The sequence below is a fragment of the Chaetodon auriga genome, chromosome 5 (assembly GCF_051107435.1).
Source record: "Chaetodon auriga isolate fChaAug3 chromosome 5, fChaAug3.hap1, whole genome shotgun sequence".
In the NCBI taxonomy this organism is placed as follows: domain Eukaryota; kingdom Metazoa; phylum Chordata; class Actinopteri; order Chaetodontiformes; family Chaetodontidae; genus Chaetodon; species Chaetodon auriga.
In genome coordinates, this window is record NC_135078.1 from 27,647,116 (window position 1) to 27,791,294 (window position 144,179).

General features: G+C 44.9%; 3 protein-coding genes across 4 annotated transcripts in view; all 3 read right to left on the reverse strand.

The window, feature by feature from the left end:
- zbtb34 (zinc finger and BTB domain containing 34) overlaps nt 1-10,923 on the reverse strand; it is a 12,473-nt gene extending 1,550 nt beyond the window's left edge. Inside the window, exons 1-2 of the mRNA XM_076731239.1 lie at nt 10,769-10,923; nt 1-5,069 (exon numbers count right to left, since the gene is read on the reverse strand). The exon at nt 1-5,069 is cut by the window's left edge and continues 1,550 nt beyond it. Coding sequence (XP_076587354.1) covers nt 3,510-5,069; nt 10,769-10,786 — 1,578 coding nt within the window. The 5' untranslated portion in view covers nt 10,787-10,923 and the 3' untranslated portion in view covers nt 1-3,509. The remainder of the gene's footprint in view (nt 5,070-10,768) is intronic.
- A 27,401-nt stretch (nt 10,924-38,324) lies between these two features.
- On the reverse strand, nt 38,325-82,493 carry lmx1bb (LIM homeobox transcription factor 1, beta b). 2 transcript variants are annotated; one of them, XM_076729772.1, is made up of 10 exons: nt 82,323-82,493; nt 81,674-82,102; nt 81,233-81,355; nt 80,568-80,754; nt 44,741-44,973; nt 42,682-42,857; nt 42,126-42,203; nt 41,693-41,759; nt 40,617-40,778; nt 38,325-39,490 (listed from the first exon to the last, which is right to left on the reverse strand). In XM_076729772.1, the coding sequence occupies exons 3-10, from the start codon at nt 81,300-81,302 to the stop codon at nt 39,333-39,335; spliced, it is 1,131 nt and encodes a 376-aa protein (XP_076585887.1). In that variant the 5' UTR covers nt 81,303-81,355; nt 81,674-82,102; nt 82,323-82,493; the 3' UTR covers nt 38,325-39,332. The 2 variants fall into 2 exon arrangements, with proteins under 2 accessions (XP_076585887.1, XP_076585886.1); XM_076729771.1 differs by having other exon boundaries at nt 81,233-81,484.
- Nucleotides 82,494-94,605: 12,112 nt separating this feature from the next.
- mvb12bb (multivesicular body subunit 12Bb) lies at nt 94,606-124,369 on the reverse strand. Its single transcript, XM_076731864.1, has 9 exons — nt 124,277-124,369; nt 118,991-119,086; nt 117,106-117,196; nt 115,969-116,098; nt 115,723-115,833; nt 109,821-109,882; nt 99,054-99,109; nt 98,340-98,399; nt 94,606-94,647 (listed from the first exon to the last, which is right to left on the reverse strand). Exons 1-9 carry the CDS (start codon nt 124,367-124,369, stop codon nt 94,606-94,608), a joined length of 741 nt encoding a protein of 246 aa, XP_076587979.1.
- Between the last annotated feature and the right edge of the window lie 19,810 nt (nt 124,370-144,179).

Below are 144,179 nucleotides of genomic sequence, written 5' to 3' on the forward strand. Positions count from 1 at the left end.
GACTCTGAGACAAACTGGACTCCCCGGATGGAATTGGTATTTACTATCAATCAGGAACTGTAAGTGCACAATCGATGACACAAATACGAGAAAACTCAAGCTAAAAAATTATCCATTGGCAATTTTATACAATTTCGTGGTTTGAGCGACGTGCAATTAAGCTACAGTATATGAGGGTAAGCTTGTTTTCCTCCACAAATACTCCGTTTATTGTCTGCTAAATACCCGAGCAGCTGTTGCCCTGCCAGATGCTCCGAGAGAGCGGAGAGGAAGTAGATTTGTGTTTCTCATGCATCTCCTTCCGTCGTTAAAACGCCTAAAAACTACGGTGCGCTGCCAAGATTGTCCTCAGTGGTGAGAGAGGAGGGACACAGTATGGCCTCTGGACGAGGGGCAGCGGTCTGCCTCATCTGATTGTAATCAACTGCTACAAAATCAGTTCAATCTTAAAGTCAGTTTTCCGTCGCGTGACGAAAGTGAATCAAATGGTAAAAAGCAAAAACAAGGGCTGGGGGGGGGGCAACAACATGGACAGGAATGACAGGAATTCAGTTCTACTCATTCTTGGCACCACTTGACAATAAATGACGTGGCCATATTGTCTCCTAATCTCTCTGTTCAATCCTTAAAAAACGAAAGAGGCACAGGAATCCAAGTGCCTGCATCTAAAATGTAAAGCTTGTGGCAAGGCACTAAGTTTAAGATGCCACTTTTAGTGAAGAGTTCTCTTTTTGTTTACATTGGCTTTGAACAATTACAATACCTATTGCACAACTTTTATATTGTCAGCTTCTGTATGGCTTAATATATGATGTCATCTATGACGTCACGGCTGAACGTCGTCTTAGCAAATTGTTCAAATTATACACAAGTGATTGTTATAAACAGGGAAACGTACATTCCTTTTCAAATAGCAATGAACTAGTCCTACGTTAAACTAAGAGCCTTTTCTTCTTAATGAGCATTCAATTAACGCAACACAGTCAAAGCTGACTGTTAAAAATCACCTATTAGTCTTTGGTGTGAACTCTTGGCACAAAATCGTTCTAGCAGTTTGTACCCATTACTCACAAAACATGACCGACAGTAATGCAGCAGGGTGTGCGCTTCCTCCGTTTCTCTGGGTGAAGGGCGAGAATCATCGTAGGCAGACTCAAATTAGCTCGCAACCGATTTCGTCGAGGTCGGACGAGCTGTCAAACCTCACGTCACGTCCGCGGCTGACAGAAATAACCTTGAACGGGTAAACATTCATCTAAAAGGTTTCGTACGGGCTGACCGGCTGTGGGTGATGATGAAGTGTTTGTGATGAACCCTTAGACGCAAAGCTAGCTATACCGATTTTTGCAAAATTCCCTAAAGTTTGGTTTGCTATCTTGACCGTCAATGAGTGAAGACGAAGACAGCACATTCAGTGGAATAAAAAGAGCGCGCTCTTGACGTAACATTAGACATAAGCAATAAAACACAATATTCTCGCACCAAATTCACACAAAGTAGAAAATTATATGAAAAGTGTGAAATAATCTAACTCAACTCATCGACACAGATTCAGCTGGACCAGATGGGACGAAAACAAGCGTATAGCAGGTGCTCCTCTACAAAGGCATTAAACAGCTGGATGGCAAATAAGAAAGCAGGATAGCACAAAAAGGGACCACCCAGCTGAGCTTTAAATGAGCTAAATATGATAACCAATCAGGCCTTCTAAGTGCCTTATATGCATTTACTGTGAATGCAGATTATTTTAAGTCACAATGGAAATTAAACCAAGTCTCTATATACTAACACCACCCCCATCCCTGATCCCCATGGTTCAAACAGTATAGATAAAATACAACACTGCCATATGCACGGCTTGGAGCCAATAGTATTCATGTGATTGCAGAGTCTCATCAAAATTCACCAAAAAAAAAAAAAAATCACCGCTGTGATGAAGCAAGTCCTTCTCTGCCGCTGCTGCACCAGAATTAAGACAGAAACCAGCACATTTTATCAATCGGACAGCCCCCGTCCCACCCACTAACTCTGCAAAGTGCATCAATACTTTGGATCGCCGCTTGGCTCGAACAACCTTAACCTCTTAGCCTTAATCTAGCATGTGTCGACACCACACAGTCGCACTGACAAATGAGCGACACATGCTCCAAGCCTGCACTTGACCCCCGACCGATGCAGAGAACAGAGGTCGCAGAGCGGCCGTCCCATCGTGACGGGAAGGACAGAGTGAAAGAAAAGGAAACAAACCAAGAGCTCTTTCAGATAATGGAAGAAAAACCACGTCAGAATGGCTGAGATTCCTTTGTTCTTTCTGTTTGCATATTATTCAGACTAGCATACTACGTGGATGTACGTGAACAGATCAGGGCTGTTCCTGCTGTGCTGAGTTGACGACCAGTACTCCCGCCGCTGTTAGACACCGAGCGCTAACCTAGAAGCCTACGTCAGGACGAAACGATTTACACGTATGATAATTCAGTATAAGTCTGCAGTCAGAGTATAGAGGAATACAAATGACTTCACCGCATGGACGTAATTCACCCATTACATGGATGACGGCGTCTAAAAGCACGCCATTGGCCAACAGAGCGAGATCTCCAGTAGTGATGAGAAGATTCAAAAGTGTTTTGTGGAACAAACATCGTAAGACAGCAAAATCATATCTTGAAAGTACACAGGGCCATTTTCTTACTCTATTCTGTCCCTCGCCGAAAACAAACAGAAGAAAGCTAGCAAATGTAATGCACTCCTAACATAGCACCTTCTTAATCATCAATTTAACCTGGCTGACCATGAAACATTTGATAAGGACTTTGTCCCTAATCCATACAATCAGCAAGGAATATTTCCCCTAAGTATCAAGGCTTTGTGTTGAGGATATTCTTTACAGGGTTTGGCAATAAGATACTGTACATAAAACCTAAAACGGATTTCAAAACGGTGACCACGTGTGTGTGCCTGGTAGGTTCTTGGCTATGAGGTAGAACCTGGTGAGTTTCATTGAAGTTAAAATACTGTCTGTTATGAGTATGTAGTTGCATCATGAGGTATTGAACGGATATGTCACACGAAGCTTTGCACTGGCAGAAAAATCATTCCTTGTGAGTAAGTGACCTCCTGTGGCCACATGTGCAAAAACAGGTCAGGTAAAAAGGTGATATGACTAGCATCTTACCAGAGCTTTCACATTATCAATTATTGCAACATGCCTATATAACTCTGTAAATATGTTTTAAAAAACATGGAAAGATAAAAAGAGAAATCAATCAGGGGGTCTTGATTATTGTGACCGCCTCAAAAATAGTAAGTTGTTACTCCCTTTGCTTGAAAGAATCAAATTTCTATAAAGCACCCATTTGCTCTCTGCATTCAACATCTAGCTTTCACAAAAATGACAGAAACCCTTGATGCAAGAAATGTCCATAGTGGAGGGAGCTGATTCAAAGAGAAAAAAAGTCCTTTAAGTTGAGTTAAACATTTCTTAAAGCTTCCTTAACCTGAAGCAGGACCTAAAAATCACATCTTGATGCTTGAGCCTCCTCTGGACTGCACTTTGAACTCTCCTCCATTTCGTTGGCTGGTGCCTCTTCTGCATATTGCGCCTCGAAGGCCATCCCCTCAGACGTCTCCTCTTGGTCCTTCTGACCTGAGCTTCCCTCCGTCCTCTCTGGAGAGTCCACGTGATTGCTGCCCTCTGATGCTCCCATGTGCTTCTTCCTCAGGTGCTGGTTAAGGGTGCCCTGAAAGGGGAAGCATTTGCCACAGATCTGACAGTGGAAGGGCTTGTTGTCCGTGTGGCCGCGGATGTGGTACTCCAGCTGGTCTTTCCTCGTGTACTTCTTGCCACAGAACTTACAAACGAACGGGGTGATTCCCATGTGCAGGCGCATGTGGCGATCCAGGCTCCCTTTCTGATTGAAGGTCTTTCCGCAGTAGATGCAAATGAGTCTCTCGCTGTAGGGGTACCACTGGCTCCGCAGGCTGCGCTCTCGCACGTCGTTCTCCAGCCCCGTGGGTCCCACAGCCGCTTCGCCGTCGTCTGAGCCCGGTTTGATGTGACTCAGCACCCCCGCTGGGATGGCCAAGGGGCGCTTGGCCCTGGCTCGCCCACCCCTGAAGCCACTGAGTATGGAGCGGGAAGGACTGGAGCTGCTCAGGTTGACGAAGCACGGGGAGGACAGCCCTGAGTAAGAATAGGTAGCAGACTGGATGACAGGACCGTAAGAACCCACGCTGACAGCCAACACCTGCTCTCCATCTACCAACTCCGTGTGGTAGCCATCATCGCCGGCTGAGGAACTATCTGAGTAAGTGGGCCTGTCGGTCTTCTCTATCTTCACATGCACGTCTGTTACTTGCCCATCTTTGCCAATCAGTTCCACCTGCTCCGTTTCTCCCTCCATGGGAGCGTCATGCTCTGACACGCTGTCGCTGCTGCCTCGGTCCGACTGGCCCTCCTCTGGCTGCCGCACCCGGCCCAGGCCTTTTCCCACCAGCTCAAAGCGCGCTTCGTGTCCTGCCTGACTCTGCCGGGAGTAGTAAGGGGGGGAGATCTGGGTGGGGTTTACAAAGAGGTTGCTGTCATTGACCCCATTGTGGCTGGTCTGCGAGTCGTCCTTCTCTGGGCTGCAGACGCTCACTGGGATGCTGATCTTGGAGTGGATGCTCTCCAGGATTTGGGTACACTTGTCGATGATGGCCTGCATCTGCAGAAAGCTGGCAGCGGTGAGGAAACTGATAATATCCTTGAGCTGCAGGGACATGTGACCCGTGTAGCAGAACGCGAGAAGCTGCTCAAACACCTCAGGGCTTTTGATGACCGAGATGGAAAGGCCACTCATGGTGCTCAGAGCCGAGTGGTCACGAAAGTAGGGTGAACTAGCTGCCAGCACGGCCTTGTGGGCTCGAAACGGCTGGCCCTGAATGTGAACAATGATGTCACACAACTTCCCTTGCAGCCGCAGCTCGTTGAGCTGGGTCAGAACAGTGTTGCTGAACTCCGGCACATCAAACTCGATGTAGCTGCCGTCGTCCATTTCTTGGATATGTTTCTCCAGTTTGCCGACAGCCTGACGGGAAAAGGGAGAAAGCGAGAAGGAAACATTAGATTTGAAAACATGACATTTGCAATGCGTTGCAACAAAAAGCTGTTGTGCTGTAAAGTATATGCACGACAGAGGAGACAGGAGGCTGTTCGAGATAAGTCACTGTGTACAGAACTGTGCTAAAAGAAACAACACTGACTGCACTGCAGCAGACGCAGCACTTTACAGGCTACGTCTAAGGAAGCTGAATTTATTTTGTTGTTTTTATCTTCAGATACAGGGCTAAGTAATATGATGATGTAGGCAATATAAATAATCCCTTCTATACTGCTGGCTGCATGAATCCATCGACAGCTCTTATCCACGTCGCCTGCTCCTGTTGTGACATTCATGCTAATGAACTTTCCACCGAAACGTACAATCCAATATGGAACACGTTATATAATATTTTACATTTACTCTTCCTGTCACCTTTGTCCTTCATAATAAAGTCTATTGTTCCGCAGTAAAAAATCTCTAATGACCAAATTTACTGGATCCTGTAATGTTCGTTCATGCATGTGTGTAAAATATGAATATTGACTGCTGTGTCAGATTTTCCCATATGTTGATACTGGCCTCAGCCTCAATAATGGTCAGGCTCTATTGTTCAGGAGGGCGTTTCTGCTATCCGGTAATTACTGTTTTTCTTTTTTTTTTTATTACCGGGAAAAATCTGTTCACGTCCAACATATTTAAATCTCACAGATCATAACGGCCAGTGAAAATGACTGCAGAGTTAAATGAAAATATTCTGGCTCTACACGCCGGTTTCCCCGCTGCGTCTGTGATGTCCGCCCTCCCCCTCGCTCCTCTCCCGATATCTGCACATCTAACTCAGAGAATCGAGTTTGTTTCAGCCAGAGCTGGTGGAGACTGGTGCAGCAGTGGCAAGATGAGCCAAGAAGGTTTTGTTGAGTTTTCTTTTGCTTCTTCGGAGTTTGAGTGAAGTGTGGTAAAATAACTGATTCTGTGAATGGAGTCTGGTGGCTATGGCGAGAGCGATAAAGCGGCGCTTCCTGGTTAAACAAAGACAGACGGCACAACTGGAAACCCAAAACTAATTTTGTTGTGAATTTATAATCAGAAAATGGCCAACATGATTTGCATATAACATGCACTTATTTCATAAATAGCTCTAGTTTTCATAATGGGTCCAAAGCACCACAAAGAGAGTGCTGAAAACATTGCTGGGATGGCACCACTTTAACAGAATAAAGTGCAAGTATTAGAGGAAGTGCAAGAACAAAGAAGACAACGCGATCAAAAGAAAAAATTCACAATTTGAAAATTCACTTCCACATCCTTCATTTGTCGTTCATTAACTTAGTTTTCTCTTGATTAGTCATCACAGCTGTCAGAGGAAAGTCGATGAAACGATTGCGACTGATTGAAGGCACCAGTGTCCCACATGCACTGATCTTGGTGAAGCGTAACAGGCATACAGGTGGGAAGCCATAGAAGTGTATATATCCTGCATTTGGCAGCGAAAGCAGACGATCTGGTTCAGCCTGGAAGGTGAGCATGCACTAAGCTTTCCTGAAAGGTCTCTTACAAAGTCTTTCTTCAAGCCTTCTGTGATATAGCTGCACAAATGAGCGGCAGTAATGACACCGACACACGCTGTTGGAGCTGCCTAATTGTGGGCGTCGCCGGCTGATCTGCTCATTCTCACCTATGCCTTTCTCTGCATTAAGGTGTTTCCCAGCATACAAACATGCAGCTTTCCTGAAACACCTTTCCCTACATGAAAGGAGCTGCCGCATCAGAAGTGGTATGGTAGCCTTACACAACAATATACGGACTTAGCCGGGTTGATAAAATATTAACAGACGCAGCCCTGCCCTCCCAGCAGAACTAGTCAAACCACACTGTGGAAAGCTGCGACTGTAACATGAAATTATATTGCCCCGACTGTGTAAGTGGCATTTAGAAAAGCAAACACTTCCGTATTGCAAAACCTGAGCATATATCAGTTCTCCAGCTTAACCCTCCTCTCCCCCGACTCCATCTGCCCTTCTCCCCTCTCTCCCGCCGCACCTCCTCCTCTCCCTCCCTACCTCTCGCTAGCAATTCAGCATGATCTGCGCATCGAGTCTCTGTCAGCACTTTCGGAACATAAACACTTTCCCCCGTTGCCAAAGCTCGCCAAGACACCTGTCCAACAAACCATATGCCGTCGTCCCGGCACAGAGGAGGGAAAGATGGAGCAAAACACAACCCTAAGAAGGTGTACATTATTCTCAGTTGCCCATAACACAACATGTTCATACAGTAAAACGTATCAGTGACGACTGCCAGCAGCATGCATGCTGAATGGAGCCAAGTTGAAGGGAAGCCAAAGAATGCATGCTCAGTAGTTGAGATCCACATGCTGGGTGAGGATCACATGCTCGACTCACGTGGGAAAAAAAGGAAAATGTTTAAACTCAGCTCAAAAATTCCATCTGCAGCTCTAGTTCCCCGCCTGTTAATAAACCTTTTAGACACAGCTGCTTCGTGTAGGAGGGTTTAAAGGATGCTAAGCACATTGTGACCATCAGGTCAGCATAGCTGTGGTGGTACGATATCACCTAAAGTCTCTAAACGTTAGCATGTCGCTCACAAAAAGGAGAGAAAGGGAAAAAAAAACATTTGAAGAAAAATCAAAGTCAGCACGCCGGCATTGTATGCTTTCTTCAACATCAGCAGCATTTCACCTACTTTGAAAAACAGCTTGTGGGGCAAACCAGACCCGGCTCAGAAGTGCTTCACAAGCAAAGGTTGGGAGAGCAATTTAAAAGAGATAATGAAAAACAAGATAAAAATAGAGTAGATAGTGAGCGAAGTGAAGGTATGATGTGAGGAACTTAGCCGGTGTGAGAGTAACATGCTCTGTGGAGACGGCTGAGGCTCAGTGGAAGCTCGGTATGCAGGGTTAAATATTGTATGCATAGCCTTTGGGTGTGTTCTCTGAGTAAATGAGTGGAAAACAAGAAAATGCTCATCTTTCATTTCTGCCTGCTCACGCGCTGATCAGATGAAGACACAAAAGATCTTTTCCAACCACATATTCATTCAATGGAGTAAGTCTGCGATGATCTTAGGGCTGCGCTTTAAGACCAGAATCCCACACATGTCAGATCACACAGTTTATAGAAAATGGAAAGGCCTATTTCTTATTACATTTCACTACTTTCTCCTTTTTGGAAATACTCTTTCGTTCTGTGTCACGTTCACTTGCTTCCGTATTTGTTCGTGTTGCCTTCACACAACTTTCCTGCCTCCATCCATGACGTGTGGAAGAACACAAAGTGCCGTTCAAATACCAAAAAGTACTGCCACGAACAGCATGCTCTGCAACACAATGGAACCCTTTTTAGCGTTGCCTGATATATATATCTTGTCATAGCCCCTATTTGATCACATAATCAAGTCCTCCTTGGTGACGTAAAGAAAAAAACAAGATAACAAAAAGGCATCCACAAGGACAGCCTTTCCCATTTCCAACATCTGCATTACTGCAAGCAACTGATGCATTCAGATGAGAGTAACTAGTTGAAAGGGAGCCTAGTTCATCCACAACAGTGCTCTCTGTCCTTCCCTCCTGCAGCAGGTCTCATGCATTTTGTCGGCGTCAGCCTTGACAAATTTACCACATCTAGTTGCGGCATGAACGGTGCTTTTAATGACCAGCTCTAATGAGCTAGGATATCATCCTGGTACATTGTCTTTTCACCTAGAGCTACCCCGCAGCGATTCCACTGGTGCAATTACAGTTGGCAGTGATACATTTGACGCAATGCCCTTAAAACAGGTTTTATTGCCGCCAAATGATCAGGTTTTGCTTAAGGTAGAAATGAGCTCAACTAACGCAGCCACTGTTTGCTGCTGACATGCAGGAAAAGGCCTGCAAATGTCGACGTGTAGTGTCTGTTTTACTGTCTTCTTCCCAAAATGATCACACAAGTAAGCAAGTAAATAAAACACCATTTAACTTTTCACCTTGTGATTCAGAAAACAGCAAGTACAACTACATCTGTATCAATAATCATGAGCACACGACAAAATTTTAGAAAAGTTTGCCAACAATATCGGGGGAAATCATGCGCTTTGCTAATTTACTGGTAACTGCACTGAAAAAAGGGTAAAATCGATAACCTCTGACACTGCCTCAGCTATTTCTGAATTTCCAGATTACCAGGATAAGCCCTCCCAGTCCTGTTTCACCAGACATGACTTTCTGCATCCAGCCTCTATATGCCTTGCACAATCACTCATTTCTGCAGGCGGTTCAAACCACTTCAGTTTTACTGCTTATCCCAAACAGAAGCGGGATAATAAGAGATAGAGTTGAATGGGTGCAAAGCCATAATGCCTGCTCATGCAAAATTCCTAATTGGTTTGGCTGCTATCTGTTCTGACATGCCCTGTAGTTATAGTATTAAGACTGGTTTCACACGCAGTTGTCCAGGAATAACATGCTGTTGGTTTCAAATGGGGGCTTTTAACGCAGAAGAACATTTCAGGGACATTTCAGAGTAAATGTGAGTCAGTGGAGTACACCGTCCCGGGTGGCCTGGTTGAACCCAGGTATAACTGAAAGAGTAACTTGCCATGTCACTGCACTTTGTCCTTTACTGTAATCACGTACAATTACTTTACAGCTACACCGATTGTTACCAATGAACACTGTTAGTACTGGAGCCTTTAACTAAACAGGATGTCCCACAAAAACCACCGAAGGCAACAGTCCTGGTTCGGTTCTGACACCATGAATGCACTCGGGCCTCATGCCAGTGGTATGAAATTAAGACAAGTCTGGTGAATTATTCCAAGTCTTCGCTACACATTTAAAGCGTTAACTTGTTCACCAGCAGTCACGGTTACCCGTGTTAGCTTCATAGTCAATGAACACCGGGGTAACGTTACATTAGCATGTAACCTACTGTTGATCCCATCGTTCATACGTAGACTGTCGAAACATCGGGGAGCAAATGTGCGGGGTCTCAAACTTTACTGCTAACCGTTCACTTAGTAGTTAGTTAGCAATTGATGGGGCGGTCTACCTTACGGTGCAGCTAACGTTAGCGTTAGCTTGACCGTCATAGCCACCTGCTTTTTTAAATGTCTCCAGCATTTCTCATTTCAACGGTTACTTGTAGCTAGGTTAACGTTAGTTAAAAAAAAATGCATCGGCTCCCAGGGCCTAACCACCCAACTATCAGGCAGCACACAAGCGACGGCTAACTAACGTTAGCTACATGGCTAGCCTACAATCGAGCGATCATTTCAAAAAAATGCGTAACTTTCACACAGACTTCACTCTGTCTTGGATGGTGGATTGTTTTGCGGGTTGGTCACGCTTTTCCTGGCTGTACAAAAGCATGACAGCATTATATGGTTTAGTAGCTAGCGTTAAATTGCAACGTCGAATGCGGGTACAAACTATGTCGGCTGTCATATGAAATAGCTATTATGCTAGCTAGCTCATGCTAACAGCTAGCGCTAGCTTGCTAGCAGCCATTCCGTGTAGTAGCGACCAGTGCTAAGTAGCGGCTAACGCTAGCTAGCATTTGGTTGCTAACGCACGGTGACGGGCAATTATTTCCCCATTACTTTCACCGTAAGAGCAAAGACGCGCCGACATTACAAACGCATTACGGTCACCGCTCCAAGCCAAAGTGGAAGTCCACGAAACTCACCGTCTTCCAGATTAGCATTGAACGTTGTCCATTCCCCTCAGTAGCTCGCTAACACTACAGCCAGGCCTCCCCCCCTCTCCAGTCCAGATGTGTCAGACAGTTGCTGCTGCAATTTTTGCATCAACAGGAAGTGTTCTTTTGGCTCTTTGCATTCATTCTATCGGTGTGTTTTGCAGCAGCCCCTCCCTTGCTCATGTCAGTATTGTGTACTGACACATCATGTTCTTCATATAAGACGCGATGCTGGAGTATCCCACAGTCCGTCTCCAAATTGTTTTCAACAGATAACGTGGCTGTACTCTTATCTACTGACTACACCCAAGCCATAGAAGTATTCATAGGTCAGTTTCATCTGCTTTCACTTCGCAGCACTGACAGTGGGAGGGAACACTAAATCTAAGTGCATTTAATGCACTCGGTCTGTTCTGTTAATGCTGTACTTAGTGTAACACTATAGTTTCTTCATTTAAATCGGAAATGACATTGCTCCGTATCTTTCCAGCTGTGCATGGGTGCAGCCAACCCAACGCCCACCCCCACTGGAAACGTCTCCGTGGTTTTAATGGTGAAACCTGATTTTATTTCTTTTCCTCTGGGCCATTTAACCCACTAACCAATGATGCATTGGACTGTCAGAACCAGAACTGTGGTATTGCAGTACTTGAAGAACACATTTGAGTTGTGTACTGTCACAGCTTCAGAGGCGTTGCTCAACTATAAACTCATTGGAAAGTTTCACAACCACATGTTAATTAAATATTTTAACCCCTTTGCTTTGTTCAGTAAAAGTTTTTTTTTAGATTGAGTTGCATAATCTGTCTTTACGAACTCTGAATGATTTCCTTCAGTTCTGCAGAGACACCACGAGGGGGCGCCAGAGACTAAACTGATGACGAAGCATCAGATCTGCGTCCCCTTCCTCATTTTCAGCCCACATCTCTGCAAAAGTTCAGGTGGATCAGCCTTCCAAAGGAAATGTGCTCTTCGCCAATCAGATGACATTATGCAATAAATTATATGAACGATTATACAACTGAGCTGAAACGGTGAATAAAAATATTAACTTCATTCTTATTTGAAATCCTTTTCTTAATGCCTGTTTATGGGGTTTTCTCTTGTCTCAATTATGTTCATTAATTCCGCATTAACTTTGTGCATCATGACTGATTGGACTTTGTCAAATGAGGGAAACTTTGGAACATTTATTGATGAACTTCGTGAGAAAGATTTCCTCGAGACAGTGCAAAAATACTTGTGATCATCAGCAAAGTTTTCCTGTTAATCCAAAACAAACAAATAAAAGAATAACAGAATGGAAAATATTGTAAGTGCAGCCTTCACGCAGCATCCTAAAACAACAGAACTTGAATTTATCTTTCTAAAGTTTGGCCGTCGCCCAATATAGACAAGACGTTTGTTTATTGTAGTAATCTCTCTTAAGTATAGAGCTTTGAATATGATAACGGAGCACTGTGAGTATTATTATTCATAAGGACTTTGCACTTACACAAAAAGTGTACTTGCAATATTTTATATATCTTAATCTTTAATCTTTTGTTTACCAATTTCTATGTCTGTAAATGGCAGGTTGTGTTGAAGTGTGTACATTGTGACCCCAGCCGGAGGTGAAAGTTCGCAGCCGTTTTTCACAGAATTTTATTTTTGCTCTGGATCATGATAGTTTTTTGTAAACTCTGTGTATGCTGTGCTTTGTTTGCCTGATAATTCAGGGCACATGTTCCTCTGTTGGTAACGGGACAGGTAAACTCTTGTCCTCGTCCACTCTCTCCATGAAATGAATGTGAGCTGTGTGTGTTTCTTTCTTTCTTTTTTTTTTTTTTTTTTACTGAGCGTGAGTGACAGGTTGGCAGCTCAGGTGAATATCTGACCTAATCTGTGTGCAGGTGGGTGATCATCGCAGAGAAAGGAATCGCTTTGTCATTGCACGTGCTTCTTGTTAAACAAATCACTCCTCTATTCTCCACCGTGATTTTTTTTTTTTCTGGAGATTGATGCACAACTGGAGGTGCAGCCAAGGTACGGTGATTAGAGATGGTTTTGTTGATCCGCAGTAATGATCATGGTATTGATAACATTTCAAACAAACTCATAATCAAAGGGTTTCCTGTTGAAGTTGTAATCTTTTCTGAAACGAGGCTTTGTTAGCTCAGTGTCATTTGGTTGACCAGGAATTTATTTGGCGGTAAGCTAATGGGGCTGCTTCTGAGTGGTGCAGCGCCAGGGATCGTATAGGGGCTCCAGGTGGTGTGGCCCGGGGCTCTGATGTGCTGCTCCTTTTTAATCCCAGATGACATTGCAAAATCCCCAAACCCTCTGCCCCTGTATGAGACTGTATAGGAGCAGAGACCAGATGATTTGCTTAAAGAGCACATATCATGTATCAAACTGAGGGAATAAGGAGTTCCACTGTTTTATGCTAAGCCTCAGACCATAGGTTATGCTTAATATGAAAGATAGCTATTTATTCTTTGTCTGAAAAGGACATTTGTGTGATTCCGTTTTTATTCCGATCCATCAGTTTCTCTGATTTTGATCCATCACTCGCAGTTATTCAAACAAATCCCACCACATTTGAACCTCTTCTGTGGAATATATAAAGTTTGCAGCTTTATAGCAACATTAAAAGCCGTCGAACTATCCGGCTGCAGTCAACGTATACCACACTAAGCGCAGTGTGTTTGGTAATGTTGAATAAGTAGCCCAATTTTTAAGCTTAACATGAATAACACATTGTTTTCTATGTGTGCCAAGAGCCCCAGAATACCTTGGCTGTCAGTGCTGGGGAGAACAATGGTCTCCCAGTGCTCCTGTCCAGAAATAGTCTATAGCTCACTGATGGAGAACATATTTCCCAATAGCAGGTGTCTGAGTCAGTCAGAGCCTGATCCTCACCATGACTGTAAATGAAAGGGCCAGCTCGTCCAGGTGCGGGAGCACCTCTCCGGTCCTCTCAGGTTTCTCCTCCATGGAGGAGCCTTTTGTGGAAGAATGAGCAAGAGAAATATTGGCATTAAACTATGTATATGACCATTAAAAAACACATACATCAGCCTCTTTAAGCGACTGTAATATTCGACATATATGAAATTTACTCTCTGAGGCTAATGGCAGAAACAGTCATCTAACCTGGATCGACTGACAGCCTTTCATAAATATTTGTGTTGTTTTCGTTTAGCCACACATTAAGTGTACGTCTTACTCCTCAGTCCATCCTTTGTCTGAGAAATCGCAGAAACAACATGCCTCAAAATCCCTTTGTGTTTTCGGAAGTGCGCTGCTGAAGCAAACACAGCACAAGCTTCTGAAATATTAATGCACCGGAGTGATCGTCAGTTTGACACGTCTCCATTTCATTTTAAAAATCAGCTGGACTCCAACCAAAGCCGTTCAAGACAAAACCTCGAAAGCTCAGAGAGTTTTAGCAGTAACTACAATAATCACTTGCATTGCAAGGATAATGAGCTCTCAGATGTGTCATATATTTGCCTGAGAAATTAAGCCAATTTGTGGAAATGGTGGCCTGGGGTTGAGGGAATACAGAGTGGCTTGTAAAGATGAGTGATATCTGGCACAGCATGAAGAGAATGAGAGGTGTGCTGCCTGGTGCTTAGCTCAAATGAAAGCTCTGATTAGTGGAGCAAAGATCAAAATGACAGAGCGGCGGAGGCTTCAGCTGGGCCTTTGTTATTGATAAGTCTGTCATCTCTGCTGATATTGGAGCAGTAATGGCAGCTGATGATTAGGCCACTCCTGAGCTATTAACTACATTTCTTATCCTTTTACTGGGGCCCAAGAGAGGCTGTTTGAGAGACAAAGGAGTCCTTTATGAGGCTGGCTTCTTAAACGGCATCCACCTGACCTAAAAGGCACAACTGTTACTGTCTTTCTGCCAGGCCAAAGAAGTCAGGGACGAGATACATGTCAGAGGTCGCAGTGTGCTGCTGTTTGAAATGAAGGGGTTCTGAGTGAGTAAGCTGCTGAAAGACGGCTGCAGGAAAATTACAGAAAATTGGCTGTTTTGTCAACATTTCATCAGAAGATTTACAGAAAGCTGACCCTGACCCTTTCTCTCCCCCTCTTTCACAAGGCTAAGGAGATTGAGTGGGTCGGAATTGACTGACAAACAAATCTCTTCTTTATTTCTTTCTCGCTTTCTCTTTCCCTCTCTAGAAGTGATATTCAATATGATCTCTTTTTAATGATCCTAAGTGGCTGAAATTACATATCCTCAACACATATTGTTCAGGTTGTTGTAGTCTGGTTCCAGGGCACGCTAAGGGCATAAAAGGTAATTATCAAAATGTCTCAATTCTCCAGTGAAAAGAATAATAAGGCAATCATTATGTGTTATTATACCGCAGCGTACATAGATCCAGTAATTTCAATATTTAGCTGTTTATCTAAGTGTACAGTATGACAGCGTCAGACGATTATCATGTGTGACCCGGGAAAGATAAGAAGGGAATATAAAGTGGGCTTACTAGTGTGCACTAAATCAGTGATTCCCAAACTGGGGTACTTGTACCCCGGGGGGCACTTCTACAGACGCAAGGGAGTGCAGGGGAAGATTGTGGAGAAGCCCAACTAATTTGAGAAAAAACAAAATTGCTTGATTTGATTGAAAAAGACATCCGTAATTGGCTCTAACACCTGATGACCGAATGTTACGATTTAGATTGCATGAAAACTGGTGAGCAGCAGAGAGGCCTGAACAGTTTTCTAAAAGTGTTTGATAAAAGGTTGAAATAGGAAGCTAGAAGTAGAAGCCAAAAATAAGGAATAAACAAAGGATAAATGTTGAAATGGTAGGTTAAATGGAGATAAACAGTTAACTAAAAGTAATTAACAAAAGCTCTGAATGGATAATGTATTGTTAAAATAGACTGCTAATGCTAATGCTAATGGGGAAATGGCTAAAAGTATTTGTTAAACAGTGGAAGCAGCTAAAGGTACAGATGAATGCTCGATATTGGTCGCTAAAAATAATGGGTAGAGAGCTTAATTAACTAAACATCCTGGATGAATGTTTGCATTTGTTAGCTAAAATTAATGATGTTAATAAACGGCTGAGACATCCAGCTTCTGCATGTCCGAGCGGGACAAATGCAGCTCAATTGTATGATAACGTTCCTGTAACAATATCCACCTTTACATGATTAACGGGACTTAAGCCGCGCACGTTTGGAGCATGACAGGTGGTGTCGCTGACGGGGCATTGAGCACATGTGACCGGGCTGTGGGAAGCACGTCGGACAGAAAGAGGTCGGGAAGCGCTGCGCTTGTTTGGGTGCAGCATTTCCATCTTCAGCCCCGTGCTTTGTCTCTGACCTCAGCTCAGTGCGCGCTCTGCCTTTGGTATTCCCCCACAAAGGCCAACAGGAATCCTAGGCTTGTTGATTTAGCCCCCAGTGGCCGGAGGCAAAGCATCTTTCATTAACGTCTAAAACCTCAGGAATGAGATACTGGCCTCACGATAAGATCTGGTAATGCAGTAACATGGAATTATGGAAGAAGAAAATTGCCATTTTGTATATAAGCACCTGTGATCTCCCATGAAAGCCCCCTGTTCCCCGGGTTGGGTCAGTCCCAGGAGAGTAGAGGGTCCTGGAACCCAATCCATCCTGCAGAGGAGAGATTTTCAGACTGAAGGCCTGGAGCAATGGAAGGTGCTGCTATCTGTGGAAGGTCAGCTCAGAGTACCGAGACAGTGATCCTGTGTGCCTGCCGGAGAAAATCATCTCCTCCCCACGGGAGAGACGCCCCCCCGGCCGTAGTTTTGTTTGTGGTCAGCAAATGCTTTAAGGTCAATACAAAGCATTTATGAGACACTCCAGAGGTACTGTCACAGTACTTTATCAGTTTACCAGCGAGTGTGGACAAATCAGAGCGCTGCTCTGAGAATATGGGAGTTCTCGTTTCCTCCATTGCTCTTTGAAAAGTATGTCAGCCTCACCACTTTCCAAAAGGTGTTTCTTTATCTGAGCCTCTGCGGAGAGAACGTGTCACGAACAATAGATTTATGTGGCATTCTGACATTTTGAAGAAGTTGAATACCCTTTTACTCGTACGCAGAGGTCAAATTCAGAGTCCTCCAGAGCCTGGAAAAATGCAGGTGTTCTGCTTGCAGCAAACAGCCTGAAGAAAAAAAACCCCTCCACCATCTCTGAGCCTCCTTCATCCTGCAGTCTGTGAAAAGCTCACTGGCACTTGAAATGATGAACTTTCCAATATTTGCAATCCTGGCATGTATCGGTCATTTACACGTCACCGTATCAAAGAGCCATCTCCTGGAAGCGAAGCCAAGGGTTTCTTCATTTCATCCAAAACGGAGGTCCCGTTGGGATTTAACAGAGAGAAGGTTTATCTGATTTTCCCAGGCTTTCCATATACGTAACAACAACCATACGTCTGAACGGCCAGTTGTCAACTCGCTGCCATCGCTGAGTGTTCAGGGTAAAACAGATCAAGTGGAAAGAAGAGGCTGGAGAGAAGGAAGAGAAAAGTCTTATTGTGGCAGAACTGATGTGTTTTTGTCTCCTCTGGATAGTTTCTTCATCACCTCTTTAAATTTTAAAGCATTTGGCACGCAGCCTGTGGCAGGTTCTCTTGAGGAAGCAGCAAAGCAATGAGGGTCAATGGTGCCATAAATCTCAAACTGTCCACTTTGGAATCAGACATGGACACTTGAGATATACATATTTAATAGAATGTTCATGTCGGTGTGACTTGAATGTCCAAGTCAAATGCATTTTATATAAGGGAACTGTTGCTAGATGCTAACAAGTGAGAACAAAGCTGTTTATCCGCTGGGGGCCTGTACTGCAGAGGGGCCTTTATTGTGTTTTCCTATGATGCAAAGTGGATAACATGCATGAAACAGCACATAAGTCCTGCCTTTGGGCTTTGAAGGGCCTGAGGGGGAAGAGAGCTGGCAGCCATGTTTTTGCACCTCATTCCAGAGCAATGCAATAAGTGACATGACTTTGGCCTCAGCGTCAGAAGGAGGCTCACACTCAGAGACGAGCTTTCCTTTAACGTCCGTCCTCCCCGAGCTAGATCACAGCTCTGGATTTAGGTTCCGTCTGCCCTCATGAGTTAAGATGTGTTGAAAATGTGTAAAAGTCTTTTTAAGTGGAATAATTTGGGGCCAAAAATGAAGCTATATCAAATAATCATTTATAGTTCAGACGTCTGGTGCGAGAGCAGACGTGTAAAACACCACTTTCTGCACCAGAGCCCAAAATTAAATTGCAGTTCAGTCGAAAGGAAAAAAACAAAGTCCCCAACATATATAATACAAATAGTTTCTGGCTACAGAGAGGGGTATAAGTTCAAGACAATATTTGGAGGCTCGGAGACTGACAGTAATTCAATTAGACAGGAATCCTCACCCGTTCTGTGGGTCAGAGTTATCCATGTTAATCAGTGGAGACCGGAGACATATAAGCTGCTGGTTTCCTGCTGGGGCTGCTCTGTCTGACTGCGCACCGCGTGTCCGCACAAACCCTCCATTAAGAAGTCATTCCCATCAAGACATTTTTAGTTAAACCAGTAACATATCGATAAGAGCAAAAAATTGGCTCTGATGTTGCTGTAATTAGTGACTGAATTAAACATTTCGACCCGTCTTAGCAGGACAGACGCGGCTGGTGGAAATGATGACGGTAATGAAGGTGCACGCTGGTTCACTGTCGACCTGAACGCAGCCGTTAATGCCATTAGTGACACCTGTGCTTTTCTTGCAATCATTGGTTGAAATCTCTGCTCTGAAAAAGGCCTTTTTGTGCTAAAAGCAGATTTAACAGTGACATTTTCCTCAAATTTACTTCATTATTGTCTTCTTAAAATATAAAAAAATATAGATTACATGGAAGATAAAACACTGAATATACAGAACAGAGTTTCATTTATAAAGAAGTCTCTTGTTCTTGAGTTAACTTTGAATTATGTATTTGTGGACGGTCCATAAAAAACCTGAAGTGCAAATTACAAAACAAAGCTTAGTAATTAAAGGATAAGTTCACATTTCTTCAAGTCTGTCTTAAATCAATACCCCCATGCTCCTGTGCACTGACACGTCCCTCCTGTCTGCACTGGCCATGAAAAGATCTCTTCCTAAAGCGAGTCCAGTGGAAATGATGAGGTCCTTTTCTTACACACAGACTGAGGACAGTGGATTTTGTCCCCATCACTTCCACTGGAGTCCCTTCAGGAAGACGTCTTTTCAGTGGAAAGCAGGAACAATTACAGCAACCGAAAATGTTTCAAATTTCCATCTGAGTGCGTGAATATTGCTTTAAGACTTGTGTGAACTTACCCTTTAAACATATTGTATATAACTTTTCTGCATTAAAATGTCCAAACATGACCGACATGATACAGTTTGTTGAGTTGTGTGCTTCCTTTGTCCCAGATGTTTCCAACAAACACAGAGAAATCTGTGTTATTCAGGCTAAAGGTGCGTTTCATTTGGCCGCCTGGCGCTGGCGAAACAGGAAACGCCAGCTGATGATGTCAGAGTGAGGAAGCAACGTCAGATAGATTTTAGTTGCAATAGGGGTTATTAATAAAGACAACAACTCCCATGATCCTACGCTGCTTCATGATGTCACCCTTTGCTTTCATTGTGTTGACTGAGACCCCTCCCAGCAGAAAGACTGTGCATCTAAGTTAACTTTACTGCTTTTATATAATAGACGTAATATTCACGTAGAGCTACATTAGTCATGAATGAACTGACAGATTCATCCATCATTCACCTTCAGATTTCACCATTTTCAACAGTTATGACAATCTCAGCTTTTCATTTCTCTGATAAAAGCGTTCTGACATCTTGTGTTTGTTAATCTCTTACGCGACACTTCCTCAGGCCTCATTTACACCTAAAATTGTTGTTTGTTACATCCAGTTCAGTCCCACACGGGGAGGCTCCTCTAGTTTCCACTGGCTTGGTGGCACATTTCCTCTAATTACCCGTCTAGATTGTGGCAAGTTGTGTCACAGTCTTGTTATTTTCACAATGTGAGAGCAAACTTTCCTACCAAGCCCTGAGCAGTTAGCTCGATAGCCGCTCCTCCTCTGCCTCCCCTCCCAAAGCGTTTTCTCAACTGAAGCCATGGTTTTCTGAACAGTCCGGTTTGGTGACCCTCAGAGCGCCAGTGTGAGAACGTGGCTGTTGTGTGGACACTTTGCACCCTGGGAGATGTCTGCAGAAAGTAATTACTTCAACCAGGACGCTGTCAGCTCGGCTAGAAGCAAATGATCTATAGTCTGACAGAAAAATCAGCTGCTATATCAATTATTAAGACATCTCAGCTTGGAACCAGGGAGAATATTGATGGCTTGATGTGCGTATTCGCAATATAATTGATTTAACTAACTGAGCATGAAGATCCCAGTTACTCCAGCAATTAGTTTTAGCCGCCTACCTGCAGCCCTCCCCCCCCCCCCCCCCCCACTCCAAGAACAGGTGGATGCTGTTGAAAATAAAAGAGCGAACACAAACACGGCGGAGAGAGAGCACAAGAGCCCGAGCTGTCATCCTGACTTTCAGATGAAGTGGGGGATTAGGACGGAGGTGAAAGCATGCTGAGGACCATGGTGACAGCAGATGAAGGGAGATAGCGCAAACTCTTGTGGAATTCACAAGCATTCATAGGCAGAGCTGGGGGGGGGCGAGGGTTGCTACGAGAGAGCCGGAGCGCTCTCAGAAGTATTTTTGCTAATGTAAATTTCATCACAAAGTGTCAATAGTAATGATTGAGTAAGTTTGGCTGCAGGGAAAATTACATTTCTGAGAAGATTTGAAAGGTTAAATATGCTTTTCAGATGACAAAGTCCTCCGGGGAGCGAAACAGAGCGCCGACAATCTCCCTCTGTTTTGAACTGTTATGAAATGATGTGCTGTGTGTGAGTGTTTGTGTGTGCGTGACCACAAACCCCGTCACACCACTGACAACGCTGATATTAATACCAAAAATGATGTCTTACAAATTACGGCGTGTGCGCAGGATATTCTGGTGTGCATGCGTGTGTGTGTGTGTGTGTGTGTGTGTGTGTGTGTGTGTGTGTGTGTGTCTTTTCTGGTGTTATGGGCTGTGCAGGAATGTGCTTTCAGTGTGTTTCTTCTCCTGCCGCGTCGAGCCGTGGTGGTCCCGCGGCACCAGCCATTCGTCCTTCCGCAGACACGCTGACTAGGCCGGCCTGGGCTCAGGTATCTCCACTAACCTCCCCTTTGTCCTGCTTCAAAATAGACTCTTTTGTCTGCTGTTTTCTGCAGGTCATTGTGAGGAGCGCTTCTTAGTGTCAGCTTTAATTCACACTGTAACCCAAGCCGTGATGCCTCCCAACTATCCACACTGCCTGCCTGGCATTCAGCTGCTCCTCGGAGAGCTGAGGCTGCATTACCCCCCTCCGATAACTGCACCCAAGGGACGACTTGCAAACTTTGTTGCTTAAATATTTAAATAGCCCTTTAATTGACATCCGTCAGACCTCACCCAGAGCACAACCCCAGTGCCGCTCTGTGAGCATAAAAGAAAATGCTGGTGCTCTTTTTCACCCATTGAAGAGCGCGTTAGAGATTCTGTGTGTCCCAAGATCATAGATCGAATATCCGAAGCCACAGTTTTTAAATGGTAGCAGAAGAAAATTAAAGTTTGCATGTTTGCACGCCTGTTATTTTACCTTTAAATGACGCGAAGCGGGCGCAGCTCAGCAGCTCGCATTGACAGTGTTTCCATAACCTCTGACCTCAGAATGAACTGGCGTCGAATCCAGTTGCCTAAATTAAAGGAAACCTCAGCCCAAATTACAACAACAAAACCATGTGAGGGGAATTGTGCAGCGGATAACGTAAAATGGAGTTGCACTGAAGGAAATGCACCAAAAAAAGTCAACAGCGGTGGTATTTTTCTCTCTGGAGCTTAACCTAAGATCCCAGCTGGGGAGATACAGCCCCGGGCCTCTGTCTGCCTGTCTACCCTTGAAGAGGAGAAACAACAGGAGAAAGGAGAAAAGAGGCTCATGTTAAAACAGCAAACATCATAACCTGATATCGACACTCAGCTGGGGTTCGCTTTACTTCTGCAGCGTCTGTTTTTCTCTCCTGGGAGGGTGCAATCTATATGGGCTTCCTCAAACCGTCTCCGCGGCTAAAAATAAATCCTGCATACAGGACAGCCGGTGTCAAAAGTTTAAAAAGTAATCTGGTGGAAATGCAGACGTTATTATGATATCAGTAAGACGGACGATTAGCCGGGCGCTCTGTCCCAGGCTTTCCCTCGCAGCGTGAAAATGGATGCTGAGCAGTGATGTGGACGACGAAGAGGAAGATTTTACATCCAAAAACATTATTTTAAAAACTGTGATCGAAGACGTGTTGGATAAACGCAGATGTGGGCGATCAGCTTTTATTTAGTCAGAACTGTTTTTTAAAAATGTTGCCTGTTAAATAAATGTCGCATCACGTTGAACCCGTGTGACCTGTAATTAGATGGAACAATGATCAAACACGGGTGATACCAAACCAGCTTGTATAACCGGAATTAATTTCAACTACAATTTCTGTTTGTTTGCCTCTAATTTCAGAGGCTTCAGCAGCCTTAAAGGAGAAGTCTGGTGATTCTGTATTTGTGTTATTATCAACAAATCCCATTAAAAGACCAAAACCAAATCTATTTTCAGCTGCACATTAATACACATTTATTGTGTGGCAGCAGGGTGACATACATGGAACTGACTGAAAGCTACAGCAGCCATGTTTGAATGGAAGTCTATGGCCATTTCATGAAACTTCTTCATAGTAAGAAAACTGGAATATCACCACAGCCATGATTCAAATATCAAACAACAAGCCTGGCCTTCAGACAGTCACTGAACCGGCCGACTGTGAATCTCACAGAAATTTGAAGATAATTTTTTTGGACTTAAAGCTACAAATTAGATGTACAGCAGCTGCTGAGTCGTGACAGATTCTAGATGTGCACCTACAACGTGAGGAAACCAGCTTAAAAACACTGCACTTGTGACAAAGACGGCAGATTTAGATGTAAATCAGATCCCGACGAGTAACCACAGAAAGGTAGAGTTTCCGCCTGACAAGCGGGAGCCGAGGCTCTCAGATGGGATTGCTGTCTTGAGGGACGGAGTGGAGGTTTGTGGGAGCCCGTCTCGGCCCAGTTCCCCCGCTCGGCTCACATTCTCCGGGTGAACCCGTGTCCTGGGGCCAGTTGGGCGGCACAGTCTCATGTCTCAAGTCCTCACAGTTCACTGGGCCCTTTAAAGTGAGCACACCCACCGGGGGCCCTCAGGACTACAAAAACTACAAACACTGGGCTCCTATCTGAGTCACACAGATGCACACTTGCACGCACACATGCACACACACACACCAACTGTTAACAGCCCATTTATCTTAGATACAAAGGAGAGACAATAGCAAAGACAAAGATATTATGTGCATGTGTTGTTGGTTGCACGGGTTTGTGAGTTTGCCCCCGAAAGTCACAGTCAATCCTCTGCGACATTCATCTCTTTTTCTCGTGATCTTTCTTCTTCACAGAGGAGATGCAGATCCTGAGATGGTTATGGGAGGGAAATGTCAGAGAGCGGATCAGTTTTCAGACACGGCACACTCCGGTGAACATACGCACCGAGATCAAAGCGAGCCCTTTGCCTACCGCAGTGCATCCCCAACAGATCTGACAAAGTGCCCCCATTGTGTGACCCTGACCCATTACTGATAATGGATCGCCTCCAGAACCGCCCCCTCAGAGGCCGAACTGGTCCTGTGCACGGAGCTGCGGTCTGCGCTGCGAGGAGAGCTGCGGCATGTTGATGAACACACACGATATGACATGTCAGCCTTCATGCAGTGTGACAGCCTCAAACAGATCGGAGCAACGTGAAGTTTTTCTTTCTCTTCACTGTCTCCCTCCAAGAATGTGACTGTTAGCTCGCCACGTGTGCCTTTGATTCTTACCACGCATCATACCTTCACCATTTATTCTAATCACTCTCTCGCTGCAACTATGTATTTATTCTAATACAGGAGTATGCAGAACTTCAAAGGCGAGGAACAATTGCCAAGTTTTGGCGAGTTCTTTCCAGTTGTTTGATTTTTCTGCTGAAGCAGCAATGCACAGGATTTGGTTTCCATCTGAGCTTTTTCTTTCGCTTGCAAGAAGAACTCCACACATCTGTGACCGCTCTGGGCTTTAAATTCTGCTTTATTTCATTTAGTACTCAGCAGAGCCACCGATTATTCCAGAGCCAGATGTGGTGTCACCGTGCGTCGCTGTGTTCTTTTCTAACTGGTCCGAGCTGAGAGAACGCTGCACCTGGATGACATAACATAACCTTACCTTACATCGCCGCCAGTGTGACCTGGTTTAATGTATGAAAAGCTGAAGCGGTACGTCTGGGTGTTGCTTTTGTACTTATGGCAAATATGTGCACACGCCCATGACTTCTGCACACAAACACATTGTGCTGTGCCACATCTATAGCCTCAGGGATGTTCTCGGTCCCTCCCTCTCATAATTACTGTGGTGATCAAGGTTAGAGCGGTAGCAAAGCACACTAACCCTTTAACCTTTGGTGAAGTCTCCCATTAGTCCGCCTTGGAAGCTGATGTCAAACGCCGTCGCCCACGACAAGCCTGTGAATTAGTCTTGGCATGAATCTGAGAGACGGGTCTAAAGGGCCGCCGATGCCTCGGCGTGAATCAGACGCTGCGGCAGAGACAGCGGGAGCATGAGGGGGTCAAAAATGCAGCGTTATCAAACAGCCTCCCCCGCCCCACCTCTGACCCCCTGCCTGGGCTTACAGAAACAGGACAGACTCCCACAACGCACCCTGCCATTCTGCCAGCCCCGAGGGCTCCTCCAGACAGCTCAGGAATTCGGGATAGGGATCCGACAAGGTCTACAGCTGGGAGGAGAATTTCTACCATCCTCCGTTTGGCCCCCTTATTGTCTGGCACTGGCATCCCAGTGTTCCCCGTCTGGCTCCGCTGTCCTCCCAGCACCGTGTTTTGATATTGTTTTTGCTCAAGGGCAAGGGTCATGTGGGTTGTGACACGGGAGTTTGACGGGAAATGAATTGCAAACAGTGATCATAATAAAGGTGAAAATTTAAACTGCAGCGGACGCCGACAGAAAAACAGAGCGGATGAACGGAGCCTTTGTTATTAGCAAGTATGCTAATCATGATGACATCATGCTCCCCGTTATGAAAAATAATCCTGAGAACGAACACTCGGTCAGTTTCTCTGTGTGTGCCGTCTAACAAAAGTCCTGACATCACTGTCAAAAAGTCCAGGATGAAAGCGCCAACGCTGCCTGTCCAGAACTTCGCTGGAGGCAGATGGGAGGACTAAATGATCATTCCAGGGGGCTGCCATCTTTTTCCACCCTGATCCAGCTCTGCCGGCCGCAGTACACAAACTCTTTACCAGGGGGCAGTATTGAGCTAAGAGAGAAACACACTTGTGACTGTTGAGCCAGAGAGAAAGACTTCAGCTGTGTGGCGGCTGAACACATGGAAGGTAAAAGGCAAATCACCAAACCTTTATTGATAACTCACATCCTCACACTGGATGCTTTTTGAATATTTCTCCTGATTCAGCTGAAATAAGTGTCAGCGTTCACTTTGTCACCTGAGAGCTGAAACAAGCTTCTGTTCGTAAACTAAAATGCTGCTGGGGCGTAACTGTTTCCTTATGAAGGCTGGCTTGAAAAAAACACATTGATTACACAATCAGATGATGTCAAAATGATGATTGTTATTGTGACAAAATGTCAAAATCTCTAAGAGGACTTTGACATTTCTACCCGATCAGGTTCATCAGGTTAAAAGAAAAAGGCTTTGAACAGAAGTGAAGCAAAATAAATCCAATACCAAATCCTAATTTCTACCTCGAGTGCATCAAGAATTGACATGTGTAAATAAACCCCTCAAATGTTTAAATCCCAGTCTGCGGGGAGATAAAGGATCACAACAATCATCGTCACCGCAGATCTGAAAATCAGCTCTGCAGCAGCTCGGTGACAGAATGAAAGGAGTGTTCGCAGCTGAGGCCACAGCGCTGCCGTCACATGAAATTTAGGCTGCGTGATGGACAGATCAGATGGACTGGGCAGATATTAGGAGTGGGAGTAGGATATGACTGGGATGCAGATGAGGCTTGTCGGGGGGGGGGGGGGGTGAAGTTGAGGGAGGGGGGGCGGGTCGTTCATATCCAGGGAGACTGGGCGAGCAGCAGTATGCAGGTGGTGGCTGGCTGGTGCTCCTCAGCTGGGCTCGCCGCCAGCTTGGCCCCCGGGTGCCCCGCTTTGAATTCAGCCCTTTGTGCTGCCCCGGGGAGGTCAGACAAATTCACGTCTCATCATACACTGAGATAGCAAAGATACAGGGTAATGACTCAGCTGCAATTTCAGCCCCGTCGCCTCGGCTGTAAAAAATGTTCATCAACAGCTTATCTCCGTCAGCTCATCCAGATTCTTTGAGTCGGTGAAAAACATTTCGGATTAACTTATTGGCACGTTTTCATGTATGTGAAAACATGCATTTTTTTTCAAGCTCTTTTATTATGAGCAGCATTTACAAGTAACAACGTGTGTTTATGTGTGTGATCTTTAATTTAATCTCAGAAGTTTGAGCCTCTTGAATCAATTCACGGCTGTTCAAGGTAAACTCTTTATATACACACATGCACGTTAATCTGACAGTAAATTGAGATTTTTTTCCTTTTCTGAATTAAACCCTCGTGTCCTCATCATGGATAAACTCACCCTGTCATGCAATGAGTCTGCACACACACAGTATTTCATGTTTTTTGGAGGGGCCGGTGTCAGTGGCCTGGGTGGTGGCCTACTTAGACCCAGTCAGACTAGTGGACAGGCTCTAATGAGAAGCAGGAGCAGCGAGGTGGGAGTGGGACTGGCTCTAGGGAAGGGTCACATGGGGTTAACTATCAAAGATGAGTGCAAACCTATCCCTGTGGAAAAGACTCTGAAGAAAACATCACCCTGCACATGCTAAGCTCCCCAAACTGGGAGTTCCTCCTCTTAATGAATCCAAGACACAGCCCCCCCCCCCCCCCCCCCGAGTGAAACTCTCTGCCTCACTTCACCGCGGTGTGAACGCTAACACACTTTAACGTCACGGCCATTTAGCTCGTAGGCGATGCTTTATCGAGTCTGACCGTGCAGACTGGAAACGTGTTTAAAGCTTTAGCATAACTCCATTATTAGCTGATCATAAGCTCATCACTGGAGTCCTGTCAGAGTCATTTATGGTTTCCAGCCCGTAAGAAAGAAAACAAACAAAAAGAACAGACGCATATTTGTGTATTCAGATATTTACTGAAAGAATATCTTGAAGAAAGGCTTAAGTATATATGGTTAACCACAGGAAAAATATGAAAGTGAATTTATTATTGGGAGTTGGAAAGATTTGTGTGGGTACATTGAGAAACACCCAGCAAATTTTGGAAACCGCATTGTGATAGACAGTTAAAACCCAAAGGAAAACAAAGACAGATGTGGAAGTGCAGAATTAAGCTTGTCAGAAACAGCGGCAGCAATGAAGTTGTCTAGACGGCTAATTTTTACAACCAAAAACTGTCCACTGTACGTTAACGCGGCACAGAGATTAAAACCAAGTTTACCCCAATTTGTCAGATCTGTACAGTCAGAATGACACTGGAACTTTCACAGGATTTGTTGTCATTTTCTGTTTTTCAAATCAGTTGTAATAATTGAAATCATAATTCTGCTGTTGGCTCCAGCTTTCAGCAGCTGTCAACATACACTGAATGTTTCTTCGCCGAGCCTAAATGTGCACGAGCTACTGTGTCACCCTCTGTTCTCAAACACATCCATCACAGACACTAAAATCTGAAGCGTGTCAAACAAATCCACCAATCACGAGACGTTCATTAGCGGCGTAAATGTTTTCGCAGATTCACGTTTTTGAAACAAATGTGAACAAAGACAGCTGTCAACGCAATCTGGGGAAACTCCTGCAGCATTTCGGAGGAAAAAACAGCTTTCTATTCTCTTAACAAAGGGAAATGTATGCTGCAGCAACACAGCACAACACTCACAGCTACCAGCTTAATTTGCAATTGATCCTATCTCCCCTGTTCAGCTCTTGCTGCAACCCTCCCAATGAGAGCCTTTCGTCACAGTAACACATTAGTTTCCCTCCACTTGTCCAGACAAGGATTTCACTAGTAATGGCCCTGTAATGGCCTGCAGGTCCTTGGGCAGAGGCTCTAAAGGCTGTATTATTGAACAGTCACTTCTTGACTGACAATTTGTGTACATCTGTAGAAATTGCCAGGTGGCAACTGCTCCCTCAATCAGTCAAATCGAACACAGCACCGCCAAGACTGAAACTGTCGAAAGAGAAAGCGAACGCCTCGTGAGAGGACGGGACATGTCAGAGGGCCAGAATCAGCTCAGCAGACAGGACCCTGTCAGCTTTCACTATCTGAACACGCCGGCTTTCAGCTGCAGTCGCCTCGGAGCAAACAAAGCTTTCTGTTCAGACACGCAGGATGTTTTTCACACCTCGTCTCTGATCACAGGAGTATAGGAGGAGGACAGACGGTCATCATTAATTCATTTGATTTCTAAGAGGCCGTCCACTCTCCCCACACACTGATCTGCATCCGTAAGTTCTTCTGCATGTCAGATTTCTTTGTTTTTCAGACCACGGCTCCTCCTGCTGAGATCAGTTGCAGTTTTCGGCCAAAGTCACACTAAAATTCCCAGACGTCACATCGTAATCCAGTCTGATCACCGTGATGCCATTTGCTGGAGGATCTTTGCTGTAAACACTAAAGATGGCTGGCACCTGTCTCTGCAGATACAGCACAGCGGCGGCACCCCTGTGTACTTTGCATATTTATGTTTTAATTGTATTACAACCCGCATGGTCTATTAATGTTGCTCTGCTCCAATTGCTGGAGTGACACAAATACGCCATGTTCCCCGTCAGCTCCGGTGTGGATCTGTCTGTGCGGGGATGCAGGACCATGTCGAAGGACGGCGCACAATTCTGCAAAAACCAAAGGAATCAGTAAAAATCACTGAATCATCTGTATTTCCAGAAATGACTGTAAAGAGTGCATCACAGCACTTTGAACCTCACCTCAGGACGCCAGACCTGAATGTGGGGGAGCCTGGCTCATACATTTTGTTTTGGAACGGTTAACTTTGAGGATTAATGACTGTGTAACTTCTTTGAAAGACATTGAAGTGGTTTATATCTCCTGCATCATCGCAGACAGTTTGAACACAAACTGTGGACCAGCTGAGGATGGAATCCAATGTTCCCAAGGCAAGTTGACAAGAAATGTCAAGAAGAGACATGCACCTTCAAAGGGCAAGCCACAGGCAAGGGTTTGTGGGTAGGTTTCTGCTCTGTGCAATGGCAGCTCTCTGTCAGGGCTTGCTGCCTCCTCCCGAGCCTCCACTTCCAAAACACCCGAAGAAGAAAATCATGCCACTCTGTCAATCTGAAGGTTGACACGGCTGCTGTGTGGCTCTGTGTTAGGATTCATATATATAATGAAAGCATTTTATCATCACGTATGCTAGGACACTCGGATCAACAACTTAGAGCAACAGTTTGACATTTTGGGGAACGTTAACGTTTATTTCCTTTCTTACCGACGGTTAGATGACAAGATTGATTCCACTGTCATATCTGTCCATTAAATATAATGGTACTACCAGCAGCTAGTGGCCTTAGCTTAGCATAAAGACTGGAGAATATGGGAAACAGCTAGCTGAGTTATTTCCAAAGGGAGCAAAATCTGCATAGCAACGCATGAAGTCTCTGCTAATTGTCTGCTGATTATTCCTTTAAAGGTCCCATATTAACGGCATTTTCAGGTTCATATTTTCACTGTGGGTGTCTACTAGAAAATCTTTTCATACTTTAATGTCAAAAAACACATTATTTTCCTCATACGGTCTAACGCTGCAGCACCTCTATTCACCCTCAGTCTGAAACACTCAGTTTCAGTGCCTGTCTCTTTAAGGACCCCCTTAAGAAAAGCACAGTATTCACATATTTCATCCCAGACTACATCCACACCTGCTTTTTAAACAAAGAAGACATGGAAACCTCACTTTCTACACTATGTGACCTTTAAGGCCCTTTCACAGCCGCCTCGTTTGGTCCGGACTTTTGGACCACGGTTCAGATTGAACAATCAAACCTTGGTTGGACGAAAAAAAGTCAACCTGAACCATGCTTTGGTTTGTTTTGAGAGTGAAAACATTTTTTGGACACTTACAGAAAGTCCTGGCAGGCTCAGAAAACGGAAAAACAAAACAAATAAATATTAGATATTTGTAATTTGGTTGCTTCTTTACTGCGCTTGCGTGATTGAAATGAGGAAGAAAAACGTGACCCTGGGTTCAGACCTGGGTTCAGACCTGGGTTCAGACCTGGGTTCAGTCCTGGGTTCAGACCTGGGTTCAGTCCTGGGTTCAGACCTGGGTTCAGACCTGGGTTCAGACCTGGGTTCAGATTTTCAGGTGTGAAAAGGCCCTAAAACACTTTAATTAAATCACGCAGGGATCTCTGCGACATATGAATCAAACATCACTGCCTGCTCTGAAAAAGAGCCTGTTTAATACAGAAAGCCACAGTAGGCAACATCGTGAGTTTGGCAACGTGAAGTATTTCATAACAGAGTTTTACTTATTCTGTTTCAAGGCCCTGCTTAGCGGTTAGCGCTCAACGCACAGAGCCGGTCACGTCTTGCTTGTCAGCAGAGGAAGTCAACAGAGAGCTTTCATTGAGGCGGGCGCAGCGAGTCTGATGACATGTATGAAGGCGGGGGCGAGGAACATGTGAACTCAGATACTGCCGTACCTTCTTGGGACTCAGCCAGCCGGTGCCCCGAGGAAGCCCGAGCACGAGGACTTAAAGTTTCAGGAACCTATTCAGACGTGCCGCCGTGGCGGCGGTGAAGGTCTGCCCGCACCATCAGGAGCTCTGAGAAACCTGAACCCGGCGCAGAGCCACACATGCTGATATGCACAGCGGAGAGAAGTGCACCGGCTGGGGCGAGGGCAGGGCTGAGGCTGGGATTAGGCCAGATATTACTCCTTTCAAAAAGCACCACAGTACACGGCTGTGTTCTGCTCTGGTGGCTCCACTTAGCTGACTGACTGTAGTGTAATCAATATTTACTCATAACGGCCACGCTGGGAGGTCGCGACCTTTGGTGTTCGTGACTGGTTATAATCTTGAGTTAGAGCTCATAATCTTGATCTATTGAAGAGGGAAAAAAATTGCTCTTGCAGAGCAATTACAGCGTTCAGTGATGATGCCGGGACAGCAGATACATAACAAATATCTACAGCTGCTGGTAAAATAAGTTGTCTTTTAAATTCACAATCAGTGAAAACGCGTTTCATTTGTGGTAAAAATCTTAAAGTGTATTTGTCTGTTCAAACCATCAGCATGTTTTTCCACTTGTGACGAGGCCTTAAAGGTCACGCTGTCGTTATTACGCCCAACATTTCATCTCTAAATCCATCTTCATTAAACACGGACGAAGGACAATGGCCTTCCTTGCACTTTCAATGCTTAACCTCACCAGGCACAACAATATTGTAAAAGTGCAAATCTCTTTCCAAAATGGCCCCACAGTTAATAATTAAGCCATGACATTTGGGAGAGACACCAAAAAAATCCATATGGTGAAATTTACTAACCTTTTGAGAGGCTGGCGAGGAAAGGCTGTTCGTCTGTGGTTTATTTGGGCCGTTTCAGTCCTCATAATAAAACTGTCAAACGCACAGCGAAGAGGCCGGGCGGCGAACAAAGGATGACTGTGTGCTGTTAACCGGAGGAGAGCACGAGGCTAATCAATGCGCTCCAAATCAAAGCTCTATTAGCTCCGTCTCTGGGGGGGATCGGACAGAAAGACACGACTGACGAATGATATTCATATGTAGCATTATGGATTATAATCGTCATGATGAACTGATAATCACGTTGGTTCTCGCTGTAATGAAAAAGGTCACATGGGTTCAGATCAGCAGCGACCTCTGTCTTCTGAAAATACTGATTATCAGGTTAGAGGGGGTCACGCAGGAGGTCAAATGTGGCCCAGTGGTCGTTAGATGAGCTCTGTGCAATAGCCGGCGTGGATACTGATTTACAGCTTTATAAAGATCTTTGGGAATCACTTAATTGGATCTAATTTATATAAACAAACAAAAGGTATATAACAAACTTCTTTTATAACTTCCTACCTGAAGGACAGAGGTCAAGCTTTATTTTCAGAGCTAACGCATGTCTCATAAGTCGCTGCTGGCCCCCAGAGAGCCTCTCATTGGAGTCTTTAAGGTATATAATAAATAGGGCATACATGACAGGAAATGTGCCAAATACAGAATTGCTAACAGTTTGGCTAAGCCCTCGCCGGCTGTTGACTTTCAGATTTACTGTCCACGCTCGGCTCCCGGCGTACACTGCCCGTGATTTATCGGCCTCACAGGTGAGTTCTGTCGAAACGTCCAGGCCTTAAATCTGCGGCTCAGGGCTCACCTTGTCCTGCGCCGTATCCCACATCCAGAGGCAATGTTTGCTGTGAGCGGCAGCTCTGCCCGGAGTCACGAGCGAGCCAGAGGAGGCTGCCTCGCCTCCTCTTCAAGTCCATCCACGCAGAAAAAAACTGCTATCAAATCAGACTTTTACAAGCTTTCAGATTACACTGATACCATTTCTCTTTTATACGCAGGCATGTTTCGGGAAGAGGAGTAACACACGTACCTTCACTGACACGATTAAACTGCTAAGTAACCTGAACTGCATCGCACACTCTCCTCCAGCTCTTGTGGTTAATATGATTGCTGCCTTTTTCTGCCTTGGTGACAGATTTAATTCTCTGCTCTGCTTTGACAAATGCACATCCAATGCACAGATGAATAGAAGTTTGCTTACTCAATGCCGGTGCTGTCTGTTTGCCAGAAGGTAACTTAAGTCAGGGAATAATCACAAACAGGCAGGTATCCGTTAGCTGAGCCTGCTGTGAAGTGGAAAACGGACTAATTACCAATCACTCTTCATGTGAGTAAACTTTAATTGATCTCTGGCAGAGTCGCATGGGTACGGGAGTGTAAACTACCCTCAGCTAGAGCCAAAGTTAAAACACAGAAAGATGATTTTAATCTGCAGTATTACACAACTGCACGGCCTCCAGCTGATACACAGATTATACAAGCAGAATTCACTTTGTGGACGATTACGTTTGCCTGAACTTTCATGTCTTTGAGGCCTTATAGTCGACTACCTCATAGTACTTTCCATTAAAAGTTCTGAACCGTGGACTGATCGTCGTGTCTGTAGTCTGACCTGCATGACTCCAGGGATGACATTTGTCTGCTGGTGCACCAGACTGAAATATCTGGAGAACTATGGGATGGATTTCCATGAAATTTTGCACAGACATTCGTGGTCTCTGGAGGATGAATCCTAATGACTTTTCCATGTTTTTACTCATGTAGTGAAATATCTCAACATCTACTTGAAGGATTGGGACAAAGTTTTGGACAGACGTTCATGGTTCCCGGAGGATGTGTTCTAATAAGCGCCACTATGAGGTTTACATTTGTGGCTTGGAATGAAAAGTCTAGACAATCATGTGGTGGATTGTTGGATTTTAAAAAGGCCAGCGCCATCATCAGGTCAAAACTCCTGGTCAAACTTTTCCAACACTTTGATTTATGACCAAATATCTGCAAAATACTAACACTCCCAACCGCCTCAGCTGGCCTTTCTGCTTAATGCTAACTAGTAAAGTTTAGCGTGCTAACACACTTAATGAGGACAGTGAACATGAAATATTCTACCCGTTAAACCTCAGCATGTTAACATTGTCATTGTACGCATGTTAGCATGCTAACATTAGCATTTAGCTCACAGCATCGTCGTGCCTGATTGCACTCTCACAGAGCCGCTAGCATGACTGTTTATTTTACAGTCGTGTGTTACGATGTGGCCAGGCAGAAAAACAAGGCAGTGAACCCACTGATGCAGACTTAAAGAGTGGAAGCAGTTCAGAAGATTAATTCAACAAAATACACAGTGCAAAAATCCCAAAAAACAAGAAAGCAGCTTCTGGGAAACACAACTCTCTAAGAAACCAGGAAACCAGGAATCTGAGGCAACAAGAAAAGCCACTTTTTGGAAACACGCTCACTTAAATAGACAGAGGAGGAGAACTAATTACACACAGGTGGACACCATCAAACAATCACAAGGACGGTAAAACAGGGGAAGTAAAGTTAGCTTTGACACACGAGGGATGGCGACAAAATAAAACAGGAAATAACAAAACTAAAAAGTCCAGATGCTAAAATTGTGCAATGACTCAGTGGCAATAAAACATTTCAAACTGACCGTATCAAATTAAAACGTAGCTGTGCTAGTTTAAAGCAGCTGCTCCTGGAAAACACAAAGAACAAAAATGACGTGCAATATTTTTATTTAGATTTGATTGATTGATTCTCAGCCAGAAATGTTGAGAGAGTTTTTTTTTTAGAACTTCCTCCCACCAGAAAATCTCCATGAATTTACTGAATTACCAGATAAAATGGCAAATTGGAGCGTCCAGGCTGTCCGAGGCAGGAGAGAGTGCAGGACTTGGATTCCAACATCAAGGGAGAGGCTGCTGGAGGTTAGGAGTGCTGGCTTGTGTTAGACCTTAAGGTCATCATTCCTTCAGCTAATGCCCCTGGCATCACCTTCCTCCTTGACTTCAAACACCCTGGCTACATTCCTAGACCATGTACCAATAAGCACCAATAATGCAGAAAAATGAAAACCAAAACAGATGGGCTCCAATAGTGGTGGGATTACTGGGCCCTATCCAGGGCTCTATCTGCACCCCTGGGCGCTGAGAGTGAATCCTACACCATCTTTTTCTCAGCGCAGGAACAGCGGCAGGAGGTCAAAAAACAGTTGCGGCAATATGTTTACATGTCCCAGAAATGTCTACGGAGAGGTTCAATCGGACATTTCTTTCTGAGGCACGAGGAATGAATGTAATGGATTGCACCTGAACCTTCCTTTGAATTGTGGCTTTCTTGTATTTTTATTCATTACAAGATTTTGAGTATTACCAACGTGGACTCCTCTGTGAGTACTGTCCAAATGTCTGTATTGCATCACTTGTGGTATTTCAGCAAAATAGTTTCCTACTGTTGGATCAAGTAAGAGTAAACCACTGTTACTGCATGTGTGTTGGACACGTAGCATGCAAACAATGCCTCATACCGTGGTGGCGGTGTTTTGTGCTGCTGACTGACACAATAAAGCAACGCACTGCTGCGAGGACATGCTTGGATGTTTGGCTGTGACCCCTCTCCTTGGTCAAAACCACAGCATAGTCTGTCATTTGATTATGCTCAAGCCCTCAAGGCTCAAAGAATATGTGTCAGACGCTGGTTAAAAGTCTCCCTTAACAATTAACCACACGCCATGGAAAATGCCCAACGAAAACACCCAAAAGCTCCCCCCGGCTCCCTCTGGGGACTCGCTGTGAACTCCTGTGAACTCTGTGAAATCATGAGAAGAAATCTAGACTGTACCGAGCCCACAAACGTCTGAGTGTCTTTGGCCCCGCAAAGCAACAATTAATTGGGCTTGGTTTGTTAAAAAAATGTAATATGGGTCTGTTGTAAATGCAATGTTGAGAAATGACAATTAGGAATGCCAATTACAAGTACAGTAAATTCAAAATTTCAAAATAAAAGCGCTGCATGGTTTGAATGAGTCACTCCCTGGCTGATTTAGTGTGATGAAGTGATGGTGGGACACGCCGCCTTGTTGCCTGCTCCTCAGCTACTGTCTCAGGTCACGCTGTGCTTTTATGGGGCAGCTGGTGAGAATCTTGCTTTAAATTACCCCGAATAACAAATCAAGCTCCATATGTTTTCCATGAGCTGGGCAGGAGACGCCAACAGTTAGGAGAGAAAATGAATCACAAACCTTCAATTGTGTCTCAGGTGGAAAATTTCAGGATTTTGGTTATCTAATGAAAATATTGTCACTAGGCTCATTTCCTATGTGGTGCCAGAACGGCAGAGGAGTAAATGTGTGAACAGTTTACTGAAGGCCGACTCTTAACTCTCCGTGAGTTTGTGTGTCTTCAGCTCAGGTTTCAGCGCGACTGTTTTCCTATCGAGGCCACACTTACCTCAACCTCTAAGTGTCTTCTTTGGCCGATTCAGGTCCAAGTGCCAGAGAACAAGCACTGACACAGGTTACATTCACTCACTGCCTGTTACTGCTGGGCACATCGGAGGCTTGAACTGAAGAGGGTGAAGGCACGAGGAAGTAAAGTGTGGAGGTGTGAATGGTCAATAAAACGCATCCTGGGGAAGTTTTTGTTTCTAGTTTGTCTGCTCCCACTAACGCTGTGCACTGAGAGTCTGGGTGGAGACGAGTAAAAGCCTGGATAGTTTGGAAAAATGGAGACAAATGGAGGCGTAGCACGAAATTCTGGACCCCGTCATGTCTGCATGGGCCCCTCCCTGCAGCCACAGCCGCTCATTCAAGTGAAATTATTAAAAATAAAAGGACAAGTTTTGGTAATTTGATTTCTTGCCAAGAGTTAGACAAGAAGGTCAACACCAGTCTCACACTGGTGCAATAAAATATGAAACTACAGCCAGCAGCCGGTTAGCTTAGCATAAAGACTGGAAACAAGAGGAAACAGTTAGCCAGATGCTGGTTGTAGCAGCTTGTTAGCTTAACATAAAGACTGGAAAGAGCTAACCTGACACATTTTACTTGTGCAGTAAAATATGAAGCTACAGCCAGCAGCTGGTTAGCTGAGCTTGAAGACTGGAAATAGGGGGAAACTGTTAGCTTAGCATGAAGACTGGAAACAATGGGAGTTAGTCAGATGCTGGTTGTACTGGCTGATTAGCTTAACATAAAGACTGGAAAGAGCTAGCCTCACATATTTTACTTGTACAGTAAAACTATGAGGCTACAGCCAGCAGCTGGTTAGCTTAGCTTAAACACTGGAAACATGGGAAAACAGGTAGCTGGCTGTAGCAGCTGGTTAGCTTAGCATAAAGACTGGAAACAGGGGGAAACTGTTAGCCTGCTGCTGGTTGTAGCAGCTGGTTAGCTTAGCTTTCGGAAGCGTTAAGCTCTGTTGTGTTTTTTTCCTCATCAGTTTCATTATATGCTGCATCGCCTCAGTCGTATATCTATTTGTATATTATTTCTATAATTCTAATATTTACAAGGGAAATTAGTACAAATATACATGTTTTTCAGACGTATCATGTAGGAGAATGTCTGGTTTTTGAGGGTTTCCTCTCACAGTTCCAGCTGCAGGGCCTTCTGTCCTCCACACACCTCTCTGTCAGCTCACCTGCCTGCCTTGAAAAGGGAGAGGTTCAGCCTAATTGTGTTGTCTGTCCCGTGCAAACACGCTGTGTGCGTAGCAGCCCCCTCCATGTTTACGGTAACTGGGAGCCTTTGTCACGTCTGTTTACTCAGCCTTTCACACTTTAATCCACACATATACTACAAACCTACAGACGAGAGCACGGACAGACACACGGACTGACGGTTTCCTGCTCAGCTCGACACACTTTTCCTGCATCTTGCACAAACCAAAAGGTTACGATCCATTTTTCTGTCATTTGTCAAACAAATCTCATCCAATCAGGTTCCAGACTCAGATGATGTCACTGCGTGATGCTTCTGGGGACGCTCACCTACTGGTGTGACAAGTGATGATAAATGGCGCTGTAACCTTGCCAACAAGTCCAACACCTGGCTGTCAGATTGAAGACTTGATAGTACACACACACACACACATACACACACACACACACACACACACACACACACACCGCAGCGCGCTCATGCTCTAAATCCTCACACATTTGACAATTTCATGTGCTCCTTCTGCTCATGAACAGCAGCCGAGATTATTAAACCCTGTCGTGAGTATCAGTCGGAATATATTGAGTCATAGTAGTGCGGAACGTCATAAAGGCACTGTTTACCTGCGTGGTCACATGACCGCACAGACAGTGGGTGGAAGCTTGCCTGGCCACATTGAGGAGCTGTCAGAGAGATGAAGGAGCACCCAGATGGTACTTCCAAGCAGCCGCCCCGACAAGCCCTGAGGTTATAGGTGGGGTTCGCTCTCTAGTCGTGCAGCTGTATTGGTATGTCACCTGAACTCTTCTCTGACCTACCTTCACTACACGCACATGCTTCTACCTCAGCGTCCTCGTGAACAAAATGAGCTCGCAGCAAGGTTGCAAATAAGACAACAAGTCTACATCCGCGCACGAGGCTGCGGCCTACATGCTAAAAACAGCATGCTAATGTGGAGGAAAATGCTAACACAGCATGTTTAGTAGCTGTGTTTACCATGTGTGCCATAGTAGCTTAGTGTGTTAGCATGTGCTAATTACTGTAGCACTGAATGCTGAGATTACTTAATCAGGCTGATGTTACCAAATGATCACTGAATGGCATTTATTTAATGTTATCAGGAGAAAGACATTGTTTATTCATCAAACCAGTCAACTTTGGTCAATTAGCAACTTTAACATTTTGAGAATGCACATATGACAATGACAACAAAAGGTTTATGGTCTGTACGAAATAAATAGCAACATTGCTCATTTACAGCTTGGCTGAAGAAAAAACGAAACAAAAGGGTTAATCTTCATATTAAAAGGCATACAGATGAGCTGTGACACTCAGGAACTCACTAATTGCTCAACAAAAAAATGCTCTCCTTTTTAAATAAAGCTTTTCAGTTTTAATATGCACCTTCAAGAGCCTGTTATAGTTAAATAAATAGAATGCTTTCCATTTTTAACATGCACATCCAATTTGCCTGGGGAGAGTATTTACACTTCACTGATCCTGCTTGTCCACTGAATTCTCCTCTTTTCTCCTCTAAACAACTCTTTCTCACCACAAACTCTCATACATACACAAATGTACAGTCACTCTTGCAGACATGCTGCACCTATTTACTATTAACACAATATCTAAACCTATTGAAAGTGATCAAAATGCTAACGGTGAACATGGAAATCCATGTAGTGTAAAGAAGAAACAGTCCAAACACCACATCTTAACCAGGGGGGGCTTACAAAAAGTTTTAGTTTACATTTGATCATGCACTGTATAAATTCACTGTGTTATTTGGTTTGAGAGTGTGTAATAAGTGGCTTCAATATCTACTTGTTTTCTTTAAGTGAACAAAGAAAAGAGTAATATCTCCTGTGACAGATAAGCAATCCTACCGAATAATCTCTAACAATATTTAAGTCTTTTTCCCCAGGAATCTTCACTGTCCTACAACAAGTGGTTTTACTATCTTTGAGTAAGCTTCAGCACATAACCAGGAGGCGTTTCCTCCGCCGGGTCCGTGTTAGCGTAGAAACTCCTGGCCATCGCGCTTCAGGTTGAGATGGGCAGTTTATTCTGTGCTGACGTCGGCCGCTCTTCTCTTTCATGACGCAAAGTAAGAGTTCTGCATGGAGTAGAGGCGGTCGATGGGGTTCCCCACGCGGGCCTGCATGGAGTTGACTTCCGACGATGCCATGAAGCAGTCACTGAGGCTGGTTAAAGACGTGTCACTGTCTATGTCATGGAATGCAGAATCATTACCTGCGGAGAGGCGATACGCAGATAGGCGTCAGGATTCGGTGGCAGAGGCGTCATTCAAAAACAAACCCCCATCTGAAATCAACGCACGCTTACATGTGAGATTTACAGCGGCGTTGGGAAATCATAATTACTAATAGTCGCTTTGAGAAATTGCTGTTGTGTGTCATCACAGTTGGGAGAACTGTTTTGTTGGTTATCATCAAAGCTCACTTTTTGCTGCCCTCGCTGGGACAATTGCGGTCTACGAGGGCGCATGTAAACAAGGGGCATCCTCCTAAAAGATCTGGTTAATAGCAACTGTTTCCGCCTTTCATAAAACCTCAACATGTTATTTCTCTGGAGGGAATAGTTAACTTTATTACACTCTGGATCTTAATGATAGTGTTGCACAAAATGGGGACAGTGATTTGAGACACATCTTTTAATGCCTTGCCAATATTGTTCTTTTCCCCAAACCAAAGGAGAGTGATGAGACGGGGGATTTGGGTTCTTACTACCGAGAAGAACTAAATGGAGGCAAATTATAAGGAAGTTATGAACTTCAGGAAATGGTCCCTCTGGGGCTTGTTGAGGACATCACTTAGAAATGTGTTATTCCAGTTACATCCTGTGGACTAATACTTGATTGACTGATTTTTTTCTCCCCTCCATCCTTGTTTGCATTTTAATTCTTCCCTCTATCACCCAGAAATCAGAGACTTGTTGTTTTCTCATTCTGATTCATTAGCTCCCGCAGCCCTCAATCACCGCTCGGACGGCACTTTATCTCCGGCCGTCCACGCTGACCACATGTTTTTAACCGCCGGTGGAAAACATCATCAGTAACAGGACATGTCTCGGAGCTGGAGGCGGGGAGTTAAAACCATATTAAACAGATCTGGAAATGAACTTCAGAACACAATGGCGTTATGGGTGTGCTTGTGTTGTCTCATGTGGGAGGAGAAGCTGCTCGTGTGTGTGTGTGTGTGTGTGTGTGTGTGTGTGTGTGTGTGTGTGTGTGTGTGTGTGTGTGTGTGTGTGAGCGGCTTAAATCAGGGCCCGAACACACCGGGGAGCTGTGGGGTTGATCGAGGGGCAGGCGTGTGTGTGTGTTCAGGGCAGGAGTGGGCGGCTGGCGAATGCTCACCATATGGGTTCATGTGGTCCCCGGGCATCTGTGGGGGGGTGAGCCCCTGCTGGAACGGGTCTGTGCTGTAACCGTTCTGATCCATGGCGACCAGCTGCTGCTGCGGCGGAGCCAGCGGTGTGAAGGAGTTCATCATCCCCTCCATCCGATTGGACATCACCTCTGCGGGGTGGAAACGGGGGAGAGCCGTCAGAGAATGAGCGCGCAGGGCGTGGACGCAGACAGGTGGGGCCGAGCGTCTGGTAGTTTTAGACCTTCGCAAGCTCATCTGAGGCTTTTCTTCCACTGCCAGAGCGAAGAGACTAACGCTGACTGAAATAAAGGGAGTCTGCTTCTGGTGAGACGGCGAGAATCACCTCCACATGCCTGGACCGCTCGCCTGCGTCTCTGCCATGGAAACCTACAGCAGTCCTTCCTGCCTCTTCTCCCACAATCCCCTTCACAGACGCTCTCTTGGGGACTCTTGCGGCCTCGTCGCTGCCCCCCCCCCCCCCCCCCAACTTTGTTCATTTGGCTTCCACACAGAATGTCTGTCTTGCTTCCGATGTGAAGCGTTCTTGTTTACCCACTGATGTATTTGCTATCTGCCACTCAGTGTAATTATTGAATTTATGAGGCCTTTTCTCACAACACATTTCAATATCGTGCAACGTAGCGTCGACAAGAGAAGAAGCTCTGATGATATTACTGATTAGCATCGTCATGCACGGCTTCTAGCTTGATGTCAACATTTAAAACTATCCAATGCAATGACTTTAAAGACCCCTCCACACATGTTTAATGACAATTCTCTGCTTTAACTAGTTCGCTAAAAAATCCTCCACACTCTATGCATACTGCATGTTTCCACATAATGTGTGTATGTTTCATACTGGGCTGATTGGCTTCTGGTTGTTATGTCGGAAAAATGCTCTTACATACAAGTTTTAGGTCAGATTTAATGTGGAAACCTTCATCACAGTGAACCAGCCTTTTTCAGGGAAAGGGGGCTTTAAATGTGAGTAAAAAGCTTCCCAGAGAACGCGCTCTGAGGCGGCGGGCCTCCGTCGTGCTGCAGGCTCTGTGCGGTATCGTACCTTGGCCGAGTCTCTGAGAATTCTGTTGTTCTTGTTGTTGCTGCTGTCTTCTTGCCAACTTCTTCATCTGAAAGGAAGGAGTCAAAGTTGTGAGGAGCCACCAAAACTAACATGCACTCTTTAATTTAAAAAGGATGCTCCTCGCTGTTCACCCTCGAATGAACTGCACAAAATCTGTATCTGAGAGCACTTCATTGTCAAGTATCAAAGCTCTTCACCAGATAACAATCAGAGAAGAGGAGGGCGTAGACATTTAATGCAAGAGCGAGCTAGATTTGCAACTCCTCAGGCTTTTTTTTTTTAAACATTTGCGAAAGGAATGCAGTGATAAGTTTAACACACATAGTTGTGGTGATTTATTAGCTGGACTCTAAGATGGAACAAGGCTGTTGAATGCAGACACAACAGCTAATTCACTGTTAGCTGCTCTCACCTTAGCTCTCTGGTTCTGGAACCACACCTGCACCACCCGAACGCTGAGCCCCGTCTCCGCAGCCAGCGTCTCCCTCACCTGAAACCACCGGGACAGAAGATTTGCAGCATCCCAGCAGAAAACAAAGCACTTCACAGCAGACTGAAAAGCTCGGCCTCCTCCACATATCCAGCAGGCACAGAGCCTCTTTGACTCCAGCTGAACGCTGAGTGAATGCAGTGGTCTTTTTGGACCTCTTGGTTATTGCCTCTTCAAAGCCTTGGCCCGGGCGCAGCGCCTGTTTGAGGGCCGGGGCCGCGGAGGCCCTTCTGCTATCTCAGTATGACATTTGGTGCAGGCGGGCTGCGTTACACCAGCCCGCCGCGGCTAACGCAGAACAGAAAGCTGCTCGCCACTTCAAAGCTCAGCTGTGAGGTGGGGGAGATTTTTTTAATTTGAGAATTTTATTTGTGAAACTACTGTAGGGCTCGCGGTCGGCATCTAAAAATCCCTCACTCCAAATGCAGAGCAGGGAACATAAAAAAAAGGTTTGCTCACTTTATTTGGGCTGTCTTACCTTCCTGCAGGGTTTTGAGGACACCTCAAAGGAAGCCTTGAAGGCCCGTCTCTGCTGAGTGGTCAGGATGGTTCGTGGTCTTTTGGGCCTCCTGGGATCCTTCCCATCATCCCCCTTCCCCTGGCCTCCTATGCCTTTCTCCGGCTTGATGTCCAACTCCTCATCGTCACTTTTCTCTGCAGAGGGAGTCATTTTTCTGTATCGTCAGCACAAGCTTGAACCGACTACGCCCTTTTAGTCAGTGACAGTCTGCTGATAAATATATTTCTGTTCTTCCATTTTCTGGGAGATTCACACACCACAAGTACATAATCAAAGGAGACACATGTGTTTCTGATACTTTGTTATCAATTTATTACAAAAGGAAAAGGCCACATGTACGATCAGACGCACAGAAGTCTACGTCTCTCGCCGGTGGAGAGCACAGTGAAATATGCACATTTGTCACTGAACTGGACGCCGCGTCACTGGTTATTTATTGCTCTCAGCTTTGTCTGATTTACACTAAATCAATCTCTGATAAGAACACTACATCAAGTGCAACATGAAACAGGAAACACGAGTACGTATGGGAAATGCATCTCCCATGACACAGCAAGTCCAGTTTTCAGCTCCATTTCAGAGCGGACTGCACATTTTTACCATCAGCTGCAGGATATTACAGTTTTGGGTAGTAAAATCGTGTAATTTTTATGCTTCTATCCTACGATGTGCCATTAAAACAAAATAATATCTTGGTTTTATTAGAGTTCCAGTTTTAAGGAAATGCCTGTTTGCTGTTTGCAGCAGTAACACACAATAACTACATGCTCAATACTCTCCCACAACGAGTCAGTAATTCTGAAATGAAACGCAAGGATCTTTAATTTCTTTGAACTGAAAAGAGCATGAAAACAATGTGAAACCTGACTCTGTATCTTCAAAGTTTATCCTCTATTATGTGTAAATTAATGGATTCATAACTGCATTTCCTTCTAATTTTAATGTAGTTTAAACCGCTGTTTGCTGAATAATTGTGCCATGAAAGATGTTAGTTAATGCAGTGAAATCCTGCAGTGACTCACGCATTTCAGCCTGACTTGCCACAAAGGCCACAAAGCTATGTAAACATAGCATGAAAAATAAATGAACGAATTATAAAAACATCGTTTATCCTTCTACGTGGCTGAAAACACGCCTTTCCAAATGGAAAGCAGCGGCGCTGTTAATGAATCCTGGCGATTTCGGGGCTGTGAGGATGGCTCAGCGTCTCCTGCTATCTGATAAGTATCTCCACTGCAAACCTGCACTTCATCTGCCACATGCTGAGGTTAACCTCTGCTCATGTCTTCTCCATCTTGAAACTCGGAGACGTGCACAAAGACATGCCTGCGCGATACGCCGGGACACAACCGACGGAGGAAGACGCCGAGCAAATATTCCCACAAGTTGACAAAAGTTGACACAGGCACAGATGTATTTGACAAATTCCCCGCTTTTGTGCATGTCTAAATGTGAGCCAGATGGTAGTGAACAGTGAGGCTTGGCGAGATGCCTCATTGTGTGTGGAGGCTATAGGCGAGGAACACTAGAGCTGATAAGAGCGGAGGAGCAGGCTTTCTGCAGAAAGGCCCCAAATCCCTCTGTCACTCACCATGATACAGTGATTTAATTCTTTCCAGCACCAGACCCTGCCCACGCATGGAGAGCCATTAATACAGGGTGGCTTGGCTTCGTCCTGTTTCCACTTCCTACTGTATCATAAACCTACGCCCCCTGCTTGAATTAGAACGCTATCAGCCATTGAAGAGCTGCAGATGGAGCATTGTTGGAAGTTTTTACTGCCTGGGCCGCATGCGGGATCTGAAAAATCTCCCAGGAAACGATCTGGAAACCAGTTTAGGGGCAAATTCACATTTTAATATAAGACTAAAAGCAGTTCAGATCCATTACAGTGGACGTCTGCGTTGGCTACAGCTGTGATGGGGCGGAGCACACAGAATACAACACCCCGGTGCCATGTGACGGTCGCACCACGGTGCCGTTCTCACCCTTGTGTGCGAGGGTGCAGAGGGCTCACCTGAGTCTGAGTCATCGGGGCTGACCGAGCTGAGTAAGTCCTTCTCCCTCTCGTAGTCGATCTTGCAGAGCAGCTGGCCCTCCTTCAGGACAAACTCGTCGCCCTTCCTCAGCTGCCGGTCGCACACGCAGCAGCAGAAGCAGTTCAGGTGGTAGACGCACTCCAGAGCGCGCATCACGAACTCCGTGGGGGCGATTTTCTCCATGCAGCCGCTGCATTTGGTGGCAAACAGCCTGCAGAGGAAGAGAAAAAGATGAAGCTGGTGATTCAGCTGTTCAGGAAACACTGTGTAACTTCTACAGTACATTCAGAGGTTTTTGCTGCTACAGCCTTCAGTGGTATGACCAGCTAATGGCGGCTAATGTTAGCATACTTCAGATAGGTTGTGCAGGTCTTATAAAATTATAGTGATGGCTCATTGACTTTTAGCATTTTTTTAATCACCCTACAGAGGTTACTTGTAGCTACGGTGGCTGCTGTTGACCAAAAATTAAAGGGTTGCTTTAATACACTTATTTTTGCAGACATAACCTTTTTTGGTCTGGTATGACCAGTATCTCATGGTGGCTAATGTTAGCAAACTTTATATTTAGATTAGATCTTAAACTTCTTCTGTGTTTCTGCTATAATTACACTCAGTTTCAACATTTTTCATCATCCTAAAACTCCCACTTGTAGCCACGTTGGCTGCTGTTCAGAGGGTCGCTTCAAAGGGAAATGACTTTAAATTAACACACAATTTCTCTTAAAGCGAATCCACTTATTTTACAGATATAACCTTGTGTGTTACACTGTGTGTCACCATTTACCGCCACCTTGTAATTGTCACAGCGGCTGGCGTAGCAGCAGTTACACAGACCCGCTTTAGGCGCTTTCATTGGCCAGTTGTGTGGCTTCATTTCGCCCCATCAAGGGTCTTTGATTAAGAGTCCAGTTGGCTTGCTGGTCCTGTGGGCAGCCAAGGAGGTGGCTCCTTTGGCAGCAGCTCATCTGTTAAAATTTCGAGGGTGGGTCCAGCCCCGCGTCATTCCAAGCAGGCTCAGTCATGGGCACCCAGACCCCCTCACCAATCTACAAAAGAGGCTGGATGGCGTTCTAGTGCAGTGATCACCAAACCCTGATGACCCCAATCAAGTCTTTGCCGACATTTTACACATTTCTCTCATAGCCAGGACGCCCCGCGTGCATCAGATCCCATATCAGAGAGCGTGATTCATGGCAGACTACTGGGCCGCCCTCCACTCTGTTCATATTTCATCTTACTGTCTAATATCATGCCTCTATGGTGCAACACTGCCTCTATCACCATTTCCTAGACAACGCCTCCATCTTCTTTTATATCCTTTCAGGAAGATGTTTGCATTGTTTTATTGGTGACTGAGAGGCATTTAATTTGTTCTCTGTTGTTCAGAAGAAGCCACATTAAATGGAGCAAGAAGGCAGGGAGTGTGGTTGATCTTGTCCAGCCGTAAAGCTGGATTTATTAGTGGCCTCTTTGTTTGCCCTGGTCTGGAAGACAGCTGGCAGCCGCCTATCTATTTGTGGTGAACATCTATTTCATTGTGCAAGGCAGGGAGGCAGCAAGAGGAGCAATTGACATCATCTGCTGGTTCGGGACAGGGATGAGCGATAGTGATGAATATAATGTGTAAATATGAGTGGAGGGAAACCAAAGGATGGTTTTGTTATGGTAATGCTGTTATAGGTGCTGATTGAGTGCAGATATGGCGTGTGTGTGTGTGTGTGCGTGTGTGTGTGTGTGTGTTCACACGTGGAAACGCATGCGTGTGAGCAGCTGTATGCACGCTCTGCTGTTGTAAATGCAGCTTTGTAAAATAATCACCTCTGCTCATCAGATCATCTTAATGACATCACATCAGTGGATTATTGGTTATTGTGCAGGTTTCATCCACTCTGATCCAAATCGCCACCTGCATCCGGCGCAGAAAGCGCCACTTAGAGCATCTCATTTTCTTTTTAACCATCCTGCAGCAGCAAAACAACAGAGATATCAGGAACTGGCGCTCACAGGGTTCATAAAATCCTTTAATCTTTCATTTATTACAATAAGTTAAGAAGATTATTATTCAACTATGGAAAAAGCTCCAGGATAATCCCCTGAAAAAGAAAATTTGGCATGTTTCTCAAACAAGCGGGGTTCTCGTGGAAGTGACAACCTGGATCTGTCTCCTAAACAAAGTTTGGACGCTGAAACCGAAACGCTGCTGACGAGTTAGAAGCGCTCCTCGACACAGTCCTGCAAAGATAAACTGAATATTCAGGCACTTGTTTCGAGTTTTTAGAGGGATTAGCGCGTTACATGCTGGGATCAGGGAAAAGAGGTGATGAATCTGTCAAGACGAGTTCCCAGCTCCGGCTCTCATGTTTAGCTAATGATTGCCGGCTTAGGCGAAGAAAGAGAGCAAAAGTTGAGGAAATGACTTGTTAGCGCGGTTTTGATACGTCCAGGAGTCCGCATTCACCTACGACCGCTCTCTCAAATCTTCTCATCTAGATGAAAACATTCTCATTCAACCCTCTTTCCTTTCTTCTTTCTCCTCGCCGGGTCTAATCTTGTAAGCCATTATTTTTCTATTTCCCCTCTCTGTCACTTTGCATTATTTTTGCTGCTGTAATTCCTATTCGTCCCTTCTGGAATCTTCCTGTCCTGCTTTGTCCCCGGGTCTAATCCGGACTTTCTGCCTGTTTTCAGTCCCCGGTCCCCATTCTCAGCGGGGTTCAGATGGAATAGCCATGCATGACGCCCCTTCTATGGCAACCACACCTCCACAGGAAGGCAACGGCGACTTTTCGGATGGGCAGAGAAGGCCTTTGAGAAGCTGGCAGCAGAAGTAAATCCTTCTCTAAGGAACAAGGAGAATTAGCAGGGAGCAGTGGACTAGGGATTTAACCCTACCCCTCTCCTTTGAAAGGCACAGTCAGTCCCACTCCTGCGGCTAGCCACAATCAAACAGAGGAGGAGTGGGGAGGTGGCAGTGGGGAGAGGAGAACACAAACTCCCTGAATGACACAAGCAGTGGATTGTGGAGGAGCCTAATCCCACTTTAATACCTTTCCAAGTTCAGCTGCTAAAGAATGCTCTTTAAAACAACACCACTGTGTGAGCAGTGAAGGCTGACCAGGGGGAGGCACGCCATTCAGCCTCCCCGACATTACCTGATTAGTGGTTTGAGGAGCAGGCCAGTGGGCCGGCATGCCAACAGGAGACGGAGGAGCAGATGGAAATGATGGTTTTATATATAGAAAAACACCTCAACAGCGGCTGATGACGTTAGCGTCTCTGTAAAGGTATCAGAGCGCTGTAGGTGTGACTGGAATCAGACTTGAAGTGATTTGTCCATCGTTTCCCTCGTTCTGCCTCTACTTGATCCCGCTGACCCGTCACATTCGGCTGTTTGGGTAACATGACTCCCGGTGTTGCACGGGCAGCCCGATCAGCACCTTTAAGCCAGTCTGTGTTTAAAAGAGACCACAAAGAAGACCACCAGCACGACAACCCGACTTTCCCTCCTCCCACACCTGAGCGCACGGATCAAGCGACGAGACCCTCCCGTGTGGATCAATGGCCGCATCTCAAGCAGAGAGAGCTGTCAATATTTACCCAGGCCTCCCCAGGACTGGACTCATAAATGAAAAAAGAGCCCGTCTCAGCACATAGCCTCGTCCCGGAGGAATCATTACGTCCCTCTTTTTAATCCTGAGTCCACGCACCTGTAATCCCTCGTCTGCTCTTTCCTACCTGATCTACGGTTTTCTCCTCGCCGTGACAGATTATCACACTGCTGAGGCCTGTAACGCTACGAGCTGTGTCTTCAGCAAACGCAGAAAAAACACAGACGAGAACAAAAAAAAAAAGAGCATTATGAAGAAGACAAAAGCCAACAGGGAGCGACAGTTATTTTGTCTGATGAACACTTCAGCCGAGCCAAGTGCAGCTGAGAGGCTTCGGCCTCTCTGCTGCTCCTCTTCTTCTTCTTCTTCTTCCCCCCTTTTCCAGGCACTTTGGAGAACTATGCAGCCTCCCTTTGAACAGATTATAGGCAACTTAAAGTGTGACAACATCTTAAGCTCTCACCACATGTTGCCAATGATTTCCCTTCTACAGACATTACGTTTAATGCTTCTGCCGCAGTGATAAGCATCAGGAGGACTGGGCGGGATAAAAGAAACCCAGAAGAATAAGAGCGAGGGGGGGAGGGGGAGAGCGTGGAGCTGCTTATGGCGCTTGATAATCATGCTAGATTTAGCAACATGTGCAACAGTCTCACCTACTCCCCTTCTGCTATTGAACAACACTCGCAGAAACACCATAACAATTTAGGGAAGAATAGCGGGGGCTATTATGTCACCGCATCCCTTCAAAGACAGAGGGGATGAGGATTATCCAGGCAGCAGCTGTAAGCTATTACTTTGAAGATGGGCTCTCGTGTTTGAGCAGGAAACCTGTGGCCGTGCCAATCACGGGCGAGGTGAGAGATGAGGCCCGGGAGGAAGGTCAGGCGAGGGCCGCCGGGCAGGGCCGAGGGCGTGTGGAGCGACCGGCCGTAATATTTCCACCTTTAGCTGCTTCGCCTTGAATCAGCTTTTCTCTGAGCAGAGCTGAGCAGGATATCTTCCTTTGGGGGAAACACGCTCATTCATTCACTGGCACTGCTGGCTAAATGCATGGCTACAGCTAGCAACCATTAGCTTTAGCATTTAGAATGAAAACAGGAAGAAACTGATTGTGGAAACAATAGTTCATCATTTTGTGACTTATGCTCATTTGCTTTCTTGTCTCATATCTTTCCAGTAAATTTAAGGGTAGTTGGTTAGCTTAGCTTAGCATTAAGCCTGGATAGCTAGCTGCTAGCCTGGCTTTGTTTGAAGCTAACAAAATCTGCCTGCCATCACCTCTAAAGCTAGCTAAAACAACTTGTTCAACGGCAACTCGTCGTTTTTACACTTTGTTTTTTGTAAGAATTAAATAAATAAAACGTCTTACTGAGTGAGCGTTGGAGGTGCTAATAGGTGGATTTTGTGATCTTTGTACTGAGCCAGGCCAGCTGTTTTTTCTTAATGCTAATCAAGCTAACAGGCAGCTGATAAATATAAGAGTGCCTCTGATTTAAAAGAAAGAGTATTTTTTAAAGAGTCAATCTGTTGCTTCAAAGTTTTCACATGCCTTGGAGAAAATTTCAGCAAATTCTAATGAATGAAAGGCTCGTTCCTCATCCAAATTTTTCTGTTTGCTGTCTGGAAAGACAACAAACATATCTGTCTCGCAGAGGCAGCGGAGGTCTCTGAAGTGCTCCTCAGGAGACACGTCTTAGTATGTGAAAATTAGCTCTTAGGAACAGTATGAAGAGCTTCAGCTCAAGAGGAAAACATTTGATGCCCAGATGTTGAAGGCAAACCTTTTCAACTTTGTCTCAACATCATGAAAATTACTTTGTTATGTACGGTCCTGTTGTCCTCGACAAGCAGCAGACAGTAGATGTTGACCACACTGGTTTAAAAATAGCAACCTGAAGTTAGCTAATACAAGTGTTTGATTGCTTGCAGAAGGACAGATGATTTTCAGCAGAAAAGAAAGTGACGTGCGTGCGTAAATTAGAGCACGGCCTGATCCGTTCTTCGTCCACGAGGAGGATTTTCAAACAAACTTCCAGTCTGCACGAGCAGCACAGCACAGAAAGAGTGGGGCCGATAATGCTGCCTCCATAAATGATCTCAGTAGCTGACCTTGTTTCATAGTATCAGCATTTCTCTTTGGAGCAGAGATTCATGGAGAGTAATGAAGCCAAATAAAAAGTGCCATCCTTCTGCTCCCAGGGGCCAGCTCCAGTCAGCTCTAAAAGCTGCTTAATCACCATCCCGTGCTTACTACATTAGCATAATAATGGCCTTTAAATTGAGGCTCTTTGTTTTTTAATTAAACTCCCAGCAGGTAAAAGTAAAACACATTAACGGGAGATGTGTACACCACTAATGGCCCAAAGGTGCCTTCTTCATCACACAGCTCTGGCCACAGGGTTTGCTTGTTCCCTGCACCGAAGTGCCGCACCGGCTGCCTGCGAGCTCACAGGGGACGAATGAGACGAGCTGATTGCACTTGGCATAGCGAAGATAATAGCGGAGACGTGTTCGATGTGTTAGCGTATGCATATGCACCTGCCCTGCATCTCAGAGGGAGCGCACTTAGTAAGAGCCGCTGAGCAGATCTATGGCGGATCTGTAAAAAGACACTGGTTACTGTTAGTCTGCAGCGAGGCGCTTCCAGGATCGTCTATCCCACACGTCCGCTGTTGTGAAAATAAATATGGCCACTTTATTTCTATGGCAGCATGAGCTCCTATGTGCTGGAATGTGCGGCTCCTCAGACGAGTCCCCGGCCAGACGTCCCAGGCATATCTGCACATAACGCTGCACTGCACAGCTGCACAAAGAAATCCTAACCCTCGAGTCGTTATTCAAATGATCTCACTGCAGCGGCAGTGAGCTTCACAGATTACTCAACACTTGAGATACAGTTTGGAGAGGACGAGGCGTTCGTGTGCACATATCCTTCATGATTTTTGACCAGTCTACCATGTTGGTGTCAGACTAAACGAGACAAGAGAAATAGATAAGATAAGGCTGCGTGTTCATGCGAAGCTCCAACAGCAACAGCGGCATGCCGAGAATTGTCCTTCAGCAGCGAGCGACTCGACGCTTCCCCTCCACATGTGCCTGCTAATGAGTCACTGGGAAAACAGCGTGGAAATAATCCTCCCCAGCCACACAGGTAGAACAAAGCTCATGGAGTGAAAAGGACAGTGTATTGGGCAGCAGAGGAGGCTAAGTACACATCTAAATACAAGAGTAAGCAGGCAGGCACACATGATGCTGTTTGGACAGCTGGTGTTCCTGAGTATGTAAAATGAGTGCAACATTGCATTTAGGCTCAGTTTTTAGAGCTCAGAGCAAACAATACTCTGAGCAACAGCACCAGCGAGGAAATGACGCCTGTAGAGATGCATGTTTTTTTGTATTTTGGCTTTTTCTCCTGCTTATTTTTTACCTGTTCTCAAAGTGGAGTTGATCCTTAACCAAATAAATGAGAAGACGGTGAATTACAGGGCTGCTCTGAAGCGCTGCGCTCTGCCTTTTGTCACTCCGGTAAGTGAAGCCGTTTGTAAAGGCCATCACTGCTGGAGACGTGACACGTTTACAACGCGGTGCCCCGAGAGCCGAGCACAAGTCCCCGGACGGCTCCATTAAAAGCACCTGTAAAATCATCTGCACCCATTTTATATATTTTTTATAATTCCATCGCCGGGGCTCTGTTTGTCCGCCCCTTCCCAGCTAATCTGCGTGAGGTGGAGCAGAGCCCGCCATTAAGGGCCCGGCCGGCTCGAAGCGCCACCGTGAGTGATCGCCGCTTCTGAAAGAGCTGGGGGAGCGCGGAGAGTGATGGCTACAATAAGTGTAATGGCTATCACATGGTATGGAGCTATGGCTGCTGTAACTGCCCACAGATACACAAGCTTTCTTTTTTATTTGTGTCTAATGAGAGGTGGACTCAGGAGTGAGGCTGCAGCTAACCATTCATCTGCACATTGATTTGACGACTAGAAAATGTCCACAAAAAAAAAAAAAAACGCTCATTTGAATTTGCCAGAGCACAAAGTGACGCCGTCAAATTGCGTCTTCATCTGCTATTATGAATGAGAAAGAAAAGCAGCAAATATTTGACATTTTAGCTCGAAAAATGACTGAAACGATCAACCGAATATCGAAACAGCTTTCAGCTAATCGACGAATCGCTGCTCAGGAGCTAACGTCCACTCACGATGCTTATAAGGAGAAATCCAAACAATCACGATCTCACGTCGAAATGAGAAAAACCTCTCAAAGAGCAGATCGCACCGTGGAGCAGGAGACGCTCGGACCGAAGCTCAGATACTTTTCTTTATTGTAAGAAAATAAATGGACTCATCTTACAGATTCAGCGCTGGAATGGTTAAAAAACAACATTTGGATTGGAGGGCTTTATAATTACTATTGACCCAGAGGTTCTGGGTCTAAGAAATAAAACAAACAGTAATATGAGGTGTTCTAAAGCACAAGTCTGCAAATATGCAAAGACAGGGTCTGGAGGAGAGCATCACGCTCTGGCTTCTTTTCTGCGCTCCTAATCTGTGGGCCTACACAATATTAAGACGGCTTTGGAGCCACTTGTGACCCAGCTGTGCACTAATGAAAAATTCCACAGCTCTGTGCAGAGGCCAGCGGAGCTTGACCCCTTTCCACCCTCAACCAAGCAATGTCCATCTTGAGGAGTTTACCAGGCCTGAAAGATAGTGGATTAATAGGTAGCGAAGGAGAAAGAGAGACAATCTGGGAAGGAGTGAAAAAAGCCCTTGTGTGTTTCCCCTTCTTCTCTTCCTCCAGTCTTCAGTGTGTTGGTGTGAAGTAAAGTGTTTGCCCAGGTTTTAATGGGCAGAGATGATCTGGAGATCATTGTGATGGAGGCTGCTTGTATGAGGGGGCTCTGTTTACTTAACAGAGATTCAGTCTAAGCCCGAAATTAGTTTGGAGGGAGAGAATGTGAGGCGACCAGGAATTAGACGTTGTTCACAAGATCCGGATTCGTGTGTTTGTGATCCCACTGCCCTTGATTCTCTGTCTCTGCGTCTTAACTGAGACAAAAGTCAGCGCTATAGAAGCAGACATGCAAAGGACGAACGCGGCCGAGCCTGCTGGCCGGCTGAGGACGACCAGTCGGCCATTACAGCTAAAGCACGCCATGTTAACCACTCACATGAGTCAATAAGCAGTGGCGGTTTTTATAAGGATGTATATGTTTTGGTCTGGTCCGGCTTTCATTATCTTCTCCTTTTCTGTCTCGGCATTTATTTATCCGAATTAAAACATAATTTAAAGAAGACCCAGATCAGCCTGGAGCTCGTCTCCTCTCGCTGCTAACATTCAGCCTCGCGCACATTGCAGTGCAGATAACATCTAGGAAAGTAAGAAGGAAACCGAGAGGAAAACAAACAGGAACTGTAATGAAAATGCTGCAAAAATAGAATAAAGGTGCATGGAAATGGATTCTTCTGAGACTGGGAGAGCAAAAGTTTTAAAACGAGGAGGTGACGTCTGGCAGATCGAGGCAGGACGCATCAATTAAGCCGTCGATTCAGAGCGTTTCACCTTAAAGTCTCATCAAAGCGAACAATAACAATCGACAGGAGCATCCAAATCATGGACACACGCTCTGAAAGATGAGTCCACCTTCAGTATCCACGAGGGAACAGACTGCAGAGCTAAATAAAGGGTAGGGGGACGGGGGGTGAGGGAAAATGAAAAAGGCAAAGCAAATGAAAAATAAACATTGTTATTGAAAGACAGGATGCTTTAAGACCCGGGGGCCAGGGATTAACATTCAGATTAGCATTCAAATAATATATTTGAATTTCTGATCAGCAATCCTCTTCAAAGGGCTAAATCCCAAGATTAGCAGGTGTTATGCTAAAAAGCTGTGTTTTTTTGTCAGGAACGAAGCTACACTAGCCAAACAAATATGTCTTTGAGTGCGGAGGGCTGGCATGGATGTATGGCTGTAACCATGGCCACGGCCTGGTAGTCAGGAGCCGTGGAGAGGGGTGCGGTGTTGGAATGTGTCAAACAGACAGAGGGGCGCACACACACCGCGGAGCACACCGAAAACCTGCTGCTTCACTAAAGACCGTCAGCTCCATGAGCGAGACCACCTACGAATCCCAGCCATCTTTGGGCGGAGCGAGAGGAAAAGGTCACTGTGCGTCACCGCCGTTATTTTTTTATGCATTCTTCCCCTTTTTGGCTTGATTTAAGAGCGCCCGGCTGAGCGGGTCACACATAAACGTGATGAATTTATATTAGAAGAATAAAAGAAATGATGGAGAGATCCACTGAAGAGCCGCGTTGTGTTTAACACAGACGGGTCGCTCGGCTTCTCCTCAGCCAATGAAAGCACGGACCTGCACACGGCTGACGCTCTGCCACAAGTAATCCAATTACATTCACTGACCTGATGTGTTTTCAGGATGAAAGCACAAGCACTGATTCTTATTTCTGATTTAAATTAGACGCTGATTTCTGCTGATGTCGTTCACAAACATGGACCAAGAATCTGAAATATGTTTTTAAAACTGGGCTGTTCTACTGTCAGTGACCACTGGTGGATCCTAACTAGTACTGAAGCGCTGTACTTGAGGTATTTGTACTAGATTATTTCCATTTAATGCCACGTTATTGTGCTTTTTATTCCGCTTCAGCTGCAGTTTTCAGCCTTAAGATGAAAAACACGATGATCTCATAAAGTACTACACGTTACCTCCATCAAGTACAATAAAACACTGTTTAATGCAACGCTATAATATAAACATGAGCCATATATTTCTTTAAATACATTTACTCAAGTAGCATTTTCAAAGCTGATCTTTTACTTGTAATGGAGTATTTTTACATTGCAGTACTGCTACTTTCACTAAGGAATCTGAATACTTGGATGTGAAAAGGTAGATGTGCATGTACACTTAAAAAAATACTGCAAAATTTACTGCTTTCATCAATATTTCTGATGCTGCTTGTTATCAATTTCTTGCAAAAATGTGTTTTTTATGTGTACGGAGCAGCGCGAGCTCACAGTCACAGAAACCTTCCATTGTTTTACTCTTAGCGTTAGCTTTTAGAAAACACCTGCAGCACATGACACTCCATCATTGTTATCTATGATATACATTCCACACAAGGTACAAATAAGCCTAAAAGAACAATAAATGAATTGTGTGGACGTGCTGCAGCCTGCATTGTGCATGTGTGTGTTTGTGTGTTTAATCTTGAAAGGGAAATTTTCTCTCCATCGTAGCAGCTAATGTTACTGTGAAACTATTTAGCTCATGTCTTAAAGCATGCTTTTTGCCCCAGGTGGTCTGGCAGAGGACTCGTTCGATGCCCTTTCTCTGCTTTCCCCTGCCTTTCCCACACACCCACACATACGCACAGCGAGCATTTCTCTGTCATGTGTTTGGCGGAGTGTAAAATCTCATCTCTCCAGTTGGAAGGGAACAGGTTCGACAGAATTCCCTTTCCTGCACGTGGAGCCTTTAAGGCACAGAATGGAATGGAGAAGCATGGCACGGCACGTCTCTCCCCGCGAACCCAACTGTATCTGCACGGCCCTGCGGCGCTTGCAACTAGGCGGCCTTACCGCAGCCCTCCACTTACCGCGTTATGACCCCTGACAGAGAACTGACGCGTCTGTTTTACCTCTGCTTTGCTTCATAAACGGACACTGTGTTGTAATGAAGCTCACAGAGTTACAGGTGCCTCACATGAGTCATGCGTGTAAGGCCTGCTTAAACCGCCTCATGAATTCTCAAGAGAGCGTGATGCAGCAGCAGCTGTGGTTATGCATATCGGTGCCCCTGCCACTCATTGTACACACGACTGGGCCGACATGGAGGCGTATTTGTCTTCAGATGCGATGACAATGTCTCCCGCCGCAGTGACACCCGTGGTCAGCCCTCTCAGCCGGGAAAAAGGTTTGCATTCACCCTCCAATTTTACACTCTCTTTAGGTCCAGGAGTGTCTTTGTGTGCGGGGGAGCAGCCCATTCTCTGCAGCCGTCTGAAAAAAGCAGCTGTTTCTATAACGCTGTGGCAGCACTTTACGTTGCAGAGTGATAAATGAAGGGGAAGAGGCAGAGCTGAGCTGCAGCTGAAGCACACGCATACGCAGACAATGGCATAGGAGGGTCTGCATGGATATGCTCCCTGCGCCTCCTTCTTTCAGCTCGCACACGCTCCCTCTGCAGGTCCGACTCCTGGAGCTCACCCATAGCCAGAGGTTATAAGAGCGTGTTGAAGCGGGGGGGGGGGGCTAACAGAGCGACACGTCCCACCAGTCCCCACGCAGACCCAGGGGACTGAGAGGTTGCGCTCGCTGTCCCGCCGGGACCTGTCGCTCCTCTGTCCCCGGGGCACTCATCTTCCTTTCCACCAGCGACCTAATGACAGAGCCCCGAGGCCTCACCGCCCCCCTCCTCCCCCCAGCTCCACGCTCCTCTCTCCCCCCGTTGTCCTACCCAGGTGCCTGTCAGAGGGGTGTCTGCTCCGCGACTGGTGTAGCCGTCCACATAAAGGCCCCCCGCTCCCGCCGTGCCTCCTCCTCATGGCCCCGGGCTCAGCCTTTCATTTTGAAGTGGCGCAGGCCAGCTCTGCACCAGCCCGGGCCCTCGGCCTGCAGCCTGCTCCATTGTTTGGCCTCGGAGAAAGACTATTATTTCAACTCAATTTACTGTGAGTAAACACTGAGTGATAAGGCCCCCTGTCCTATCCCTCACACACACACACACACACACACTCTGTGGCCCCCCCTCCCTGACCGTGGGCTGTAATATACACTGCCAACAAATCACTGCTCTCGGCCCATTGCTATCACTGGCTTTAGACTGGAGCTTACTAATTCACTTTCCAACACAGATCAGAGGACAGGCCTCATGTGTTTCAGAATATGGCTCCACCGCCGCGCCGCATTTAAAGGGCTTGTGGCCCGATGGTGGACGGGTATAAATTTTAAGCAACAGCATTCTCACATCTTCAGCAGACTATTCACATGCTAAACCTGCACTAATCAGATATAAATATGCAGAGATATAAACTGTGAAGCGCTGCTGCGACAGTTTATTAAAATACAGCATTTTAATCATTTTTGGCATCAGTAATATCAAAGAGGAGCCGTATGATGAATGGCTCATCTGCTCAGATAGATCAGTCGAGCTCAGAATGATCATGACGGTGGCTTTTTGTGTTTTCAAGACAATGGACGCAGAGTGACTCGTGACTCACAGCTGCAGGAATGAGGCTCTGTGGCCAAGTGTACAGTTAACGGCGCGAAGGCTTAACACGCAGCCGAGGCAGAGAGCGAAAGCCTTCACTGAGAAATGGGATTTTTCAGTTTCTAGCATCTCTTTTGCTTTAAAAAAAACGCCTGAATGCAGAGCTGTTTGTTGTGTTTTTCATTGTTTCGCCACAGAAAAGCCCTCGATCCCTCTTCTGCGTGAGGAACTGTACTATGTCTTAATTATACAGAATTATCAGCCAGCTTTAAATAGCAGTCGTTTGCACTGTCTCTGCCTTATGTGGCTAATATAATTATTGGGAGCCTACTTTATCTTAGGCAGAAAGAGGCTGACACAGTAGCACAAACTAATGTGATAAAAGCTTAGCATATCACGGCTTGATTCGAGGATTTTAAAGGTAAGTGTTTATGACAAGGTAATAATGCCTCATGCAAAAGGCTGGCCTGTAAATTGGTTAGTTAGGGCATGATGGATGAGGGGGAGCCTAACCTTATTTCCAATAGAGCCTCTTGATTTCTAGAGCTGAGGATAATGAATTTGATTTAATTAGACCATCCCTCATCTAATTAAGAGAGGGAGAAATCTGACCCTGTGTGTAGTCTTAAAACAGGCGCCGCTTTGAACCGTATGGACACGTGTGAAGAAGAAGAAGAGTGCAAATTAAGCATTCTGAGCGAAGGCAGCGCTTTGTTAAAGAGTCGTCACATTAGTCACAATTCCTATTCATCCCGGCCATCCTTCATGAAATAGGCAATAAAAACTTAATCAATTAAAAAAAATATTATTGTGTGAAATAAAAACAAACTACCAGCCCATTAAGAATGGAGGTGAGAAGATGGGATTTGGGATTAGGCAACAGCTATAAAGGTCCAATTAAAGTGATTCATCATCAGATTATTAATGAAGCTTGTGAGGGTCCTCTGCAGTATTGGTAATGGGCTACTTGGCCTATCTCCCCCTAAACCCCGTGGGCAGACCTGCTCCTTACACTGCCAAGGTAATCTCTTTAAAGGCCGAGGAGATCCGGCCCACCAGGCCCCCAAAGGCCCCCTCGCGCTGCTCCCGCCGCCCGCTGCACTCTGCGCTTCACCTCACAGGCTTGACAACTCTCATTATGGCTCCAACTTTTCCAGGCTTCACCTTGGAGAAAAAAACTCTCTCAACTTGATCATTCTGACAGCCCCGGGTGTTGTATTTGTCATCCTCCGACTAACTGGACGTGCTCGCGAGAGCCGGGGATCTGAGGAGAAATGATGTAAAGTCTGCCGCGTCCGGGGCCAGATATCCGAAGCCACTTCTGATTTGCTTCGGGCTCTGATGATGTCTGAGGGCGTGGGCGGAAAAAACAGCTCAAATCAGCCGTTATTACTCCACGTGCTACAAAGCCTCACAATCCTTATCATTGACAGCTCGTCCTCGTGCCCCCTGTAAGCTGAAGAAGCAGCTCACAATACACAACCCCATATATGCTTAGGTAGCCAACACACTGCAGATCCAATTACCTGTAATACACACTTCAGTTTATCTCACTCCCAGTCATTATCTAAATTGCAGACATATTATTAGGCTACCTGCTTGAGAAGTGTGTGTGTTTCTCTTTGTCTCCTAATAGGGCCCAAAGGGAGTGTTGTTTTGTTCGAACCCTCTGTAGGCCGTAAAGGAACGGGCTTTATGACCGTTTTCCAAAACAGAGGCGAGCGGGCAGCACACAGCGCTTCACCATTATGCACCAAACACAAACGTATCTGTCATGACACGGTGAGTGGTAGAATCAGGAGATTAATTATGTGATTGTGGAGAAAGGAGCCGGCCCTCAGTCAGAGCGGTCCCTCATTACATTACCTGGGCCTCCAGAGGAACCCAATTGACTTCAGAGGCTCCACAGAACTCCTGCACTGATTGAGAAGCGCGACAGCTATTAATGGTTGATCTTGCAGAGCCTGAGCAGCAGGTAAAAATCAAAGCACCGAGGGGAAAAGCATCTTTTGGTGGCGACTCAGGAGTCAGATTATAATCCTGCATCCCTGCAAAGAACCCACTCACAGGGCTGATCAATCTCTCGGGTGGATTTTGGATTTAATCAGCGTTTGAGGTTCTGTTTCTCTGCTCAGGTTCTGTTTTCCAGTGAGTCTAAGTGAGCTCAGAAAAAAAAAAAGTGGATAATCCTGCTGCGTTTTATTTCAAATGAAACTGCTGGAGGAACACAGGAGAGTGCGTTCCTCTTTAAGATCACAGATATTAAGAAAAAATAATACTGTGAGAGCAGAAGCTCAAACTGAAATCACGTGAGCGCATTAGAGCGTTGGCCCCTGTGGAAAGACTCTCCCTCTGTCTTCCCCAACAGTCACTGTGTTTTGTTTGATGCTGGCACTTATTTAATGAGCAGACCAGCACTGAGACTGCCACAAGGCCACAAAGGGAGAACTGAAGGCCAATCGCACCTCCCATCATTCAAATCATGTCCATGCAAGTGAGATGTACTCTTGACACTGGCCGCTCCTCGGAGAGCTATATATGCAATTGCAGAATAGCTGCGGCTGAAAATGTCTCATCCATAGGGACGCTCACAAGCAATAACACACCGTATGAGAGACAGACAGCTAGATTGAATAGAGAGACAGCTAGACAGGCAGAGATCAAGTCCAATCCTGCTCCCGTCATCTGGCTGTACGCTCACAGGTCAGGCTTAGCTAATCTAATTCCTGGGCTTTCCCACAAAAAGCCAAGTGCCACTCAGGAGAAGTGGCAGGGAGAGAGGGAGAGGGGCTGGGAAGTGGATGTGGAGAGGGCCGGTGGTGGTGGTGGGCTTGAATAATTATGAATCAGGGAGCTTAACCTTCTGGGGAGTTAATTTGAAGAGCACTGGGGATAGGGGAGTGGGACTCTTTATTTCCCTGGGGTGCCCCTAATGCCATTGTGAGGGAATGGAGAGATCAGGACACGCAGCAATATCGTGTCTGTTAGCCACCATATGACGAGCTGACCCCAGAGCTGCGCTCACAATCACACCTGCCGTCATCAGGCCTAATTTGTTAAACATATCAATAGCGCTCTGCTGGCCTTTTCTCTGCCACACCGGACCATTGATTCAGCCGCCGTGCTGACTGACAACAGCCGACCCCCCTCACCGGCTCCGCCAGCAGACACATCAGATCAGCAGCGATCTGCACCAGAAAGACGGCTGGACGATAACTAACGCACAAAGAAACCGCTTTCATATCTGTCGATGTACATTTTCACAGCAACCTGCAGAAATATCAAACCTGCTTTTTAACATGTGCCTCCGCCAGCAAGCCCACGTGCACGTGAGCAGAGAGAGACAAATGAAAGGACGGGGGAAGACAAAGAGAGGACAGAGACACAAAGCCAGGGTTTGATAAATCACAGCATGCAGAGAAATGATCCTGTGCAGCTCTTGGCTCTGTGAGGGCTGCGAGCTGGAGCTCTTTTATCTGCAGCGGGGCCTCTGTGGAGAGTCTCCTGTCGTGTTTGCGAGCACAGAGGCAGAGAGGCCGGCCGGCTTGCCGGCTGGCTGAGCGGCCGGCCGCCGGCTGGCAGAAAGAGCCCGTTGTGTGGCTGCGGCGGCAGCAGCCTCTGTGGCAGCACGGAGCCCGACATCTGGATCCAGTTTGCTGGAGCGCACTCAGACAGGCCTGACTCTGCCAAGGGGAATCTCAGCCTTTGATTCCCACTCCCATGGCCCGCTCTAATTGTCATCCCTCATTATTTAGTCAAAGGTGGAGGATGAATCATAAACTATTACAGAGAAATGACATTTCCTGCTCCGAGAGAAATCCTCCTCGGCCTGGCTCCCCCTCTCATCTCAGCTGATAAGGACGATGAATTTCATCCACGGCCGGAGTGCAAACATCTCTCGGCTCGGCTTGTATCGTTTGGATTTGGCCGAGAGGGTCCGTGCTCTTCTCAAACCGCACGAGATGCAAGAGGGGAAGGGCGAGAGCTGCAGCTGATCTGATGACAGTCCGCAATTAGAGAGGGGATCTTTGCTGTCGGGAAAATCTGTGCAAAATAAAAGTTTGTGCTCAAAGCAGGACGTCACAGTAGCAATTGCAGGGATTACTGCAAATAAAAGCAGCATGTTTTCTGGTGTAAAGCACATCTTTCCTGAGTGAGTCATCAGAAACGCTAATAGTCCCAATCAAGATTCTCATGATTTATAGCTCGTAGAGCAGAGTTCAGCGCTCGGAGGGATTTTACTCTTCTGGAGGTGATCTGAACCTCGAACTTACAGATACCTGACTTATTTTATTCCAACAATCGACGAGACTTCTTCAGATTCACGGCTCGATCGAGGCAGAATGAACGTGGTAACACACAATAATGTGATTAGCAGTTGGCTCTGATGGCAGCAGCACCTGAGTCTGGGCCCAGCTGCTAACCTGGCCTGGTGGCTGTGTGCAGAGCGGCGGATGAGAACAGGTTCCGCTGCGGATCACAGAGGCAGAGCTGCAGGACTTTGATACTTCCTGCTTGTTTTGGAAGCTCAGTGATTCGTGAATAGGTGGAATGTGTGTTGTGCTTTCTATGACACATGCGTCATCTGTCACTCACTCAGCGGCGATGAGCAGGAGTGATGACAACAATCAGTCTGTACAAAGGTAATTTAATTTCAGCCCGAAACGGAGAGGAAGCGGCGTTGTGGGATGAAGCTCTGCTCTATCAATGCTTCCTCAACCAAGACCAAGTCTCAGCATCATGTACGACTTACTGTACATTTGCTGGAACACTGAATGAGAGAGATGCGTATCAGCCCGTCTCTCCTTCGCTGCTTTGACTCGTCTTTTCGCAGCCGCCATCATTCACTCACCACCAGCTAGATGAGCCATTTTTCCGACTGAACGTTAAGCCTGCCATCAGATTAAGCAGTCTCTGATTTCGGCACTAATTGTGCACGTCCACTTAAGCAGCTGACAGCTTGGCGAATGAGGAGGCTTGCAGGCCTCTGCGGCACGACACTCATCCATCACAGCCTAACCGATTGCATCCCTCTGAAGGCTCAACACGCTAACACCATTAGCTCTACTGCTGGGCATCTAACTAGCACATCACTCACACGGCTACATGCTAACAGCATTACAGCTAATGCTGCCCCTCTAACTAACACATCCGTCATAGGGCTGGAAATCCTACGGCTCTACAGAAACACACGTGGAGCCACACTGTCTCTCTCGGAGACAATCACCGGCATTATTTCGCCTCCGTTACTTTTGTTGCTCTGCTGCTAATATCCTCGTTTGTCTCCGAAGCTGCTGAATGCCACTGAAAGAAAGTTGTTTTGATTCTGTTTCGCGGTGCCCACAACAGATCTGGGCGTGCGGTTGAATACGCATGCCTCTGTGAAGGGAGCCATTCAAATCCGATTATGATTTCATATTTCACAAAGACAGTACACCGCTAGGATGATTTTTAATTAGAACCAGAATCAGTAAAAAGAATGGGGCATGGAGACAATAAAATGAGGAATGCATTCATCCATGCAATGATTCTCTAGCTTTATTTAAGATCTGTGCCAATGTGCTAACAGCATTAATGAAGTTATAAAGAATTATGAGGGGAAATCAAATTTGCCTCGCCACTTGAGCGCCACTAAAATGCCAAACAATAAACTACCAGATTGCAAATTAGATCAGTAAAAATATCAAACACATTGCGGTGCAGGAAAATCCATAATTGCATTTAGTGCCTGGCCTCTCCTGGGGGAAGAGACACTAAAGATCATCAGCAGGCTACACGGGAGCCGCTATTGACAGAGCGGTAAAAATCGACAGGCTAACTAAATAAACACTCCAGGCTCCATTAAATATTCAACGGCTGAGATTTGACAGTCTAGCGTGCCTGCCTCTCCCCATCGCCTCCATTGGCTTCTCTCTGCAGCACATCTTCTCCCTGTCTCCCCTCCTCCTGCACTCCCCCCCTCCTCTCCTCCCCCTCCTCTCCCCTGTGACTCCTGACAGCAATAAATGATGCGGTGCCTGAGGGCGCTGCTCCAGTGGGAGACCTGGAAGGATAGAGCAGGAGAGCAAAAGAAATAAAGGGGAGACAGCCTATGACCAATGGCCATTAACCAAGGACTGAGACAGGGCCCTATGACATCCGCTGACACCCCCCCCTCGCCCCCCACACACACACTCATTCTCTCAGGCAGTCTCACACACATGCACACACACACACACTGTTACAAACCTGCTCCACAGCAGCCTCCTCTCTCCATTTTGTTGTTTATGTTCTAATACCACAAAGACAGCTGAGCCGGAGAGCTCTGTATATACAGAACAGTTGAAAGGTGGTTTCCTCTTTCATTCTGCAAACTTAATCATAATCAAACAGATTATCCGGGCTGTTTGAAACAAACCTGGCACCGAGGAGGAGGTGAAAAACCCCTCCGCTCACACGCCTTCGAAACTCCTGCAGCCTCTTGACAAGATCATATGCATTCATCTGCCGTGGCGAGCCGAGCGAGGTTATGCAAATGAGAGATGACAGTGTTATTGTGTGAGGAATATCAATGGAGTAATTACTGTTCCATGTCGGGCTATTGGCCCTCCGCTGCCGCGCCCAGCCAGCGCGCTTCATTTCTCAGCCGCCCTCTCAGGGGAGAGATGAGCGGCGTGCTCTGGAGAGCAGAGCTAATAATGGCAGCACGGATACAGGCAGGGCTTAGACGAGCCCCGGGGTCCTGAGCCGCAGACTGCTAAACGTTGCGGGGGTCTCGGGAGAGCCCCCCAGCAAAGATGAAATGATTAAAAAACCACCCAACCTGACTGACAAGCTGACCGGCCACCTATAACTCTTTTTGTGCGGCGGGTCAAACCACCAGTGCTCGCTTCAATCATAACAGCGGGTGACCTTTTTGGACATTAGCTGGCTGCCTGACAATGACTCTTAGTGCAGAGCTTTAGAAGAAGAAGAAGAAGAAGAAGGAGGAGAAGAAGAAGAAAAAAAGCGATACTGGCAGGCGAGAGGAAATGTTCCAGGTAGCTAACCAGCAGAAATGTGCCGCACACACCAAAACACAGCGAGCTGTAGACATGAATCAGACGGACTGAAGGGGCTTGTGAATCAAAAAGTGATCGAGGTGAGTGAAAATGAAGCGATGGTGTGTGTGCGTGTGTGTGTGCGTGGCCTCACTCACACCGCAGGATCACACTGATCTGGTCTGGCTTCTTTTTAGCGCCTTGGCAGCCGTCCAATGAGCAAACTCTTTTGGCATGTGAGTGTCATCAAACTCAAAGCTCAAATTTGTTGGGGTCTTTAACAAAGCGCTGCCCTCAACGGGCGAAAGCATCGACTGCCTGTAACATGTCAACTTTATCATCTTTTACACGCGAGGGATTGTCAAATAAATAAAAATGCAAAGAGGCCACAAGTTCAGCTGATGGGAGAAGGCAACGCGAGGGGAAACTTCAAAGAGCGACGGCTGGTACAGGCCCCGGAGCTGTGAATTAACATACCAGGCAGGAGGAATGCTTCTCCCACACACCTTAGACAAGAGGCAATTATCAATTTTCTGTGCTGGAGAAAAAAAAAAAAAAAAAAAACTACCTACAATTCCTTGATTGTGTTTTTGTTCATAATTCACTTGAAGACAATAAAGCTTTTGGACGCGATGGTTGGATTCCACTCGCATTCAGTGCAGCTGAAGATCCTAAATGTTCAGATTTCACATTTCATAAGCTAACACAGCACTTAGGGACCGTCCAGAAATGATTAGGCATGGGTGGGGGGATGGGGGGGGGTCGGGGGGGTTTATTTGTACATATTATTTTTTCTGAAGGGACTTTTTTGGGAGAGGATCATTTAATTTTTTCTCACCTGAGATCAATATTTCATTAGATATTTTATGTTGAGCTGCAGATTAATTATAAAAAGATTAATCAGGGTTAAATATTGAGGTTTTGGTGCAGAATCTTAAAGTCTTTATGCTTTGCTTCTTTTAGTTTTTAACGGTGAATCAAGCTTTACTAACATGGTTAGAATATTTTGAGATATCACAGCGAGCGCTGAAGCCTTTCTAAGGTTCAACCCTCCTTTGCACACAATCATTTTTACACGCTCCCTTAAAGCTTCAGCGCTACAATGCAGAGTGATGATGTTTTAAGCTAAACCAGCAGATAAAATCAAATAATGCTCAAAAAATTACAACTGTCTGCACTTCATAACGTCTGTGCGATGATCTGGGCTGATGAACTTAGAAGTCGGGGGCTGGATGAAAAAGGAGGTTCATGTGCTGCACTTGTACCTTCACACCATTCATTTCCAGGTCAGGTGCACCTCTCCCAGTGTCCAGACACCTCATACATCTTGCAGGCAAGGACCGGCTTATCTCCATACTTATCTCCAAAGTAATAATTCCCACTTAAAGCTGCAGCCTCAAGCAAATGACTGGACTGGATGGGAATGGAGTCCCTCTCCTGCAGGAAAAAGCGTGCAGGAAGTGCTCACAGAGTGGCATAAAACCAGATTTGAAGCAAAGGAAAACAAAAACAAATATATGATTCAGCCCCTCTAAGGTCTAAAAGTGAACTGTATTTATTAAAGTGGCCTCGGTGCGATCTGGTGCTGAGGTGTGGGGCTTCAGGGGGCATTTGTGAACACACCCGGCTGAAACAGTCAACTCAATCAGCCGAGAGAAGCCAAGCTGAGCCGTACACAAGGCTCCTGTCTGAGACAGACAGGGCGGCTGAGCTTCCCCCTACAAACCCAGAAACTCACCGAGAAAGAAAAAGGCTTTCATCCAATCAGCGTCTTGTTTCAATCCTCTACAAGAAACGGAAAATAACACGAGAGCAATATAAAGCGCCAAAAGCGGCCCGGCTGTATGTTTGCGGTGTGAAATCTCCAGCGCTTCCCTCGCTGCTATTGTTCTTTTGACTTAACTGGCCTGTTTTTTGGTTTTTTTACAGCAGTAAAGAGCAGAGATCTGCCTCTCCCTGACATGGTTTCTACATGTCATAAATCTGACGGTATGACTAACGGCCGGTTTTGTTTATTATTCCTGTTTCTTTGCTTAATGTCCTTTCAACAGAGCTTTGATCCCGCTAACCTTACGGATCCTCACCGTAAACACTTACCTTCAGAGGACGTTTTTATCGCCTTGAGGCTCGATGCCAGGCATCTGCGCGGAAGTGCAGCAGCAGATAAACTTGCCAGTTACCAGCAAGGGCAAAGAGGACACCAGACTGCCTGAGCGAGCCGGTCCACAGCTCGCCCTCTGGTTACAGGCCTTCGCCGCTGTGGGCCGCAGGTCTGGCATGAAGAGATATCATGCATGTCTTTTTTAAAAAATCTGCGACTATCTGACTAAGTAGGTTAATAAAATCACCACAAACCCTCATGTTTTTGGACACCAAGTTCAACTCTGATGTCATTCTCGACCATAAGAACATCACATTAATGCATTTCAGGCCTGTGCAAGTACAGCCGAGGTCCACCGAGCCGAGTCATGCTATTCTTCTGTTGTAAGCTACTTATCATTTAGATCATATTTTTGGAAATACTATTAAACGCACACGAAAGCAGACGCTCAGACGGTGCATGTCTGAGCATACATACAAACACACAAACCACCCGCGAACACTCAGGCGCTGCCAGTGATGTTTCTGCGAGCAGCAGACCACAGGAATTGTTTATCACTGCGGATCACAGTGACTAATCAGAAGCAGGCTCTTGAACCTGTGCGAGGTCGAGATGTTTCCTCATTGCACACTGAGACACGTACGTGCCACAGCATGACCCCTCTCCTCCTCTCCTCCTCTCCTCCTCCTCCTCCTCCTCCTCCTCCCCCCCCCCCCCCCCCCCTCGCCAACCCGGGTCCCAGCCCGGGACACTGTGAAGGGACACTGTGTGATGTTCTGCTGTCCCAGAGAGACAAACATCCATGCTGTGGGGTAGCAGAGCACTGGGAACCGTGCCTGACTCAAGACAAATGTTCCCTTTCGTTCTGGTTTATTTATCCCACCCTTAATCTTAATAATTAGCAGATAATGCATATTCTTTCCACTGCTCTGTCTCAGCCATGGGTTCATACTTAAATATATCAAAGAGGCAAATGAATAATTATGGTAAATAAAAAAAAAAAGAGTAACCATACAGAAGGGAATGAAATGTGATTGCTAGGCAAAGTAAGAGTTTCCATTAGCATTTGCCAAAGTACCATTAAATGTTATAGGCACATCAAGGCCCACAGAGCATGTTGGTCAGCACAGTGGGAGTATGACATCTTACACTGTGCAGGGCCTCATTCTGGACCATGCAGACAGCTTCAAAAGAACTTAACCGTCAGGAAAAACAGTCTGTAGGCCCAAACCACACGGCAAAGGCACCACTCACAACGAGATAAATGTTGAACTGACTCACCCTCGGGGAGAGCGTGGCGCTTGATGCATTGTAGTTAGTTACGCAACATTTCTTTGATACAAACAACAACAAGCTGATCATAATATCCAGAAGAGGCCAAATGCTGTTAACAGAGAGAAACAGGCCGACTTGTACAGAAATAATGATCCAGAGCCGCAGCACTGTGATAGAAGTGATGGAGCTCTGTTGCCCATGAGGGATGTTTCAAAGCCACTCGAACGCTTGTCAGTGCAGTTTATTACTTCCTTGAAATATCTGTAAAAGAGGAACCATTGAGCAAAAGAAAACTGTTTAAGAGCTGCGGGTGTAAATCTCTTTTAATGCTGCTGATCCCTGCGTTAGTGCCGCTTCCACAAACCGCTCGCTGTTTCTCCTTCCCTACGGTTCCCTCATTACGCATCGTCTAGGAGAAATGGCTACCTTTTCACTTCGCCTTCTCAAATATTGCAAACTATAAGCGGTTTTCTAAGTTATAATGTAACTGCAGGGGCTGTGTCTGCCAAGAGTCTGTCGCTTACGCTTAGCCGCCCCCCTCCTTTATTTCTGTGGCTGTTGGTTAGGAGAAGCCATGCCATAAAGCCAAAGTTGTGACATACGGAGGCGTGCTGTTGTAGAATAAACTTGATATGGATATTTGTGATGCCGCAAGAGCATCTTCCAGTGGATTCTGGAGGCTACTGGATGACTAACGCTCCCAGAAACTGTTTTTTTCTCTGTATTTTCTTGCAGTGAGGATAGATTTTGACAAGAGTCCTGAAGGCCTGCACCTCCACCCCAGGTTAGCTTAGTTCCTGGTGGGATGTTTTTGTGCAGGGAGGCCACCTCTCTTTCTTATCTTCCTGTCATCTCTGTGGGACGGCAGGGCACGACTCCGTCTCTGGCTCCAGAACCACAGGCTTCCCCTGGACACCAAACCGCCGCTCCACACTGGATGTACTCTTTGAGGGGGTGGTTGTTTTGGGTGTGTCAGGGCTTATTAGCACCAGAATATTTGAAAAAGTCAGAGCTGGGAGAAACACTATTTGCCAAATGCATTTTTATGGATTGTTTGTGTGAAGTGCCAGCAGCGCCGGGTTTGCCACATGAGGCAGAGCAGGCGGACATATTTTCGTGTATGTGAAGGTTAATCTGCTCTTTTTGTGATCGTCAGCTGACCGAACACGCTCTGAATTATTCTGATTTGGTCGACCACGTCTCGCTGCCATTTCCAGATAAAATAAACAACACTAAACAAAATTCATACAACCGTCCTCCGGCCGTTATTTTTGGGAGGAAGTTTGCTTGTGTGCATAAATATCACATTTCTACCCCCTAAACCGGCGGTTTACAACCTTTTCTGTCAGAGGCACTCACAGATGAACTCGAGTAGCCTCTCACTGACTTCATGCTCCAAATGTGCTTTGAATCCATTTTGAACTGGATTTCATTCGACGACTGATGATGAGTGGGTAACAGTGGATAGAATAGTTTGGATATTTGTTCAAAAGAAGGGAGCTGTCAGTTTTAGGCTGGTTTGATTAAGTGTGTGCAACCACTTTGAAGCTGGACGTTTCAGCCTTTTTTTTTTAGCTCCTCCATTGCTTTTAGCTAACTGTTTCAGCCATCTATCATTAGCAGGTTCGATCATCTGTCCATTAATTTTAGCTGTTTCATCTCCTCCTCTATTAGTTGTCATGTGCTCTCAGTTAAAGCCTGAATCGATATGTGGTTATATATATTTTAACCAACAGTAATTTCTATTCTATCAGTTCCCCACTGATGCAGCAGGTTTACAGCCAGTAACGAGCCCTCTTAGTCGTCCTCATTACATAATAATTACTAAAGCACATGCAAACAGAAGCATGTGCAGTGAACAGGAGATGAAACAATCTGAGAGGAGAAAGAAAGACGGCCAGCATTACTCATTCCTCTGCAGAAGTTGTGGTGAGGTTAAACCTACTGCATAATAAAATCATGAATGGCAGCATGTGTAGATAGTCCCTCACATAGACATACTTGTGGCCAATAAGAAAAACATACGCTGCGCACTGAGGCACTGGACCTGCATGCAGCCTGGAGAATATTAGTCAGGATTATGGTTAATGTACTTATAATATTCATCGCAAAGGCCAAGCGTGTTTTGCCACTTTCTTTGAAGAGGCCGAGGCTTCTGCCAAGCAACACCAACTTGTATGTTTATGTTGCGTTAAAAAAAAAGTGTCTCTGTGTCAAATTAAAGTAGAGGAAAGAGCAGCTTAAATAAGCCGGGACTCTCAGGAGGAGCAGATAGAAATTCCTCCTCTGTCAGACAGAACAAGGCCGTAATAATTTTTCGAGCATGTAAGCCATAAAGAGATGCTGATGCCAGAGAGCATGCTGTGACCCCGCTGACCTTGCGCCTGCTGCCTGGCCTCTGGTTAGTGTAAGCAGCATCCAGCTGAAAGCTACCAGAGGCCTTCATGTGTATATGTGATGTTTCCAAGGAGAGATGGACCAATTAATCTGATTATAGTCGCAAATCCTCCAACATGTGTAGGCCTGTCTGCAAGCATGTGCAGTACAGATGTGTGTCCATGTGTGCATGAGCATGTATGTACCTGTGAGTGTGTGTGTGTGTGTGTGTGTGTGTGTGTGTGTGTGTCAGATAATGTGATCCACACACAGTCTGGAGGTATATGCACAAAATCAGAATCTTGGCAGAAAATGTACGACCTGCAAGAAAATAAAATATCTCGAGTGACATTTTGCAAACATTTAGCAATCTAATAAATGGGAATGGGTCTTTTAAAAAAGACGGGCTGCAAGGGAGCTGTAACTGTATGCAAATACACACCGTGGGTGAGTGGTTGTTCCTCAGAAGTCAGGAAGTGACAGTTAAAAGTACCTGAAATGAAATACTGGCTGAAATAGAAAACCGTCTGTCAAAGCTTTCGCGGTCTGTTTAAAAACACAACACTGAGCACTTAAGGGTTTTAAACAGCCCCTTTTCATTGGCATGGCTATGAATATGCCTATTTTGAGGGCGATCCTTTCATTTTCAAGTCAGAGATGTGAGTCAGTCACAGCTCGCCGTATGTTAGTGCCACTGACGGCAGCCTGCGCCGAGGGGCGGGAGGAAGTGGAACGAGGAGCTGACAGACAGGGCCTGATACTGCACTTCCACCACAGGCCAATCCCCAGCTAACCCCTGTGCTGACAGCCAGGATGTAGCACTCATCCACAGGCCACAGCCCAAGCTCTGGGGCCCAGGAAAAGGAGAGCAAGGAGAGCAGGGAGAGGGCCGGCCTGCCGACGATGGAGGGGGGGTGGCTGGTGGTTTGGGTGGCACGCACCGCTTTCTGCCTCCAGAGCAGCATGACCAAGAGGAGAATCCACAGACTGTGTCGCCTGCCAACAGCATGTCCAACGCCTGGCCGGGTGACAGACCCGCTACACACACGCAAGCGGGCCCGCTGCACACACACACGGCTGCGCAAATGTAAGCACATTCACACAGGAATGCAAAAAACACGCGAGATGACCGCCGTGAGATAAACATGCTGTATTAAGAAACTGCAAAAACACAGACATGAAGACACGCTCGCACCACAAACACTCAAAAGTGGCATTTTTCCTCAAACCAGATTTTATGGTTACTTTACAGATTAAAGTGTAAAAGAGAGACTGTCCAACACAGACATAACAGATGACGGTCTCGTTGTGTTTGCACTGACAGAGCGCTATTACTGACAGCACGAGTCATGTGAAGCATTCATCTTGAAAATTGCTTAGGCAGAACCAGCATTTCGTGTAGTTTAACCTCCAAAGCCAGATGTAATTGATAACATGACCTCATCAAAACTTCAGTTCTCCGATATTTGCTGCGAGTCTTAGAAGAAGCGAAGACTGCGGGTTAATAAATAACGCAGGCCTGGTCGGTGCTGCGCAGAAGCACGGCGGAGCGATGAGGGCTGAGAGGCCACCGGTGACCCCGGCTGCACGCTGCGAGAGGGCTCCGCTCAGAGCCAGAGCTGTCTCTCCAGCTGGGATCACAACACAACTTTGGAGCTCTGGTTTCAGAGCACAGCTCCGGCCTGGGGCTGGCGCTCCCCTGTGAGGCCGGGCCTGCAGGGCCAGCGTTAAGGCAGACAGACATCCTGGGGGTCGGTCAACCCACCCACTCTCAGGAGGAGGCAGCGACAAGCATTGAGGCCAAAGAATGATTGGGGTAGCCTCAGACCACAGCTTTGCTTTTCTAAATGCTGAGTTTGGGTTTGCAGCAAGCCTCAGCCTACTACAGCTATTTCTGTTCAGCGGGGTTTCCATTGAGCTGGTCCCAGAGGCAGATTCTGTGCATAAATAATGTGCTACGAGGCCACGAGGTTGAATCAAACAATGCTATCAGCCAGAGGAGGAAATTTAGATGAATAGAGCAAACAACTCTTCTGCCTTCACCTGCAGCAACACATTTTTCTTATCAAGGCAAGCGAATAGAAATCTCCATCCAGAGAGCGCTACCAAATCACATATGCACAAAAAACACGGTGAAAAATCTTTATGTTTCATCCCCTTATCCATCCCTTTCATAGACACCAGATCATTTTGCAGCGTTCAGGAGTCGTGGAATTTCCCGAGAAGACGTATTGTGGCAGCTTTCTGGGAAATATTAATATCCAGCCAGCAGAGGAAAGGTAAAGAGAGAGGAGAAGGGATCGGGGGTGTGCAGCAGGGGGGTGAGGTACAGACGATCAGTATCATGGCATGGTACCTGATGATAAAATACCTCGTCTATTGCACCTCTTTCCACCCCCCCGTGCACGGCTCCTTCTGCTGTTCGCCACCTTTTTTGTGCAGAACGTGACGTCTGTGCTGCAGCCGCCCTCGTGGACACTGGCGGCGGCGGCGGCAGCGGCGGGTGTCTGGGTCAGAGCCCGAGATGGGCAGTCACCTCCTCGACACACTCCCCCCTGTCATCATGGCTGCACTGCAGAGTCTCCACATCTGCATTGCCTTACACCGCTTAGCCCCGCTCCTACCAAGCCCCCATCATCTCCGCCTCCCTCCCACGTCTCCACTCCCCCATCAGGATCATCCAAATATTTCCCCTCGCTGCTTTTTGAAGCTTCCATGGGTCACGGGACCTCATGCACAAATCATGCTGGTTTGCCGTGGGGGGGCCGGTCAGAGAGGACGGGAGTGAGTCAGACGCGCAGAAACCCAATCTGCACTGTTTTCTTAGGGGGTTATTTTTCTTGCCAAGACAGCCATCACCAATCAGGGGCTGGTTCTAAACAGCGAGTGTCGGGAGCTCTCGCTGTGGATGCCGGTCCTGGCAGCTGATTTCAACCATATTCCCCAGCCACACCAGGGGGAAGAGACGGAGAGTAAATTCAGAGAGCCTGACAGCCTGCAACGGTTTAACACGGGGGTTAGCCCCAAATACATAGCTCTGGGTTTATGTTGATGGATGGATAACCAAATCCTTCTCATTGTTTGCAATAAAACATAGATGTTAGTTTTTACACTGTGACACCACACTTGCCATGGTGCTGAATTATGATCTGCTGAGAAGGAGACCTGACAAATGCCAGCCACCGGTTTTGGAACTTGTATTTTTGAGATGCAAGAGAGAAAATAACAAACTCAAATACACAAGGATAATAAAAGAATCAAGTCAGCTCTGCAGTGTGTGGGCACAGGAGGTTCAATACCTAAAGCAGAATTTTCATAACAGAGAATATTGGACGGGCCCAGAGCGGAGGCTGGTGAGCAGGACAGACAGTGAGGGATGAGTCAGTGTGGACCGTCCCTCCCACCTGCAGAGCACACCAGCTCACGGTGAGAAGAGATGCTGGGCAGGAATCTGGAAGTGCTGGTTAAAGTAATCACATTGGTTTCACTGCATCTGATCTGCAGTCTAACAGACTTCCAAACAGTTGAATGAGTAAATAAAGTGCCCCAGGGGACTCCCGCTGGAGATGGATTACCACGAGGGTGCACACACAAAAGGAGCTGAAGCCCCACAACCCGATGTGAGCCGCAGACAAAAGCCTAGCGCTGGACCTCGACCAGGGAACCGGCAAACTTTATTAATCTCATCCTAGACTGAGCCTCCCGCCACCGCCGTCCGTGCACTCAGGTACACGCTCACGTCCGCGTGCACGTGACTGGGCGCAGAATCAGGTGAGCACATGCATGTGTACGTGAGGCGGTGGATCCAGGATCGTGTGCATGTGCCTCAGCAAACATTTTAACATACTGTAGATGCATCAATGTGCGCCTGTGTGCGCATGAGTGTGTACGCGTCCGCTCGAGTGCATAGACCACATAAGATGAGTCTCATGCTCACTTGGCTGTGGAGGCCGGGTCTGGAGGGGACTAAGGGCCGTGGCATTCTGCAGCCCCATCCCACCACGGCCCCATTCTTCCCCCTTTCTGGGCCTGACACAAATAAAAGGATTAGGAGCCCCCGTTTCCGTCAGACCCTCCATTCAAGACAAAGCTCCGACCAGCTTAGTGTCACACTTAATGATAAAAGTGCAAATCTCTGTCAGTCACTTTGGGCAGGAATACCGGTATTTGGGGGGCTAATCTCATTTGATGAAGATTAAAAGGGGTAAAAAAAAAAAAAAAGGAAAAAAAAAAGACAAAGAATGTGTTTTGTCGTATCAGTGCAAAAAACCTCTGCTGCTGAAATTCAGACATGCAGCAACTGAGATGAAACTTTAAAACACAGCAGAGTGAAAGTGAGGCGGTGGAAGGAGTTTAGAGGAGAGACAAAGAAAGAAAGGAGCAGAGAGAGGAAGCAACACACACACACACACACACACACACACACACACACACACAGGCACACATGCGCCCACACCCTCTCAAAAACCTGGGGTGTATGTAGACAAACACACTGCTCTGCCCATTCCCATGTAGAGCTAGAATGTGTGACGTGAGTGTGAGAGTAAGCCTTGGGCACACAACAGTCTGAATGCAGCACTTGCCACTATGATGCCAGTCCTCTCTAGTGTATCTGTGAAAAGCCTACGTGTTGGAAAAACATTCCAGAGTGGGATCACATATACACAGTTGGGGCCAGCAGCGATACTGCGAGCCAGCAGCAGAGGCCATGTCTCAATTTCTCATGCACGTTCGACCAGGCTGCCTGGAGAAACAAGTGTGGGCTATTTCCAATCTATAGGAGCGAAATGAGGCCGACGGGCCCGAAGCGTGATTAAAAATACCGGGAAAGGCTACGATTTCACCAGCACGCCGTAAAGTGTGTTGTAAATGAATGATTTTGGCGCAGCGAAAAATCCAAATGTTTCATTTTTCTGATTTAAAGTTGCGATCTGGCAAATTGAAACAGAAAACATTTGCTGAGTGTGTGTATTTCTCGGCCGGCCGCTTTAAGAAGCCTATTATAGTATTTCGCAGATTTAGCCAAAATCTAATTTGTAAATTGCGTTTAATGGTTTGTGGTAGCTTTCCTTTCTGTTATGAAGAGTTGTCATGCTGTGAAAATAAACCTGAAGGCCCGAGGACTCGGAGCCAGTAATGAAAATCAGTACGTTGCCGAGCCGAGGGCTTTCTCTCCACCGTCACTGATTAGCATTCCCGATTGACTGACATGTCCCACTGGCTGCCTAACAGCCGGCTTTAGGAGATGAGGTTAAATTGTGGCTACCAACAAATTGCATGCTTGAGTTCCTCTGCACCCCTCTGCTATCATCCAGTGTAATGTGAGCACACCAGGCAGATCCCTCTGCAGATCCTTCTCCTCCCCTGCACTACAGCTCCCCCACACAAAGCCACAGAGACCTCTTTCCACATCCCTCGCCACCAGTCTGGCCTCTAAAGTGGTGATGGGCATTACCGTGGCTGAGCCTCTGTGGCTTCCCGTAGCGTCCTGCAAAGTGCTTTGTGTTCCAACCGCTGCTACACACACACACACACACACACACACACACACACACACACACACACACACACACACACACACACACACACACTGCGCACCCACTCATTTATACCAAAACGCGAGGCGGAAATGCCTTCATGACACGAGCCCTCGTGAAATCACCTGATTTCATAGAACGATGCTTGTACTGAAGATTTACTGAGCGCATCACAAAACAACACGTTCGGCGGATATAAACAGCAGACTGGTGAGGATTTTATGGATGTAGCTGGTGTAAAATTTACAACAGCACTATTCATACAAGAGTTCATGTAAAACGATATGTTTAAATCAAATATTCATCGCTCAAAGAGCTATTTGTGGGAACCGGAAAGAGCAGAAAACAGAATCCAAGATGGAGTTAATGATGCAAATAAATATCGCTCCAACAGGTCCTTTAATGGTTCTAAATATGTTGGGGTGGGGGTGTTAGCAAACCATGAGATGACAGATGATGCATCCGAGTGTGCTGCAGGGACAGGCCGAGCCATGTTGACATAAAACCCAATACTTCCTTACAGAGGAACGGGGCCAGCTTCAGCTAGCTCCTCGCCGAGCACTAAAAATCCCAGCAAGCTGAAGCAATATTATCTGACTTAGTGTTTCTAACATTAGATTTGTCTCTCTGCAGAGGTCCTCTTTTATTTACCCAAGAGCAGTGGCTAAAGACACATTTTTATCCTTTTTAGGGAGAATAAAAAAAAAAAAAAAAGAAAGTATAGCTGAAAGTTAGAAAGTCTTGCACAAAGGAGGGCAGAGCCACAGATCCGAGCTGCGTCTGAAACACTTAAGCAGGACTGAGGACGCTCTTTAATTAACTGCAAAACTACCCAGCTGGGTTGACAACACAAAGTACATCCCAGTTTTTTTTTCATTCTTTTCCTTGTGTGTGTGTGTGTGTGTGTGTGAGTGTGTGAGTGTGTGTGTGTGCATATGAGTGTTCACAAAGTGCCAGGCCACGCGGGAGTGTCCTAGAGTGAGTAAAACACACACTCGGTGAGCTAACACAGAAACCCAGCCGTCAGCATCTATCCGGCACACACTGCTGCAGCGTCCCAAGCACAGCTAATTAAAAAACAACAATTTCACAGGAGGGCACTCCAAACAGTCCGAAAAAGCACTTCTCAGCACACCGGGGGATCGTCCAGCATGCATGGGAGGTGAGACGGGTTCTGGGAGCTCTGTTTTTATGGCTTCATCACCGCTCTGTTTTTCTACTACTCATACCACCGTGACCTAAATTTCATTTTGCTTACAGCACGTGAATTAGAAAAAAATTGGAGAAATGTGCACGCCGACTTATTTGGACGAGTTACAAATGAAACAGTCTAAAATAACATTTTGCTAGACAGTAAAACTTTATAGAGCGTGGAAAAAAAATCCACTCAGGAATGGTATGTCTTTATGCATCAGCAGGATCCAAAAGCAGGCAGCATGGTGTATAATATAGTTAGTTAATGTTATGTTTTGTGGATGGAGCCCATGGCAGTTTCTAACAAGGCAGTCCATTACAGGGGTGTTGTCCAACACTCGGGTCAGTGATAGGCCTTATTACATGGCTCCCTTCAAAGCATCTGCTCGGTTAGAGGAAAGGTCTCCCCGGGGAAAAGATCTCCCTCTTTCTAATGATGTATAATTGACCTCCAAACACCAGGGCACCACACACTCTCCCGGGGTGGTGTAATTCCACTCTACCTTTTCCACACCGCCCGTCTCGTTCCAGCTTGTTCCTCCTCTACGGCTGTGGCTGCCGTCCAGCTGACAGCTCTGTCGATTCGCGTTCAATTTGATCAAACTCGCTCTGAAATATTCCTGCAGAAGGCAGCGCTTTAATGCCACAATTCTCCTCTTCCATAGCAGATTTAATTCTATTTTCCCCTGAGGAAAATATGCCTGACATATATACATTTGATTTTTTTTTTTTTTTTACCCTAAAACCTCAAGCCGTCAAAAATATTCCTCACTGACAAAAACAGCGATTTCATATCAGACGAGGACGATCAGCACAGGTCGGCCGCACGGCAGAAAGAGAGGCCAACGTATGGAAGAAAGGCTGATAAAATCCAACCTTGTTACTATATAATTGCACTGTATGGAGCAAGATGTGTTGAACAGTGTTGGTGGGAGTTTTAATAATACAGTACACAATTGTTTTCCCTCGTCTGCACTTAAACCTGTTCCAAAGGTGCCAAAAAAGACTGCTTGCCAATTCCTTGATTTATTATAGCGAGTGAGAGCTGATTACGGGGCATGAATCAGTTGCTGTAGGAATGTAATTAGGCACAAAGACCTCTGTAAGGCTAGGAGCTCTCCTCACAGCCCAGAGCAGTTTGTGGGCTGACAAATGCATCTTAAATGGGTGTCATAAAAGTCAAAAAGGTGCCAATTACATCTTTAAGTATCCCATCAATGCAAATGGAATAAACAAGAAAAAAAAGGAGATACTCGTGTCTGTGTGATGGAAGGACCCTCCAGCTAGTTTTTAACCTGGGAGGGGTAAAAAAAAAAAAAAAAAAAAAAAAAAAAAAGAGGTAGGAGAGGGAGGGTGAAGAATTAAAAGATGTGATGAATAACAGTGTGAGAGCAGGACGTCGCCCAGCAGGTTGTTGTGTTTGGCTGAGACGATCGGACCTGCCACACAAGCTCAAGGCAGCAGAGAGAAGAGGGGAGATGGGCAGCTCCACGCCGAGCGAGGCTCCTCAAAGCACAAACAAAAGGCCAGGACCAGCGTGTTTTTGACGCTAAACAGATCCTATCTGCATCCCCGTCTTCCTCTCTTCACACACACCAAACAAATAAAAAAAGTGCACGAGGAGGCAGGAGAGAGAGATCCCTCCGCCTCAGCCTCCAGCCACCTCTGAGCCGTGACGCCGCGGCTCTGGTATCCCACAGTTACTGCTATGAATTTTCCATTGTTATCAGCCGACTACACTGCTGTCACAAAGCTGGATGAATGGCACGCACGGCAATAGATGTAACTCTTTGTTGCTTGCGAGGCATCTAGCAGAGAGCCATAATGTCCCGGTAATCGAAGTAGAATTGTTAAAAAGGCCGGCCACAAAAAGCTGGAAATTTAGTGACAAGCATGAAAAGCGCTCATGCGATGAGAAACACGGGGCGCCCCGGGGTCCTCGCAGGCCAAACACCAGCCCTCAGCACCGCCGCTGCTTCTGCTCCTCTGCCTCAATATATCTGCCATCTCTGCTGCTTTCATGTGATAATTTACTAATTCAATTTACTCATTTATCTTCCTGCACAGCTGATGGCTGCCATACTACTTCCTGTCTCAGGCCTAATTTAGAGAGCAAAACTTTATTGTAATTTACTATAAAAACACACAGGAGCCATTCCTACATTATCATCACTTATCCATAATTTATACTTTGGAAATTATTATTTTTAATGGCTGTAATATTAATAATGCTGATTTTTTTATTTTATTTTTATCATTGTGTTTCTGTGAATTTGATGATCAAATTAACAATTTGCATTTAATCACATCAGTCTGCTGAAATCACACTCCAGCATTTTAACCCAGTGAGTCCGAAATTGTTCACGTTGTCAAAGAGTGAAACTCCAATTTAACACTAAATATTTAACGCCCTTAAAATTGTGAGTGTGTGTGCGCGCGTGTGAGTCGCGCGTGCGCAAATGCCTGAACTTCTAATTGTTCTCCATTATTATTTAAACGCACGTTGGCGCGTTTAGCTCGCAGGTACCTAAAAGTCAGATGGAGCGAAAAAGCGCGAATAGTTTTTCATTAAATCGATTAATGTCTGAACGCCGAATGCTAAAATTGATCATATTCAATAAAATAAAATGGGTTAAAATAAAATAGAATAAAAACAGCCTGTAATAAAATAAGGATAATAATAATAAAAACACGCTAAAATTGTGGCGGTCAAATAAAAATAATAATGTACAGTAATGAATGTGTAATATTCAAAGTAAACTGAGGCATCAGGCTGTCACGATGAATGTTTGCTCTGATCGGAAAATAAAAATAAGCCGCGCTGTGGCCTCACAGTCCAAAATAAAACCTCCTCAGACAATGTGCTCCATGGCGTGCAGGTGAAGCAGAGAAGCCACATGATGCTCCAGGAAATACACGGCGGAGGAATAAACGCCGCCTGCGCAGACTCGGGCCTGAGTGTGATGCTGTGGACCCGCAGAGGCTGAAATACTGTGACGGTAATAAAAGCACCAGGACCAGGCTGCACGCGCGCGTCCTGCAGCCTCCGCGCGCTGATTTCTCTGCTCCTCTCAATCATTATTCCACTTTCTTTAAAAAGCAAAACGCTCATATTCAGTCCCGCTTGCTCCTGCCGCTCTGTCATTGGCTTTTTAATTTTACAGGAAATAAATGGGCTCAACTTTAGCAGAACAAGCGAGGACAACAGGTGAATTTACAGCAAAGCTCCACGAGGACACACAGATTTTTAGATGAATTAAATCCTGTAAAATTCAGGTAAGATTCACAGCAGCTGCTTGACTTTTCACTCTGTATCTCTACACTGTGGGCGACACACACGAGGCCTCCAGGCCAGCCAGAGCCATCACAAAGCCTTTTTTTTTTTTTTTTTTTGTTAAATCACTGCAACCAAAGCAATCTGCAGAGAAGGAGAGGAAGGCAGGGAATTGTGCTTACTGTTGGTAGTCGTGTTTGCAGTAAAGTTTCCTTTCTCTGAAGTAACAGCTGGTGGTGAGAGGCTGTTGACACACGGTGCACTGCAAACACTCCTCGTGCCATGAGGAATCGTTGACCCTCATCAAGAAGCGGTCGGAGATGGGACGCTGGCATCCTTCACACACGGACGGATGGTGACAGTCAGTCCCTGGAAAACGGCACAGGAGTTGGGGCCCGTCACAAAAGAGAGAAGGCCTGAATGAAGCAGTGCAGCGCGGGCTGAAAACTCTGAGGCGTTAAAGGCCTGCACTCAATCACTGAAGGTGTATGGATTTAATTCAATGAAAAAGCAGGTTTGAATGGATGGACTTGATATTTTCTCTCCAATAAGGCCTGTAGATCACATCACTCATCCAGCCTTTAGACGCCTGCATCGCTCAGAATACGTTTCTTTGACAATTACGTGAGAATAAAACTACATTTTTAATTATCATCTCTAATGTTTCAGCCCTTTACGCGCGTAAATGGGAACTTCTGCCGGTTTTCATGGTTTCATATGTGTGCCAGGACACAAACCAGCAGTGGGCACAGTAATGGCATCCACGCTGGACTAACAGTGCTGGACTTGTACCCGCAGTTCAACAGCGATGTGCTGATATTTTATCCCGTAAAAGAAGAAGACTCACCGAGCATGACTCCGAGCGTGGCCTGTCCCGATCGCAGCGGATGATCTTCAATTTTTATGCCGTCCAGCATGATGCACGTCTCGGACTGTTCTCCCGCGGAGAGGCGCTCCAGTGACACCAGACCTGTTGCAATATCCATAAGAACACGGTCAGACTGGACAAGAAATCCTGCGGCACACTAAGCTGCGGTGGAGCAAAAGCGAAGACGAGGCTGAAACCTGTTGGAGCCGCTTGAGTTCCGTGTGGCACAGCCTGCAGCTCGGAGGAGGAAAAATAGAAAATGAGCTTAAGTAGGAGAAATGCAAAAAACTCGACTTTGATGCGCGCAGCAGCTACAAGGCAAAGGCAGTCTAAGCCGACCACACAGACCCCCGACGTGTCAGAGAGGCGTGGAGGGACAGAAAGCAAACAATAAAGGTGTAAAACTCTGTGAAGAGTCACCTGTTAGGAGCGGAGGGCTGAGGAAGCTTTATCTGCTCGTCCACAAGCCGACGGGGGAACGCGGGGAATTTCTTCACGGAATATCAGTTGTTAAGGATGAGAAAAGGAAGACAAAGTTGACAACAAATCCCCATAAAAACAGGAGAGTGTGTATGCAGATGTCCCGGCAGTAACTCTTTGGAAGGAACACAGGCGGTTGGTTGGTTGTGCCCCTGTCGCTGCAAAAGTCTGAGATCGAGATTGAAGCGAGTGGATCCTCCCACTCCTGCATGCATGGCTACACTTTTTTCATTCCCCATTCACCGCCATTGGGATGCTATTGGAGCAGAGTACAGTGCGCAGCGCACAGTCCAATAACAACACACACACACACACACACACACACACACACACACACACACACACACACACACACAGAGGGGCAAAGACCTGAAAGAGAAAAATGAAATTTTACACAGGCAACTGAGACAACAACATCAGCATAATAATAATAATAATAATAATAATAATAATAATAATAAGACACTATAATTGAATTATTGGGCGTATTGATATCAAGGGCACTCTGAAAAAATAGTCCTTCTGTGACTTAAAAAATAAATTAAAAATATTGAAGCGAGTTTTAAAGAAGAAAAAAAAAAAAACCCACATTGATCCTAAATGATGATGTTTCCCTCCGCAGGGGACAGACTGATGAGCATCCGCCGCCCTCTTCGCTCTTTGTGTATTGTTCCAGGGGAAGCTGCTGTCCCCTTTCAGCTGATGCACCTGGCGATCGGCGCTGATAAGAGCTCTGTCCGGCCGTGAGGAGGCCACGACGGGCCGGCTCCGTCCGCCACTCGGCCTGGAAGAATCAGAGCATCCACAATGAGCGCAGGCTGCAGCTCGAAGGCCTGTGCTCGGTTTATGTTGAAGGACACTGAAGCTGTCCATGTGTACAGAGTAAAACCAGTCTGGAAACAGACACATCTCCGTCATTTTAAAATCTATATTTCGTTTGTGGATGATTTTGTGAGTTACTGCAATTCAGGAAGGATGAGAGAATTTGTCAGGGTGTGATCAAGACGTCTGGAGGTGTCGCACTGAGGCCTGTCTGAAATTACGGGGCTGCTAATGGGATTGAAAGCTGCTTTTCGTGTCACGCCGCGTGAGAAGCTCATGGTTACCAACTTCTTTTAAAGACGCTGCAGCGACGGGCCCAGGCAGGAAACCAGCGTCAGAGGACTGCGACACACGGAGGCGGCGCAGCCTGCCACAGAGCGCCGCGCATCAGCCCAGCCTGCGGCCTGCAGGAGGGCTTCGCTTCACACGGCCTCATGGAAAGACCTGCTCAGTTCAGGGGAACGAAGACAAGGCCGATCATAATAATAATAGTAATAGTGATAATAAATTGCTGAATATCATAAAGACAAAATGGCCTTATTGCACAGTATTTATTGCACGTTTGTGTATTTAAAGGAAGAAGCGAATCCAAAATAAAACCCCTAAATGTTTCCTCAGGATGGTCTCACGTCTCGGTGTCCACCTTCGGTCCACAGGCCGAGCTGCGTGTCGTCCCTCGCGTCCTTTGTGAAGCATCAGGCGATGACCTGTAGCCCAGTTTGGAACACAGAGGAGACTGTTGGCGACGCCCTCTGGCGTTCAGCGGGAGAACAGCAGAGGTGATCTCACACACAGTCACTTCTCACCTATTGTCACGTTTTCAGAGGGATGTAAACACAGCACATTTGATTCAAGGATAAATAAAGGTGATATAAATGCTGAAGTGTTTATATTTGTCATGAAAAGAGACTTTTTTAAACGTGCCGTGTTAAAATCAGCCCAGAGCTGCCACTCATGAAGCCATCCATCCCCAGCTTCAGCCTTTTTCCTCTTTTCCACCACTTCCATCAGCATGGGGTCAATTACCTCCCCCTCACACTATATTGGATTATCTTACCTCTGAGCAGCATTATGAGCTGAGCACTATCAATACACTATGATCAATAGATTTTTGGGAACATCTAAAGCCTGTGTTCGCCCCCTCCTCAGCGTTCATCCAGCAGCTATCGGCCGGGTCACTTGTGTGAATGAGGACATCAAGCATTCATTCAATAAATCAATCCGCCAACTTTTAGCCGGCGGTGTTTTAATGAGCCTGTGCGCGAGCCCTTCCTTCGCGTCCACGAGCAGGAAAACACGCCGCGGCAGGTGTGCAGCGCGCAAAACACTCTGCACGAGTTCAGCAATTTAGCGCAAAGTGAGCAGAACTGTTGCATCCATCGAAAAGGTAAGAGATGATTCTACTGCGCCGGTAGAGCCGTGCACGCTCCTGCAGCCCGTGCGCGTGCTGCCACACTCACTCTGAATTTAGGGAAAGAAACGAGCTGGATGACGCGTTTGAACGCAGAGGAGGAAGAGATGATTTGGAAAAAGAGCGAAAAACACGAGCTCACGTTTTAATGTCTGCGCGGAGAAAAGTGCAAAATTGCGGAAATTTTTTGCAGAATTTTAGCAGCTTTGGAATCAAAGAGGGAAAATTCGACGTTTCAACAGGACACGAAGTTTGAGGAGAGCGCGTTAAGAAAAGGAAGAAATCTGCTATTAACGATTATCAGCGCTAATTATTCCATTAGGTCTGATTAAATAAGAAAGAAATAAATATGTTTCATTATGATTTAATGTTTAGATCCTGGAAATATTTTTAAAAATACGCAAATGACCTTAAATCAATTAATAGCCAACAATCAATCAAATTATTTCAGGACTTCGTTAAACTGAAACGACGTGAACAAACGTCCATGATGTGGTGACGCAGGCCGCAGGTATGAGCTCACAGACAGCTGATCTGATCACAGAAGGCGCACAGGATCCATCATTTACACCATAACTCACAACACTCATCCAACGGTGTCCGGACTCAGAGCCGGAGCCTCTAATCGATGCGCGCAACGTCCCAAAAACACACCCAGACACGCGGGTCTGCGGACGAACGCTGCGTCTGCGCCATAATCTGAGTTTTTTGGAGGAGCAGCGGAGGTGAGGAGCTGAAACAAAGCTTTTTAAAAGAAAGCAGCTGAGTGGAAAGGAGGACTCACACCCTGAAAGCTGAAGTGAGCACAGCAGACACACGGAGGCTCCTGAACGCGGCTGCTGGAGGACTCTGATAGTCACCTCACTTTGATCTTTAATGAGTGTTTCTGAGCTCTGCACGAGGCTTTTTAAAGCTCCGGTGAAAGACAGAAAAGTGCAGGCTGCTTTCATTTGTTCACATCTTAAAAAACAGCAGAACAAACTCATCTCTCATCAGGACGTTTCTCTAAACTCAGACCCGGGGCTCGGAGAGGCTTTCAGGGCAGAGCACGTGCCTGAAGTCCGCTGACTGCTCCTGGATCAGCTCTGAGGGGCTTCACGAATTTGCGTCGAATTGACTTTAATTTCATCTGTTTTGCTGATTTTTTTAGTCGCTTTCACGCCTTGAAAAAGGCTGTTGGACTGTAGTATCACACGGAGCCAGCAGGCCCCGGGCCTCAGGGCCACCGAGCACCAAACAAACCGACAACGACTCGTTTTCATTTCACGTTTTTCATCTCACGCAGAAATCACGTGCGTTTGATTCTGAACGATTTTTTTTAGATTTCCTATAAAATGTCACTTTTATTTCATCACACGGTAAAATTCCGCAGCAGGATAAACAGACACTGACAGCACATCCTCTTCCTCACTAACTCACACACGAACGTCTTCACACACAGACAAAAACCAAAACGAGGCGCGGGATAATCCCAGCTCCTCGGGGATTAACACAGACTATAACACAGCGCTGTCAGCCACGGTGACATTTGTTTATGTTACGATTTATTAGATTCAGCTTTGTTTTTTTTTTTTTTGTTCCCTCTGACAAATTTATTGAGCTGCTGACAGACGAGCTGACGGCCTGCTGACAGCAGCTGCTCACCTGCATTCAGGTAGTTTATTCAGATGTGGAGCAAAACTGAGCTTTAACATTAATTAACACCAGATCTAACGACCTTATTTCCGACTAGTGATAGAGCAAAAATGCAGATACAATTCTTTTAACTGTTATACCATATTATACTGATATAATAACGATTAATATAATAAAAAACAATATTTTTTTTATTGAAAATCACAATGAACGAAATCGTTCAAACTTGCTAAAAGTCCTCAGGACACCGATGATTTAATGATTTAAAGTGGGAATATTGGCTGTTTTGTTGCCACCTTTTGTGAAAATAATTAATCAAACTTGTATAATTTAGATGTAGTTCCGAGTAAATATGAAGTACTGAATTACACGAAAACACGTGAATACTAGCTGAATACTACAGTCACAGGAGTAAACATGCAGTTTAAAGTCCTTCAGCTCGTGTTTTAAACTGTTTTCACATTATTCACTGTGATGTTTCTGACTTTGAATAATTAATGTTCTCTCATAAAAGGACAACTGAATAATATCAGTGATTATACGATGACAGCAGCCTGGAGAGTGACCCCATGAGAAGGCTTCTTTTGTGGGAAACGCATTACAGATTTGGCCCTTTCGGCCTCCGTCCTGGCCTCACGCTGAGCTCTGTGCGGCAGTCTGTGATGGTCCAGCTCGTCTGATGACGCTGATCCAGGATGCGCTCATATTTATGCACCTGGTCCCGTGACTCAGTATAAATACACACACTACTGCACAGACGTACGCTGATACTCCTAAACCCCGCGATGTGAATTACAACACCACCCCCTGCTGGACAAAACCAGGCAGTACAGCTTAGTCTGCTGCTCGAGAGCTGCTAACGTAGAGGAGCGAACAGGCAGAGAAAGGAGTACACGCAGTACATATACTCATTCAACAAACCGAGATCACTCTTTACATAAACACAGTCTGTTAGTACAGAGTACAACACTGGATGTAACACGTACCGTCATGTTACTGTGAAGGTGTATTCCATAACTCTTCTTGTTAAACTGAATTATGTTTTTATTCTTGTCAGGACAAACACAGAATGTCATTTTATGATTTTTTGCTATGTGTTAAATACTTGGTAAAACATTTATGAACTCGTTTATATATATACTCATTTATATTTCATGTATGAATTTCCCTGTTTAACTCCTCTGTAACTCTTCTCAGTGAGAATATTAATACAACATTAACAGAAAGTTCACTTCTGGTATTTATTCTGGTGACTATGCTGCCAATATGAATAATCTGAATTATATATTATTATGTAGTTAGAAGTAAGTTGTCCAGTGCTGCCACATAAACTAAATATGACCTATTATCAGGGATTACAAGTTTTTTCTGAAATCTATTATTTGCAATTTTCCGACAATAAAATGCCAAAAGATGTGACCTATAATATTAAACATTTGAATGAATCTGTGTTTTTCATCGCAGTATTTGTATTTTCACTTGGATTTGGTCAGTTTTGTCATTTCTCTTGTTTCAAACTGTTGATGTTGTTTATTTGTTTGGCTATTTTTCCTGATGTTTTGTGCTCCACTTTTTTGTTCTGTAATAAAAAAATATTACAGTACACGTCAGTATAAAATATACAGTATTTTTGTTTCTTCACAGAAAAGTTTGTAGATGAAAAGATGCTCGCATGCTCATCAAGTTTAATTAATAACTTTTGTCTTCTGCATCTGCATGAAAACTCCAGAAAATAATAAAAAGGCAAATTGTTATTGGATAAAAAAAATATAAAAACTATGTATTTTTTTCATTCACTTAAAATTTCACCAATTTGTTCAACTTACCAGCAAATGTACTAAAGTTCTATTTGTTAAAATATCAAACAATAATAAACATAACAATAATAAGCATAATAATAGTAATAATAACAATAATAACAACAACAACAACAACAACAACAATAATAATAATAATAATAATAATAATAATAACAGTAATAATAATAAGAAGAAGAAGAAGAAGAAGAAGAAGAAGAAGAAGAAGAACTTTTAAATGACTGTAAAATGGGTCAAGTTTTTAATATTTCCATTTCAATACACAAATGACAAAGTGAATTTGCTCTGACTTGTGGTGCATCATATGAATTTTTTTTTCTAGTTTTTATGGCGAAGTCATGAAAGCTGAAGCGAATCTGAATGAGAGCTGTTCTGTGTTCTGTGTTGTGTCACACAACAATAATTAGAAAAAACAAATGAGCGCGTTTCTTTTCCAGAGGATTATCTTCAAAACATTTAAAAACTTGTTCAAAGGCGGACGGCAGATGCTAACAGATGATGCATTATGAAAGCCAGCAAAAACAAAATGTTTTCGTCCTGTGATGTGGGGGTCTCCCCTTCCCTTCTGTTTTACTTCACACACAGGCGACGGCCAAACGAGTCTGCATGTGAGCCGAAGCTTCACACACACGAGGAACGACTTAGCGCGAGCTCATTTTCAGCTAAATGAAAGCACGGCCTGCAGACGTCTCCAGGAGACACACGCCCAGACCTGGAGGTGACTCTCCAACTGCTGATGAGCGCCTGAAGAGCCTGAAATCTCTCTCCAAAGAGGAGCCATCACCATCCCACACAGAGGTGCTGAGTGGAGGAGCGACGCAAAACAAAACAACGCTTTGCCCAAACTTTGGCTGAGGAACATGTGAGCAGCTGATGTCACGCCGTCACGCCGCAGCGGGATACGTGGCACTCGTTTTTACGTGAGCGTTTCCATCATTAGCAGAAGCGCGTCAGCTCGGGAAAGATTTGCAGCTGCTTTCATCAGACGATCATGTTATTCAGTGGATTTGTCTGTGCAAAAATAATGTTTCCTCTGACACAAGGGAAGGGAGGCTGCAGGAGGCCAGGAGCATGAGTTTAGGATGTGTGCCATTAACAACACGCCGAGGCCTCGCTGCCCGCTCCTCATGTGGAATGCATAAATTCTGTGACTGCTGAATAAATTGCATGTGCTCGCAGACTTTGTGGCTGAAGTAGTGAAAGATATTCTAAATACATCTACATATTTACTGGCCGGGACACAGAGCTGGAGCTGAGCGGCTCATCGACCCCTGCGCCCCGAGCGCTGCACGGACAGTCCGAGAGACCAAAGGAAAGACAAATACGAAGATAATCACGCCAATAAATACAAAATATGCAGAACATTTGGTCAACTAGGCAAGCAGCAATAAACTACCCACCTAATCAGACATCTGCGTACGTGTGATTCTCTCTCTGTCTCAATAAAACACGCTGGATGTGTTCTGTGTGTACTGGATGTATGTGTGTGTGTGTGTGTGTGTGTGTGTGTGTGTGTGTGTGTGTGTGTGCGCGCACATGTATGATTGTGGGTGTGTCATTAATAGGCTGCACTTCAGAGAAAAAGGTAGAAATCCACCAGATGTTTTGCAGCTGGATGGATCTGGTGGTGAAGATCTAGACAGCATCTGTCACAGGCGAACATTTCTAATCTGTCCTGAACATTAGGCAGAGAGCACTAAAAACCCATCACCGGCCGCATGTGCCGCTCAGCTCAGCGCGCTAACCGCAGGCTGTGCGGCTCGGCCCGACAGAGCTCAAAATTAAACAAGGAAAAAGGTCGGATTCATCAAGCTGAGCAGCGACGAAGCAGTTTTCAGGACGCCATTCGTCTACCATTCTCCAAAACTCCTCTCCTTTAAGCTGCTAAACTTTCAGAAAGCAAAACAAGGCCTAACAGGCTAACTGCAGTTATTAGGGCAGAGCGCCTGAAGCTAAAGACCAGAGCTTTGAACTAGAAGTCCAGCAGAGCTTAGCCAGGTCAGGATCTGTCAAACACAAAGCAGAACTAACATCACAACGTTCTGGACGGACACTTTCTTCAAAGAGCTTCAGCTCAGCCGTCAAAAGAAAGAAACGACCAGCGCTGAGGCCGCGGTCCCGCTCCCGTTTAGATCTCAGCCTCATGCCGTACAGCTGATGCTGCTTCTACCAGACGGTTTTCAGAGGAGGCCTTTCTCAGTTCGGGAACTGTGGGAATTTCTCCACGCTGACCTAGATGGTCTCAAGATATTTCCCTTCCTGCGTTCATGTGCCTGGTTACCAGTTGGTCAACCTCGTGCCCTGTGAACTGACCCTGCCCCCCCCTCCGAGGTTTGAAAGGAAAAGAAACCCAATCCTCCAGGGAGCGCTCCGGCTAACAAGAAAACTGCTGGCCTGAATCTCTCAGAAGTGCTGTGTTTTCCCACTGGACCACTTTCAGCTTAATAAACATCTTAACTAGCCAGAGGTCCCACGGGAGCTGCTGGGAAATCCTCTGGGCAGCCAGAGCTCAGGAGCTGGCCCTTTATTGCATCCAGGTGGCCGTTAAAAAATGCTGGCCGGCCCTAAATGTCCAATAAAATGCAAGTGGCACCTTCAGGGGTGGACAGGGTCAGTGCACCTGTCTGAGGACGAAAGCTGCACTCGCTCCCCCTCGTCCAATCAGTGTGATGTCACACTCCTGTGTTGTGCCACCAACATGCCCAGGGAAGCATTACTGATTGGGCCTACCGGACACAGGCCCCCTGACCCCGTGGGCCCCTGGGCCAGAGCCAAAGAGACACATAGAGACGCAAACTAGAGACAAAATGACCACAGATCACAGAATGACGACAAAAAAGGCAAAGCGACTGCAAAGAGACGCAAAACGATCACGCAGAGAAGCAAAATGACCACAGAGACGAAACGCAAGCGCAAAGAATCTCAAAAGAACAGGAAAGAGAGATGAGACGAGCTCAAAGAGACTCAAAATAACCACAAAGAGGCACAAACAAAACTACACAAAAGCAAAAAGACCACACAGCAACTGCAAAGGGACGCAAACCGACGACAAAGAGACACAAACCGACTACAAAGAGACACAAAAAGTTGACACAAAATTACTACGAGAGACAAAAAATGACCCCAGATGCGAAATGACCACACGGACAAAATATGAATGCAAACAGGCACAAAACAACAGGAAAGACAGACAAGACGACTCGAAGGAGACACAAAACAACCACAAAGAGACGCAAACCGACAAGAAAGAGTCAGAAAAATGCCACAAAGATGCAAAATGATGCAAAGAGACAGAAAACGACTCCAAATGACGGCTGTTAAAAGTCGTTTTGTGCCCGTCGGTCGAGGTGTCTTCCTCCTGTATGGTGGGGGCCCTTTACATGTCTGCCCCAGGGGCCCACCGTCTCATAATCCACGGCAGCTTACAGCACAAACATCCTCTAAATACATGCAGAGGTCAATGTCCTTCCTTTGTCTCCCGACGTCCCCGATCTCTCGTCTGCTGCATTAACTCACAGCTAAGTGGTAAATTAGGGGGACGCTGGTTGAAATCGTGTCCAATCACTTCCCGTTTGTTTATGGCTACTTCAAACGGACGTGAACAGTGGCAGCAGCCTTCCTTCATCTGTCCAGCCTGGTCGCTGTCCACAGGGAGGGTTAATTGTCCCGCAGGTTTTGGAACGACCTGGACGGTGTATTGGGCCTTTGATCTGACTTGAAAGCGGTTAATTGATTTCTGTGTTACAGGCAGTGTGAGAGGGAAGAAAAAAAAGATGCTTGCTGGTCATTTCACAACATGTGCAGAAATATCTGAGGGAGAGAGGGAGGGAGGGGATGAAGAGAGAGATCACCTCACACCCGACTCCATCCTTGCTCAATTACAATAATTTGACTCACATGGGCTGGCCGCCGCGGCAGAGAGAGAGGGGAGGAGAGCTGCTGTGTGGGGGAGGAGAGGGGATCCCTGCTCTGGGAGATCACTCATCTTACCTCTAGCTGAGGTACGAACAGACAGATTTGATGTGCTGCTCCCCTCGGAGTGCAGCCCGGGGGCTTGTTAAGGTGGCGGTACGGAGAAGACCACACGTCCAACCTCCCGCTTTAAATCTCCGTGTGATGACGTCAGCGTGCAGCGAGGAGACAAAGACTGCTGGAGGTGACGGTGAACGCCACAGTAAGTGCTTCACTGCCTGCGACCTGTGCTCTAAACTCAGGCTTATTCATGAATTTCATTTTTTTAGCTTTTCCTCTTTGAGGTCATGGACGGTTTAGCCCGTCCCAGCATGCACTTGGCTGAAGGAGTCACTATTCCTACGTTTCCTGTTTGTTCTTCTTATGAAAACACAAATCCAGTGAAAATTCGAGGCGGCTTTACATCCTCTGTCAATGTGATTTGCTGCATCACCTGCCTGCGAGTCTGTTCGCCACGGGTCCAGGTCTGGTCTGGTCCTGCTTTGACAGGCCTCCTGCCTTCACTCCTTCACCTCTCTCTGCCTCTGGTCACCCCAGCTCAGGGGGAAACAGGGCTGTCAGAGGGAGAGTGGCAGGCTAAGCCTGTCTTAACACAGCACCTCAAACCACCTCATAAATACAGGCTTCCTTTTCCAATTTCCAAGCAGCCCATCCACCTCTGTCTACATGCTTACACACTGCTCCATGTCATGTGCCGGGGTGTGAGTTTAAAAATGACCACAGGACATCTGGCGGACTCGGAGGGTGGGGCTTTGATGTGCTGCTCTGCAGTTCAGCTCAACTTCGGCGGAGCCAAATCCTCCGAGCAGCGCGGCAGCGGTGACTGAGGAGCCTGAAGTGGGCCTGGTAGGTCAGAGATAGCAAAGGAGTTTAAAAGATGCCTTGAAACGGACTCACCAGATGTGAAAAGCTTACGGAAACACAACAGCCCCCAACTACCCCTCAAGCCTTTAAACTGCTGCTTAGCTTACAGACAAAAAAGGTTGTTTCCATTTTAATTTGAAAGTGTGGTCTCTGAAAATCATCATTATTTTCTATATCATAAAGTGGAGTGAAAGGAAAAGTGAAACCATGTGAGGCAGCTTTTTGATGGGCGATGCCGGGCAGGCCTCATGAGGGAGTTGTGGTTCTGTGAAAGTCAGACTGCTCCGTGCCCATCTGGAGAGTTTGGCTACGCTGCCTCTCCAAACCAGGAACACAAAACCGGTGATTAGCTTCATCTAAAAACTCACATCTGACCTGCAGAGCCACACCTGAACGCTGCCCACACAGAGCACAACACAGACAGTTCAGGTTCTGCCACATTCTTAAAGGAAAGAGTCGGCAATATTTGACATTTTTTTAACTGTCGACACTTCATGAAAAGACCAAAACCAAGAATGTGACCCTCTTTTCAACCCAGCTGAAGCCAATCTGGAGCAGCATTCACTGATTCTAAAGGGCTAAATCATTTCCCGAAGCAGCTGTTTAGTAAACATTAATCAAACACTAATAAATGATGCATTTGTGGAAATATTTTCATCTGGGGATCTGGTGCTAAAGTGAGGATTTACAGCAGCAAACAAACAGCAACAAAGTCAGAATGGAACCAAAATAAAGTGCAGTGCCTGTTGGGTATGAAGGAAGGTGTGAGCGCTGCAGCTCACTGAGGCGATGGAGGCCTGAGGCACAGAGGACGAGGACAGCCCGGACAAAGCGTCTTAGCAGGATGCATTCACTGTTGGTTTTGGTCTTTTTATGGGACTTTTTAATATAAAATATTACTTTTTCACTTCCGATGCAGTTTTTGCACCTCTTCTAAATATTGTTTTGATTTCATGCGTCGCCTGAAATGACATCACACTCTTTCTTTACACACTTTAAACTTGAATGGACTCAGTGATTAGTATGATTAGTTGTCACTAAGTTTTTCTCACATGTGAATAATGGTGCAAAATGAAGAGCTAGCAAAGATCCATTTTTTGCTTTACAGTGTGTGTGAATGTGGATACGCGGCGCATGGATCACTGTATATACTGTATGCACTTTATGCACAGTGGGGGGGGGGGGGGGCTGTCGAGCCTGTCACTGTGCTCCAGGGCATCACTGACATGAGTGTCACCTTCATGAAGGAGCGTGAAAGCTGTTCCCTCTGCACAGGATTCTTCAGGCCGTCGCTCTGATTTCAGCGGCAGAACAGAGGAGCTAACGCGAACGCTCGCAGAGGGCTGTCATCTGCTGTACGCTTCATTTAGCACCTGTGAATATCAAGAGCCATTAGGAACTTTGGCCAGGAAAAAAAATAAATACCTGCACCGTTAGCAGAATCCATAAGTTCACAAACTCAGCAGGAGGAGTCTAATTAACGATGAGGACATTAATCCATTAATGAGTTTCTGATACTAATTACACCTGCAAAAATGTTCAAATGGATTCTGACAATTTAATTAGCACCAAATGACGCGTTCTGCTCTGGATCTGGCAGCAAAGTGGCAGCAGGGTGTTATTTAGTTTGTTAAAGAGCAAAATTTCCACTTTAATAAACACAAATGAAACTCCAGGAAATAGCCACTTTTTCTGCGTTTGTGTTTTTCAAGCTCATTCTCCACACAGCTGTAAACATAAGCGTAACGACACACGTCAAAGCTCAGATGTAATGCAGCGTTGTTTTGTTAAAGACCTGACTCAGAAGAGGAGCCGCTGCTGACGTGGGCGGGCGTCTGGGGTAAAAGGCTCCTGCGTCTCAGAGCTCGCTCTTGCTGCACGCTGCTCATGATGAACTCCGTGATGGAACGACGCTCCTCGGTTCACTTTGGTCCTCCCTGACAGCTACTCGCTGTCAGCGCGGCCCTGTTATCCTGACGAGCAGCATGTGAGCCTCAGCTAGGGATATCAATTAGTTCGATTTACTCTGAGCATGACTTCAACACTTCTTGTGAGACTACCTGAGTAAGATGAGACAAAACACACATTTCTGAAAGTCACTTTCAAGATAAATACTTAGATTTTCTCTAAAATTTAATGTGCAAGGCTGTACATTGTTAAAAATACCCAATAATCTATAAAATTTTAAGAATCCATCAAGGTAAAATACATCTTATATCTTAAATTACGTGATACACAGAACTTTTTTCTTCATTTCTTCAGCTGGGTTTTTCCAAACGGTCCTTCAGTCCTTCTGCAGGGCTTCAGCCGTCGTGTTTCTGTCTGCCAGGTTGTGAAAGCTGGGCGGAGAGCTACACAGCAACGCTTCGCTCTGTGCTGAAGCTGTAGTAAAACTGTTTGACAAGGAGGAAAAAAGTACAAACGGGTGAGTAAAAATCAATAAAACACAACATCGTCAGCCTGAATTATCTCAATAATTAATACCACGGTAATAAAATATATATGTTTATAAAATGCTGCAGCGAAATGCAGATTATCAGATTATTCAAACAGCTCTGACTCTTCTGGACTGATATTAGACTGAACTACAGATTAAAAATGTATTGATAAGATGTGATTCACCCACTCTGAAGCTACAGGCCTACACGCAGCCCTGCAGCACAGTGATTAGACCCGTCCAGCAGGAACGCTGAGGAAACACTAACAAACACCTCCCCCTTCTGGCACAACTTGGACATGACGCCTTAAAAAGCAGCAGGGCTTCAAACACCTTTTCTTCAAAGGCAGCACAGCCTGTAATTTTTATTTTTTGGGAAACATGCCAGATGGCAGAAGTCGGCTTTGGCACAAACCCAAACATAAGAGAAGCAGGCCAGATTAAAGGTCAAAGGTCACGTCAGATCGCTTTTGGCCCCAACACAGAGTGACAGGCCAGAACAGGACAGATTCACATTAACAGTTATTCATCTGTTAATGTTACGATAAAACTCAGCTCTTCCTCTCTCAGCTGAATTCACTGAAGTCAGTTTTTGGGTCTCTGACCTCAGATAAAAATGACTCCTGAGTCACATGATGTGAGATACACACATGTTAAATATGTGAGAGAGAGGCTCTGGTATTGGACTGGCACTCGGCATCAGCAGATACTCTGAGCCGAAGTACTGGAATCTCTACTGGAGGGATGAAAAGTTTGAGCAATGCATCCAAAAAACATTAGCAGCAGCTCTGAATTAATATAATCCATTCTCCAAAACCTATTCTCTGAATCCAAATGAAGGAATTACAGGCAGTTAACTAATCTAGAGTAAGAAACAGTGTGTTCTGTGTGCAGTATGAAAACAGTATATTCGATGAGTTGATGGTCAAACACTCTGGATTTCATTGTGGGTGCAGTTCCACGTCTGAACACTGAAGTTTTGTGCACTCACTCCAGCAGTCAGACGCTTGTATTACTGCCTCAGAGCACTAGGTGATGCTGTATGATCACTGGAATAAGTTTCCAGATCTCCAGCAGAAGCCTCGGAGCCACGGCGGCTCAAACCAGGTTCTCTCGATCAAAATACCACCTTCCCTGATTTTCATCTACTCCATCGGAAGCTGCGAGTTACCCCAAACCTGTCACATATCACAAGCCTGTTAGTTGCGAAGAAATCCAGCCCCCCACCACACAAAAAATTCAGTCTCAACATCTGGCACAGTAAATAAATAATCCTGTGTGTGTGTGAGAGAGTGTGTGTGGATGATGGATGGGGGAATGGGGTGTTATCAGGGAGAGCATGTATCAATGTCTGCCAGTTTTACACACAGGCTGACAGGACAGTGACACACTCGAACATGGGCGGCAGTCACCCAGACGAGCCGAGCTTCATTTCCTGTCCCTGCTCCACTGCCAAAAATATGTGACATGTTGTCTTCATTAATTCCACCTCTATTTGGAGCTCTCCCTCTCACACCTCTCACATAGCCCTGCACACGGCTGTCCCTCCATACATTCACACGGCAACACACACACACACACACACACACACACACACACACGTCCGCAGGCACGGAAACACACACAGATAACTTCCTGCAAACACTGAAAACCCATCATACATAGGTGCTAATGAAAATCTTGTCATGTGTGCACACACTTCTTTCCACCCTAGCATACTCCCTCTGAAAATCATTAGCCAGCCGCCAACAACATTTTTCAGCAGAGCAAACTACATAAAGATGTCACTTTAAATCGCTTACTAATTAACACTTAAAAAGACACAAATTAGATATGCGTGGCTAAAAGCAATTATAATATCCGCAAGTTTTGTGAGTCATTTGGGAAATGAAAAGAATGCCTAATTGCTGGAACCAACATCATCCGAGACACGGCTTAAGTGATGCCTGTTAGGAAATGGTCTTATCTACAACTGTGGCTGTGATTACAACAGTTTTCCTCAATTACATGTGCATATGTATAATTCTAGAAAGTACATCTCTTTCATGAATCTATATTTTTTAATGGGTTTAGAAATGAGGCAATTAGATTCCGAGCAGAGAGCGCCTGTAGTTTCTGAGGAGGGAAAAAAAGCCCCACAGTCGAGCTCAGACAGTGACCTCTTCTGGACGACAGCAGGAGAAAACGCTCAACAATATTTAGAGAACTGGGGTGCAGCTTCTTTCTGAAAACAGCTTTCTGAATTTCAATTGTGTGACTTAAATCAGGGAGGAGGAGCCGCCACGTCTGCAGAAAACACAGCGGACATCGTGTTTTTAATGCAGCACTGACTGAGAAACAATAAGCAGACAAAGAAAAATAAAATAGTACAGTTTCTAAAAGACGTGCCTGTGCTGCCCGATGTGTTTGCGAGAACACCACTGACCATATTTCCTCCCTTGTTCTGCAGATATCATCGTGGTATAATAATACGAGGAGAGAAGTAAAAATAACACAATGGTGAGGGATGTTTCCACTTGGAAACTAATTATCAAGCTAAGCTGTGACTTCATCCTCATCAGCCTGGCCCCACCATTAATCTTGTGCTGTCGTCCACTTCACTAAATCCTGTGTGTTACACTATCTCACATTTACTTCATCAGCTCCAGCGCGGCTGTAATTAATGATTTCTCATGCCCCTTCCCTTCCCTTTCCCAGCTCAGCTCACCATGTGTCCTCCTGCTAATCACACTCGGAGAAGAGAGGAAGGAGGAGAGGAGGAGAGGACGGAGGGGGGAAAAAGACAAGAGCATATAGGATGAGGAGCCAGCCTGGAAAACACACACACACACACACACACACACACACACACACACACGCGCCATTAATACCTTCGCTGACAATGAGCTTCATTCAGATGACCATATGACAAGATGGCGACTCCGTGTGATTTGGATAGTATGTGACAGAAGACAGAGGCAGAGTGCAGAACAGACACCCGGTTTGATGAGGGAGTGTTTGCTCTGTAACACATCTCAAACCCAACAGCACCTGTTCTTTTACAGTGGTCTGTCACTTCCTGGCAGTTCTGATACCAAGATACCGTGCTAATGAGAGAGAAGGGGGGTTGTCACTCTCTTTAAAGCGCACGCACACACACACACACACGCACACACACACTCTAACTCCCTTTCTTTCTCCTGCTCTCACAAACACACCAGCTCCAAAGAAGGAGCTGCACACAGATGATTTTCTTCCCAGCGATGCCTGCAGGCTACAGTGTTTCATCAGAAATGGGGAGGACTTTGTAGTGCTTTTATTTGCTCTGCATGATCTCTAACTTTTTCTCGGCTGAAGGTGAAGCCGATTGGAAAAAAGTTAAACGTGCCGAATCTCGAACAGAAAAAGCTCCCCCAGATCTGCGCGAGATGCTAGATTGAGCTGTTTGAGGGAAGAATTGGGGAATAAAAGTCAAGTGTTTTGCAACAGGAGACGAAGCTTTTCAGAGAGAATGGCTGCCTAGCCTGGCCATGCTTTTATTCAATTGGGGCTTAGTGGAGCCAACAGGGCCTCGCTGTCTCAGACACTTAATTACAACCCCAAGACCGTTTGCTTTGCATTCTGGGCCAGCGGCGTCAGCGGCAGCCGAGCGTTGCAGCCTCTACTCACTTCCTCCTCGATCTCTGCCAGGGATTTGATCGTAATGCCCATTAAATTGACTTGCTGCATCTGAAATCAAAAGCAGGGAGAGGAGGGGGGAGAAGAAGAAGAAGAAGAAGAAAAAAACACAAGAAACATGGCGGTTAGGCTCATGGCTAAGTAAGCATGCTTAAAATCTTTAATCCTCTCCCTCTTGGTGTCAATACAAGCAGGGCTATAGTGACAACCGCCGCCAGCCAGCCAAATGGACTGCATTGAGCCAGCTCTGCCTGACTGCACGCATTCATCACTCAGTCTGGAGGAAAGGAAAGGAGAGGAAAGGGAAGGCAAGGAGAGGAGAGGGAAGGGAAGGGAAGGAGAGGAGAGGAGAGGAGAGGGGAGGAGAGGAGAGGAGAGGGAAGGGAAGGGAAGGAGAGGAGAGGAGAGGAGAGGAGAGGAGAGGAGAGGAGAGGGAACGAGAGGAGAGGAAAGAGGAGGAGAGGAGAGAAAAGGGAAGGGAAGGAAAGAAGAGGAAACAAAAGGAAAGGACAGGAAAGGAGAGGAAAGGAAAGGAGAGGGGACTAATGGCTGCACAATGTGAAAAAAGACCAAATATCTTGAAGATAATGTGTTTCAAACTACACAACAGGTTGCAGGACACGTAACTATAACGAGCCCTCTCATATTATTTGCAGTGAAGCAATAATTTAGCATTTTCTCACTAATTCCTCAAACAATTTTTACCTCTCGGGGTTTTTCAATAAACTTCTCCGAGACCACAAAGGGCACATCATCCAGAGCTGCAAAAGAATCAGAGAAAACAAAGTTTAAGGTTCATTTCCACACAAAAATATAAATATTAGTCCCTATTCTTGATCCTGTGAGTTTCCAGAGGACTAAAGGTGGATTTCTAAAACAGCAGAGCTATCAACAGCCCCAGCCGCCCCGACGCCTCCCCTCCTTCCGTCTACAGAGAGAAGATGAAAGGCTTTTTTATTCTCCGCTGTATTGGAGCACCTCCACTCTCTCCTCCAACCCAGCCCTTTCCCAACCCTCTTCCAGTTTAATTACTCTTGATTATTCCCGATTCCGTCTTGTCTGAGAGATGTTCACCTCCGAAACAAAGACACACTCACACAAGGCACAGAAAAGCGGAAAGAAGAGAGACAAAACATTCACCAGATATCAAATTTGCATGAAAATAAGCCACACTGTTCAGCCGGCAAAAAGTGGATTGAAATGAGGACTTGCCAAGAGCGTGGTGGTATAATTAGCATTTGACCAAACAAACGAGCTTCAACAGAGCTATAATTAAGCAGGCCTGTAATTAAGTGTATGCCCTTTATCATAATGATCGTGGTTAAAATGGTGTGATGGCTGCCAGTTGATTATTAATGGTGTAACCCCGTACTGCATGCATCCTGCACTGGAATCAAGGTGTCACGACTGTCAGGCTAGAGAGCAGCCCTTTGTTTATAAAATACATTAGGGCCCAAATTAACACAGGGTGACAAGGGACACAAAGCCTCTCGTTTCCAGACTGAAGGGAAAACTGCAGCTGCTCGACTTCATTAAAAAACTCCCAAATCTGGAGGCACAAAACTTGCTGCCGTTGGCTCCGACAGGAGCCCCAAATATCAAGAGGCCAAGCTTCCAACTGGTGTTCTTTTACCCACAGTCCATCAGGCCGCTGGCACAGGAAAAGGAACTCATAAACGTAAGCCAAAGCTGTTCATGAGTCATCGTTTTGGAGCAGACACTCCTTTGGTCCTTCCTGTTCACAGCAATATTTAAAAGTATGAAATTCGAAAATATCCCTCACTTTGACACTTATGCGACTCGCTTTCCTTTCTTGGTTATTACACAGGTCCACGGTTTGGCGCTTTCCACACGAGCGTAGTACAATGTGATCTTTGTAATCAAAGCGTGACCCTCACCCTCGTGGCCACAGGAAAGATTACTTAGTTTGCTGGCTTCCAATCATCTCGCACAGAACAGACGTAACAAGAGTGCACAGCCATGTTAGCGGCTCTGACGCTGTGCTCTGCACTGCACGCTCAGCTCAGCGTGCTAACACGCTCACAGTGACAATGCTAACAGGCTAAAGCTAACCATGTTCACATGTTAGTTAAGCTAATAAGCGCTAAAAATGGCAGCTTTGGGAAATTCACCCATTTAACTAAAGGATTGAGGAGGCTGAAACTTTGACCTGATGATGGACCTAGATGAAAAACTAAGGGATCATCTTGTGTCAGTGTCTGTTTTGTCCATTCTGGGCTACTGCAGGAACATGGTGGAAGAGGACCTGCTCACTCTGTAGATATAGAGCTCATTCTGAGGTAACGAAACTGTGACGATTTTTATTTTCATGTGATCATACAACGATGAAAACGTAATTATTCACCCAACAGATTCACCTAAACTCCACAGACTGAACCTCTAATTCAGCTGAAGAAAGACATTTGAGTCAGTGCGTGCATCGTCCAAATAAGTGCTGAGATATTTCTGTCTGGATCAAAGTGGTGGAACAAACAACAGACGGATCTAACGGCAGTTAAAACAGCTTGAAAGGTTAAACCCCGGCTCGTTCTCCATTCACCCGGGGGCTGTTCAATGCCCCAGCCCTGACACCCACCTCCCTGTAGCATCTTTGGATGTGTGGCTATCTGGAGCAGCAAGCAAACCACGGCGACTGGGTGTGTGCAATGACTTGTTTAAGCTCATAAAAACAAGTGAACAACATGCACTGCTGTGTCGCTGGGAGCACAAACAGGGACAGGCAGGGAGAATACATTTGAATCAATAGCCGGCAATGGGAAGCCGAGATTGTAGCTGCTGATGGATCTGCGTGGCACGGACAGATGAATGCACAGAGCTGAAGGCCGGAGAGCTTCTTTATTGCTCAAGGATTACATTTTTAAACCAGATCTCACTTTGTATTCCTCCGCCATCTATACTGGAGAGGCTATCTTACATCCAGACAAATGGAGAGGCGCAGGAGATGACTTGGTGGTAAGAAATTGATACCGTGGAGAAACACAAAGGTGCAAAGGGCAAAAATAATGTAAATCCAATCTTCTGACCAGGAATCCAGCTATGAAGCATGTTCTCGCCGCTCAAATGGCCAGGCTACACTCCATTAACTCATGAGTGTATTGCAGTGTGGGGAACCGGGAAGTTATTTGGCATTTGGATGGCATGTGGGTGCACTCAATATGAAAACATCTGGCAGGAATTTTGGTACAGTGACTACGATGATGATGATGATGATGATGATGACGACGGCGGCGAGCGCAGAGGTGGCGTTAAGTAAGGAGGACCCTGTGGCTTGAGTGATTGTAGTGTAAAGAACGGAGTCAGCACAGGGCCCGTGTGGATCATTGCCTTATTAATGGCTCCGTCAGGTGCGATGAGCAATGGCTGCATTGTCATCTCCAGCCCCTGGGCACAGATGAATGGCTGTTTCAGGGCGGGAAGGGCTCCCTCGTACGCTGGGCTGAGCACTAATCCCTCACTCTTCCATTGTTGGATGCACTGTCACCCAGGACTTCAGCAGCGCCATACATTGCATTTCCAGGGCTCTAACAGGCACGGCCATGCACACAAGCGTACGTGCACACACATAAACCACACCGAGTTGTGCGCCGACACTGACTGATGGGAAAATATGCGTGGGTGATCGAGCGTACCCCATATTACCTGAACCACAACTCAAGAGTAACACTTTGGGAATGTTGATGAACTTTTATTTTACACTTCACTAATTCTGCAGAATGGCATTGATCTCTGTCTCGTATGATTACTTGGGTGAATCTGTTTCGCACCTGAATTAAGTGAGAAAGTCACAGTCAGGGCAATAATCTGCGAGCGCCAATGAGAATCTATTACAACCTTTCACCCACGATTGAGCTGATTTCTATTGTTTAATACCATAAAACAATGAGAAATAAGTCAGGCTGCTCAACAACTGGGAGCTTTATCTGGAACCTGCTGTATTCCACATCGCAAACAATTGGATGTTGCCTTTTCTCTTTGTGTAGCCGGGCTAGACATCGCAATACCTTTCCTGTCGGCGTGACTCTCAATTTGAGGCGGATTCTTTATGCAGACCATGGAAATGCTATTCTAGTTGCAGACCCCGCTCTCTGTCACCTCTGCAGATAATGGTGCGTAGATGAACAGAGAGCTGGAGGAGGACCCCCTATGCCCACTCAGCCCTTAGCCCCACTCTGACATGAGGAATAGTGCCCAGGCCTGACAGCATCTCGGAGACATATTGTAGTTTATTTTGTCGCCCGGGCATGCCATCTGTGCCATTCCAATAGAGGGTGTGTGTTCAGGCTGCTGCAAGAGAGAGGGTGCGAGGCTCCGGGTCCCTCAGTAGCTCTGCAGCCACGGCAGGTCATTAGTCAAATTGCCTAATGAGAGAGAATACAAATGGCCCCCTACCCTGACAGGAGGAATTTTGGAGGTGTCAGAGCTCCTGACCCGTGCTATGAGAACAGATGATAGCGAGTTGCTATTTTCAGATTCTTTTAATGACTATGGCTCTATGAAACCCATTCTTTTTCTTTTATCTTTCTCCTGCTTTTTCAAGCCCTCTAGACAGACGAGTGGGGGAAAAAAAAAAAAAAAACTTTTCAATGTATTAAAAATCTCACTTGCAAAAGTGGAAGTGTAACTTTTGAATTATTTAAATGTTTACTGGGGAGTCAATTAACGTCCTGAAAAGTGTGTAACATTGATACTAAAATAGATCACGCGGTGAAATGATGCTCAGGGTTTCTGATCATCTACTTTTATTTGTTTCTGCCGGCTGTGTGCAGCTTGTTTTCCACTCTCGCTGCAGCGTGTGCACGCTTCCGCTGCAATTCTCCTGACAGCAGGCCAGTTAGTTCATACTAAAATATTAATTTCATCTCGTCCAAATGTTCAAAAATGTAAACAAATTTAAATGTTTCTTAATGCTAAGAGTGGTATGCATTTACATACTTCAGGCTGGGGCTGCTAAACACTTTACGGAGGGAAGCTGTGGAGGGAAAAGAGGCTGAATCATTTCACATAAGCTTGCTGTTAAGTCCACTTTAATGAACATTTTCGAAAGAATTTTTAGCATTTTGGCCAGAAAAGATGGCGAACCATCGTACGATGTAGTGACTCAAAGAAGATTTGTGACACGTATTAAACGCACCATTAAACAGAAAAACAATAACTGTGTAAAACAGCTTTTATAGTCTGATTTTAACTAGTGTTGAACAGTTTATATGACAATTACCAGAATGAGAGCATTCAACAATCAAAACCAACAGAATCCAGATCGCATCACCAGGACGCGCTTTATTCACAAAAACAACATTCAAATTCAACTTTTTTTTGTTACCAGAGGGACGCAAAACGGCAAGCTTATGCAGAATGACCCACTTACTTTTCCATCTGTGACAAGCAGTCCTTGAAATCTGGTTGTGGGTAGGGAGCCAGGAGGCAGTCCCAGTCGGGCACTGGTCCATCAGTCTTCCAGAAAGTGGGCAGAGCCAGCAACACCTATGGTGAGTTGGCCACAAACGCTGCTGCACAACAGCGAGTGCTCGGACGAGGTGCGTACATGTGATGACTTCTCCGACTCGGGCGGCGATATATGTTAGAAATACAAGAATTATTTAATGTAAAGTTGAAACCAACAATCTTCAGTGATTTAAAAGCAGTCGGTACTGGAGGAGCACAGGGAGAGCCCTTTCTGCTGGCTAGCTACTGAGAGCTCTCATGAAATTAAATGGACAATCAGACTTTAATCAGCAGCACAGTGTCTTTTAAGACACTGCCATGGCACTGGCATTGATCCCCAGCTGTGGCTGCTGGTAAATGTGCAGCAGAATGTGTGTATAAATGGGGTACGCCTCTCTGGACAAGTGTAAAAGCTGGCAGAGGGCTGACAGTAAATTGCATGTGCCGGATGGGACACAGCAGAAGGCACAATTACACAAATCCCCTCTTAATTAGCGGTTCTGTGGGCAAACTAACCCGTAATGATGCGAGGGATGTGGCGAGCCCCAGAAATCCTAACAAGAAACACTCACCAGCACTGGAGACTGGGTCATATGGCCCTGGTTCCCCTCAAGTAGTGACTGACGCGTGATCTGTTTTGATCAGTGCAGCTGCAGGAGACGATTCCCATGTCGCCCTGCTCCCCACAACCCCAAGCCCTCGCTGAGCTACTTGCCCTCTGGACTGTGGGTAAAGCAGCAGGCCCTGTGTGGTTATGGGTGGCATTATTAAGTTCTCCATGCTCACAGTACCAGGCAATGTAAAGTGGCATCTCACACGGTGAGTAATGAACTGTGCCAGAGTGGAAGCAGGAGGGATGACAGCCAAAGAGGCCTCCTTGGCAGCCACTAACCTGGGCATCCACCAATTTATCATCCCCTAGAACCAATCCACCAATGCTGCGCTGCCATTTGTCATTAATTATGCTAATAAGGACACCATTACTCTCCTGATGAAACAGGCGACTGTTATTAGTATAATGCATTTACAGTTTGATACATATGCATTTGCTTATTAGTTTTACTGTGTGTGTGAAAAGAGGGATTTTCCATTACTTAAGCTGTTATACTCTGCACTTAAGACTGTACCACTGCAGAGAAGCCCAGGACTTTTCTGTACACACTAATTGACTATTACGAAATGACAAATCAACTGTTTCATAACCGCGCAGCCCAACATAAAAATGGCCTCGTCTATGTACAGACCCTGATGTGTTTGAACTTTCTCACAGCAGACTTCATGGCTCTAAGCAAACCAGTCTGAGCAGAACTGTTTAATATAGCTTCTGGGAGCCCCAGATGCCCTTTTCCAAAACGACTTCATTCCCAGAATCTCATTGTGCTTTCTAAATCACACCACAGTATGTATTAGAAGATCATTAATTACAAACTTAACAAGTCAGCAGAGCCATTAAAAGATCTTTAAGGCATATTTGACCATAAATCTCCTTAAACTATATTTAATGACTGGATTTTTGTGAAATATTTTTTATCAAGTTCTAATTAGATGTGTGATAACAAACCCTGCTGTACATGGGGCAAATGAGGGAGCCGTGACAGGCCCATCCATTGAGGCTGTCCACGTCTGGACACTGAAACTAATGGAGCACTGCTTCTATCTCAGGGATGGATAGAAAGCAATGAGGGATGAGACTCCAGAGTCCAGTCTGGCCTGCAAATGCAAAGCCATTTAAAGTCTCTTATTTGACTGTAATAAAGGTCCAAAAATGCCTGAGGGCCCGAAGGCTCCAGTCAAAAATTCCATTATGAGTCATTCAGGATTGATCCCCAAATACTTAACGGGGCCATCACACTGGGATCGATCATGTTTTGAAAATAACCCGGCAGGATTTTACTGAAAGGGTGTTTCACCTGTTAAAATCCAGAAGTGCTTTTTGACGGAGAAAATAAAAACCTTTGATTTTTATGTGGCGTTCGGTCACAGTTTGAAGGGCACAAATTAGAGACCACAGTGTTTCTGATGTTTGTCTGCTGTTTGACTTTCAGGTCACAGATTCTACATCAGACCACTTGACTTAGGATGATTTTCATAATTTAGTTTTTTGAAAAAACAAACAAACCCTCAAATTAAATCCAGAATCACATAAAAACCTGTTAGTCTGGACACAAAGCTCGCGCTGAGAGCAGAAAATGAGTCTGGGTGATCCAGAGAAACTCACTTTAGTTTCCAGCATTTCTGACTGGTTGTCAGTGAACGGCACCGACAGTAACCCTCCTCACATCCCTCTCACGTCCTCGTTTTTGTCTTTTTAGCAAACACCTCTGCTCATAGCACGCTGGTGTGATTTTTGGCCGGTTTGTTCGATTCAGCTTTCACCCTAAAACAATGCTGCAACTTCAATATGGAAAACGCACCAACAGCCCAAACGTAAATATGAATTAAGGCAAATTCAAACACTGAGCACTTCACAAGCCATCAAATTATCAAGGAGAAATTCAACACTCCTTCAGAACATCAGCTGCTGGGAGCAGTAAACAGTTAGAGGACGTGTGTGTGTGTGTGTGTGTGTGTGTGTGTGTGTGTACATTAGGTGTAAATACTATTCTCCCTCCTCTCTCTCAGCTTCGCCTTTTGCTGACCAGGGGAATTAAGAAGCAAAACGTGGGTTTTAAGAGCGTTCCTTTCATGTCTTGATGTAAGCTTTGGCATTACTTCAGACATCAAGATCGCTTTCATAGAAATCCCATTCCATCTAAAGTAAAAGCTCGGCAGTAAATCTGCCCTATACTCCCCCATAACACTTCCATAAATGATTCATTCGGCTCAGTTTAGCTGATGCAAAACAGAATGTTAGTGAGTTGTGGATGAAGCCCGAGCTGCAAGTGGAGGACCAACCCCGTCGCTCGGTAATTTCATCAGTCTCTGGGAGAGAAAGAGAGGAGAAAGGAGAAAGAGGAGGACGGCGTGCACTCATAATAACTTTTGTGTCACCATCCAGAGGTCGTGTTTTTTAATCCCTCAGCCTAAAGAATTGTGTTATTCTAAAATATAACCCCAGCGGTGCAGAAGCGGTTGAGATCCATCACGGTTGGAGATAAGAGCCGGCAGATCTCCTCCCTCTGCACAGCCTCGCCCAGAACTACACACGGAGATAAGATGGAACTTTTGTTTGAAACCTGATGAGAACCCTCTTAATGAAAGTGCTGCGCCAAAAATAATCTTTTTTCTCCATGTTAGTCAATCAAGAAATGGTGTAGTTGGGGGAAAAAAGAGGAGAAAGAAAGTAATTTTGCATAATCAGTGAGCACCATCTGGAACAATTAACCAAATTCCACAGAACTCAGAGGATCAGTCATATTGGCTTATTAAAGATCCAGAATTATACAAGTAATAAATCCTTGGAAAAACGAAGCGTACCCCTGCCTGTCACGACTATTTTAACTTCAAATACAGTGGAATACTTGATAAGGCTGAAAAGAGGAGATTAATATATGCAAATTATGTCGAGCATTTAAAAGCCCCCCAACAACTGTCTCGTTTTTTTTTTTTCTTTTTTTTTCTGTCTCTTATTACAGGGCTTTATGTTTTATTCATACACCAACTCACCTGTCATTTCATAAGCTATAATATTATGAGGGTATTATTAAACAGCATAAAGTGGGGCTTTAATTGGAAAGCTCCATTGCATTTTCCAATTATTTGCAGCAAATTAAAAGCAGATGCACATAGTTTAATAAGAATTCTAATATTGTTTCCTGAAAATCAAAAATCACTGTCATCCTGCCAAGATATTTTGCAAACCCAAGTTAATTTTGAGCCTCCTGTTTTTTCTCCTCCTCTTCTGAAGGATGAACTGTCTCGTGTCTGTTAATTGAAGTTCCTCTAATGGATAGGGAAATAATTGCTCTCCATATTACGTTAGATCAGGGCCAATGTCAGGATTTATTTTTGATTAATGCAATAGATATGTAAATGTATTACTTTTTATTACGTTTACCTTTTTATCAGGTGGATGCCTGCTGAATGCGTTATGTTGTTCTGTAGGTAATGCAGAAAGACTGAACGTCACCTCGATTTATTTTTCGCTTTTAGACTTTCTGCAACACCTTTGCATTTATTTTTTTCCAACACGCTTAATTATCTTTAAAATATCCTGCTTTTCTGTCAATGTACGAATAACAGACCTAATTGGCGAAGGGAATTGGCGTGGATCAAAGCAGCGTGGTGAAGGAAAGCAAAAGGCTGGAGCTGCGATGAAAACTTGATAACTTTTCAAATGAGCTTGAACTGTCAAGTGAAAGAGGGCTGCAAAATAAATGTGAATTAGTTTTTAATATTCTGGTAATAAATGTCAAAGCGCCTGCACATCACATCTGTACATGATGTGACTGCAGATGACAGATTTCCCAGACATGTTACCTCTCCTCCCCTCAACTCGCTCCTTTTTGTGTGTGTTGGGGTTTTTGTTTTGTTGGGAAGTGACGGAGGGTTTAATCAAGAAAGCAGGCAATTCATCAATCCTAAAGAAGGCGCCTGTACAGCCCTGACAGAGCGCACATGGTTTTAGACCAACTCGAACCTGGCCAGCTGTCAGCCCACACACACACACGTGCACACGCAGGCACCCACACACCACACACACCACACACACCACACACACACACACACACACCAGAGCTACCACCGCTAACAATTAACACAAATAGGCTGGCGGCTACGACCTCACACTTGGTCTGCAGGCTATCACATTGTTAATGAAGGGAAGTTGCGTTCTCTCACATTCACAGTGTGTTGCCGTGGGGCTGACGAGTACACAGTCTCAAGAAATAAAGCCAGGAACCGTCTCGGGCTAACTCCATTATCCTCTTTTCTTTAAAATCTCACCGGCTCACGATGGCGCACATGAAGGCAGGAGGACGGGGGGAGTCTGTGCAGCTGCACAGGGCAGTTTCCTGGAGATAAATGATGACTGCTGGCAGCGTGCTGTACAGTACGTGCATGTTCTTCACTGTCACTCAAACCCTGTCCCGGTGGAGGCGTCGCACACCCAGTACCACAAACCACTCAGCTGTGTGCTAATGTCTGCTCCTTCAGGGCCACACTTTGCACAGTTGTCTTGACTAACTTATAACACGACTGTCACAGCGACACGATGATGTATTAATCTTTTTTTTGTCAATTATGCGCTGTTTTTCTTTTTCGGGTGGTGGCATAAAAAGAGAAAAAAAAAAACAGCTTTGGATTTAGAGAGACGTTAAGATTCAATTTTTTTTTTCTAAATTTAAACACTTCCTGATGCAGCTCCATCACATGCACCTCATAGCTAGCCTTGTATGAAAAAGGCAGGGTGCAGCACGGCCATAGCCTGGGTGTGCCTGTGCCTGAGCAGCAGGAGGAATCCTCACCACATGGTGTCTCTCTCCAGCTGGATAAAAACCTGCCTGCCTCATTCACCTCGGCTGGATCACACGCTCTTCAAGGCTGGAGCGTCTCAGCCGGCTCTGAGGCTGTCATAACTAAGCTCTGCTTCCTAACGAATTAGCCTTTCTTCTGTTTTAGTCCCGGAGCATTGTGCTAAAGTTGACTTTCTCCCTGACAAAGAGAGGGGAATTCGACCAGTGCATGCACGGTACATATGTAAGTATGGCATGTGATGGATCATCTTTGACAGCTGTTAAATGTTCTCTTGAGTGTAATGCGCGGCTCCTCTGGGAAGTCACGTTCGCTCAGATAAGCAAAGCTCTGTACAGTATCCATCAGTGAGGAGATCTAGACGTAGAGCGTTTGTAGATCAAGTGCGAGAGGAGCTGCCTTTATGTAAAGGAGACGAAGCAAGACTTTCAACGTACATAGAGAGGAGGATAAGTGTTGAACCTTTTCTTCTAAAATATTGAATTTTTCTTGCAGTAAGTTGGCTAAAAGTAAGAGACGTGCAGTTTCACAATATGGGCGAACTATTAAACTTAAACGGGGACTGACTCCATACATTTGGAGTGTGAGACCATTTACCTGTCATGGTGTTGTTCCCACTGTTCTGGTTCTCAGAGTCCGGCCTGCTCGTGGTCTTCCTGCTGGCAGAGACAAAGCAACTGATCAATGCTATTTTATTGGCCATCATGTTAAAAACACACAAAATGCATGTAAACTTTGTATTTGACAAAGACAACTATGTTCCAAGACACAAAAACATCATGCAGGCGAGTTCATTCAGCATGGAGGCATGGGAACTCCCTCCTCACACAAAGGCTCTTTTATCTCTCTGATGGAAAAACAGAGCACTGAAATAACAGGATGAATCTGAAGAGGAGGAATATGGTGAACGTTAAACCGTGCCTCAGCTGCCCAGGGGCTTGAACAGACCTTTAACGGGGGCTTGGAGCAGGATCTTGTTAATTCTGGAGGAACTGAGAGATTCCATTATTCAAGGGAAGTCTGGCTTTTTTTCCGTTTCATGGCCTTGTATTACAGAAAACAGCACAGAATGCACTTTGTGGGCAGTTGAAGTTAACAAACCATATATGATTGAAATCCTCATCAATCAAGCTATCATGAATCACACCCTGTGACTCACCCCTACGGATCGATAAATCCACAGCAAGCAGGAAAAAAAACCTCACAGCTTCAGGAGAGCTGCATAACATGACATGCTCTGAAGGTAAAATGAGCTCCAGGATGGCATTATAAAACAAATGATCTTCTAATGATAATGCAAAGCAGTTGGCGATATCATTAAAAAGGGAATTGCTTTGATTAGAGGACACGTGGGCACACGGGTCTGTTAAAGACAAAAAGCGAGGTAGAATAAGTCGGTGCTGAATTACAAGAAGACAAGACAGATTTTGGGGGTGAGCAGGTGTGAAGTTGCAAATAATGAAGTGTGTTTGGTACATCATGTTCTGTATTTGGTCTGTTTATGGATAACATAATCATTCTTTCCTTGGGGGGGGTGTAAAATCAAAAATCCTAAAATTTAAGACTTACGGCAGATCTGCATATTCCAAGGGTGCTGTGCATGAGTTGTGGCTTTCAAAGCCTTATCTCTTCGGACGAGATAAATAAATGCAATAATTTCCATCAAGAGCAATAAAACAAGACTTGTGACAGGCCGTGGTATTTATGAGCTGAAGCCTGCAACTCAGATTTATTTGCAATGAAAGGGTCGACTTTTCTCCTCCTCATTTACATCAGCATTTGGCCATGTTAAATCCAGGCCAATGGTGAATTTTTAAAAGGTTGGCATCAATCTTGCGGGAAGGATTGCCATATTCAACGCAGACTTCTTTTACCTCTCAAAGGTTGATTCCACTGCTGAGGAAGAAAGGTACACATCTTTCACAGCGCTGAGACGCCCAGTGGAGCCATAAAGTGCTGGGAAATGTTTTAAATGTATTTTCAGGGCGTCTGTGTTTGCCTTGTTAAATTAGTACTCAGAAGGAACAAAGAGAGGAGAGAAAGTATTAAGTCTGGCTATTTATCTGTATATCTGAAGAGGGGAAAGTGGTACTTAAAATCCCAAAGACTCGGCGTGAAACCAGGGAAACGCTTTCCTACAGGCAACCTCCAGGGTGGCTTCACCCATCTGTTTGAAACACAAAACTGTCTCAATCCAAAGTGGTGATTTCTAAATACAATTTTAGGTGCATTGGAGAGGGTAACATATGGCAAATCAATTAGACAACTAATTCTTAAAACAAAAACACGGAAAGTGCATTTGCTAATCAACAGCAGTGTTGGGGCTCATATTATGTCGGCCACTGGAGTTTTGACAACAATTAATCCTCATTTCAGGCAAGGAGAGCCATATTGACACATATTCCTCATTTGAATATTCAATTATAGTGTAGTTCCTCATCAAATTATAGTAAAACTGGGAACGCGGCCTGAAAGATTTACGCAATTACAACGCAGATCAAGAGTCTTATGTTCCCACGAAATCTGCCGGAGTTAAAATCATATTAGCGCAGCGAAGCAGACCACGACGCTGAGGATTACTTGACAACATGAATTACAGTTCAGCAGATTTTTTTGTGCGGTGATCTTTAAGTTGTTCCATGTGGAATAAGGAAAAGAGTTGTCTGTGTTAAAAAAGGAGAGGAGGAGAAGAGAAAGTGGGAGAGACAGTGGGGACAGACAGGCGGTAGTCAGTGGAGAGGTAAGACGAGGATGAGAGTAATATCACTGAAGAGCCAGAGCTGCGATACGGAGCTGGAAGCTCTTGTTTTGACACACATCCAGCCTCTCCCATGACAACATCTCCACACCTTCCTCTATGTGCCGACAGTGCTGCTTTGTGGGAGCTGCTTCCTCACCCATCATTATCCTCCTTTAAGCTCGGTGTCAGGTATTGAAAAGAGGATCTCTCCGAATTTGGCGGCAAATCGCTGAACAGTCTGAGCCCATCAGATCTCGGCTGATCATTCGATCATTCCTGGCACCGCTCCGCATCCCCTCCGCTTGATCTCCGCTACTTTTTGCAACTTTTGTGAACACAACAAAGTAATGAGTGAGACGGAGCTGGGAATGATTGTTCCTCAGCACTTCAGATGGGAGATCTGTCAGGCGCCACACTGACAGTCACGGCGTCTCTTTCCCTCAAGAGTCGTGTGCAGTGGGAGGTCTTGGTTAACCAGCGAGCAATGAAAGCTGATGCGACGCTCCTGCAGAGCTGCAGCGATGTGTGGAGTGTCACAGGTAGAACACGGTGCAATCCAAAACGTATTGATATGCACGCCAATTCTGACACTGATGACTCTCTAGGCTTCACGAGTTAAAGAAAAAGTCACCTGCAGTACGAGATGAAAAAAGAAAGATACTCGGCCTTGACACTTTTATCGCTGTACAGTTTGATTTAAAAAGTGTCCGTGTGTACAATGGCCTATTATTCTAAGAGAAATGTCAAAAACCTTGATTCTGAGTGAAGCCAAAGAAATTGCAATATTAGGACAAGGCTAATTTATGCTAGCAGTCACCGCAGAGGTCAGATATCAGCCTCAGCAATGACAGTTTTATCAGGAGAACAAATGGCAGCGTTGGCCAGGAAAGGAAGGAGGGGGATACTTTACTGGACATATTAAAAGGCTGACCGGACGGCGCAGCTTTTTCACATTATAAAGTCAGGGAGTGGCTGATACGGTCCGTCTTGACAGAAAACAAGCCAAAGAGGCTGACACCAAGCCGCAGCGATGAATCAAAGCAGGACACCGCTGAAGCGCTTTAGACAAACTTGATAAAGAGACATTAAACACACAAGGTTCAAACACACGGCGGACTCGTTAAGAGGCCCGCACCCGAACGCTTTTAGTGGCTCAATATGGTGCGACAGCCTGAGCCAATAAGAAATAACTATTTTAGGTTTAGTGTTTATCCTTGATCCTGCCTGAACTGATAAAACGTAAACTGAGAAAATAATTATTCTTTTTCTAATTCCTGAGATTCCCTTTTTAAGGGTTTGTGCTGTGCTTTAACGCCTCAGAGTGAATCCAGCACCTGTTTTACAATCACACCAGGACTGAAACTATGACGGAAAAGCAGTTTGGACGATACAGCCTACAATTCTCCAGGACGTCCCAGCAGTGTTTAACAAGAATTCCTTCATATTATAATTAATGTAATTAATGTGACCTGAACGTGGGTAAGTGGCAGGAAATGGATGGATGGATCGACCAATTAAAAATGATTCATTACTTTTACAGCAGTCACTTTTCGAGCCAAATATCTGCTGGTTTTTGCTTCTCAAATGTAAAGATTTGCTGTTGTCTGATAGTAAAACAACCTGAAGACGTCCCCTTGAGCCGTGGGACGGTTTCACAACTTTTTAAACGAATAACTGAGAAGTGGAAGATTTATTGATAAGAAAAAGAATTAGTTGTGGTCATACCTATGAAGCAACGAGCCTCCTGAGCTCACTACAATCCCACTTTCACTTTATAAGTGTGCAACGTCCCTCGGCAGCTCGCAGATGCATAATCATTTCATAACTGACGTTAGCGCCCACAGCAGGCAGGAGAGCTCATCTCAGCCCAGCTTTACCTTCTCCAGCCGCTTTTTCAGGAAACTACATTCAGAGCTTTTAAAAACTTTTCAGGACCTGCAGATACCCTGTTTTTAGCTGACAAAACAATACAAAAACAATTCAAACACAACACCTTGGCCTTGATGCAGTAACTGTGTGCATCCCATAATGATGCAACACCCTGCAGATGCCGTGTGCTGCAGCTCGGCGCCGCTGAAAAAAACCTGATTTGCGGTTTTACGTTTGTACACAACTCTAACAAGCTCCCACTGCCTGAGGCAACTTAACATTTGAGAGGGATCACTGCAGCTTTCAAAATTATAAGGGTCATTAAAAATTTACACATTATTGACTGTATTTAAAACATCTTTTCCACTGACTGTAAAGAGCACTTAAATTTAAGAGGTGCTATTCTCCAAAGGCCATAAAGTTGTTATAGATAGCCCGAAGGAGGCGTGGAGGAGAGAATTTCCTCCTGCTGAATATGAATAAAGTATAGTGGGGTGATACTACACAGACAGTTACACTGCAGTACTGCATTACTTCAGCAATCAGCGAGTGTTGAAGAGCTGTTTATAAATCACCGTGTCAAACTATCTCATCTGTGACTTTAAAGAAACTACCGAAATATTTATAGCTGTGTGTATGTATGGCTGTCTGAAGTGCATGTAACTACACAGAACGGGTGCCAGATAAACAGTCAAAGAAGTGCCGCCGTCTAAATTGCCCACACTGCCGTCCTTATGTGTCAGTGCATTATGGATGGAAATACTCTCAAAAGAAGACTCTGACTGTGGAATGAATTTTAATGTTAATACAAAACCCGCAGCCTGTGATCTCAGCAGGCATCAGGAGGGGGTGCGAGTCGCTTCGAGGTGCAATTTATTCCAACCTCTGAGCCTTACCAACTTGAAAGTGGGCTTCAAAAGAACGGAGGATTACCGGTAAGAGTTGCGAAGGCGTACACGCGAGCACGGGCGCCCACCATCACTTCAGCACATCAAAGATTATTGACCATCCGCTATCAAAATATGGACAATTCACAAAACTCTGCCCTGTTTGAACTTGGGTTTTGAATTCACGGCCGTCCGTTTTATTGTTCTCGTCACATCGCTTAGCGGCCACGTGAACAGGAGCTCTGTTTTGAACGCGCCTGCTGGCATCCGCCGCTCTGGCCTGTTGTGGCTTTTAAGTGGCTTTTACTCAGCTCAGCGCAGGATGGCAAAGCATAGCACTTCAAGCTGGCAAAGCCATCAGCGCCCCGTGCCAAGCCTGCCTCTCCACAACGCCGCCACACCGAAGGAGTCTCGATTGTTTATTTACAATTTGCTGTGGAAATCCCCAGTTCTTCATCGCGATAAATAATTGAGCTGTTTGATCTGGACACAGTACAAAGGGCTGCTCCATTCACTCTGAGGCCTGAGGCGGAGGAAGCCTGAGCAGCATGAGCAGAGGAGGGGACACACACGCTCCAGCATGGTGGAGATCTTGGAGCTCTCCTCCTTCCTCTGCAGCTGTCGCTCTCCGGGCTACATCTCCTCCTCTTTGTCTGCACAGCACAACGCTGCTGTCACCGCAGTCAGAGGAGCGACCTGCCTCTGCCTCCTGGGACACACCGCAAATAGCAGGAGTTTAGCCCTCATTGAACTCATGTTCTTGTTCGGGGGATCCTGTCTAGTTAGCCTGTCTCTCCGGTTCGCCCTCGCTACCTCGTTGTCCAGCCGCAACCTTTACGGCAGATTGCCCGGGAGTGATCAATTGCTTGTGTCTTCATTGTCGTACATATGGCACACGAGCGAAAGAACAGCTCGAGAGTACACTGAGCGTGAAATCCCAAAGAAAACAAGGAGGAAAGTTAAACTCGAAGAGGCCCTGCTGAATACGGCGGCTTGATGTTACCTTGGTGCGCTGGGTGGAGCGTCACTGTTAACCGTAGTGGACGTTTCCTGGGGCACCTCAGGCTGAGGGACATCTGCTATTCGATACCATATCCCCATACTGTTTATCTCACTGTGTGAGGACGAAGAGGAGACATTCAGAGTGCTTCACTTAGCTTTAAACAGCAGGTTAGTTATCGTTCACAACAATCAGAAAGTACGGTGATTAAACACACATCGTGACTTCAGGGCAGTGCAAACAGCTCACCCTATGCAGGTGTAGTTAACAAGATGGTACTTGGACTTGGCGATGATCTGGATGTCATACACAGCCGTCTTGGCAGCCGCACGAGGGCTGATTTTCACACAGAGCCTCCTCTTCCTCATGGCAGTTTCCTCTGATGAGTCAGGTACACATGGGTGTCAGACAGGAATTGGCAGAATTATCTAATTCTGTCATCTGAGTTTCAAGCTGGAAAAAAGAAAATCTACAGACATTTTGAACCTCTAGGAGAAATATATATTCACAAACCCACTTTGCTATTTACTCATTACCAGCCTCGGAATAAGAGATGAGCTAATATCAGTTTCTGGGTGACTTGCTGTGCTCAAAGGGAAATGACTGGACAGAGGAAAGCCACAAAATCCACATGTGTTATTATCATTTTTATCATTTTAGTCGGTAAAATGACAGAAGCAAGTGAATCCTCCATCAGCTTTAGTGCACAACAGGGATTTAAAGCGGATGTTCTCAATAGAAGCTCATACATAATGTCACATGTATACATTAAACATGGACTCACATAAAGTAATAAAACATTAAATTACAACACAGCCAAACAAAACATAATCTCTTTTCTTCATTCTGGCAAAAAAAAGCATTGCCATGCCTTCTTATATTGCATCTGTGCCTCGCTCATTTATTTCCACTGCAACACTAGAAAAGTGCAGTGTAAATGCAATGATAATAAAAATAATAAACAAGCTGTCCTCACTCCCCACACCAAAATATTATTACATTTCCAAGGCATGGATAGTGAGGGGGAAATACATAGCACTCAAAAAGCACTAAAGCATTTGGGAATGCATTTCATTAATATTAGATAACCCCCATCCACTCGTCCTCTCCCCAAATAAATACATAAATAAATAAGCCCCTCATAAAGAAAAGCACAGCTCCAGCTGAGATAAACAATGACTCATGATTCTCTTCTCTTGTACCTCCAGGGCAAAATGTTTATTTTATTCCCACAGTCTGCCATAAATTAAGCTAACCTGCACCCATAAAACATTCACTATCTCAAGCAAAGCTGCCCCTGAGGACCTCTGCATAAGCTGGTCTGAGAGTGAAAAAACAAGAGGAGGAGGGGAGCGAGCCTGTGGTCGCTGCTGACTCTTTACTTACTGCTGTCCATTGTTTCTTCCACAAGTGTGAAGCCCTCCGGCAAAGCATCCCTAATGTCGATCACCTTCACGTCCACGACGACGTCGGGCCCCTAAAAGACAGAGAGGAAATTTAACGTCACGTATGCAAATTATATTTTAAAGGACAGAGAGCAGGAAAGAGAAAAGGTTAGTCATTTTTTGGAGGACTCAGGAAATAAAATGCAGAGATAATAAGAGTCAATGATTTACTAAAAGCTCAGGAAGTCTCTAAAGAGAAGGGTTGACAAAATAGCTGAAGTAATTACTCTCTAATAGCGTCTCTTTTTTTACAGTGGGAGAATGCATCTGTGAACTTGTAATCATTCTCAACCTTTTGGCGAGAAGCTGTGGGATGATGGGAGACAGAGGAGGCAGCCTAATCAACAGAATGGGACTGGTTAAAAACAATCAGGGACTGTGTAGTTGACATTTTCAAGCATGACTCTTCCCTGCCTCCCATTACATTTTCATTTTTTGCCATAATAAATTGCAATAATACACAGCGGCGGTGGAGAGTGGGGCGAGCCAGGCGTGACTCGATGCGTCCGAAAAGGCTGGATTTCACTGCGACTGTTGCCCGACAGTCATTACCATTAGAGACATTTTTTATTCATAGTTTTTATACTGACTTAAGGAGAAATATGGATGAATGTTATCACTATGCATGGAACCTTTTTTTAGTGTTTTCCCCTTTTGCTGGAGAGATTTCTTCCATCAGGGACTGACAAAAGGGGCTTTCTACCTCCAACCTAGAGTATGATAAATCACAAACTATTTACTTCCCCCCACGTAATTCAGGGGCTAATTTTACAGAATCTGTTTTTGTCATAGACAATTACAGTGGGAGCTCCATTGACTGGCAGACAAAATAGCCTTTGTTGATGGCTCTGTCATGTTTTATTTGTGTCAAAATCTTTAAAACAATGTGGACACACATTTTAAGATAATATACAGGAACTAGGGGAAGGCTATTTGTATGCTATATACTAAACTGAAGAGCAGATTGAGCTCAGGCACGAGGCAGCCGCTGCCACGTAGCATGGCTATTTTTTGGAGGACAAACTGTTAAAAAAACAGACTTCATTAAGTCCTAAAATTGAGCTGTTGCAAAATAAGAAAAATGCAGGTTTTATTTACAATACTGTCTGCGTTATCTACCTGCAGCCGATGGAAATAAATTAACAGACAGCCAATAGTAAGCTGTCTGAGCTGAGGTGAGACAGGTTGATAATGCCGGCCACAGAGCAGCTGACAGCCATGCAACAAGCCGTCAGCTGTGGGCTGCAGGCAGGAGACGAGTCCAACAACGACCCAGCAGCATTGTGAGAAAGCTCCAAAGAGCCTTTCAGCCACAGAGGAGCCCACTGCTGCTTAAAATGAGAGCTCTATATATAGAACAACTCTGCTGCAAGTGCATTTTGTGGAGTAATTTCTTACATAAAAAGGAGTATTTTCATATTCACAATTATATGTGCATCAGCTTTCAAGAATCACTGGTTGGTAACATTTCCTCTACAGGGACGCTGTTGATTGAATAAATTGGAATAGTTAAAATACAGCTCATTGTTATTTCATGAATAAACATAAATAATATCCTCAGGAGGACGTACAACATGAAAAATATCTCAACAAGGTATTATTCATCTGGAATATGCATGCAAATTCATTATATGTAAAAGTTCAAAACTGCACTGCCAACGCCGGCCTTTTAAATGGGGCTTTCACTGATCAAAGTGCAAAGTGCATAAAGATATTCTGCAGGCAGAAAACTGAGCTAATAACCGCTGGCAAACAAAAAAGGTGCCGCAGATGAGGTGTTAGTGCAGAACGCATGGGGAAGGAGAGAAGTTTACATTCACACTTACAGTTTTTCTGGTGAAACAGAGGTAGCGAGTGACCTTGGATTTGAATAAACCGTCCTTCCACAGGTCGGCGTCAGAGCCATCTGTTGTTTGTGCAACCTACGTGGAAAAAAAAAAAAAAAAACAAGGGGAGGAAAAAAAACATGCAGGAGGTGGGATAAAGTTAATGTATGTATGCCATGAGCGTGTTGCTTTTGCCTCTTCCCTTGCATACTAGCCTTAATTAATGCTTGCCAACACTAGCGCTCCATCTCATTAGTGCTCTGCGTGGGTAAAGGAGTCTTAGCCTCCAAAAAGGTGGCTAAAAATATCATCTCTCGGGACCGAGCTGATTAAAGATGCCCTGACAAGGATCTGCTCTAATAAGGAAACCAAACTTCAATGTGCTTCTGTGGGAAAGCAGGGATTGTATTGGGGATGAATGTGGAAAATATATTTTTTAAAAACCTACTGTAGTATCCCTTGAGCAAGACACAGGTAAACTGAGAACACTGCACAAGCATCCTAAATACTCTGCTGCTCTACCCTGTGTGGATCGCTCTATTATTAAACGAGACAAGTCTTCTAAGAATAAATTACGGAGGATTTAAAGCTATTTCATATGTATGCCTAAATAAGTCTAAATGCAGAGACCTGAGCAGCCTGCCCTTGTACAAAGGCTCATTCGGTGGAAGTCAGTAAAAATAATAGATTGCATCATATTGGCAGCTTGTAGGCACCACGAGTCAAGCTCAAGGTCCAACACTACATTGCTATGTAAATGTAGGTGTGCAGGGCAGAATGATAAAGCAAAATATAACCTGCAGACTGCATCACAGAGACTCTTCCATCGTTCCAGCAAATATGCTCGGCTGAAGCGTCATGTTCCATTGGCTATCATGTGAGAATCACCTAAATAACTGCCAGAGTTATTTTCTAAAGGGATCCTTTACAAAGAAGAGTCAATCTAATGAGGTTCATTCAAATGAAGAAGTCATAGATCTCTGCACCCACCCACACACATTACCCCCTTGACAATAATGATGAATGACCTCGGTGACTGGGTGGGGGAAACATGGCATGGGGAGATTCATGAAAAACCACCACTGACTAGATGGGATGAGAGCGGAGACTAGACTGGGGAACAGAGATAGATAGTGGGATGAGAGAGAGAGAAAGAGCAGGGGATGAGCGGAGAGAGGGATTGCGGGGCGTCTCCAACAGCAGTTCCATGAAAGGTCCCAGAAGGAGCCTATACATCACCAGCCTCCCTCTTCCTTACAAGACAAGCCGTCTTGGCCACTTTTTCCAGGTCAGTAGCCAGCGTATCCTGTCAGCGTAAACAAAGGGCTCGCTTTGTGAAACCCAAAGTCAAGTTGAGGAGTAACGAGGGCACGGTCCTCCTAGGAGGCACCTCAGGCATCATCCTGCCACAGCCGCCGGCAGCAAGGATGCGACGCAGCTTGAATGTGAAACGCCAACTGCTGAGCCACAGCAGAGGAGGCATGTGTAACGTGGCGATGGCTCTTCTCTAACGCTTTCAAGTCTGGCGCTGTGTGGCTCCATCATTACGCAGACTTCAATGAGAAGAATGCCACGTTTCTGATAAGACACGTCACGGCTGTGATATTGAAATATGGTTGTATCATTTGATTTAAAACGCAATGACAGATTCAGCTGCCACTTCCCAAAATCTAAAGCTCGCAGTGATCTAAAAGCCCACCTGTGAAACAAGTCTTTAGGGGGGTTGCTGAATACTCCGATGAAGGATCTCTGGAGACAGACACCACCAGCAAGTTACTATGAAGCATTGAGAGGCACAGCTGTGAATAAAAAGATATGAAGGCATAAAATCAAAAACCTCTGGGGAGTGAAACCAGGTGGAGAAGATATAAGAGAGGTACAGGGAACAAACTGGTCCCTTTAAAGAAGAACAGAACCACTGAAAAGTGACTGAAAAACACACTAAAATAAATAAACTGACTATGTGTCAAATAGCTACAGCAGCAGTGACTGTTGAAACAGCTCTTTGACTTTTTTTTTAACAGTTTGACATTTTGTGAAATGTTGAGCTTATTGACTTATTTGCCCAGAATAAAAGAAGATTGTGCACAGTATAAAGCTAATGGTGGCGCTGGTTGATGATTAGCTTAGCTTAGCTTGCTCTTTCCAAAATTAAAAAAATATGCCTGATGGATCGCATTTGTTTAATCCTTAACAGAAAAAATGCCAAAACTTGTTGTTTTAAAGGGACTTGCTGCAACTGTTTGTACCTCTGTGCAATAAAGACATTAAAGTCATTTTCACACGTCTGTTTTTGTTCGATGTTAGCGGGTGAGCTTTAAGGGTGTTTTACAGAGCTAGGCTAGCTGTTCCCCCCTGCTTCCACTCTTCATGCTAAGCTAAGCGCCTTCTGGCCCTTTCTCCAGACTTCGGCATCAGAGTGGTATCTATCCTCTCTTCTAACTAATAAGCTTATTTGCCAAAACTTCAAACTACATCCTTAAATAGAAAGACGGACAAGCAGCGATTGGGTTTGTAAACTCAGGCATCCTAGCTAATCATAAGCTAGTAGGCATCTTCAAATAAACTTGCATTTCAGTAATGAGTTTATGAGCATAACATGTCAAATGCTCAGGTGAATCTGAAATACACGCGTATCCCCTTTGCAACCCTTGCACAGAGTGTGAGCGTGCGTTTGATGTTGGGTGGCTGCTGGTGCTTCAGCAAAGCTCCTGATCCCAGCGGAGCAGTGTTTGATCTGGGCCTGTGCTCTCTTGTGTTGGAACAACCTGCTCAAGTTCAGAGATGTGAGCGCATCGTATCAGAGAGCAAAAGAGTTAATCAGCCCTTTGATCTGCTGTATGAAAAGTATGGTAAGTATGGTAAGCAGTGGGTATTAAGGAGGAATTCCAAAAGAAGTCTGGAATGAAAGGGAAAAAAATCAATACAGCGTAATATCCTGAGACTTCCCCTTCGCAGTGCTGCATTAGTACACGGATGCCGAGCGTTGATATTCTTGTTTGTTTTTCAAGTGTGCAGATGAAAGACCACATAGTGATGTTCAAAAGACGTTCTTGAAGATGGGACGAGTGCATGTGAAACAGTGCTTCAGAGTGTGAGAGGCCTTGAATCTTATCAGAGGCTAACTTGTACTTGACTTTTTATTCACAGGTATAATCTTGGAATTTCTTTGCCTTGAAAGTACTTTATTTTATTTCATTAAAGGAAAACTAGCAGACTGAAATATGCCACTAAAATGATTTTATTAAAGACAGACTTTAAGATATCTGGAGTATTTTCCTCTAAACATGCATCCTAACAGGGACAAACACATTACAGAGAGAAAGCAGGATTATTATCTATGGCCATGCTAATGTGAGGCTGTACTTGGCACAGCAGTGCTTTCAGCAAATTTAAGCGATAGGGCTGCAACTAATGATAATTTTTATTATCCATTCATTTTTTACGGTTAATCGATTAATCGGTTAGTCTATAAAATGTCAAAAAAATCAGTTTCCCAGAGGCCAAAGTGATGTATTCAAATGCTTCTTTTGTCCGACCAACAGACCAAAACCCAGAGACTCGTCATTTAAAATCCTAAAAAACAAAGAACACCAGCCAATCCTTCCATTTTAAAAGCTCAAACCAGCAAATATCAAAAATCTTCAATTGACAAACGACTGAAATGATTAGCTGATTATCAAAATTGCTGATAAAGTTTCTTTCAGTTGACTAATCCTCACAGCTTTAGTCAGCAAGCTAAACAAACTCACTGACGATGCTAAATTGTTGATGTTCATCAGATGTTTACCATGTTCACTGTCTCAGTTCAGTGTGTCACCAGGGTAACATTTGCTAATTAGCACTAACACAAAGTACAGCTGAGGCTGATCAGAACGTGATTTATTAGGAGTTATTAGCATTCACTCATTAGTATTCATACTCCGGGCACAATGGATATCTGAACCAAGTTTCATGGCGATCCATCCGTCTGAAAACAATACAGGTCAGCCTCATGGTGGCGCTAGAGGAGATGTCAGCATGAAGCTGATGTAGCAGATAAAGCTGGATCCAGTCTGGACCAAAGTTGTGGTCCGACTGACTAACTGACCCATCACCATAATAATCTGTCGGGTGGAAATACTTGTTATTGCATTTGAAATCAATTAAGAATCGATCACAGAGATGAACACGTGTCAGTAACCGGCTTTTAGCCCGACAGAACGTGCACAGTATTTGCACATCAACTGAAATGTACTGGCACGGGGGAGCAGCAGAGGAGGAAGTCTGATGGGGTTTCTCTCCGTTTGTCACTACCGTGTGGTGTGTATGCAGTTTCCTCGCCAGTGGCTCCGTTCTGATGCCAACCCACCATCATCTGCCAGAGATTAAAACAAGCTGGGTGTGTAGGGTGGAGCAGGAAGAGCTGGAAACTGGGGGAACAGGGAGGGTTTGCGGGCGTAGGGTGAAAGCGAGAAGAAGTCAGAATAGGAAGAGAGAGAGGAAGCGAGATCTGCCCTTGAGCTTGTTTTGTGCTGAATTCAAGTCACACTCTTTTTAAACCTCTTCAACTCTTTCAAAACCAAGAAACATCCACACAAACCAGCCGATCCCCCACTACATCCATTGTTCTTCTTATTATTCCTTTTTCAGTCATGGAAAGTGTGTAAGTAGTTTTGGTTACAGCGTATAATTTGTTTTGTAAAACTGCTCTGGGAAATTAAGAACTGAAATGAGCGAAATAAATCAAATATGAGATTAAATGAAATATCTTACACGTTCCTATTACCGTTAAAGTTGTTGTGGTACTTGAATATAAGAGAAACGTGGGGGTATAAATGATTCTGGTGGGCATCAACCAAACATCATTAAACCTTCGCCTCTGGTGTGTCTGCAGTACTGGTGGCAACCAATAACAATGTCAGGAAGGGAATCTTCCTAATCATCAAAGTAAACTTCATGAATAAGTCATCTAACAGCTCTGACAAAAACACCATGGAAGGCTGCCAACATCCTGGCTGAAAGTTGTGCTATACAGTTACAGCAATTACATGTACAACCAAGAGCAGAGAGCAGAAACAATCTTAACAAAAGAACACGATTAGAGAACACAGTTTAGACTTTCCATCAGTGGTTTTAGGTCATGATATGAAGCTGGCAAAACACTTTAAAATCGCACAAGAGTACATCTATAAGAATTTCTGTGGCTTTTACAGTGAAGGAGATAAAAACTATTTTGTAAGTTTATTAAACCCAACAATGTGTTTCAAGACAAATATTCCCTGAAAGTTCAAAATGAATACTCACAACATAGTAGTCATCAGGGGCCTTGCTGGGTGAAGTGACTACTCCAACCACAGAGATGGGCTCTGCAGGCAGCTGGCTGCTCACCTCAGACATGTCGAAGCTGCGTTAGAAAAACAGCCTCATCGTATTTTGGCATTTCACCAGAGAAAATTAACACACATCACGCAATTCAATGCAGTGTCTGCGCGCACAGTGCATTTAAACATAGGTGTACAACTGTGCAATTAAAGAAGGGGTTACTTTAAGACTGAGGACTTTGAAGAAATACGCAAAATGCAAATGGTGAAACAACATTTGCACTGCACCCTTCAGGGTCATTACATGGAGAATGGAGGGGGTTTTCTTGGCTAAGACGACCACATTATTGACTTCTTGATGAGGCTTATTAGGATCTAGAAGAAAAAGTGGTCACCTAATCCAGGATCAAATGACAAGTGAGACCAATGACAAAAAAGCATTTGGAGACCACCCAATGACTTCACCAAATCACAAATTAGAGGGAGTGATCACATATTTTCAAGGAAGTCCCAATCAATTGCTATCTATTCCTGTCTAAGGGAATTTTTCCCTAATGGGTATGCAAGCCTTTTACAGGGTAAGTGGCTTTGCAATGGTTCCCTTACGCAATTTTATTCGATTAGCTTTAAAGCATTCTTGTACTAACTGACAAAGTTGCTGCATTCAATCTTGATGTTTACGAAATCTATTGCAATTAAGCTGATCAAATTAGGGGATTTACTCCAGAAACAGCTGTCTCTTTAACAAATGCTGGATAGCCGTACTTATTCAAATGAAACAGGATAGCAAATTAGCTAATAGAATGAAGGATCTCTTTGTAACATTAATTTGTTCAAAACGAGCTTTGTTTTCCTGCTCAGCATTAAGGCAAGAGACTCATCAAGGCAGACCAAAGAAAAATCCATCCAAACTGATTTCCAGCTCCCGAGGAAAATATCAATGTGTTCATACATGACGCTCAAACTGGAAAAGTGTGTCGCTGATATTCAATAACTCCAGCAAAAATGAAGTTTAACTCCATTTAACTGTAAGGCAGTCCCATATAGTCACTGTGAGTTGGTCTAAAACCTCTTTGTGAACAGCAGGCATCACATCAGTGTTGAAAAGCTGAAATAAAGGAATGAACATGTCTATTATGGCTCTGAAATACACATATGGAAATGAAAATGACTGTCAGATTGCTGTGATTATGATGATTTCATTGATTTTTAATTCTTGTGTCGTTCATGAACTAATGACTAACCAATAGCCATTTAATCAGACAAGATGCACAGTTGGAGGGTCCATAAAAATAATTATAAATAAGCATTTAATACTTGTACTGTTTAACAGCTGATTCAGCGCTGACAGGAGCTCCTGTGGTTACAGATGGAGAAACAACGTTAAAAACTAGCTTATGAGATACTGACTTTCTCTTTATTCAGTTACTTAGGGACTTGGCTAATGCTATTCATTCATGTTAGTCATTAGCTTAAAAGCTTAGCTTCAAAAATAATCTTTTATTATTAGTTTATTTTAGTGTTGGCAGTTTTCTGAAAGCGGTCAGAAAACCGCTTCACTAACGTTACAGTTAAAGTAAGTTAGTCATGTGACTGGATCCCCGCTTTCTCAGTGGCTACCTGTGGGCTAGCTAGCTAAGTTAGCTAACGTTACAACTGCGCGTTTGGCTAATAAAAATATACGTATGATTAACCTGCCGGCCGGCTGCTACAGATGGACATGAATTACTGTAAGACCACCAGAAACTGTCTGAGCTCCAGGAAGTTAAACTAAAATCCAGAACAGTCGTGTTTCGGTGATTGTTTACCTGGTTGGTCTCCTGAGCAGCGTCACCTTTTCAACTTCGGACTTCGACCCCGCCAACCTGCAGGAAGAAAATACTTCCGGGTACGCCTGATAATTGATTAACCAATCCCCAGTCTAGACAGGATCTGCTTCATTGATACGTTCATGTCCGTCCGTTTTTTCTATAAATAAAAAGATAAATGAATAATAATAATATATAAGAAATAATTTATCCTAAATGAGGCTCCAGTCTGCACTTAAACTTACTCACTGTGGTTGCTTTTTAACAATAATTTTGTCATTTATTCTTATGGTTATCATGTGTTGCTGACAATAATCAAAAGATGCTGCTGAGTCAATGCGTGCAGCACAGATGCACTGGATTCCCCACATTTAATTCGGCAGATGAGAACATCTTCCGAAAGCACCATCAGAAAGCTATATGAATGCTAAATGTGCCAATTAACTTTGTCAATGTGAGTTGTGTATACATAGAGGATAAGGGCCTGGGCCAATGCCCCATTGACTCGTGGGTGTATTTCTTTGCAATAACATTTTGAGATTCAATTTGGCGATGGTAACGAAATTAAGGCTGTGCTTCACTAAACGACTATCATTACATGGATGTATCTACGGGTCATGGCTTCTGACAGTTGGTTGTCTCTCTGATCATCACATGTCATTACTGTAATCAGATAAAAGTAAGATAAAGAGCAATGTATTAGCTTAGTGGTAACATTAGGATGTACATCTTCCAGATCACAAAACTTGAAAGCATCTTTGTAGACTGTCCAAAACACCGAGGGGCGACAGATGCTTTCCCATCACCCAGTTTATTATTTCTACCCCCATCACACCAATCAAATAAATTATTTCATTGTGCTACTATTATCCTAATTTATTCAAATCTCAGACTTGTTGCTCTGTTCTGTGACATGGTGCCATATGCCAGCATGGTGTCTTCATTGGGGCCACACACTGTGAAATGTATTTATGGGCTTACATGGCTGCACATGATGTGATCACTTTTCCCTTTTGTACATTTTTATAAGGCTTCTGTAATTAGAGGGGAGACGTTCAGTGGGAAAGCACCACCTCCACACTCACTGCTGAAGTGCCAAAGTCTTGCCTGTGTTTGCTGACAAATGTTTGGATTTGTTTCAAATTTTAATTTTGTAAATTCTCAACAAGCAAACATTGCACCGCCTGCTTTTCCGGCTCTGTATCTGTATTAAACAACAGGCCTGCATGAAACCAGCTGCACCAGTAGCTTGCTAGTATCTTCCTGCTGTTCGGCCATGATTATCTTTTGCAAAACCTCTTTTCACTGACTTTAACTCCTCAGGAAATCTAAAAGAATAGTTGAACATATTGGCAAATGCACCTGTTTGCCATCTTGCTGGGTCTTGCTGTCTTACATGTCTTTACCTAAATACAAAGCGACTGTATTGCATTAGTTTAGCACGCTGCTACCAATCCTCATATCAGCATGTCTGAAGCTGCTAATTAACATACTATAGCTGGCTTGTTAATCTGTGCAAAAACAGAAGTGCAAAAATGAATTTGTGGGGGTGTGAGGTTATGTGCCTGAGTATTTCTTCACCAGGCACACAAGCCTAACTTCCTACTCATTCCTACATATTACTTTAAGGGGTAGTCTTGTCCAAATTGTACAAGTGCATCTCAGGCTGCTGTGAACCCACTTTGAGTTGAAGATAAGTGAGAGTAAATCTGAGATTCAGTAAACATTATTAAACTACTGGCTCTCTTGATTTAGATATTATAGGTAACAAACAACTGCAGTTCATTGGAGCTCCTATATGCGTCAATAAGGAAGTGATGTGATTGGTCACTGAGACTGAAAATCGCTGCGTGTGGTTACAGAACAACAACCAGTAAACGCTGCAGCCGGACAGCGTGTTCAGATCACACACGGCAGCACTGGGATAGTTTTCTGTGTATCAGTGACAACTAACAGCAGCAGAGAAATTTCCACAGTGGATGAGGACTCTTTTACAGTACTCTTACTTCGTCAGCTACAGCAACACCCACACCATCAACACCACCCACCTCACACATACCTAATCCTGCACATGCTTCCACATCAAGGTGTTGACAACCGTCTGAAACAGCCATGCTCATTTTATGTAGAATTTGTGGTAGTGCTGAAGTTGATAAGATAAAATCTCAGGTGTCAGTGGGAAAAAAAAAAATAACACACGCTCCGGCTGAGAAGACGTACACCTGCTAAAGTAATGGTCTAATTATGGAATAGGTGATGAAACACTCATTGAGAGTCTGGAGATATCAGCAACACATGCTAACTGTGAAAGCCATCAGCTATTACAGTGTTTTAATGTGCGGCGCATCGCATGCTGAGGATTGTGGGGTAAGATGAATGATGGCTGTGGCAGATTTCTGTGGGGGAGCATGCCAGTGTAGGACGCATAGCATTACAGCTGGCATTTTGAAAAGGTTCATTAAAACTGTGATTTCTTTGTTCACGCTTTGTTTCAGGCATACTTTATGGCACATCTCAGTTAAAGCCGACCCCATAAACACTGGATCGTCTTATCATGTGCAAAATATCATGCACATCCTCTGGTAGGTCTTAGCAGTGTTAGTGGTGAGTGGTAATCAGCGGATGACAGAAGAGCCCCTGGACCAAAATTATACCTCGGTGAACAACTTCGCACCCAAATGAAAAAAAACAGCAAAGGTTTTCTTTTCATGTGTAAAGGTCATACACTGTGTTTTGTAATTTGCTGACACTAGTCTGGGGACTGAAGATGGAGATTTCTGTGTTGCCACCCCGAGAGTAATAATATCCCTATCTCAACTTGGGAAATCTACTGCGCCCCAATGTCCCCATCACCCGCATGAACCCATTATGGGCTGTGTAGAAATCTGCAGGTCTCATTTCATATATGACCCTTACCCCCCTCCTCCTCTCTTTTCTGTCTACACATAAAAAAAATCCCTGTGTCTCCTGAATAGCTTATAATAACAAGCTTTAAGAAGCCTACCCTTAGTGCCCCCATAGGATACAGCCTTGCAAGGCTGTATAATACCATGCTTTTTTTCTAATTAAAGGTCAGTTTGGTCCAGTCTCGTTCTTGCCTTGGCTGAAAAATCTCCTGAAACATGATGGCTTTGCCAAATCTGATTTAATTTTCCATTTCTGCCATCTGTTTTCTTGGCTGAAGCACTGACTTGCACAAGTTGAAAATGTAGGAACTGTCAGATTAATTTCTTCACATTTGTAGTTAAAGATAAATCACATCAAAACAAGGAGAGAGTTCTTGAAATCCCTGTAGATAATATATACCTTTCCCAGATGAAGCAGCGGCTCTTTATTGGACGTATACGGAGCATTTTTTAAAGTCTGGGTCCATGTCAAGCATCTAAAGAGGGTCAGTCTACTTTAAGTAATTTCTTTGGTAGTATATTACACACACTCATCCCTTACCAGCTTACACTTTATCGCTCAACTTATCATCAAACGCACACCCATACACTCACATGCGTCCGTGCATGCACGCCACACACACACACACACACACACGCATGCATACACACATATACTTTCCTCCGTCTGGTGGGGAGTCTGGACTGCTCCGACTGACTGCGCCTCACTGCCCTTGTGCAGTGGTGTGCCAGTTGTGCCTTCCCCCATCGCTGTGAATGCCACCATCTGGTGTGCCACGTGGACATCATAATCTCCCCTTAATTACATTAGCAGTGCAATCAGTTACTGCATTACAAGGCCGGGCGAAGAGCTTTTAAATCTTGGAGGAAATCATAAATAATTGCACTAAGTACCCAGCGCCAGATGTGCGTGCCAACTTGGCTGGCATGAGATAAATAGTAACCTCAACAGCGGTGTTCAATATCGACTCTGCAAACATTTTTGGGCAGTATGATCCCCTTGTCTTTCGCTCTTGTCCCCGTCCTCGTCCTTTCCCTTCGGATTCTCTCACTTCGTGTGTGAAAGCACACAGAGAGGTTGGTGTCCGTTGACTGTGCAGTCGGCTACCTGTTGCTGCGCCGTTTCCCTGCTGCAGTGTGACTGATGGCATCCAGGAAACAGTTTGTAACAAGGTGTTTCACAGCGTCACCATTCAGTCCATTACCGCACCCTTCAGTCATTCCTCAGTCGTGTAATTAGATGTTTCTCGGGTATCTCGTGTTGGAGATTGAAATTCTTTATGGACTCCGAATAGTTGGGTTTGGTGTGTGAGTGTGTGAGCGGGGTAACAAGTTATTACACATTATGAGCCACCATCACGTCGTTCTCCTTGGAGGGGATGTTACGTTGTGTTGCCTGGTACTTTTCACTCATCTTCCTGTCATGTTCTCAGTTCCCAGGGCTGCTCAGACTGACACACATCTCACACAGCTCACTGCCAGCTCAGAGCACTTCCTCTTCCACTGGCCAGACGGGCCCACGACCCAGTGTCAGTACAGCAGCGGTCACCAGTTTTCATTCATTTTTTAAATCTCACATTTTGAATCAAAGTGGACATTTTCCAGGTTAGACATTCAGACTCATCACAGAGTAAAATGCTTCCCATTAATATATCTGTGTAATTCCTATTTTGTGTATGTATTTGTCATGAAGGTGTTCCTGAGAAAGAGATCACCCTGAAAGTGTTCTGGTTAGATTAAATGAAATAATAAATGTGTAAAATGGATGTAGACTCCCAACGTGAATCAGTTTAAACTTCAGAGGGTTTGACCACGATTGTGCAGCCATGCTGTCTCCAGTATGCTCTTAGTGGTGCAGGCAGCAGTGTTATAAGCTTGATAATGGGATGTTTCTCACTGCAGTGATCCTTGAGAGATGTCTCGGAGAGTTAATTATTTGCCTAAATGGTGAGTGCACACACTACTTTACCTTTGGCTTTTTTTCAAAGAGTCTTTTTCTTTTTCGAAGTCTTCATCGTTTGTTCAGATGACTGAACTCAGAAACTTTTATGTGCATCCAAGTCTTGGAAGTGCTTCAAAGGATAAGAGTCTCTTTTAGCTCTGGAGTCCTGGATGCCTGAAATACAGGAACTCGTTGCAGTGAAATACTCAGTGAAAATGCAGGATTTCTCGAAAATGTGTCTCGTGTATTACACGTCACAGATGACCTGACAAGCATCAATACAAATAATAATATAATAACAATGAAATGGGTCATTTTCTCAAACTGTGCTCATGAAGTGGTCAAATATTTACAACAGAAAGCATTTATTGTAAGGTTTGTCCCCCCATGCAGGCGGTCCACATTCGTTCCTCACTGGAAAAGCTGCGTTCAAAGAAACACCTACATCCAGATTTACTTATCTCGCTGTGTAAATAAGATATGAATTCACAAAAGGACGCCTTGACAATCTATCTCCCGGGTGGCGATATTGATATTAACATGTACGGTGCCCGTTTCAATTTGATCACAATCTGGCCTTCAAAGTGCTCTTTAAATGAACGGGTGTCTTTTCAACTAAACAATGTGAGGATAAAAACAGCAGAGTGAAGAAAGAGAATTACAGATATTGACTAAATACGTCTTATCATTTATCATAATTTCTCCATCCACTTTGTCACGGCTTCAGCATTTAAGGAAGATAGATGATACAAGATGTTGTCCCCTCTTTCATACTTTCCGTGCTCTGGGAAGTGTGTCCAATATGGACTTACTTTACCTCTTTGCAATTCAGTTGGCACGCGCATGTCACCATGGAGACAAACCCTGCATTCCTTGCATGTTTTTCTTCTTGCTGTGTTATGAGACATCTGGATTTTGGACCTTTAACCTACATGATAAAGGATGCATTTCATGAGCAGCAATATATCTTACTAATAACAAATATTTAGAGGGCAGCACGTCAAATTACTACATGGGAGTTTTAGTTGACTAAGCGGCTGATGTTTGTTATTCAGGGAGTTTCTGAAGGCGCCACAAAGTCAGTGTAGTGTCATGAAGGAGCGAGGCTTCGAAAGGTGTGGCATTTGCTATATTCTGCGTCCCTGCGGGCTTTATGCTGAGGCGGTCGGCTCGGCAAGGGCGGCCATTAATATCAGAGAGGGAATATTCCCATGGCGAGGTGACTGGTTGGAGAAGGTCCTGCACCGGCGCAGACACCTACAACACCAAAGTTCAAAAAAGTGCTGAACGTGAGCTCGGCTCGTAGCAGCCATCTGCTCCCCTGCTAACTAATGCAAAATATCCACCGCGGACAGACCTGCGGGAGGGATGTGATGTACTGTCCAATTTCTCTTACAAGAAGCAGCTTCCGCCAGACGAGATGAATCAAATCACACGTACAGTATCAGACGCACATCAAACAAACAAAAAAACAAACAAAAAACAGGCAGCACGAAGAGTTATTCCTTCAATAAGATGTAGTGATCACAACAGTTTCTTTATTTCTCGTTGTTGATACATTGATCCTCACATCTATTATCCACACAGGACTTTGTCACTCAGCTCTCTCATGTATCTGAATGTGTTGTTTGCCCTGGTGTGGTGATTTACAGGGAACATTTTATCAGAGCTAGCCAAGCAAGTCTGGTCCACCGGGGAGCCAGGCATTTTATAAGGGTATAAATAATCAATGACACTGCATCTGTAATGGCCTGTAATGCAGTTTGTTAACTCCTCCGCTTCACCCCGCCCCCACCCACAATGCCGCGTTTGTTGCTCAAACAATAGAAACGGATTGCCGTGGCTAATTGACAAGGCAGGGGAATCTCTCTTTAGCTGTCTGTCTGTGTTACTCTTCCTGCTCATGACCCCTCACAACATGCAACAGCAGACCTTTTTCTTTTCTTCTCCATCATCTTAAGCTTCGAGCCACATGTGTGCGCTCCCTATCTGTGCCACATACCAATATTTTCCCAACAGAAGTGTAGATGGAGCGGACACATGCAAAATAAAGGTAATTAAATCCATATTAAATCATGACTTATGTATGCATTACAGTCAGATTGAGTTCATCGGATTTCTCTTGTGTCATTTCAGCTGTTGCTTATTATGAGCATCAATCCAAAGAGAACTTTTATGGATCAATTAGACGCCAAACCCACGAGGGGCTTAAAGCTTCAGCCAGAAAGTTCCATTCTGTGACCTGAAACACCATAAAACAAGCACACATGTAAACCTCTTTTAATGACTGTGGTTGGCCAGTGTTTCTCATAAGTTCAGAGAGCGCGCAGTAATATTTGCTGCTCATGTAAGATTTTAGGCACACACACACACACACACACACTGAGCCATCACTGCTGCATCCATGTCTCATATTTCACATAGTTCCAGAGAAGAAAAAAACCCCCAAATACCAAGAATACTCTCCCTCCACCCGCCTCCATCACGCATACACCCACAGCCGAACATGATACATATTTTGAGTATCACCCCTCCCCCCGATCTCACCCGTGAGCCTCTGATTTCCATTATTATTAATATCTGCCTGTTTAATTTTCAGCTCTGTCATAATGTGTCGACCTAAACTACAAGAGACAATCCCTTATTGATTACTTTCCCAGCAGCCCCGGCGCATGCCCCAGCTGATCACGCCTCTCATGCACAGACATCTCATGCATTTCAGATAATAAGCTGCTGCTCCGGAGTTGAAACAAATTGGATGTGCAGTCAGTCACTGTCCAAGTGAATCATGTTGCAGTCTGTCAGTGGACTAGGCTTGGATTATCATCTTACCCAAGCGAGGCAAAAAAAGGAGAAAAAAATGCCATGAGCACCTGCCATGATGGCAGGGGGGTACATGTGAGCGTGACTCTCACATCACTGTGGAGATGTACATTGGGACTATTGATCACGATGCACGCTGGTGTATCTTATATACAAACTTTTCTCTTTGTCAAACTGTGACAAAGAAGACACGATATGATAAAAGAGACGCTGATATTTGACATATTTGACATCTATATCATTTGTGTAGTCTTGATAAAGAAATTCTCCCTCATCAAACGTCCCCGAGACAGAAAAACCTGTTTTTGACTGATTCAGTTCAGATGAAACTGCTCTTTTTCTTTATTTTGACAAAGCTCGAAGCTTCAAACAAACACGATTTCCTTCATCTTTCATGGTAGATGTGTGCTTCAGGGTGTTGTAACAGCAAAGTATTGGCTTTTAGCATCATAGCTGATGGCATTTAGAAAAGTTCCCATGAGGAAAATTTGACAATATATAAATGAAAGAAGTCATTAGCCCTGAATCGATGAGGGCTAAAGGCCTTATTAGAAGCAGGCTTTTGCTTACATGACAATTTAATACAATACCGGAACGATCAGCTATGAAACGTCTTGTTTATGCGCCATAATTTCTGACCTGTCAACAGCTGTCTCCATAGCATGACAGCCCTTGTGAACTTACAAAAGCAGATGCTAGACGCAGCACGCTCCATGCACATTGCACTGTGCGTGGACACACCAGGCACGCACAGTGCCAAAAACTTCCTAACAGCAGACAATGCCGCCATTGTATTTACTTGCTTTGGATTCTGTAACAGGAAGAAAATAAAGCATCCTGTCATCCTGGACCTGGCTGCATTTCAAATTTAGTGCACTTTCCCGTTAAAAAATCAAAAAGGGAAGTTTTTTGGAGTTGCACAGGAAGACATGATTAATAATACATCAGGATTATAGAGTACAGACTGTGCTGCACTGACTTTAATAAGTCCATGGAGGGAAAACAAACCCAGACTATGAAAACAACCGCACTTGCTGCCTGAAAAACATCTGCATTTAAACACCAATAAATCTGTGTTTCCCCCTCAGCGTTAAACATCAGTTAGCGCTTCATGATTAAAATACACCTAAATGTAAATGATAGCTATCATATTTGGCTACTCGTCTCTCGACTGATCACAGACTATATGAAATAATGGTTTTGTTTGGGAAGTGCACCTCAGCTACTGTGGTTTGCTGCAAAAACCCTGAGAAGTGGAATAATTGGCACCCTAGTGTAAGGCTCCCTCTGTTTGGTGCCAGCTGTTTAAAATATGGATGATATTGTTTTCATTGCTGGGCTTTTATTGAGTTCTACTTGGGCCGCGCAGTATAAACCTCTGACTCTGACCTTTTCTGGCATGTGGGAAAAGTAAATAAACAAGGCACTGATGTATTCCCTCCGTTACCAGAGAAGCTGAGCAGCAGCTTTCCAGTTGATCATATTCAGGTGTCTGGATTCAGAAAGCTGTCTGTGGGCTCCTAAGCAAGAGTGGCGAGATGCCTTTGCTGTGGAGCAGGCAGAGAATAATGGATGATGGGAAGGCAGGGGAAGAATTTATTGACAACTGTGATCAGTGTACAGCATCTGCTCTCTATCGGCATTCTCCCGCTGCTCGCCAAACCAGAGGCTGTTGACCATGAGATGTTTTAGTCTGAGCATGCTTTAAAAATGTAGCTCCCCGCGGAGGTCACAATAAAAACCAGAAAAAGCTGAGCTGCGGACGAGCTGAAGCGTGATTTAAAAACACTTCTTTCATACACTGAAGTGAATTACACAGGCACATTTGCGAAGCACAAAAAGCGAACAAAGCAAGACGTTTCCAGCAAAGCGCCCAGCTCTGGCACCGGTTGTCTGAAGCAGTAAATATTCCTCCAGCCTCAGATATGACATGTCCTGCACAGCAGCTATACGCTACGTGGATATCACACTAATCCCAGTCTCATTGCATTATTCCACTCATGGCCATCCATTGTTAACTCTTGCATAAATACATAGATAAGAAAATGATTAAATTTAAGTCAAGTCCTTCACGTTCTACACTGTCGCCTTAAATCATGCATAAATGTGATAATTACCCACACTAGGCCAAAAGGGCCCATCACTGCCACTTTAAATCCAATAAACGCCACGACCTGATCACTATAATTGACCATCTATCAGGGTCATTGAGGAGTCCAATGTTGTTAACCGCCGCTTATAATTCCTCTTGATCATTGCTAATTACAGAAAGTGGGAGAAACCAATATCCAGATATCCAGAGAGCAGCTGCCAACCATTTCAGAGATGTAAGTCGGGATGTTTAATGTCAGTAGCGAGCATTGTGATTTAAGTTAAGCTAATTTACAACTTTAAAGGCTCTGAATGCTTCATTTAGTAGTTGGGATTGTGCATAAACTTTCAATTTTCTGCCAAAGTTATAACAGTTTTGGTCATTTAATGTGAGAGTTTTCTGTTTTTTTGTGTTTTTTTGAGCTCTTCTCGCTGGTTCCATCGAACCTCCATGAACCAATTAATAAAAAACAACGCTGTCAATCCTATCTGATCAAACCACACCCATGAGGAGATTAGCTGAATTTTCGACTTTGTGAAACTGCTGATAATAAACTTTAACTTTGATTGTTGCTCGTTTAGTCAGAATTATTAAAGTTTTCACAGGCTTTAACAGATACTCCACTGTTAGAAAAACATTTGATTGACTTTGCTTTAGTGTAGTTTTCTGTGCTAAATGAGATCATGTAAGCCACAAATGCATTATATTGTAACACAGTTAACTTCCTGTTATACTTAACGGCGTGTTAACTAAGAAAGGCTTTTGATTTACTCGAGGGAGGCTGGCCGTCTGGTCATGAATTTCATTTAGCCCCGTAACGTTCTGTCAGTGTGAGGCACATTTAGCAGTCAATTTTTACACAGATGTCACAGGTAGACGACCTCTGATGACATTTCAAATAAGCCTAAATATGCACCTACAATAAAAGCCTATTGCTACCTTTCTAACAGTTCACATTTCAGCATTACATTGGCCCTGCCAGCGTTTGCACCCCATTTCTTCCAGGCTAGTATTCTTACTGTGCTGTTCAGCGGGGCAACAAGTCATTGAGAAAATGCACAATTTATTGAAATTTTATGGAAAGACCCTTACCCCCTCTCACCACCGCACAATTACGTAAAAGCCATCCAGCCCTTGAGTAACCCTTTTTATAGTAATTCATTTATGACTCTGGTCACAGAGGGGATGCCTCTCCTGCCACAAACACCCTAAAACATGTGTGGATGGCATGAGGATGAAATCCACACTGCACTGAAGGGCACAGCTTTCATCAAGACATTCCTTTTTTCTTCATAAGCACATCATAAAATATTTCATTCCGCTTTTACAATCGACTTGTTTCATTACTAAGTTGTACATTTTATTTCCACGCACAGGAATGACATAACCGCGGCTCGTTTGGGTATTTCAAAATGCCTCCCCCTGATAGAAAACATGCCGCTCAGATGGCTCATTTCAATGAGGGAGGACATTAGAAGATGGACAGGCTTAAAGAAAGCGATGCAACAGACAGAAGAATAAAAGGAAAATGAAACAAAGAGATTGAGTGAGTGGTGGAGAGGCTGCTATAGTCTCTCCTGAGATGAGTATGATGATTGCACCCACATTCCACTGCAGAGCTAAAACCCTTGGAGGCTTGTGGAATGTGAAAACCTACTTCTTCTCTCTTTATAGTACAACACTTAGGCAGCGTACCACTTTTTTTTTCTACCCTGAACATTGCTCACATCGCTGTTCCCTGAAGCTTGAAAGCACAACATTTCTCAGCCAGCAACTCCCACTGGGACTAAAGCCCAGAGACGGAAATGCAAAGGATATGTTTTATTGGACAGTTGCAGACAAATAAATCTAAATATGTATTTTGGTCATGTTTGTGTGCCGACTGCATCCTGAGGGAGTTGAAATGATTATATGACATAAATAACAGGGCTGTAGCATGATATTAGGTCACATGTTTACATACATGGACCTAAGGTCAGGCAAGAAAATAATTCAAACGCTATTTCTCCTCGTTTGAAGCGAACATTGTCGCGGTAGCGTGCATACATGGTGCTAGCAGCCATGCTTCCCAGTGTGCACGGACTATTAATGAGAGATGAACCCATACAGTCAGTAAAATATACATACTTAAGTGGATAAAAGTCAGAGCTGCGTTGAAGCCTGCCAGCGAGGCACAAATCAACCTGTCCAGCCGGCGTGTTGGGGGTGGCGGCGGGTCACCCTGAATGAAATGGTTTAGGCTCACTGATCTGCGTGAAGGAAAGTCAATGGGAGGTGTCAATGAGAGGGCAGGCGGGGACTCTGCAATCACATGTCCTGTGATTGACATGGCCTAACCTAGGGGGCTGCGTGAGGTGTCGACGGAGTGCAGCCCCCTAATATGGCCTCATAGGAGCACAGTGACTTATGGACCAGACTGCAGCTCGTGTGACTCCTGTGCTGTGTAGTTTTACAGGGAAACGTTTAAACTGTGAAGCTTTGTTTAAATGCTTTTTACTTAATATGGCGAAATGTTAAAAAATCCAAAGCTCCAGGATTAAAATGCCTTTCTGGTGAGTTGTAGGGTGACGTTTTTCCTGGCCTGCTTTCAGATCACTCAGCTCTCAACAGTCTTGCATCAGTGCTTATCAGTATTGGCACATCCATTCTGATTGATGATCTACTTCCTCCCACTTTTTGGTGAAGTTGATGGAAAATATCATCTCAGTTTCCATTACAGAAATTCTAACAGAAAAGCGCTATTAATTATGTTTAACATGATCATTATATTGCTTTTATAACATGCTGCTGCAGTATTGGTTACAGCCTTTAAAATATCTGCTTAACGGTGTTTATATATATAGTTTTTAATGTGGCTTATCTTCAGATAAAATACTAATATTTTTAAAGTCTTTCCCCTTTTCTGCTTCCCAAGGCTCCACTACAATAACAAAGAAGAAAAACCTCCAACTCCTCAAACCTGCTTTGTCTTTGAAGGCAGAGCAAACTTGGGAAATAAAAGTGCCGGCCCATGGCAAACTGCACTTCAGAGAATTCAGCCCCCTTTTTCTTTCTGCCACATGTGACAAGTGAGCCATGCAGCTTTGCAGAATTATATATCTGTGCGTCTAATTATTTCTTTTCAAGTCCATACAATAAAAGGCTGCATGCTTTTCTCTTGCCGGGGCTGGGACAGCAGGAGGAGTGCCCTCCAAAATATTCCCTCTCATGCCTCTGACATGCACATCTGTCTGCACGTCAGCATCGCAACTTTCTCGACGTCTTTGGTTTTAATGAAGGAGATCTAGGAGCTACACGTGCAGTGGGTGCCGTGATGACACATTTCAATTCCACTGTGCAAATAGAATCTCTCAGGTTTTCTTTTAATCTTTATTATTCGCTGTTTCGTAGTTCAAACTACAGTGAAGACGTCAAAAAATTGCCCTTCAAACCAGCCACACAGACCCTGCTGTGATAAAGCTGTGCTGCACAGACATGCTTGTGCAGAAGAACGGACATTATTACAACGGTGGAAATGTTGAAATTGTTTGCATTATATAAGTCCTTCTTGATTTTCCGTTCGTGTTAAAATATTGTACATTGACTGTTTTTTGTGTTATTGAACTGGACGTTTCCCCAGTGTTCCTTGCAGGGAAAGATGGCTGTTAGGAAATGTTTCTGCCGCAGTGCGGTCACAAGGGGGTAGCATTGACACAGTTGTTTAAGCCCTTCAGCAGGCAGCCCAGCAGCAGGACAAACTGCCTTTGATGTAATTGAGGTCTCAGACCTCTTAGAAAAGCATATATTGGTTTGTATGTGGAAATGTTCAAGGAACAATGGATTTCCATAAGTGGATGTAAAATCGTATTTGGAGCATCCCCGGCATGCTAACCACTCTCTAAACAATAAGAAAAAGGACTCCTTCAGGATGGGACGTGTAATTCCAAGGCACTTACAGGCTGGAAATGTAATGGAATGTAGCATTAGGATTAAATGTGTGACTAAAAGACACAGACTTGACTAGTTTTGGGCCCTTTCCCGGGTGATTCATTCAAATAAATTTGTGGATATTCTCAGCTCAGTACAGCAGCACTATACATCCTAATAGAAGTCAGCGAGCAGCATAAAAGCACATCTTTTTGTCTCTCTTTCACTGGAAAGATTAAAAGCAAATTTTTTATTTTTTATTTTTTTTTTTTTTTACCATTGTTTAGAATTAAATATATGATCATTTATTTTTTAAGCCTGGAAGAAAAAATGGAGAGGAAAGCAGGAGAGTTATGACCTCCAACCCGTATAGATTATGCTGTTAATTATCAATCACTCCACAGCCACACAAGTATTCCCCTAACTAACATTTTTGTCCATCCATCTTATCATCCAAAGTAATACTTAAGAGTAGGAGTGTGGCAGGGACTCATAAATAAAGGTTACCTATTTACATATTCAGTTTATCATGAATATTGCATACTCTGTACATAAAAATTCAAATGCAGTGTTTATGAAATATGATCATGCAGCAAATGTGAGAAGACACAGAGCACAGCCCCTTCATACACAGAGGGGATTTAGAGCATCCCCCTCTGTGATTAATAAAGAATGAAATAGACATTAGACCTACAGAAATTAACTCCTGCTCTGACTTTCCTTCAGCCACTCAGAAAATGATATTCAGTGTCTTATTTTGAAATATCTTTTAGGAGCAAAACTGCTATTTGACAGTGTTTACATCAGAGTTATAGATGGATTCATCTCCCATTAAGTCAGTGACATATTCAAACCTTTACCTGTGTGTAACTCACCCACCCAGTGATTCAGTATAGAGAATAAAGACAGCTATAAAACACGTGTTTCAGTCCCTCAGAGGTCATCTTCCCTCCTCTGTGTGGAGTACGTATCTCTAACATCAACGTCTTTTAATATCCAGGATGTTATGTTTACAAGTAAACAAGGGATGTCGGGAGAAGTTAGTGCACATTCGTATGGACTTTGTATATGATGCACACACGTCCAGTACGCATGCATGTGAAGTGAAAATGATCAAATTCATCTCACTGCCAAAGGACTAGATATACACATTGGCTTGCACACAGTCACCCACCGTGTGCATGCAAAGAAAAGCTGTTTGGTTTGTACTTAAAATGGATGAGCGGAATAATGGCACAACGAAGCAAATACTGTGCAGCAAGTGTCTCATCTCCTCTCATGAACTAGTTAACCTGAAAGAATACGATCTACAAATGTGTTTCAGCAAAAGCAAATTACCTGGGTTTTGTGGAGGGGAACTAATCTCTCCAAGCATGACACTGGACAGGAAAGGCCTCTTACTGTTATTATGATGTGTCGGCTTGTGTTAGATGGAGGGCCTTGATGGCCGCATCAGGAAGGAGCACTGAAGCCCCTCTACCATGACAGGGCTCTGATGGATGTACAGGTGGTGGAGGGGCAGGGAAGATGGAGGTTAGAAAGCTGGAGATGAGGAGGAGACGGAGGGCGATATGAGGTGCAGTGGGGGTTATATACAATAGTAAACACCTACAAATGCAGCACATTAGCAGTAGGTGCAGAACCCGAGATAACATTAGCATGCACGATAAAGCTTTCAATTGGACAGGCCATCTCCGAAACAAAATAAAGGCCCTGTGTGGTGAATTTTCAAAGCCTATTTCTTGTGACCTGCGATGATTTGTTCTCTATGCGAAACAGACTGGTGATAACAGGCCATTTGAAAGTAATTTAGAAAATCAAAATATCTGTACATCAAAGTTTGACACATTATGCAATGTCATATGGATTCTCGACATCATAGGAAACAAAAAATAATTGCATATAACTGTTGGCTGAGATGATTTTGAGGAAGGAAGCGGTTTGGAAAATTATACCAACGGTGGCTTGTTTTCCTGTGGAAGTCGTGTGTTTAATGACAGTTTGTCAATCACCAAAGCAGCACAAGCGCAGGCGTTAACGCGTGCTTCTTCATCTGTGGTTAGCCTGTGGAAGCTACTGCACCGCCGTCCTGAGAAAACCACGCAACTCCGAAACGTCAACTTTTCACGGGCTGAGAAAAACAGGCTTGTTTTCAGCTTTGAGACAAATCATATTTCAGCTAATCCATCGGGGTTTAAAATGGCTTATTTGGCTCCAGAGGTAGGAACATTTTCTCAATCCATGAAGGAACACTTAATCCTTCAGTGTTTCTCAGAAATTCAATGTCACCAAATTTGGAAACACATGCTATTCTTTGGACAGCGACATCAAGCATTACAATAGTCACGGCTTTTCACCCCGCGGCAGCTTCACGAGACGTGACCCGGGTCCTCGTGGCTCCACGTGTGCGTCGTTACTCTGCTTGTTTTTTTGCTATCACATGAGTAGCTTTGTCAGGTGATGCTAGCAGCTCAGAGACAGGCACTTGTTGGTGGATCACTGTGTTGTTTTTGCTTCATTTGCTTCATGCTCTCTGCTGGGGGTGTCTCACACACCGTCTCCATACTAAAATATTAATAGCCAGTTTTCCTCCACGTCAGCATGTTGTAATTTGATTTCTGCTTAAGAAATGCAGTTTTGGGCGGCAGATCTCCCGGCGAACCTCGGTCCCTCGGTTCCTCCTCGTCTCGCTCCGCTGGGGTCCCTGGAGACCGCGGGTTGAGGAAAGTGTTATGGAGAGAGATGGTGCTCCTCCTTGGCCTGGTAAAGATTGGGGGTGCCGAGGCACAGCGGGACAGGTGTTCTGTGCTGCACGCGGGGGAGTCTCACCAGGCTGCGGTGCCTGGCCTACATCCATCTCTGTACCTGGGGAGATAAATGGAAAAACGTGACCCAAACAGTCCAACATCACAGCCGTGGCAGGAACGTGTTCTAACAATGGCGAGTGGGGGGGGGGGTTCCCCATATCATTACTAAAAATGAGGCACGCTCTGCAATTAATTCCAGCCCTAAATGAATACGTAGCCCAGCGCTTGCATCACACCTCTCTGTGGCAGTAGAAATGGATTCATGGCGCAGAATAAAGAAAGTAATCGTACTCAGTATCAGGCCGCACTGATGGAAAATGGGCTTCAATGCTTGGCTCATTTCTTGATCAACATTTTTTGTCATCTTGCAGACCCTACTTTTTCCAGCCTTTATTGTATAAAATGGTGTGATCTTTCCACTGCCCTTTGTCTTGGAAGAAAAATTAATTCTCATTTGCATTACCACGTCTAAATGTCAGCCACCGATATTTTGTTAGACATTAGTAAAGCTGGCAGCGAGAGGCGCTGGATAATTGCACTCAGCCTAGCGGAGGGATTTACATAATTTCAGATAGCAATTAAAGAATCCTTGGGAATTTTCTTCCTGGCCTCTCTCTCCAGCTCACTTCCACAGCAGTACAAAAGAAGCATTCGTTTACATTAAGCTCCATGCTCCTTGCTGTTCATTTGCATGAAATTAAAGGTTTTCATGATCTTGAACAGCGGGGTAACATTTAAAATGCTGTTTTAAAGCCCTCACCTTGGAATAATGAAACACTTCATTTTTTTTTAGAAGGCAGTGGGAGTTCATTGACTGCCTGTCCACAGCAAAACTTTTCCATTTTCCATTCACTCATACAATATAGTACAGTAATGCTTTGAATTAATTAAAATCAAAAAAACATTTTCCTCTTTTCAAGGTCCCTTCTCGCTTTGATGTGACCTCTGAGCAGCCCGTTAAATATGGCTCGAACCGCTTTAAAACAACACAAACTGGACATTTACTGAAATCTACTTCCTGCCTCTTTGCTCGGATAAACCGGTGCGGGGGACTTTTTCCAGTGCTGTGAAGATAAACCTCTCATATACAGTATCTTTAATTAGGTCCCTGTGGGTCCCAGTGTTATCTGCCATGCTGATTAGAATGAACATTAACTCGCTTTAGCCCTGAGTCTGAAAATACGCATCGGTGTGTGCTGACAAGAGTGCAAAATCCAACTGGACATCTTTCTGCACACAACATATTGCTCTGTTTTTCAGCATATCATATTTCTTTGAGCTATTAGAAACATTACTTTCAGGCGAGGCGAAGCCACATTGCTTTAAATCCCTCGTGCCTTCTTGGTGTGGCCTGGATGACACATTTGATATGGGTATGGATCATCAGGATTAGTTAAACCAAAGCCTTCTCTTGGGAGGTCTGTGGCTCAGTAGTCCAATGTGCATAATATTACTGTACTTAACAACACTGTGAGTTTGCCAGGTCTCACTTTTGTGTGTAATCAGTATACTACCCAATAAAAGAGAAATGCCTTCACTGTGATATAAAAAAATAATCCTGATGAATAGTAGAGCTTTGTTAAGACAATAAAGCTTTGTCAC

What these genes read in the sequence shown, in the direction of transcription:
- lmx1bb (XM_076729771.1), bottom strand. Translation starts at nt 81,371, where the DNA reads ATGGATATTGCAACAGGTCTGGTGTCACTGGAGCGCCTCTCCGCGGGA. An exon ending in CCCCGATGACTCAGACTCAG is followed by an intron (nt 42,858 to 44,740) that starts GTGAGCCCTCTG and finishes CTCCCTCTGCAG; the next exon opens with AGAAAAGTGACGATGAGGAG. An exon ending in CCTCAAAACCCTGCAGGAAG is followed by an intron (nt 42,204 to 42,681) that starts GTAAGACAGCCC and finishes CGGTGGTTTCAG; the next exon opens with GTGAGGGAGACGCTGGCTGC.
- mvb12bb (XM_076731864.1), bottom strand. Translation starts at nt 124,369, where the DNA reads ATGTCTGAGGTGAGCAGCCAGCTGCCTGCAGAGCCCATCTCTGTGGTT. An exon ending in TGGGAACAACACCATGACAG is followed by an intron (nt 99,110 to 109,820) that starts GTAAATGGTCTC and finishes ATTCTTTTGCAG; the next exon opens with CTCTGGATGATGTGCCCTTT. An exon ending in TTATTGAAAAACCCCGAGAG is followed by an intron (nt 98,400 to 99,053) that starts GTAAAAATTGTT and finishes TTTTGATTTCAG; the next exon opens with ATGCAGCAAGTCAATTTAAT.